General features: G+C 41.3%; 1 long non-coding RNA gene across 2 annotated transcripts; it reads right to left on the reverse strand.

Annotated features, from left to right (window-relative positions):
• Positions 1-39,933: 39,933 nt before the first annotated feature.
• On the reverse strand, positions 39,934-95,998 carry LOC138798848 (uncharacterized). Of its 2 annotated transcripts, none has more exons than XR_011364187.1 (5): positions 95,911-95,998; positions 75,299-75,351; positions 73,135-73,254; positions 47,041-47,110; positions 39,934-40,169 (listed from the first exon to the last, which is right to left on the reverse strand). It is a non-coding gene; the product is annotated as an uncharacterized lncRNA (long non-coding RNA). The 2 variants fall into 2 exon arrangements; XR_011364188.1 differs by lacking the exon at positions 95,911-95,998 and adding an exon at positions 95,588-95,821.
• Between the last annotated feature and the right edge of the window lie 48,181 nt (positions 95,999-144,179).

Below are 144,179 nucleotides of genomic sequence, written 5' to 3' on the forward strand. Positions count from 1 at the left end.
TTTTTCATCCCTTTTTTGCAAAACACGGATGCATTTGTGTGCATCCATTGTGATCCATTTTCCATTGACTTCCATTATTTAAAAAAAAAAAAAAAACAGATCAAAATGCATCCATTTTTTTTTTTAAAACACAACAAGTACGTTTTTGTGTACGTTAAAAAAAAAGTGCAACGGTTTTACCGTCAGTTTTTTCATCTGTTTTTGGCAAATGCGGAGAAAAAAATTGAATTGCAAAAACGTAGTGTGAACCCAGCCTTACAGATCCATGCAGTAATACAGTTGTGTGCATAAGGTTTCAAAGTGAATTCCCAATTGGCTTGTACCACTACTTCTGATTGTATCCTTATGTTATTTCTATATGTGAATGACACTCAGTATAGTTTTACATGGGAAAATACCAGACAAAACAACAGCTTCTGTTCCCCCGAATGATCCATGGCTTTATATGTAAAATAGACAATTACCAATTTCTAGAATCTTCCAGTTCTTCTATGGCCACAGGAAACTACGGAGCTAAAAGTTCAGTTTTCTTACCCCAGGTCACTTGGAGGTGAGGAGTAGCAGATGTTCAATGTGGTGTTTGCTTATACTGGCCCTTTAATCTTTTTGATGCCAATGGCTACACCTGCACTTCCTGAGAAGATCCCGGATAATGAACGGACACTTGAGGACTAATTAATAACATGGTCGCAGTAATATGGTTAATGGTATATTATTACCGGGACTTTCTCCCATTTGGGAGGGTCATAGAAGCCGCCAGAGGATTCTCATTGACTTATACGTACAGCAGGGTTTGTGTAACTGCATTGATGTCTAAGCGTGTGTGTAGTGCTTTAGGTTATTGCAATCTGTCGCATGTCTAGATAGGAAGTAAGAGGAGAACAGGTGCCCCCCAAATGCCCTATTACTGTAGTATTCTATTGGGTGGAGAATTTGACCGACATGGCCTGCATGGTTGGTAAGTTTGTAACCTTCGGATTCACAATTCGCAATGATGCCGGGAGCTCTGAAACTGTTTAAATCTTGGGGCTATTTGCATATTGGTCCTCAGCACTACTACTACTCATGCCAGAGAGGCAGGGAGGGGTGGGGCATTGGGCATGGCTGCACACAGAGGAGGACTGGCATTGTGCATGTGCCATACTACCATCTGAAATTGTGTATGAAATTTCCCTGCGTTCACACAGGGAGTTCGGGTGCGCATGACATTTATAAGTAGAGGCACGCATCTCTACATAAATCCTATATGCCTGTAAACTCGTGGGGGGATTTTTATAAGATTGGTGTGGGAGATGTTGGTCTTTATAAAATGCTCCCCACCTTCCAGTGTGGCAGCATCCAAAGCCAGTTGTTTTAATTGTTTTGTCTTGTTTTGTTTTTTGGCACACAGAGCTGATGTCCCTGTTTCCCCCCTCTCCTCTGTCCCCTGCCGCTGTTACAATTTTGTGACAGCGGCAGGGGAGAGAGGGGAGGGGGGCAGAGCTCACTGGCTCCACGTCCCGCGCCCCCAGCCTTCCCTCCCTCCCCCCGGCCAGCCTCCGTAGCCAGGAAACCGGAAGCTTCAGGCTTCTGGTTTCCATGGCTACCATCGGGGCTCTGCAGAGCCCTGATGGACAGCGGACAGAGTATTCTCCCTCTGTAGAGGGAGAATTCTTTGTCAAAAGCCTCTATAGATGCTGCGGTCGTGCTGACGGCAGTATCTATAGGGTTAAGTCTCAGTGCCGGAGCGCAGCTCTGGTGCTGAGAGTTGCGGCGGGTCTCCAGCTATCACTGATAGCCAGGACCTACTGCGGATTACACAGGTGCAGCTCCTGCACCTGTGTCATGCGGTGTGCATTAAAGGAGTACTCCACCGGGCGGCACTTTTTTGCTGAAACCGGTCCCCGGTTCCCGGCTGCTTCCTGGTGTCTGACGCGGGCCCAAGACGATACATCTCAGGTCCGCTCAGCCAGTCAGTGACAGAGGCGGGTTCTGAGCGGATTTAAAACGGATCCCGCCTCCATCACTGACTGGTTGAGCGGACCTGAGACGTTACGTCTCGGGCCCGTGTCAGACACCAGGAAGCGGCCAGGAATCGGGCACCGGAGCAAAAAAGTGCCCCCCCCCCCGCTGGAGTACCCCTTTAACGTAGCTGAAGCATCAGGCATAGGCTGCACTGATGTTAATTTACAGTGCAGCGGCGGGAGGGGGTTAATAAAACTGAGGTGTTTTTTTTTTATCATTGCTTATACTATTGATACTTTTAAAGAAGTAAATAAGAGATATAAATTTGATTTTAATATTCTAGAATACTTTGTAATACTATGTAGGAGCTGTAACTGCGGAGCGTTTGGGATGGTTAGAGATTCCCGTGTCCGTGTAATAGCGGCGGCTGGATAGTCACATAGTGTACTTCTCACAAATATCATTAACAGTCTTGACACTTCAATCGCTTTCAAGTTGCCTGCTTATTGACTCAAAACGTGACAATTTGTAAGACACATCTTTCCATATACAAACGAGATAAATGTTTGATTAAAGCTTGATGAAAGAAGAATTTTATTCAACCGGCGCCAAATTCCTGGCCAGTGACATTAAATCCAGCGCGGTGACAAAGGCTTTCCAGAAAATTGCATTAATAGCGAAATGACTGAAATCATTCAGCGACTTCATACCTGGGCTAGATGAACACAATCCCTCTGCAAACACGAAATACAATATTCTTTTTAACAAGGAGAAATGGCCGTAATGACTGTTTTCGTTGTGGATTCACACAGTATTATGTTATGGAATTTATAAAAAAAAGAAAAAAAAGAAAAAAAAATTACAAATGTTTCTATGCCTATTATAGGTTGGAGGAGTTTGAGTTGTTTGTTCTCTTCGTGGAACCTTGATGGTTTGCTTTGCTTTTATCGAATTACGTTTCTCCGAATTCCCTGCGTAATTAGAAAGGGGGAATCTTTCTAGAAAAATTGTACAACTGCCAGATACTGAAGAGTTAAGTCGTCTGTTATCCAGATCTCTCACTTACTGTATACTAGTTGAGCAGGCACTAAAATTCTCGAGTACTCGTTACTTGAGTCGGCCATTTTTCAATGCTCGAGTAATGAACCCCATTGACATTAACCATGTGCCCTTTGCTTGGCAGAGAGGAGGGTGCTTCATTCATCAATATGTTCCAGAAAGTGCCAGAGATTTGCAATTTACTTCTATTAAAAAATCTCAAGTCTTCTAGTACGTATCAGCTTCTGTATGCCCTGGAGGAAGTGGTATTCTTTCCAGGCTGGAGAGCAGGAGAGGTTTTCTGTGGGGAGGTGCGGCTGCTCTGGACAGTTCCTGACATGGACAGAGGTGGCAGCAGAGAGCACTGTGTAAGACTGGAAAGAATACACCACTTCCTGTAGGGCATGCAGGAGCTGATAAGTACTGGTAGACTTTTTTTAAAATAGATTTTTATTAGAGGTAAATTTAAAAGAATCTCTGGCACTTGTGGGGATGAGTTGAATTAACAGAAAAACTTTTTTGGGTAAACAACCCCTTTAACCTATTGCATTATATATATATATATATGTGTGTGTGTGTGTGTGTGTGTGTGTGTGTGTGTGTGTGTGTGTGTGTGTGTGTGTGTGTGTGTGAAAAAGGACGCAGCACTCGATTAGTGCAGCGGGTGCCTGCTGTAGAACCGGGAATCACTCGGTATAAAGATATCCAAGAAAAAAGAAAATTAAAGCGGTGATTTATTCAATCCATATACAGGCTAGTGCGACGTTTCAGTCTTGCCATCAAGACTTTTCTCAAGCAAGGATTGAATAAATCACTGCTTTATATTTTTTCACCAAACTTGGAGTGCCGCAGTAATTTTCTTTTTTCATATATATATATATATATATATATATATATATATATATATATATATATTGTCTCTTGAAGGGATGTTTAAATGAAATATACAAAAATGTATATTTCAAAAAATATAGGAACAGGAAAAATTGCAAAACATTTCTGAAAGACACTTTAGAACTCCGGCGGTATGCCGGCAATTGTTTAGCTGACAGCTAGTTCTACAGAAACTTATCTCCTGTAAAAACAAATGGATAAGGCATGTTAAAAATCCATCTGCAGATTTCTATTTTCTCCCCACATCTACATTTAAAGGGGTTATCCAGGATTAGAAAGCCATAGCTGCTTTCTTTCAAAACAGTGGCAGCCCCTTTCCTCAGTGTGTTGGGTATGGTATTGCAGCTGTTACGTTTAAGTAACTATCTAACTAGGCTATTGGTGTAATATGATTAAAACACAAGCCGCATAGCCCCTCAACAAGTTTCGCCCACACATAGGCATCATCAGGAGGAGGGCTTATGACCAAGGCGGTCTTATTTATAGCGCTCCCCAGTGACCTCATAGGGTCACATTGTCCCTTAGCCAATGAAATCTATTGTTACAACCCGCATAACCATACTTGTCAATCAGTGCCAATCCTATTGCGCCACGTCAGACACTAAACGGCTACTGCCAATCATAACATCATCTCATTGTGGACGTCCGTGGGTGACGCACCTCATGTGGACCAATGGACACTCACCATTAACGGGTTGCCGTCGCATCCTGTAGCGTGACTCACATACCGCTCCCGAATTCTTCCGGAGAAAGTGTCTCGTGATAACCTACAACGTGTGATCCACAGAGCGCATCCACCCTGTGATGCCTAGATCTCCACCCTCTCAGAATGACGTGATTGCTAAGAGGTCACAGGGTCCGGCAGGTCACGGGGTCTTAAAGGAATACATACAGATGGAAGATCCAGGACATACGGCCAGAATTCCTGGAAGGGCCTTGCAGGGCAGCACAGATCTCAGGACCCACCGGATGATCTGTTCTATGCTGCAGTCTGAGTTGCCCCTCTGCTGCCCCGTCCTCCTGTATAGCTAAATGGACTGCTTAAGTGATGTGTCCACCACTGATACAATGAGTCATTGTTCAATAATCTTTAGCGCTATCTCCTAAATCTGGTAACAATTTATCCAGGACTTCCATAAAATGTTGTTCCAACAATATTGGCAAGATCCGGCAACAATCTAACATGTATGGAGGCGTCTAAGACTGGAAAAGATCAAAGAAGCCAAGGTCCGGGCATGCGGGGTTTGGCAGATGACTCCACAAAATTTCCAAATAAAAATTTACTAGAAGAGTTCTTTCTTTCACTCTACACACAATAAACTTTTTTAAATAATTTTCAATTCATAGAATCTTTATTAAAAATTGAAACATTCCCTAATTTTTATAATTCAATTACAGTATTTTCATTTGCTATCCTCTCTCCCATTCTGGGAAAAATAAAAAAAGCCTCTCAAGATACTGTGTAATTCAATTAGAGGCAACCTTGGGAGCAGTATAAACATCTATTAGCAATATCATTCATACTTCATTACTCATTGACCAAGGTTAATCTCCACTGCATACATGTGAAGTACCTCCGCTTCTGTTTTATAAAGGGATTTTCTCATTTTGTCAAACAATAAAGATAATTGACAAAATGGAGAGATGTGAGCGCTGGTTCTGGATGGAATCTCCTTCCCGCACTGACATTGAGTACTGCACTATTATATTTTAGATCTTTTTTAAAGGGGGTTTTCCAGCCATTTTTTTTCTTTAGTCCAATTAAAGCAGATGATATAGATGGATATAGGATCCGTGCTCGCAGCTAGAGATAAGCGAATTTACTGAAGTTCGGGTTCGTATGAACCTGAACTATTGGCTTCTGATTCCCGCTGTCTGCAGCCTCCGTGAACAGGGTGGATACAGCCTTACGGACTGCCCGGAAAACTGGGATACAGACATTGGCATAGGCTGTATCCCAGCTTTCCAGGCGGTCCTTACGCTGTATCCACCCTGTTTATGGAGGCTGCAGACAGCGGGAATCAGAAGACGATAGTTCAGGTTCATACGAACCCGAACTTCGACAAATTCGCTCATCTCTACTCGCAGCCCTTGGCACTGATCAGTAGAGATCAGAAGTAGGCTTGAGGGTCATATGGCTTGAAAGCCAAATATGTGTTTCCTATGGTGCGGCGGGAGGGGGGACTACAACCAGACTACTTTGGCACCATGTTATTCCTCACAGAACAAAAGGGATGGGAAGCAAAAAGCCATCCCACCATCGGCGTAAGTAGGAAGTCATGAGGCTGCAATACACCCGATCTTGCTGGTGGGTACGGGTTTGGCCAACTTTAGTATAGGGATAGATGCCATAAGTTTATAGCATACCAAAAAAAACTGTTATAATAGTGTGTTATGCAACCGTCAAGTGTGTTGTGCCACTGATGAGAAATAAATATGGTTGTGTGTCGGGCGCCACCTTTGTCGCTGTAGGCTGACACTATTCTTCTGTTCCTATTACAGTATTTTATGCCATATTTTTTATAGGTAGCTGGGGGGGGGGGGTTAAAAATAATTTAAAAAAAAAGCTTGAAAAAGGTTTTTACTGAAACGTTCACATTTGTCCAGCAGCTATGGCCATCCCATAATTCTATTGTTAGCTCTGGGTCTTAATACTACCCTCTTAGATCAGCTGTCGGTGGAGCTCTGTGTGACTCATATGTACTAATACAAGGCAAATGAATGGGTGACCATGGTCATGGTGAGTTGAGTATGGATGAGAAATAGTTTTCGCAACAATTTCTCAATCATAGTAGAAGGTCCTTCCTAAGTATGCGCCCTCTTCTACTATGTCCATATATTATGGCTGCAGCCACAACCCGCACTTTAGGCCACAGGCACAGGCGTCGGGGCATATGTCCTCTTCTGCCCCTGTCCCCCGGTGTCCCCTCTCTTGTCTCCTGCTGTCTCTACCTCTCTCTTCCTTGGTTTCTTGCCGGATGTTTAGTGCTCTTAGCCTAAAGAGAAAGTGTTACAAGCCTGTCTTTCCGTTCCTGTTTACCAGTTCCCTTGCTTCGTCTCCTGACTCCGTTCTTGCCTGCTGCCTGCTCTGACCTGTCTGCCTGTCCCCGACCATGTGCTAGTTTCTCGACTCTTGCTTTGTACTTTGCTTTACCTCAGCTACCTCGCCAGGGTTAGCGACCTGGGGGCCATCTGCCGCAGCAAGCTCATCCTGCCTTCCAGTGGGCTCTGGTGAAGACCAGCGGCCCCTTAGACTCCACTCCCTGGTGGGGCTTAAACGTGGACTGGTGTCAGAAAGTTACACAGATTTATAATTCACTTCTATTTAAAAAATCTCAAGCCTTCCAGTACTTATCAGCTGCTGTATGTCCTGCAGGAAGTGGTGTATACTTTACTATCTGACACAGTGCTCTCTGCTGCCACCTCTGTCCATTTCAGGAACTTACCAGAGTAGCCTCAAATCCCCATAGAAAACCTCTCCTGCTCTGGACAGTTCCTGACATGGACAGAGGTGGCAGCAGAGAGCACTGTGTCAGACTGGAGAGATTACACCACTTCCTGTAGGACATACAGCAACTTATAAGTACTAAAAGAAAAGAGATTTTTATATATTTTTTTATATACAACTTTCTGAAACCAGTTGATTTTAAAGGGGGGGGGGAGGGGATTGCTGAAGTACCCCTTGCGCAGTTCCGTGGATCTACTTTACTCCAACCACTACACATAAAAGGGCTTGTGAGATGGTTAACTCCTTTAAATTTAAAGGGAACCCTTTCTTAAGGCAACCTTTTCTAATACTTATTCTATTGTTGCTGCTCTAACCTATATATTATCTGGTCCTTCATCTATAAATATTACATACAAAGCTAATGATCCATTGGCCGTCGTTCTCCACATACCTAGCCCATGCCGTAGATTTACTGTCAGCATACCTGGCCCTGACGGAAAGTAATTGAAATTTGGATTTTATGTTGCAGTTTGGTCCGGATAATTAAACACTGATAGGACACATGTTGAGAGTAGAACTCATAAAACGTCCATGTGGCGGCGGCGGCTTCTTATTGACATATGTTTGGCATCTAGTCTTTGCAGCCTATTGGATATCCTTTCTGTTCAGGCAGATCTGTAAGGCGCAGACACGTCTCCTAGGCTCAGAATGGGAATGGATTTTGACTTATTGTGTGCCAGGATTTACAATTAGGGGTTCACTTCTTCTTTTTTTTTAGGGGGAGGAAGAGACATTCTATTTAAACACATATTTTTTGTGTCAGCCTGAAATTAAAATTAAAACGGAACCAAATGAAACAACTGTCAGAAAGGAAGAATGATGATTTTATACTTAAAGAGGCTTTAAACTAAGGTACACAGAGTCCTGACAGGACCATGTGTTGTGCAGGAGGAGGAGGAGACGTGTGTAAACTCTGTGCTACAAATCAGAACCAACCATGGCACACATTGTAAATAATCCTACACATTGCCTGCCAGGGCTGACTTGTAATTGCCATCGCTTGGATTCATTTATGGGACAGTTATCCCTGTTCACCCAGGTAGTTCTCCAGCTGTCACAAAGTAGAACTCCCACCATAGCATTAGCTTAAATAAAAATTCTAGATTTTCTTCCAAACTCACCATCACTTCTCCTGCAGTGCCTTCTGTTTCATTCTAGCTAAGCAGCATCTATGCATTTATTACTGTAACTAGGTCATGTGATCATCAGCCTGACCCACAGTAAAACACAGTGTTCAATGTGTTGGAGGAAGTGGGCTGTCCTGGGTCAGCTGACTTCCTGTGTACAAAAGGATGACAACCCCTCTTCCTGTTCCTTACAGACCCCTTCACTCCTCACCCAGATCTGTATGCTCCTCATGCTGCTATCTCTATGGTGTGCATTAAGCCGTTCATTCACTTGGAGGTGCTGTCTCTTCGCCTCTTCTTTGTTGTCTATGGAAACAGTATATATATAGTGGCACTTTAAAGTGACTCTGTACCCACAATCTGAGCCCCCCAAACCACTTGTACCTTCAGATAGCTGCTTTTAATCCAAGATCTGTCCTGGGGTCCATTCGGCAGGTGATGCAGTTATTGTCCTAAAAAATACTTTTAAACTTAAAGCCCCATGCCAAATGGGAGTATCTGTGCCCGAATTTTGCACCACCCCTCCGTCCCTCCTCCCCACCCTCCTCATCATTAGGAATGCTCCAGGCAGATTGCCTCCTATTCCTCACCTGTGTCAGCCCGGCACATGGGCAGTGTTCAGCATGTAGAAAACGTTCCAGTGGCATTCCTAATGATGAAGAGGGTGGGGTGAGGGACGGAGGGGTGGTGCAAAGTTTGGGCACAGATACTTCCTTTTGGCACGGGCTGCAAGTTTAAAAGTTGTTTTTTTAGGACAATAACTGCATCACCTGCCGAATGGACCCCAGGAAAGATCTTTAAAAGCACGTATCCGAAGGTACAAGTGGTTTGGGGGGGTCAGATTGTGGGTACAGAGTCACTTTAAAAGGCAGTACTATACCTCTGGAGTGGGAATAGGAGATCAGGTGGAGTTCCTGGTCCATATACTCCACTCCAACCTTAGAGCTGATAAGGCTCTGAAACCCACCAGGGTGGGAGAACACAGGCAGTGCTAGGCCTGTGGGAACTGCAGACAAGTCTTGGTGAGACCAGTAGGCTCAGAAGTGACAGCTAGGGAAGCTGTGTTGTATAGTCAGTGACTAGATGGCCGAGGTTTTACTTTATTTGCAAAGTGTTGCCTATGTCTTTTGTTTTCCCTTGGACTGACAAATAAAGCCACTGTGGTGAGTTTAAAGCATTCAGAACTGACTGGACTGAAGTTTCTGATGTGCCAACCGTCTTTGACTCTGGAGATGGCAATCCCAGCGAGATATATATATATATATATATATATATATATATATATATATATATATAATGTTTTCCAGTGCTTATCAGCTCCTATGTGTCCTGCAGGAAGTGGTGTATTCTTTCCAGTCTGACACAGTGCTCTCTGCTGCCACCTCTGTCCATGTCAGGAACTGTCCAGAGTAGGAGAGGTTTTCTATGGGGATTTGCTGCTGCTCTGGACAGTTCCTGACATGGACAGAGGTGGCAGCAGAGAGCACTGTGTCAGACTGGAAAGAATACATGACTTCCTGCAGGGCATACAGCAGCTGATAAGTACTGGAAGACTTGAAAATTTTAAATTAAAGTAATTTACAAATCTATATAACTGTGAGGCACCGATTATTTTAAAAACATTCATTTTTCTCTAGAAAACCCCTTTAATAGGGCCAGTATTATTATTAGGCTGGGTTCACAAGTGTACACTAAAAAAAACAGATGCTTTTGATCAGTTTTTTTTATCCATATTCTTTTGATGGAAGTGAATGGAAAAACGGATTAAAATGGATGCACACAAACGCATCCGTTTTTTTTCATCCATTTTAAGGCTATGTTCACACAAGGTCAAAAATAGAGAAAAGGCCGCTGATTTTGATATTTAAAATAACGTCCGTTTTTGCTGTGATTTAACTGACAGCAATTGCATTAAAGTCAATGTAAGACGGACGTCCAATGTGCGCAATGTATTAGATAACGGACGTTTTTGCCGCGAACGTCAAAATAATGAACATGATCATTATTTTCAGACGTTATTTGCAAATAACTTTGTTATTAGTTGTTCACACAGTTTCTCTTTTGTCACCGTTCTTTCTCCGTTTTTACAATTAAATTCAATGGACGTTTCAATGAAGCCAATTGGTAACTTTTCAATTAGTAACCCCAAACTAGAAAAATGTACAAACAGCCGGCATTGCACTAAGGGGAGGCAAGACAGCTAAATGACGTACGTTATTTTAGACTCAAAATGACGGACGTCATTTTAAATGGATCTGAAAAACCGTTGTGTGAACATAGGCTAAGACATTTTTGCATAAAAAGGATGGGGGGGGGGGGCAGATTGCAAAAACGCAGCGTGACACCTTCTTATTTTGTTGTTGTAGTTGTTTGTTCTCTTAAAATCTACAATGCATATTAACAAAAACAACGTGGCCAATGTGCCCATCATGTTTCTAACACTTCAGCTGGATATGATGCAACAACATTTCCATTTAGTCATTTTCCAGTTATGACCGGAGTCTTATACGACTTTCCTAGACATTGTATGAGATCATCGGGGGGGGAAAAAAATAAATAAATCTGCTTCTATTAGGAAACAGCAGCGCTCTTGTTCAGGGGCTATGTCTGAATGGAGCCTGGCCGCAATACCTTTCACAGCCATGGGACACAAGTGGCACTGTTTTTTTTTTTTTTTTTTTTTTTTTTTTTTTTTTTTTTTTTTTTAAAGCAAACTCTATAAATGTATATCTTGAGTGGATAATATTAACACTAGATGAAATAATATCCTTGTCCTATTTTATATGAAGTTGGATTACCCCCTGCCCCCGCTTATTTCATCTCTTTTCTCTTAAAGTGACGGCAGCACATTAATTAAGCCAACAGCTACTAGAGTAGCACTAACCAGTGATGAGTTGCGGTTGGCGTTAATTAACGTTAATCTGACACGATATAAATCTCGTGCCGTTGCGTTGCCAGCTGCGGGTGAATCAATGCTATTAGCGCACAAAGCACCTGAATCTCTCCGCCGACTTATTCCGCTTTAATAATTAAACTATGATGTTTTTTTTTTAATATTTGCTGTGAATAATGATATGGCGATTTATTTATTTTTTTTTTTTATTGACTCGCTCTGAAGTTTCACTGCTTTTGCCGAGAAGTTTGTTGTCACAGCTGCACACCTGCATGTCGTTAGCCCGGACCGGAGGAGTCTGTCCGCCCGCCGCCGCCACTGCCGCCATCGCTCACAAGACGTGGAGCAGCTAATTAGCAGAGATGCGAGCTGCGCACGGTAACAGTCTCTACTCGGAGTGAGCTGTGACTCCACTTGTAAATGAATTACTAGGCAGGCCTGGGAGCGGGTTATAAGGGAAGTCTGGGGCTGATGCATTCGCCTTTTACACGTGTGGGAGGAAAAAAATAAAGTCTAACCCTTGCATGAAAAATAAACATTGCTGATAACCCCTTAAAGTTGTTTAGATTTGTTATTTTGGGAATGAGTATTTTTCTGAGTGTAGTCTTTCATTTTTGCATATTATAAGAAGGGCAGCCATATTGCCTTATTGGTTTTCAAAGGGGTTATCCAGTGCTACAAAAACATGGCTGCTTTCCTCCAGTGACAGCGCCACTCTTGTCACCAGTTGTGGTGTGGTTTACAATTAAGCTCCATTCACTTCAATGGAACCTTAGGCCCTATTCCACGGAATGATTATTCGGCCGATATCAGCCGTTGCGACGATAATTGTCCCGTGGAATAGAAGGCAACGATCAGCCAACGTTGTCGGCTGATCGTTGCGTCGTTTGTCTTTCAAACATGTTGAAAGACAAACGACTCATACAGCAACGATCTGCTGCCGTTGCTTTGTGTAATAGGAGGGCCGGCAGCAGACCGCTGCTGTATGCTATGGGCTGCCCGGGTGATCTAGCGTCACTCAAACAGCCCTCCCGCACCTCCCCGCGGCCCCTCCCGCACTCACCCGCTCGCTACTGTCGCGTGAAATAGCGGCAGCGAGTAGGGAACGAGGAGCAAATGAGCGCTAATAGCTAATAGGGACTTTAGTAGCAACACCCAAACTGGAGACAAGAGTGGTGCTGTCTCAGGAGGAAAGCAGCCATGTTTTTGCAGCACTGGAAATGCCCCTTGAACAGTATTTAGAGATATTTTTTACAGCAACATTGTGCACTTGGCACTGCAGTCATGGCCGCAAAAGACATGGCTGTAGTGTTAGGGAAGGTTCTTCATCTACTATTCCGCGTTCTTACAACAGCTTACAGTGGGAGTCCTACTTGGGGCAAACTACCTACAGGAGGAATCTTACAAGAGGAAAGCTTTCTAAATAGAAGTTCTACTTACAGGGCCTAAACAGCTTACGGGAGGGGGACTCACTTAGAGGGAGCAAATTACCTACAAGTGGTTCAGACCTACAGGTGGCATATTACCTAATGGGGGAAAATGTTTACCTACCTGCTAGGACATCACCTACAATTGGCAAAATAACTACAGGGTGGGCAAAATAATAACTAAATGCAAACTAATTACAAGGGAAAACTTTGTTCTGGGGGAACTATCTACTGGGGGACATTACATAACCTATCAACCTAGCTAGCTAATGGGGGGATCTATATTCTCCTTCCCAACTAATCTACTTCTCTCAACACTTACCTACTCAACTTACTGTGTTTGACCCTAATAGGGCCATTGTTACAATTTGGTGAGGTAAAAGGTGAGGGGCCTATCTGTAGCCTGGTGAGTCTTAGCCATATTAAATCTTAGCCCTTACCTAATGTTAAGTTGTGCAGGCCTACTTTACTGAGGGAAACTACCTACAGGGGGGCATTACATGGGGGGGGGCATTCTATTGTACCAACCTATACATACACCTTCCCAAGGAACCTACGTCTCTTAACACTTACCTACTAGTTTACTACGCAGAACACCAAGGTGGGAATTATTACCATTTGGGGCACTAAAGCTCAGGGAAAAAGGGGAGGAGGGTGGGGCAAAGAATGCAGTGTCTGGCAGGTTCTGTAGAGATGAGTCTTACCTGGGAAAAGGTCACCATGGCAGCATGGGCAAAATAAAGAAGAAAAAGGAAAGGGAACGACTCCAATCAGTGGCCTGTGAGTCACTGGAAATAAATGCACTGTAATCACTTAAAATATAAAGCGTTCGCAAAATAAAATCATTATCCGCTCTTTTTTTACACGTCCCTGTTCTTCTCAGTACTCACATAGGCTTGTAGTTATTCCTTTAACTAGACCCAGTACCAAACCAGACCCTTTTCTACAACACCAGTCCTATTTTGCCTATAGGGAAACAAAATCATCTGTGTATGTACAAGCATACCAAATACACACGTCTCCTGACATTGTCACCCCATGCTCAAACCTCCAAGCAGTCCCATTGTGCTCAATAGCCCACTGCCTCTATTAAAAGTAGTGCTTGGCAGGAGTATCCATTCAGCTCCTAGGCTTAGAGTGCTACAGCTGCGTGGACCTGTAAATACCAGCAGGGGTTCATTATCCCGGCCAAGAGCGTCCAAGGTAGGGTACAAAAAGTTGGCAGGAAAGGAGGGGTGGGGTTTATTGCATATTTACATTATGACTTTATTTATTTATTGTTTATTTATTGCAAGTGTTACCAGATTCAGTATTTTGTTGTAGAGATAAAGTTACTCCCCTCTTGGTCCCCTAGGCACGGCTAATGGGAAATACTTAGCTCCTAAACCCTTCTACCATAAAGCAATGACTTCTCATAGCTGCCGTTAAATACTTACACCGGTTTACACGACTCATCCCTCCAAGTCCAAATGGAAGCATATCAAGGAATTAAAAAAGACACTCGTTTGCAAAGTATTACCCAGCAGGAACTGTCCTAGCAGATTTTCCATTGGTACAGTGGCTACCAGTGGGCCCTTATACAAGAATATTGTTCAGGCTAGAAATATGTTTATGAATCGTTCCTTGGGATTTTATTTTTAAATAGTCCGATGTCTTTTGTCAATGACAAAGGAGACACATTAACAATACCTCCTGCAGCTTCTCTCCATAGTGTCTTGTTGAGACCTTTTAGAAGATATATTCTGAAAGAAATCTTTAAGAAGGATGCAGCTGTTCTTTTTTTCTCCGGCTCCATGTGTTGGGGTCCTCAGGATACGGTTGTCTGATATCATTCTCATAACATAATTATTGATCGGACAGTCCGGCCGCACTTGCACTAATTAGACTGACAGGAGCTCTATCTCATACATAGGCTCAGCCCGAGATCCATGAGACTTCACACCGCTTTTCAAAACTAAGTTTGAAATTATCAGTTGACAAATTCCATAGTAAAACTAAGCTGGGATCTCCATAGGAAGCTTGTAATTTAACCTCGGAGTATTAGGCAAATGGAGGCTGCAGGGAAATGGTGTGGGGCGAAAAAGAGAGTTGAAAGGAAACGTCACTGCTCTAACAGTTAAGTTGATATTTTATACTGTTATTTGTTTAGTTTTCAGTTGACAGAATTCAAATATAAAAATTTCATTTTTAGAAATTAAAAAAAAAAATTAAAAATCTGTTCTGCTAATGGACAAGAAGTTTTCATTTCAGTATAGACCCAGTTTATGGCACCTATAGACAGGTCCTGACCCTAGATTTGGAAGAACTTTCTCAGCCCAATGGGACATAGTAACTGACTTCATTGTAGCAATTGGGAAGTAAATGTTCTCCTTCATCTGGGCCATATCATGCCTTTCTTCCATTAAGGGCAAAGCTTCGGTTTGTTGTCCTAACCTTGTATCTAACAAAAAAAAAACCTTGTCAAAGCAAAATTGAATTTTTGACACTTTCGTGGCAGTAGATGGTTACCCATGCTCTACACCCCACCTATGCCTCTTACATCTGAATCCTTCTGTACTGCATCCTGGGCACTACATGTGCCCAACAGAAACAAGGCAGCAGTTCCACTACTGTTAAACACTCTCTTGGCGCTATCAGGTTAACATGACCCTTATTTCTGCTCCCACTACGGTATACCCTATATGCCCCATTTTTGATCATTTCAGTTCTGCCAGACTAACCATAGCTTTGACTTAGTGGTCACCTACTGTTAGATAACTACAGATGCCAGAACCTTTACCGAAGATAGCAAGGGCCTCCTGAAAGTTGAAGGAACACATCGGCAGAAGAGTTAACCAGATGCTGACTAGTGTCGAAGTTCAGCAAAGTCAACTAGTTTTATTTTCTGGGGTGAAATCATGTAAGAAGTACCAATATCTAAATAGGGCTGATCTGTTAATATTCCGAGAATAAGGGCTAATGCACATGGCAATTCTATGGGCACGGACTACGTAAGGCAGTGCATAAAAGTGAATAACTACAGTGTGTTATTGAGTGCAGTACTAGTTTTATAGGTATATATGTTTATATAAAGTTAGGGCCATGTTGAGGTGGTCTATGTGCTAAAATCAGGGCATGGAGATTGGAGATATTGTCATGTGAGTACTGGGAGCAGTGCTATCTGCTTAAGGCATTGGCCGTGATAGTTTAGTGGTAAAGTAGGTTACATTGGCCATAAGAAGAGGAAAAGTTATCTGTCTCATCTCCAGGAACATTCTCAAGCCCATTATTGCACTTTGACCCAACTGCGATTGCTTCAAGGCAACCAGTCTGTCACATCCATACCACCATGGCTGCTACTTATGGCAACATCTGTCTTGTAATTCTAGCCTAAGGTAATGTAAGTGCTAAGGTTTATCACATACTTTGGCATCTCGGGTTGAACTAGTTGGCAGTCGAGTCTTTGGACGGTCATCATCTTCTACCTTTGATACATAAGATCTTCTGCCTTGCAAAAATAGAGTAAATTCTTCCCGATTTCCTCAGCGTCCAGTGCGTGTCGCCTAATGAGAAAGCCGTAATATTATTCAGGATGCCGATGTTACCGATGTTACATGGAGCTCCGCCGTACATAAGGAATCTTTAAAGTTCCAATGGGGAAATATAATTATTTTATGTATTATTGAAAAAAAAAAAAAAGACAGATCAGAGCATTCACAGATTAAATATTCCAGGCCACTGGGTAAAACAGAAAAAACGGTTGTCATCATATTTCTCTAATATGACCTACTTTCCCCCTTCTAGTTCAATCTACGATTGGACTCTACATTCGTAACTATTCTATAAAGTTCTTCCAATCTATAAGTTTAACTTGTAACTCCAATCATAGGCTGACGTTTGGCTGTTAGTCATCGATATATCTGTACTGACTCCTATAATTTTGGCTGATGTTTGGCTGTTAGTCATCGATATATCTGTATTGACTCCTATAATTTTGGCTAATATTTTGCTGTTTGTCATCGATATATCTATATTGATTCCTATCATTTTGGCTGATGTTTGGCTGTTAGTCATCGATATATCTGTACTTACTCCTATCATTTTGGCTGATGTTTTGCTGTTAGTCATCGATATATCTGTACTGACTCCTATAATTTTGGCTGATGTTTGGCTGTTAGTCATCAATATATCTGTATTAACTCCTATAATTTTGGCTATTTGTCTGTTAGTCATAGATATATCTGTACTAACTCCTATCACTTTGGCCTATGTTTAGCTGTTAGTCATCGATATATCTGTATTGACTCCTATAATTTTGGCTGATGTTTGGCTGTTAGTCATCAATATATCTGTATTAACTCCTATAATTTTGGCTATTTGTCTGTTAGTCATCGATATATCTGTACTAACTCCTATCACTTTGGCTGATGTTTGGCTGTTACTCATCGATATATCTGTATTGACTCCTATAATTTTGGCTGATGTTTGGCTGTTAGTCATCGATATATCTGTACTGACTCCTATAATTTTGGCCGACGTTTGGCTGTTAGTCATCGATATATCTGTATTGACTCCTATAATTTTGGCTATTTGGCTGTTAGTCATCGATATATCTGTACTGACTCCTATAATTTTGGCTGATGTTTGGCTGTTAGTCATCGATATATCTGTATTGACTCCTATAATTTTGGCTAATATTTTGCTGTTTGTCATCGATATATCTATATTGATTCCTATCATTTTGGCTGATGTTTGGCTGTTAGTCATCGATATATCTGTACTTACTCCTATCATTTTGGCTGATGTTTTGCTGTTAGTCATCGATATATCTGTACTGACTCCTATAATTTTGGCTGATGTTTGGCTGTTAGTCATCAATATATCTGTATTAACTCCTATAATTTTGGCTATTTGTCTGTTAGTCATAGATATATCTGTACTAACTCCTATCACTTTGGCTGATGTTTGGCTGTTACTCATCGATATATCTGTATTGACTCCTATAATTTTGGCTGATGTTTGGCTGTTAGTCATCGATATATCTGTACTGACTCCTATAATTTTGGCCGACGTTTGGCTGTTAGTCATCGATATATCTGTATTGACTCCTATAATTTTGGCTATTTGGCTGTTAGTCATGGATATATCTGTATTGACTCCTATCATTTTAGCTGATGTTTGGCTTTTAGTCGTCGATATATCTGTATTGACAACTATAGCCGACGCGTTTCAATACAACTCAATATCTATATACTTTTTCTTTAATGGTAGATGTATACAGCTGTATAGGGACGGTTAATTATTGATGTCATGTGACACTGCTCGGAATTTGTTGCAATATTTATTGGTTTTATGGACAGGATAGGCAAACAGTTTGGTCACCGGTGTGTTTTAAGTAACAAGAGATTATGGTATTAATTCTTCATCTACGCGTGCATACTGAACGTTGTTGCCTCGGTATCTCAATAGTTTCTTTTTGTATTATTAATTTTTAATCGTCTTTATAGCGATGGCGATAATGCAGCATCTGGGATTAATTAAGTTGGTATTTGAGAGCTAAAGCCGCGTATTTATGTGCATTAAATGAAGCGCATTTGTTTAGGCAACATATTTAAGACTCCTATATCGTTTTAGCGAGAACAATATTTGTTTCCATTATAAAGATGCTTTGGATTTTAATTTAAAGTATTCTCCGCCGCTCGGGGTTTATGGGAATTTTCTTTTTAATTCAAATATATTACATCCAACCGTAAAATAAAATGGTACAATGGCTCATAGGAAAAGTTCCAAGGAACTTAACGTCTCCTGAATCAAGATGTTTGTATAAACGTTTTTCCTTTATAAAGTCGAGTGAAAGTGATGAAACTTTACTTTTATTGTGTAATAAAATATACTGGTTGGAAATGGACATGGGTGTGTAGATGAAACTATATGAATTAATATGTAATATATAGGTTTGGAAAATGATATCTCATAACTGTAATATATATTAGGTAGATAGATAGAAGTCAGTTTAATAGATAGATAGATAGATAGATAGATAGATAGAAAGCAGAGAGTGAGCAGCCCAGCTGATCAAGACGTAGGTGCCAGCGTTTTGCTGCACCTTGATGAATTAATAAATCACAGTTTTTTCTTCACAAGAACTTTGTGTGCCACAGACTTTCTGCTACTACTAGACAGACAGATAGATAGGAGATAGATAGGAGATAGATAGATAGATAGATAGATAGATAGATAGGAGATAGATAGATAGATAGATAGATAGATAGGAGATAGATAGATAGATAGATAGATAGATAGATAGATAGATAATAGAGAGATAGATAAATAGATAGATAGATAGATAGATAGGAGATAGATAGATAGATAGATAGATAGATAGATAGATAGATAGGAGATAGATAGATAGATAGATAGATAGGAGATAGATAGATAGATAGATAGATAGATAGATAGAGTGATAGATAGATAGATAGATAGGAGATAGATAGATAGATAGATAGGAGATAGATAGATAGATAGATAGATTGATAGGAGATAGATAGATAGATAGATTGATAGGTTGATGTTAGTTGAATGGATAGATAAATAAATAGACATATAGATAGAATATATATATATATATATATATATATATATATATATATATATTAGAGTGATATATAATAGATAGACAGACAGGCAGACGGATACATAGAGATTGATTAATGTTAGTTGAATAGATAGATGATAGTTAGATAGATACAGTAGATGATAGATAGATAGTTAGATAGATAGATAGATAGATAGATAATAGATAGACAAACAGACAGGCAGACGGATACATAGAGATTGATAGATTGATGTTAGTTGAGTAGATAGATAGACAGATAGATAGATGGTATATATATATATATATATATATATATATATATATATATATATATATTAGAGTCATACATAGAGATACATAGAGATTGCTAGATTGATGTGAGTTGAATAGATAGATGATAGATAGATAGATATGTAGATGGTAGTTGAATGGATAACTAGATAGATAGATGTTAGTTGCATGAATAGATAAATAGACATATAGATGGAATATATATATATATATATATATATATATATATATATATATATTAGATACATAGACAGATTGATAGATAGTAGTTAAATGGACAGATAATATAGGACAATATAAAACCGTATAGTATTATAACAATAATTCCACAACCCTTTGCCCATCAATGGATGGAATCGTCATGAATGCAGTTGGTTAATATAATACTAAATTACTAAAACGAATGAGACGCCATTGACCATATATTAACCTTCCCATATTTATTAGGCCTGACTGCTTTGGATATCATAAAATAATTCTCCTTAACCAGCTTTTAATGCACAGAACAGGACTGGAAATTTTTAGCCGCATGTGACATAAAATCAATCATCCAAAGCCGCGCTGACCAGGCTTCTACACAAAAGAGCCACATGTTACAACGACAGGGTTACAGGCTGCCGAAAATCTAGGTCATGCAGTCTGTGGAGTCTGTCAGGGATAGGGAGGCCTAGTCACATATGTAGCCTGACCTGATTGCTTTCTAAATGGAGAGACCTGCTATGTAGTACATTAATATTGCTGTCCTGGCACTTCTCTTCTCAGGGTTCCATCCAGGGAATTTGGTGTTTATATAGTTTTTATTATTGTAGTAAATAGATTTAGATAGACATGAAAAAAAATTATGAAATGACATGAAACAATGGCCTAGATTGGCAGCACCTAGGGGTTTATTTTATCACATTATTGTTGCCTATGTTTAGAGGCTCTCACAATTGTTGACGATTTAATAAAATTTTAGTTAACATTAAAGTGATTCCAATTACGATTTCCGATGTTATCAGTGTTTTTTGAGGGTCTGGGTTATTTTTTTATTTTACATAGTAATTAAAGTAAATAAAGCAAAATGTGAAGTGTGTATGTATGTATGTATGTATATATATATATATATATATATATATATATATATATATATATATAACTTCATATTTTGCATTGATTACTATGTAAAATATAAATAACCTGGACCCTTTTTTTATTTTTATTTTCAATTTCTTTTCAATAAATGTTCTGATTTATGATGAATAGTAAAAGCAACAACGCCAGCAGTACAATAATTAACAGCATAGAATTTGGCGAATCGGTTGCTACGCCAATACCTTAAAAAAAAAAGAAGTAATACATAACATTTTTACATTAGCTATAATTCATTCATTCAATTTTTAAGTGAAATAAATAAGAGAATTTTTTTTACTTTTTTATTACAAATATTATAGAAAATAAAGTTCATTTTTGTATAGTTCCCATAAAATAATAATAATAATAATAATAATAATAATAATAATAATAATAATAATTATTATTATTATTATTATTATTATTATTATTACAACAGTAAATAATTTTAAATATGATTTTAAATTAAATTTTAAACAAATAACTATCATATGATGTGCAGCTTATTGTTTTGTTCTGTATTTGGTAAAAAAAAAATCTAAAACATAAAACATAAACAAAGTAAAATAAAAAAAACAACAACGGATAATAACAATAATAATTTACTTGTCATTTACTAATAAAAAATATTCGCAAATTTGTGATTTAATTATAACATTTATATCAGGTGGCGTAAAAGAACTCAATTAGGATAAATTCTCAACCATCACCATGTAACACCACAGATAAATCCTTAGTAAAATCCCAGTACTGTATATTACACGTGGATTTTGCTGTGGATATACAGTAGATGCGGCTTTCTGTATATCTCACTTTTAGGCTATGTTCCCAAAACATATCTTTTAGGTGAAAAAACGGACGTTGTTTAATAATGATGGCCATTAATAATGATCATCCATAATGGCCGTTAATTTACTTAAAAAGACATTGTGGGAACATAACCCAAGAAATGCAAATTGCAATATGTGCTGCAGTTTTTACCTATAGCTTTTAACCTTTTTTAGGCTATGTTCTTACTTCAGGAACATATCAAGGGAACATAGCCATCTCATTAAATAGATGGCCGCTAATAAAGATCATGTTCTATTTAACAAGATGTCTGTGTTCCCCCGATATGTTCCTGAAATGGGAACATGGCTTTAAGACTAATAATATTCATTGAAGTTGGCATGTTCTATAGCAAAGGAAACAGACTATTTCCCTATCTCTTTATTTTCTATGTTCACACACTGTGGGGGGAAGAAGAAAAAAAAAAAAAAAAACAGCCGTATTTTCAATGTAATAATTTGCTCTATTCAAATCAATGGGAACTTGGCTATAAACATGTCTTAAAAGTCTTTAATGTTTTGATAATGATTAATGACGGAAGTAATTGAGGGTCAAGATCAATATTGACAGCCATCATTGTAAAATAACCGCCGTTATTTTGCATAAAAAGACGTGTGAACATAGCCTAAGGATCGAATGTATGGTTTTAAGAAATCAGTTTAAAATAAATTCAGGCTATGTTTCCTCATAGCTGAAATGATGCACAATGCTGCACCATTTAGCCATGTTCACACAACATATTTTTTTAATTAATAACGGCCATTGTTGCAATTTGCAACAGCGGCCGTGATTAATTAAAAAAATACTTTCAATGGAAAATAAATGGGAATATATGCTCTGGCTGGTAACCTTAGCGGCTTCAGCAAAAACTGACATGTCAGTTTTGTGCTGCTGCTATTCATGGTATATCAGCCACACAATCCTGACAGGTCACACAATGGAGAGTGCAGCTCTGGCCAAACTCTCCATTGTCGGCTATGATGAATTGGGATAGACACTTCACTAAAACTACACTTCACTGACACCAACAGCCGGTGTCTTAGCTAGTGTTAACCTGGCCTTTAATACCAAATAACAGTAGTTTGGGATAAGAATCGGCATTGTTATACAAATGACAGCCGTTGTTATCAAATAACAGCTGTCCAATAAAAACAGATGTCATTTCAATGGTGTGAAAACATAGCCTCAACTAGTCCAATAAGGTAAAAACAAGCACTAAGGAGTAGTCATATCCATCTAGCTGAGGCTGTGAGTATAATATATAGAGTATAATGGGTTTATAGGTTTTCATCATCATCTATAAACTAATATATATATATATTTTTTTTTTAAATGCTGGGCTACATATGATGTCACACACAGAGCCATACATTTAGACATACTTTTTTTTTTATATTGGACTTATGATGCTATCATGCCAACTATACTCACCTCCTCTGATCCCCTACAGCTGCCACTACAATAGTGTTAGGTCCCTACTGTTCTCTGCTTCAGGAAGTGCCTGCTCAGGTAATCACTGGCTCAAGTGATTGGCTCAGCAGGTACTTCCTGCAGTAAATTAGGGAGCAGCAGAGACCTGGTGCAGTTGTATTGACAGGGGCAAGAGACGGGGCAGGTGTATATGATTGATGTATACCTACAAATTTTGTTTGTTTGTTTTTTATTTGTTGGTTTCTTATTTTCTAGTGGTCTTTTTAAATAGTGTAATTTTTTGTGCTCTCTGTGGGACATTTCTTTTCCACAGATCTCTGAAGTTTTTTTTTTTCCTGCTTACAAAAAGGCACATGTACATGTATACATTTTGTACACGCACATTTTTGTGAAGTTTTTTTCTGCTGTTGTGTAATGAAATATAAAAACTTTAAACCTTTAAATGAGCTCATCTAGTTTAAAGTAACCGTCCAGTGGACCAATTGTATAGGTGTGGGGTCTGGTAGTGTTGTTTCTCCTTCATTGTCTTGGTCTTGTTATTTTGTAGGGTATATTGTATACTGTATATTTTGTATGGTTTTCTGCTTGTTTATACTCATCATCTTGGGCTTATGTGATTTGGCTTTGTTCTCACTTTAAATATTTTCCCTCTTCCTTTATGCATACATTTATTTCTTGTTTGTACCTTCTTAGGCTATGTTCACACAACATATATTTTCGTAAAAATACGGCCGTTGTTGCCAATTGCAACAATGGGCGTGATTAATACGAAAATATGCGTTACATTGCTATCTATGGAAACCCGGCCAGAGTGTATATACATGGTATACACTCCGGCTGGGATCCCTAGCGGCGCCATAGAAAACTGGCATGTCAATGCACACAGCCGTACGCTCCATAGTGTGTGCAGTGATGCGAATGCGCACATCAGAACTCAGCAACACTAAAGATCATCTGGCCGGTACTGCAGTACCGGCCGGGATGATCTTTTCTGAGACCATCCGTTCTGTAAACCCGTCCAGGTCACGGAACGGCCAGTCTTATACTGCGTGTGAAGATAGCCTTATTGTCCTTCAGGGGGTATTAGCAATGTAGCTTTATCATGTGTGTATCCCAACGGACTAAGGCTTAAAGACTAGGTTATTGCTGCGGACATCAAAAACGTTGTGTGAAAATAGCCATAAGGTGCACAACCAGGTAGTGCACTCAAAACCCATTTTAGAATATTTTTAACTTTTTTTCAATATACAACCCACCTAACCCAAGGTTGAGCTCACCATATCTGTACATTTAAACTATCACCTTCCCCTTCTTTGCTGAGCCGCCAAAATATATGGACTACAAACTTTTTTTTCCAGATTGCAGTGGATGATCGCATACATTCTCTCCTGAAAAACTACTGAACGTGTGAATGTAGCCTAACCCATTACACTGGTATCCTACGTCACCCCCCAGGGTGCTTCCTTTTGGTTTTTATTGCTATGTTTCTGTAACAATATCTCACAATTAATAAAGATGTTTATTCGATTGTTTGTTTTTTTTGCATTCTTTCCCCCTCTGTTCTGTTTTGGCGAAACGGTTGCACTCAAAACCACCCCAAAATAAGTAAAAACAAAAAAAACAACACCTGGGCACAGGTGTTTTTTTATTTATTAATTTATTAACTGATTTATTTTTAACAACAAAAAGGATACAAAAATGTACATGCAAGAGGTTCACTAGTGAAGAAAGTAAAAAAAAAAAATGCAACACTATTACACAAAGAGTAAATAGAAAATTTATATTATTTTATTAATATTTTTAGTATTCTTTATTATGTATAGTTATTTTCTTAAACATGTAAGTAAAAATTATATAATTGAAAAAGTAAAAAAAAAAAATTACAAAAACTTGGATATACATTTGTGTTGGGAAATTCCATGCATCTACACATGAATCGTCCCCCCGATGTATAGACGAGGTGGTCACTGTGGACAATGGGCAAGACGAAATCCGGGACAATGCTTGTCTATTTGCTTTGACAGTCACTGTAATTAATGAATCGGGGTCTTTTTGTAGAATTAACTCATAAAGACATGCAGCTGACAGATATTTTATTAATGGTTCGGTCATTTTGGTATTTCGACAAGAAAAGAAGGCTTTTTTTTTTTTTTTTTTTTTTTATTTCAATGGCAGGTTCGAGGCTTCCAGATCCTTCCCATGAAATGTTTCAGATGGTTGTTTAATGGTTGAAAAATGAAGGCGTTATGCTCTCAGCCATGGAAACATTGGCTTCACATAATAAACTGTAAAATGATGTGACAGGACTCTTTTATTCCCTGTCATGTGTATCCTGCTGGAGTGATCAATAACAGCATCTGGGAGCCTCGGCATCAGGGCCCCTTATCTGACAACAGGCTTCTGTCAATAATGCATCTTATGGTCACTTAACCAGAGACATTTGTATAGAGGATGGGACTAAATATTCTCTTCTTCCCGGCCCTTTGTAATGGTAATAACGGATGGTCACTGAATGGTTGATGCCTATTTTTTTATTTTAGTTATACAAGAAATGTTCATTATTATATATCCAGGTTCTGTTCACATTGCTGGAGAGTTATTATTGTAGGAAGTAAAGACGTTTTACGAGTATATCTTATTATATATATTATATATTATATTATATATATTATTATTATTATTAGGTTGTAAATAATATTTGTATAAACATTGTATTCTGATGTCAGAACTTGAGGATGATACAGAGATGAGGGCTCTGATTATGTGCTGCTCGTCTCTTCCTACAGGTTCCTTCTAATCTGATGATCCCTGTATATGATTTCCATCTTTCTTTATGAAGTTCTACAGAAGTTATGGTAAATATCACATAGTCCTATATCACTGCTGTTGTAGAACATCCTAATACACTTCAGCTGCTACAGAACCTCATCCTTCACACCTCAGCTGCTGCAGAACATCTTACTACACACCTCAGCTGCTGCAGAACCTCATCATACACCTCAGCTGCTGCAGAAACTCATCATATACCTCAGCTGCTGCAGAACATCATAATACACCTTAGCTGCTGCAGAACCTCATCATATACCTCAGCTGCTGCAGAACCTCATCATACACCTCAGCTGCTGCAGAACATCAAAATACACCTCAGCTGCTGCAGGACCTCATAATACACCTCAGCTTGTGCAGAACCTCATAATACACCTTAACTACTGCAGAACCTTTATTATACACACCTCAGCTGCTGCAGAACCTCATCATACACCTCAGCTGCTGCAGAAACTCATCATATACCTCAGCTGCTGCAGAACATCATAATACACCTTAGCTGCTGCATAACATCATAATACACCTTAGCTGCTGCATAGCATCATAATACACCTCAGCTGCTGCAGAACATCATAATACACCTCAGCTGCTGCATAACATCATCATACACCTCAGCTGCTGCAGAACATCATAATACACCTCAGCTGCTGCAGAACCTCATAATACACCTCAGCTGCTGCAGAACCTCATCATACACCTCAGCTGCTGCAGAACATCAAAATACACCTCAGCTGCTGCAGGACCTCATAATACACCTCAGCTTGTGCAGAACCTCATAATACACCTTAACTACTGCAGAACCTTTATTATACACACCTCAGCTGCTGCAGAACCTTTATTATACACACCTCAGCTGCTGCAGAACATTATAATACACACCTCAGCTGCTGCAGAACATTATAATACACACCTCAGCTGCTGCAGAACATTATAATACACACCTCAGCTGCTGCAGAACATCATCATACACATCTCAGCTGCTGCAGAACCTCACAATACACCTCAGCTGCTGCAGAACATCACATACACACCTCAGCTGCTGCAGAAGCTTATAGTACACCTCAGCTGCTGCAATAACATCATAATACACCTTAGCTGCTGCAGAACCTCATAATACACCTAAGCTGCTGCAGAACCTCATCATACACACCTCCACTGCTGCAGATCATACTAAATCTCAGCTGCTGCAGAACATTATAATACATCTCAGCTCCTGCAGATGATCATACACACGGCAAATGATGGCTGTTAATTAGTAATGTTGGCTGTAAACAACGTTCATAAACATTATATGTGGCCGTCATTAACAAAAGATGGCAATCTCTTTTACGGCAATCCAAAATGACAGACCAAAAATCGCATTCTCGGAGCATAACCTTAAGGCTATGTTCACACTACGTAAAAGTATGGCCGTTGTTTCCATCAGCAACAACGGACGTACTTTATGCAGTGTGCAACATTCTACTTGCAGTGTGGAACATTCTATTCCCTCCCGTGCGGCGCCGCAAATAACTGACATGTCAGTTTTCTGCGGCCGCAATTCAATGAATTGCGGCCGAAGGAAACTCTGTCAGTTCTCACAATGAAGCGAGCGGCTCCGGCCGCTTGCTTCATTGTGTGCTGTGGGAGGTTCTGATGCGGGCGCCCGCTGATGCACCCTCATCAAAACCCTGCGGCTGGAAAGATCATCCGGCCAGGTCACAGAACGTAGTGTGAACATAGCCTAAAGATATTTAAAAAAACAAAAAACAAAAAAAAAACTAGGAGGTAGATTTATCAAACATGGTGTAAAGTGAAACTGTCTCAGTTGCCCCCGGCAACCAATCAGATTCCACCTTTCATTTTTCTAAGAATCTGTGAGGAATACTTGTGTGAACATAGGCTCAAAACAGTGTACCATGAGGGACATCACTTTAGGTTTTTCACATAAACAGACCAACCCCCAGTGTCATGATTTCTTCTTCTCTCTGTGGTGCGGCACACCTAGTGGTAAGAAAATGTCACAAAAAAGAAATCAGAACAAAAAAGTACTGTGTATGCTCTGGGAATTTTATTTAAGAATCTGTAGACACTAGATATGAGTGAAGCTTTAGCAGGTTCAGTTTTATCCAAACCCGAACCCTCGGCATTTGATTAGGCTAGGTTCACACTGCGTTTTCAGCATCCGTTTAACGGATCCGTTTTTTTTAACGTCCAGAAAAATAGGGTCAGCAACGTTTTTTGGTCCGTTTTGGTCCGCCCAAAAAAACTGATCCGTTTTTTTTATAATGGAAGTCAATGGAAAAACGGATGCACACAAATGAATCCGTTTTTTGCAATCCGTTTTTCATGCGTTTTTTGCAAAAAACGGATGCGTTAAACGGATGCTGAAAACGCAGTGTGAACCTAGCCTTACCGGCGGCTGAAAAAGGTGAATGCAGCTCTAGGGAGTCCTGGAAAACATGGATACAGCTGTAGGCCATAGGATTGTATGCATATTTTCTGGCATCCGTAGGGCGGCAGGACGGTAGCCATTATTTGGTGTCAAATAGCCAAAAAAAGATATTTTTTAGAGATGAGCGAACCGGGTTCAGGTTCGAGTCGATTCAAACCTGAACGATCGGCATTTGATTAGCGGGGGCTGCTGAACTTGGATAAAGCTCTAAGGTTGTCTGGAAAACATGGATACAGCCAATGACTTTATCCATGTTTTCCACATAGCCTTAGAGCTTTATTAAAAGTCAGCAGCCACCGCTAATCAAATGCTGAAAGTTCGGGTTCGGATGGACTCAAACCCGGACCCGGTTCGCTCATCTCTAATGTTTTTGTATCAAGACCTTCCTGGAACATCATGATGTGGTGGGGCTCTATGAAGAGAGCTTAGGAGCTGAGCTCGCTTTATTGAGTGTGAGGACCAGCTGCTATCCACAATCACATGACTGCCTGCCATTAACCTCTTTAGTTTGGGACAGTGACAGGAGCGCACTGACAGTTAAATGTCAATCACAGCATTTTATTTAAACTTCAATCTCTGTCAGTGTGCTCCTGTCTTTGGCCAATCGGCACCCCTGGGACACACTGTTTCCGGAGGTCCCGATTGGTTTGTGTGACTGCGGGAGATCTTATACTGTACTTACCGATCGGCAATCTTTTAATAGAGTCTGCCTCAAGCAGACTCTGTGAGAAGATCACTGATAACACTGATCAATGATATGCCCCCTAGGGTATAGAAAATATGACATAGCCCCTCCCCCAATAAAAGTTAAAATAACCCCCTTTCCTATTTTAAAAATAAAACAAATAAATAAATAAACATATTATACTGTATATTGTAGCGTGCATAAAATATAACAATAGTGTTACTGCACGGTAGAGGGCAAGATTTTTTGTCACATTATCTAGAAAAAAAATAATACAGAGCAATCAAAGATTCCATTCTACACAAATATGATATTAATAAAAACTAGAGATTGTAGTGGAAAAAAAGACACCCTAACCAGCACTGAAGGTGATAAAATAAAAGTGCTATGGCTCTTAGAAGACGAGGAGGAAAAAACAAAAAGTTAAAATTTAAATTGGTCCTTAGGGCCAAAATAGGCTGCAAAGGTGAGGGGTGAAAACATTTTACCCAAAGTTTTGTTGCAATGTTTTTTTGATATGTGGAAAGAAAAACCATCAATGAGTTTGGCTTTTGTGGTTGTTTTTTTTTATTTAGGTGTTTAGGTGTTTCTTAGGTTTTTATTTAGGTTTTTCTTGCCATACCAAGAATATACAGAATCTTTGAAAAGGTAACATACCAAAATTAAAGAAAAATGACACAAAAGAGCTTTGTTTGTAGTTTATTTATTTATTTTTAATTATTATTTCTTGGCAGTAATTTTTGCTAAAACAAGAGAAAGGCTATATTCACACAACGTCAAAAATATTAAAAAGGCGGCCGATTTTCCTATTTAAAATAAAAACCGTTTTTGCCGAGATTTAACTAACTGCAATGCAATGCAATGCACTGAAGTCAATGGGAAGACGGACGTCCAATGCGCACAGCGTATTGAATAACGTACGTTTTTGCTGCTGCTGCGGTCATCAAAATAATGAACATGATCATTATTTTCGGACGTCTTTTGCAAACAGCGGACGTTTTTTATATGTAGTTCACACACAGTTTTCCTTTTGTCACCGTTCTGTCTCCGTTTTTACTATTAAACTCAATGAAGTTTTTAATTAAGGGGAGGCCAGGCTGCTAAATAACATCCGTTATTTTAGACTCAAAATAACAGACGTTATTTTAAATGGAGCTGAAAAAACGTTGTGTGAACATAGCCAAAGATGGAATAAAATACTGAAAAACTCTTCTCATTGGTTGCTATGGGCAGCAAGGCCAGATTTACTTTATTACATCTACCACTTAAGAGGAAGGATCTGTTCATGACTCTTTTTATTTAGAAAATTGGTGCCCAATATATAATGGATCATAAAAATCAAACAGTTCCGACCTACTTCTACAGTTGTCATTTTTTATTTATTTATTTATTTATTTTAAATACAAAAAAATGAATTCTCTACTTGAAGGGAAAGTAATCTCAGCTCCACGCAAGTCTTCTTTTCCTAAATTAATCATGCGTTGGGTTCCACTTTGGAATACAGCTGGAAGTTTTCCTTCATCGCATTGATCTTTAGGCCGTGGTTGGTTTTTTCATTGGGAATTTTTTTTTTTTTTTTTTAATGCAAGTTCCCTTATTGGGAATATGCTAATGACATCCAACGTGATTACTGGTTTTCTTTTCAATCTTTATTCCTCTGTGGGCAAAGCAATCAGAAGAGGAGAAGGAGAGATTTACTGCTTGCTTGTATGCCTTCTTCAACCATCTGCTCAATCCTGTTTCATTTGAATGCGAGCTGCGGATTTAGACGGCATTGTGAAACATTTTCCAATGTAAAAGGAGATAATGTCCATCTTTCAATGTCACCGTAATGTGCCAGCAAATTGTTGGTGTAAAGTATAATCTGCAAGATTACCATGTTTAAAGGGGAACTCTACCTCCGAATAATTGTTCTTGCCAACTAAATTTCCTTCATTGCAGTTCATTATAATGATGTACAATGGAACTCTCTTCTTTATGGACTGAAAAGGTTTCCAATAGAACGGCAGATCTCTTTTACCAATGGAATTTTTCAAAATTTTTATTTTGAGTTTCCCTTTAATAAAAAAAAAAGAAAAAAAAGAAAGAATTTTACAAAAAAATGTTTGTTTGTTTTTAATATGTATATCGTAAATTAGTACAATGGCCAAAGTTTGGTGATTGTTTCCTTTACTTTATGGAGATACTCACATTTTCTATGATGGCAATTTTGAAAAGTGCCGCCATATTGGTTTTGCTTTTGAGTTATTTTACTAGAAATTGATAGATTGTTGGCATGTGTCTTTAAATCTATAAAAAAAAAAAAAAACGGACAAATCATGAGGAAGCAACATTAAGTGGCCATGTTCACATTCCAAATGATGTTGGCAATTTCACATTTTGGACGCCCGTCATTACAATGAAGCAATGACGTTATTATTCTAGTTCGGGCCCTTTTTGGGTGTGGTTCTTTTTTTAAGGTCCATTGAATTTAATAGTAAATATGATGACGGTGAATAAAAAAAATGTTAATGAGCAACTAAAAATAACAGGTGTCATGACCATTAATTTTTTTTTTTTACAAAAAACTGATGCCTTTTTGTGCATCTGTTTTGGTCAGTTATTCTATTGACTTCCATTAAAAAAAAAAAAAAAAAGATTAAAACGGATTCACAAAAATAAGGTCAACTTTTGTGCACGTTAAAAAAAAAAAAACACGGATCCATTTTCATCTATTTTTTTTAAATAATGGAAGTCAATGGAAAATATGCACACAAAGGCATCCGTTTTTGTCATCCCTTTTCTGCAAAAAACGGATTGCAAAAACGTAGCGTGGACCCAGCCTAAAGGCCCTATTCCATGGGCTGACTGTGAGGAGCAAACAAGCTCTGTCAGTGCTCGTTTCCTCCTCGTTCCCGACTCGCTGCCGCCTCTATTGCACGTGACGGCAGTGAGCGAGTGAGTGCTGGAGGGGTCGTGGGGAGCTGCGGGGGGGGGGGCTGCCCGGGTGATTGCTAGATCTGCGGCTCCTGCCCTCTGCTGGGCTGCTGCCTCCTCCCTCCCCCGCAGTACCTTTTCAGCAGTAATATAGAGAGGATTCACATGGCCTTCCTTCTGTGACGGTGCAGACCTGGTGTGACCTTCCTCATGGTGTCATCAGGTCCTTGCAGGCAGCACACAGTGTGACGAGAGAGAGAGAGAAGTTAATAGTGAATGGATCGGGGGTGGGAGTGCAGTATATAGTGAGCATTATATGGGAGACAGGGGGGGGGCTCTATAAGTGGGAACAATGTGGGAAAGCAGGGCTATGGGAGCAGTAAAGGGGACCAGTAGGAGCAATATATGGGGGAGGTGGTCTCTGAGGCTAACAGTATTATTGGGTCTCTGTAGCTGGCAGCTTTAGGTGGTCTGAGACCTTTACTATTAGGGGGTCTCTAAGATTGTCACCACCACTGAGGCTGACTCTATTAGGGGGTCTCTCTATGCCACCACCACTGGCACTAATACTGTATATGTCCCGTCTATGCACCTCTGTCATATAGTTCTGTATACAATGTGAGTAAATAGTCATGTATGCAACATTTCACTGCTGGTATATAGTTATGTTTTTAAAGGGACGGGGGCAAGTGCACCATTTAACTCTGTATCTAGAATACTCTATAATGGATCTCAGAAGGTATAAAAGATTGGAGATCTCTGATGTACAAACCACAATGGCACTGAATGGAAAGAAGGATTGTGAAAGCTTTGCATGGTGGGATTTATTGGTATATTGGTAAAAGCTTATAATATGTATTAGATAGAAAGATAATAGAGAGATAATAATCTAGATAGATAGATAGATAAATAGATAGATAATATATGCATAGATAGATAGATAGACAGATAGATAGATAGATAGATAGATAGGAGATAGATATGCAGTGTCCCAGAACAGGCCCTTTGGTCTGCTGTTCTATCCTCACACTTTTATTATAACCAGTTCTGTACTGGAAAGCTATGGTCCACTGCAAACTGTGTGTATAGTGTCACCCCTCTCAGTGTTCAGGTCTGCTATTCCATTCATTTCTTGTATGCATATTCAGGTATCAGTGCCCAAGGGTATTATGTCGCCCCCCCAGTGTTCAAGTATGGTACTTCTCATGTATATTTCACTGTATATGCCTAATGTTGGGATGATGCAATGGCTGGAAGTCACATGACTGCCCTTGCTTCCATGGTAACTCCAATGGCCATCGAGCTTTGGCTGGGGAATACCATGTGACTTCCTGTTCTACCTCAGTCTATCTCCTACCACAGGGGGGATAGGGTGTGTGTTGCTGCTGCTCCTGTGTCACAAGGCTGTAACCCTGCGGTATCTGCTGCAGCATTACCAGAAGTGTTCCTGGCTGTGTTCTATTCTCAAGTCCTCAAGATTCTCATCTATTCTAAAGATCTGGGTGCCGTTCTTCAGTCATTCCTCTCATCATCTTCTCTAATCATCAACAGCAAGTATTCATCTCAGTTTGGCCATCACCACAGCAGTGCTCAGCCATATGTATGTATATATATATATATATATATATATATATATATATATATATATATAAATATTTACATGACGCCTACTAGAAATGTGATGTATCTGTCACCAGATCCTCACACACACACCAGGAACACCGAATGTAATATTTGGCTGATAGAAACAAGACGCTGGTTTATGGTGTTTACCCTCCATCGCCGGGATCAATACATCAGGCGTGCTGAGAAAAGTCGGGTAAATAAATAAAGAAATCGGCTGCAGAGGAACACATCCATTTATTGCAATGAACAGATGTAACTATGACACTTTTCAAGTAAACATTTTCATAAATCACATTATTTATCTGCAAATGAAAGATTTTATTGTGCCAGACATCCATTCACGTACAGGATACGGCTTGGCACATTATGAATGAAACTACTTTACTCATAAGCCTGATGTCGTTTCGCTGCCTAACTAATGGCGGTTCACATTTTAAAGCGTACCCTTTTTTTTTTTTCCCCCCTTCACTAAGACTTGGCTGGGGGAGTCTGAAGTCTGTAGGGGGCCATAGGAATCGGGCCCTGCAAGCTCCTCTACGGAATCCAGGAAATCTATCCATGCTGCCAGGAGTCTTATGAGGTTTCATGTTTAATTATACGAGCTGGGTTACATAAAGCATAGAGTGTAAGTTTATAATGGTTTAGTAATTATAGGAAGGTCATATTCTCATACGCAGTGAATAGACTTGGGTTATAATATCAAGGCGACTAAAAGAGAGCCTGTCTTTATGTGCAAGGCAGTTGTAATAGGGGCACTTTAAGACACCCCCCCCCCCTCTATTTCCCTTAAACTGTTTGCTTAGTGTAATTCAAGGGTAAAAAGTAAAAAAAAAAATCTAGTCATTTATTTAAAACACTTTTTTTTAATACAATATTTTATTTGACTAATAAGAAAACAGCGTGAACGCTATCCATGAGAATTCCAAAAAGAGGAAACATTTTACATGTGTAACCAGATATATTTGATGGTACATTGAGTCCAGATACTGTCCCCAATGGTTGGCCTCCAAAGAGAAACTCATCGGTATCAATAGATATCAGCTGGGGGAGATTTATCAAACATGGTGTAAAGTGAAACTGGCTCAGTTGCCCCTAGCAACCAATCAGATTCCACCTTTCATTCCTCACAGACTCTTTGGAAAATGAAAGGTGGAATCTGATTGGTTGCTAGGGGCAACTGAGCCAGTTTCACTTTACACCATGTTTGATAAATTTCCCCCCAGATATGCCTTTTTTGGGAATAGCCGGGGTTGTCCATTGTTGTCCTGGGATGTTCCTTACTCCAATTCTATGGAGATAAAACCTGCAGCAATCCTTCCTATATGTATCTGAGTACAGTGGTATCTTGAATCGATCCCAGTGCAGTTTTCTTAGACTAAATACAACGTAAACTTCTCCCCCCTCCACCTATCAAGGAGGGGGGGGGGGGGGGTATGAGAAAAACACTTTAAGAGAACAACCAAAACCTATAACTATCTTTGAAGTCCAAGCCTTACTCATTGTTACTTTAAATGGGTACTCCAGTGAAAAGCTTTTTCCCAGTTATTTAAGCACATTACAAAGTTATATAACCTTGTAATATGCTTCAATCACCTATCTGCCCCCTTCCCCATCTTTCCCCCCCTCAATCCCCCATCAGGAAGTGAACTCATTCTTACCTAATGACTGTTGACTCCAGGCTGTTCTGTGGCAGCCATTTTGTGACAATGACATCATCAAGAGGGAGGCGGGTCTAAGGGTAGATGGTTTAGGTTATTTGTTCTTTGAGGGTAGATGGTTCCGGTCTAGGGCATTCAGGCCTTCAAGGTAGATGGTTCAGTCCATGGTATTTGGGCTTTTAGGGTAGGTGAATGAGATTACTTTGGCTTTTATTGTAGATGGTTCATTTTTTTTGGTCTTTTAGGGTGGATGATTCAGGTAATTTGGGCTTTAGGGTAGATGGTTCAGGTCTAGGGTGTTTAGGCCTTCCAGTTAGATGGTTCAGGTTCAATATAGTTGGGACTTTAGGGAAGATGGTTCAAGTCTAAGGTAGATGGTTCAGGTCCAGGGTATTTGGGCTTTCAGGGTAGATGGTTAAACGTACTTAGGCCTTCAGGTTAGAGGGTTCAGGTCAAGGGTATGTGGGCTTATTGGGAAATGGTTCAGGTCTAGGGTATGCAGGCCTTCTAGTTAGATGGTGCAGGTTCATAGTATTTGAGCCTTCAGGGAAGATGGTTCAGGTCCAAGGTTTTTGGGTCTTCAGGGTTGAAGGTTCAGGTCTAGGCTATTTAGACATTCAGGGTAGATGGTTCTGGTCCAAGGTGTTTGGGCCGTCAGGGTGAATGATACATATTTTTACCACCAGCATCTTGGCGATCATATAGTTATGTGGCTACTAAAAACAGTAGAATCAGGAATGCCGATGCTGATTTCATTACATCAGCAGGGAAAACAGAAGCGTTGAAAACTATGAAAATCTACGCCCCAGCCTATAACTTCAACTTGCCAACCCTTGATTTGCAGAAAATGTTCAACTTTTTGCCGATCTGTGTCCAAGTGGGCAGAGTTTGTCTTAGAGTGGCAAGGGTTTGGAGCAAACAGGCATGGTATAAATTGTAGTTGAAATCTACAGTAGCTCCAAGCATGCACCTCTAAATAAATCCAGTGCAAATGTAAACTGGCTGTTAAACCCCATATCATCTATCAAATCCCCCCCGTCTCCCACATCTTCTCTCAAGGGTCCCCAGCAGACTCTCAGTGCCGTCTTCATTTTTCATTGAAGGATGGCCGACGACATTGAAAACAAAACTCAGCTGAATCTGTATACTTCACAAATCTGTTTTCTATAATATTTCTCACGGATATCATTTTTGGATTTTTAGGCCATAGAGATGAGAAGCTACTGCCAAGTCAGCACAAAAAATCATCATTTGAAACATTAGGAATCTTCTCAACGATGAACAGATGTCGGATCTTGTACCAAGATACCAAGACCTTTTCTTCACATGGCTACCGTCTGAAAGGCCCTTTTCATCAGAAGAGGAGTTTTGAGAGTTCTCGCTACAAAGCGAAGGCAATGTCTAGTTGCCACTAAATAGAATATATTATACTGATGGAACTATTCCATTTACTTATTATTCAAGCGAGTGAGTTCATAACTTCGAGAGGTTGCCTGGTTGACAAAATCCATTTCCAAATACAATTTTACGGAATTTGGAATTATTAGAGGACAAAATCCTGTCGAGGACCCTCATCCATTACCCTGAGTGGAAATTGGCTGCAAAAAGCATCCACGTAGACTATTATTTTAATGAGAATGGCGCAATACTTAATTTCACCTGCAGTGGAGCTATTATAAAATTAAACTTAATGACAGATTATTCCATGAGTTACATAATCACATCGATCGCTGGAGGTCTCATATACTCACGTACATCATAGATGACTGATTTAGGCAAAAACAGCCTTTAGGTGTTAAAGATGTTTGAGTCCAATCGTTCGGGCATTTGAAGAAGTTGGATGCAGCTCCAGAGAGTCTGGGAAAACATTGATACAACCATAGGCCATAGACTGTATTCATGTTTTCCTGGACTCCCTAGGGTTGCAGCCAACATTTTTCGACACTGTTAATCGAACCCTGAATGATCGGACTCGTTCAGCCTTGAGCTGCCCTCATTGGTAGAGATGATCGAACATCGGGAATTTTCAAGTTAGATTGAACTCGAACCTTCTCAAATATTCATCATTTGACTCCCGATGCCTTCCCATTTCTTTGGTAATAGGCTGTATCCCTGTTTTCCAGGTGGTACTCGGGCTGTCTCCACCTTCCCCATGGAACGGGAAGGCATCGGGAATCAAAAGGTATTCCTGCAATTTTTTTTTTCATTCAAACTAACTGACTTCACAAAGTTTTGTAATTTACTTGTATTTTAAAATCTCCACTCTTCCTGTACCTATCAGCTGCCGTATGTCCAGCAGGAAGTGGTGTATTCTTTCTAGTATGAAACAGTGCTCTCTGCTGCCTACTCTGTCCATGTCAGGAACTGTCCAGAGCAGGAGCAAATCCTCATAGAAAACCTCTCCTGCTCTAGACCGTTCCTGACATGGCCAGAAGTGGCAGCAGAGAGTACTGTGTCAGACTGGAAAGCATACACCACTTCCTGCAGGACATACACCACCACTAAGTACTGGAAGACTTGATAATTTTAAATAGAAGTTATTTACAAATCTATATAACTTATCTATTACTAAACTATATAACACCAATTGATTTAAAAGACCCCCCTCCCTTGCTGGAGTACCCCTTTAATGACCATGAATTAGCCCAGTGTATCTACTTTTCTTTTTTACCTTTGCACTACGAATAGATACTCTTGGTACTTGTGGTACTGGAAAATTGGAGAAAATTGGAGTAAATTAGTAATCTATATAACTAATTGACAGTAGATAATTTGGAAAAAAAAATCACCAGAGTACCCCTTTAAGGACTATATATCACCCTTGTCTTATAAGCATATAAATGAATTAATATTGACATCAGTGGCGTAGCTACCATGGAGGCAGGGAAGGCTGTTGCTATAGTGCCCTGGCTGCAAGGGGGGGGGGGCCCGCCCCCCCCCCCCCCCCGGCAAAGTGTAACCTGTCTCCCCTGTCCCCATGGTGCTACAGCACTGACAGTACTGTCCGAGAACCCCCCCCCCCCTTCCTAACCAACACACACACACTCACATACTCTGTTTGCCAGTCGCCTGAAGGGAGCAGCGGCAACCCCCCCCACCACCACCTCCCTCGGACACATTGTCCGACAGCAGCTGGCAGGTATGTCCCCCTCTCCTTAGTTGCCAACAGTCCCGGGTACGTCCGGTAATCCCTGCCATTGCGGCAAGACCCCCCCCCCCCCTGAGCACACCGCGGGTGATCTATAAACTCACTGCACAGAGTGCAGAGGGCCTGAAGAGAGAGCCATGGACAGCAGGAAGGATGGTAACTATCTGTGCCAGTTATAGGTCACACAGCTTCCCTAGCATCCTTTATAATGGGGTCACCAGCTTCCCTGGCATCCTGTATAATGGGGGTCACTCAGCTTTCCTTGCATCCTGTATAATGGGGTCACTCAGCTTTCCCAGCATCCTGTATAATGGGGTCACTCAGCTTCCCTAGCATCCTGTATAATGGGGTCACTCAGCTTTCCCAGCATCCTGTATAGTAGTCGGTATAATGGTGGTGACCAAGCTTTCCTAGCATCTTGTATCGTAGTCAGAATAATGGCGGTCACATAGCTTTCCCAGCATCCTGTATAGTAGGCAGTATAATGGAGGTCACCCAGCTTTCCTAGCATCTTGTATAGTAGTCAGTATGTGGAGGTCACCCAGCTTTCCCAGCATCCTGTATAGTAGGCAGTATAATGGAGGTCACCCAGCTTTCCTAGCATCTTGTATAGTAGTCAGTATGTGGAGGTCACCCAGCTTTCCCAGCATCCTGTATAGTAGGCAGTATAATGAAGGTCACCCAGCTATCCTAGCATCTTGTATAGTAGTCAGTATGTGGAGGTCACCCAGCTTTCCCAGCATCCTGTATAGTAGTCAATATAATGGAGGTTACCCAGCTTTCCCAGCATCCTGTATAGTAGTCAGTATAATGGCGGTCGCCCAGCTTTCATAGCATCTTGTATAGTAGTCAGTATAATGGCAGTCGCCTAGCTTTCCTAGCATCTTGTTTAATGGAGGTCACCCTGACTCAGAGGAGCCTCCAGTGTCAAACATCCCCCACTCCACCCCTGGACTTAGAGCAGCCCATAAACAATGACCAACCTGCTACTCCTCATCCCCACCCCAGGACACAGCGTCTGAGAGCTGCCGAAGAGGGGAAAACACCATATTACTGGGACAGGTGAGCATGTTGGGGGGCCCCATACAGTTTTTTTGCTATGGGGCCCCATGAATCCTAGTTACGCCCCTGATTGACATCTCATACATACAGCTCTCTGTATGGGGAAAATGAGCAAATCATCAATATATGATGTATTCATGTTTTCATGTTTTGTTGAGATACATATATATATATTTTTTTTTTCTTGTCATATCTCTCCGATTGAACCCGATTGAACCTGAGCTGAACTCCTTCTTCCTTTTAAAATATTCAGGGATTTTGCGCTCTAAAATAATCAAGTTTGTCTGGTTCCGAGAGCTCTAATGTGTAAATAAAGCCAGAAGTGAGGCTGAGGAGGGAGATGACCTCATTGTTTGCATTCAGCCGCTCAGTCATGTTCACTCAAATAGCCGCGCCGCCACTCCCTTCCTCTAATATATTATATGGTGGGACACCCACATTGTCTCTCTTATCTCTCGGTATCATATGTTACACAAATAGACGACTATTGACAAAATACGACCAAAATAGCAATGTTTAAGTGAGGTTTAATATTTAATAAGATAAAAACAGAACAGCTTCAGATTAGCATCAGGCAGGCGGCCAACACTGCGAAGCTGCTCGAAACTGTGCAAGAAACCAGCCGAAATCCTCTAGCTCCCTCCTGCCGGCCGACAGGGGACCATTTATCTCTTGTATATAGAAGTGACAGCCTTTCATTTTCATTTGTCAGCAGAATTTTTGGATTATTCTTGGATTTCAAATAACTAAAAAAAAAAAACACAAGTAAGTGTGCACCCTAGTGTCTGCTAATGCAATGCCGGATGGAGCAAAGATGATGTTGTAAGATGGTTAACCCTTACTGTATGACATTGGCAGCAGTGTTAAGCTCAGTGGGTGGGGTTATACTATGATTGACAGCTCCCATCTTGCAGTAACTTTATGGATTAGACTCCTAAACCTTTCATCTGACACAAATTTAGCATGGCTGGAAAAAAAAATGCCACAAAAAACAACAGTTTTTACTGCATTTTGGCAGTTTTTCTGGCATATTCTTTTTTTTTTTTTTTTTCAATTTCATTCTTATTGGTATAGGCATTTCTTTTTCTGTTGTCTTATTTATTTTTTTTTTTTGTCCATTCTTCCATTTTTCTTAAAGGGGTACTCCGGCGAAAAACTTTTTCTTTTAAATCAACTGGTGTCACAAAGTTATACAGATTTGTAATTTGCTTCTGTTTAAAAATCTGAAGTCTTCCAGTACGTATAAGCTGCTGTATATCCTGCAGAAAGTGGTGTATTCTTTTCAGGTTGGCACAGTGCTCTCTGCTGCCACCTCTGTTCATGTCAGGAACTACACACTAAGCATGCCAATGCCACAGCTCTAGCAAACAGCTGATCACCAGGTTTGCCGGGTAGTGGACCCCAGCATGCAGATATTTATGCTCATCTTTAGGATAGATCCATAATAAATTATACCAGGAAAACCCCTTTCAAGGTTTTCTTCACTTTTGACACAGTGCTCCCTGCTGCCACCTCTGTCCATGTCAGGAACTGTCCAGAGCAGGAGAGGTTTTCTATGGGGATTTGCTGCTGCTCTGGACACTTCCTGACATGGACAAAGGAGTCAGCAGAGAGCACTGTGCCAGACTGGAGAGAATTCACCACTTCCTGCAGGACATACAGCAGCTGATAAGTACTAGAAGACTTCAGATTTTTTAATAGAAGTAAATTGCAAATGTATATAACTTTCTGAAACCAGTTGATTTGAAAGAAAACAACATTTTCTCTGGAGTACCCCTTGGTGCAATTTCTGAAGAACCTTGGTTTAAGAGTAACTTGGATTAAGAGCATTTTGCAAGAAGAGATCACAGTTTTTCAAAATTTTAACTTGGTTTAAGAGTTTTGCTTTGATGTAAGAGCTCCCTGTACTGGGTGGGAGGGGGAGTGGGGAAGGGGCATGGTCACCATAGTGGGGTCTACAGCACTGTACTCTGACCCAGGAAGTCTCTCTGACTTTTCAAATTATATAAGATCCACTTCAGGCTGGGGTTTGCATCAGGGGACAGGACTGTGGAGGTAATCTCTCCATAGCTGTAACCCCTCTCTCCCGGACAGAGAACGCTGCATGTATGTGCCCACATCTGCCCCACTCATTACTTCATGCTCCCTGCAGTCTCTGTCCGCCCTTGTGTTTTCTATCCGCTCCATTCCTGCTCTAAGGTGCCTGCAATTACACTCAGCTATACACACTGCTGCTATAAAGTGCTCATAATCCAAGGCACCACTGTACTGAGAAGGTACTGTAGCTTGGTGCACTGGAGACAGGACTACAACCTTTAATGCATCAATCCGCCCTGACCAGCTTGCCCTTTCTAATAAGATCATCCTTTAACCCTTAGGGGACACAGCCAGTTTTCATTTTTGCGTTTTCGTTTTTCCCTCCTCGTGTATATAAGGCCATAGCGCCTGCATTTTTCCACCTAGAGACCCAAATGAGCCCTTATTTTTTGCGCAACTAATTGTACATTGCTATGGCAGATGTAATTTTTGCCTAAAATGTGCCGGGAAACCAGAAAAAAATTATATGTGTGGTGAAATTGAAAAAAAAAAATGTATTTGGGGGGGGGGGGGGTTGTTTTTACTCCGTTCGCCCTGGGGTAAAACTGACTCGTTATATATGTTCCTTAAGTTGTTACGATTACAACGATATGTAACATGTATAACTTTTATTTGATTTGATGGCTTGTAAAAAATTAAAACCTTTTAAAGAAAATATATGTTCCTTAAAATCGCTCCATTCCCAGGCTTATAGCGCTTTTATCCTTTTGTCTATGGGTCTGTGTGAGGTGTCATTTTTTGCGCCATGATGTTTACTTTCTATCGGTACCTTGATTGCGCATATACGACTTTTTGATCGCTTTTTATTACAATTATTCTGGATTTATTGCGACTAAAAATGCGCAATTTTGCACTTTGGGATTTTCTGCGCTGACGCCGTTTACCGTGTGAGATCAGGAATGTGATTAATTAATAGTTCGGGCGATTACGCACGCGGAGATACCAAACATGTTTATTTATTAATTAATTAATTTATTTTTATTTATAAAATGGGGAAAGGGGGGTGATTCAGACTTTTATTAGGGGAGGGGATTTTGTGTTATTAAAAATACATTTTTCTTTTACTTTACACATATACTAGAAGCCCCCCTGGGGTTAGGGTTATTCCCCCCCTGGGGTTAGGGTTATTCCCCCTGGGGTTAGGGTTATTCCTTCCCTGGGGTTAGGGTTATTCCCCCTGGGGTTGGGGTTATTCCTTCCCTGGGGTTAGGGTTATTCCCCCTGGGCTTAGGGTTATTCCCCCTGGGGGACTTCTAGTATATGCACTCTGATCTCTCATAGAGATCCATGCAGTATAGTTATACTGCATGAATCCATGAGATCGGTGTTCTATTGCTTTTGGCTGCTGCAGCCAAAAGCAATAGAATGCTGAGCCGGGATCAGCGCCATTACGGCGCAGACCCCGGCCCGGGATGGATGCGGGGATCGCCCCCTCGCAATCGCGCCGCAGGGGGGCGATCCCCCCACTAGACCACCAGGGATGCATATCAGCAAGTATTTAGAAGCAGCTGTCAACTTTGACAGCTGCTTCTAAGTACTTAATTAGTGGGCACGGCGATCGGACCGTGCCCACTAATAGCCGCGATCCCGGGCTACATGCGGCACCCGGGATCGCGGCAGTTCAGAGGGAGGTCGCCGCGCAACCCCCCCTCTGAACTCCCATAGCGGCACAAGGACGTTCAGTAACGTCCTGGTGCAGCTATGGGTTAATAGTCCCACCATGGAGAATTTCAAATAAATGTATATTTATTAGAGATGAGCGAACCTGGAGCATGCTGGAGTCCATCCGAACCCGAACTTTCGGCATTTGATTAGCGGTGGCTGCTGAAGTTGGATAAAGCCCTAAGGCTATGTGGAAATCATGGATATAGTCATTGGCTGTATCCATGTTTTCCAGACAACCTTAGAGCTTTATCCAAGTTCAGCAGCCCCCGCTAATCAAATGCCGATCGTTCGGGTTCGGATGGACTCGAACCCCGTTCGCTCATCTCTAATATTTATCTGTTGCAGCACCGGTATTTATTTGAGGGGGTGGGCCGGCAAAGGCAGATTGGTGTACTGAAGGTGGTAGCCCCATCCCCAGTGCACCAAATTCCTCATTAGTACATGGATTCAACTACAGAGTGGACAGAAACAGGGATGTAGATAAGAAACTTTCATCCTCACTGCCCCATGGCTTATATGGACATAGCAGGCTAGATGCTTCCTCCCCTTTAATGGAATTTTTTATAGAAAGTCTATAGAAGTCTAGGAAACAATTTCTCGACAAAAAGAAAAATAAATACAATGAAGCACTTAATATGTTTGCAACCAACAAAGAAAAAAGTCCTGGTTTTATGATTTGCAATTAGAGATGAGCGAACCGGGTTCGGGTTCGAGTCCATCCGAACCTGAACGTTCAGTATTTGATTAGCGGGGGCTGCTGAACTTGGATAAAGCTCTAAGGTTGTCTGGAAAACATGGATACAGCCAATGACTATATCCATGTTTTCCACATAGCCTTAGGGCTTTATCCAAGTTCAGCAGCCACCACTAATCAAATGCCGAAAGTTCGGGTTCGGATGGACGCCAGTATGCTCCAGGTTTGCTCATCTCTATTTGCAATCATTTCTTTCAAAGGGATACTCTGGAAAAAAAAATTCTTTCAAATTACCTGACATCATTAAGTTATATAAGTCATTATTAACTCCATCAAAGGCCCCAATACACCTTTAAGAACTGACAGCCCAACAATCATCAGTTATATCTTCCTTGTGATTGTGCCAGTAAAAAGCATACTTCCCAACACTTCTATAGTCAAAAATGGACACTACATTGAACCCCTACCCCAGGAACATCTAGGAATAGACCTAAAACAAAATCTGATTTTTTTTTATGACTTTTCTGGCTTCCTGTGTAGTTAAATAGGACATCACAGAAAGTAAGTACGGGAGCAGTGACTCCAGAGTTAAGTGGGGATGCTGTATGCATTGCTGCTTACACTAACTAGAAACAGGTGCTCTGCAAAGCCCAGTGAATGGGTAAAGCTAAATCCAAATCAGATCTAATGGCCAATTTAAGTCAATTGGCCCAAAATCGAACCAATCGAATCGTATCCAAGAGTAATTTTCTGGGTTATTTTTTATTATTTATCTACTGTTTTATTAAAATATTTATGAATTTTTTTAAGGATTTTTTTTTTTATCCTATGATCACATCCGTCCTTTGTAGCAGGCACATTTATCATTGTGATGTCATTTCAAGTTGTGTCTCAACAAAGGCTTAAAAAAAAAGTTAAGTCAATGTGACAAAAAAATAAAATAAAAATTGGCCACAGATTTAGCTAACGTCGTCCAAGCCAGCGGAAATTATGAATGAGAATGAGCGTAAATACATAAACATCAATGTAATATGAGACACTTTAATGAAATGTCTTGACCATACGCCAGTCACTGGCGACCCTTGGGTATATCTGGAATTCACACCAAGGTCGGCCCTAGATGACAGCTACCATCCTAGAACCATATGGTGGCTGTATAGGAAGCCGCTGAAAACCTGAGAGTAGATGTGCCTAAAGAAAACATGGAAAGTAGAAACACAAATATATAGACACAGCGCTAATCACAACATGTTCACACAGGGTGGAGTGTCGTATTGGTGTAACACTAGGGTGTATTTGTTATCCAGTGTTTATTTATTTGCCCAATATAGTCTACTAAGATTTTATGGGAAACTGGTGACTGTCTGACTATAAAGTTCTAATGCATTAAATAATTATAGAAATGAAAAGAAAGAAAAAAAAACACTATTCCTTTTTCATTCTACCAATAATAAACGTAAGAGAAGATGTAACAAGGTGGAACAAGACTAGGCTAAATTAATTGCAGTAAGCAGATGGTGTAACCTATAATGCCACCACATATGGAATTAGGAATCACAAGGAACCAACTGGGGAGCATTGTCACACAACCCAACCAAGGATCATTGTCTTGGACCTTCTGGAGCTTCTCTCTTTTTTTTCCGTCTTCTGAAGCCCAAACCAGCAGAAGAAAACCAGCCCCATGAAAATAACTTTAAATAAACGAGTCCCTAAAAATTATCTATTGATTGAAACCATAAGGGCTTATAGGGCAAGTTATGATAAAGAGGAGGGGAAAAAAAGAAGAAAGCATCAGATGGAGGATAAGAGGAGGAAGAAGAATGAGATGAGGAAGATGAACCAGATATAGCACTGAGAAAACCATACAGCAGAGATGAAGGAAGGCAAAGGTCAAGAAAAAGGGGATGAACAAAGGAGAAAATATGAAGGAAAATATGAAAAATCAATAAATATGAAGAAATCAATTCAAGGAAGAAGAAAAGAGAATAGGAAGATGAAGAAGCACAAGATGGAGGTAAACAAAGAAGATTAAGAAGATGAAGGAGAAAAGATGAAGAATGAGAAAAACAAGAAGATGAGAGAAGAACCAATCAGTAGAATAAAGAGAACAAGAATATGGAGATGAAAGAGCATGAGGAAGAACAAGAACAAGAAAAGTAAGAGCAAAAAGAAGAAGGACAACACAGAGCAAGAGTAATAATAATAATAATAATAATAATAATAATAATAATAATAATAATAATAATAATATGAGGAAGGGAAAGAAGAAGGAGAAGAAAAAATAAAACTCCAATGAAACTGGAGGAATATGAAACAAGAAATTAAGGATAAGAAAGCATAAAAAGGAAAAAGATGGGGATAAAGTAAAGGTAAATGGAAAATACCAAGAAGAAGAAGGACAAAGAAGAGAAAAATTACCAAAAGGAAGAAGGTAGAAAGCTATATAAAGAAAAAAGAAGTGGGTGATGAAGAAGAATGAGATGGAGGTGGACAAAGAGGATTAAAGAAAGAAGATGAATAATGAGAAAAGAAGAAGAACGAATCAGCAAAAAAAGGAGAACAAGGAGACAGAGGACAGAGGAGCATGAGGAAGAACAAGAAAAAGAAGATTAAGAGGAAAAATAATAAGAGGAATAAGAAGTAGGACGATCGAGAAAAATGAGACGAGGAAGGGAAAGAAGCAGGAGGAGAACAAAGGGGACACCAGGAAACAGGAAATTAATAAGAAAAGCAAGGAGAAGAGCAAGAAGGACAAAGAAGAGCAAGAGGAGATAAAGAAGGGAAAGGAGGAGAAGAAAAGGGACAACAAAACAGGATGAATAGGAAAACAGGATATGAAAAGCAAGAAGAAGAAGATAAAGATGTAAAAGGAGGAGAAGAGAAGGGACAACAATAAAACAGGATATAAAAAGCAAGAAGAAGAAGATGTGGATAAAGTAGAGGGAAAATACCAAGAATGAGAAAAATCAAGAACAAGATTAAGAAGTGAAAGTGGAAGGAGTAAGAGCTAATGTTGGGGATGGAGAAGTAGCTGGGGCAGCAGATAGAGATTTACAGAATCAAATGTTTCTGTTGAATGAGAGGAAGAATCTAATGGATGTCCTCATGGAAACTCCAGAGATATTTCTGCCGTTGTTCTCAGGAAGACTTCGGTTTCCTACCAGTCGGGAGCGGCAATTCCCTTCACAGTCATTTCCTGAGATGTCCGCGCAGAACATTATATCATTCTTCCTACAAGAAGGAAAACATTGTTAGGGAGATAATTGAATTAAGTCTATTTCATGTAACAATGTAACCGATTCTCCTCTTCTCCTCGATAAGAACGGTAAAACATGTATGTTCAATTATGAAAAGTACGATTAATAAATCCTATACAGTGGAACTATCATTTCCATTTTATCAGCTGAATCAATCCTTTGACATTACCTTGAAAAGCAATTTGATTTCCCCTTAAACATATGCTGACAATTTAACATATTATAATAATGGAAAATGAGTAATAGGAGAGGGTTTTATCTGCTAATCATCCTACATTTACTCTAATCCTATAATTGGAATAGGGAATAGTAGGCGTTTCTTAAAGAGACACAACCACTAAAATGGGGAACGTTATCTAACAGGGTGCTATTTTTTTTTTTAGTTTTTATTTATAGCATTTACCTTCATATGTCACCAACCAACATTTATAATTAAAGGGGAATCCACATAGCGTAGGTAGGTTGTTTTCACATTCAGCTGACACATGGGTCAGGGATAGCAGTGAGGTTCTCCACCCGGCGGTGCTTGGCCAAAAGAGTGCATAAAATCCAAGTAGATAGAGTAACAGCAGCGGCACTTACCAATCGTATAAAAGGTTGCTTTATTTTTCTAGATCAGGTACAGACATACAAAAATGACATACCACAAGACAGAGCTTTGTCTATTTTATGCTACTGCGCATCATTTGGCTCACAGTCTGACATAAAACGGACGTAGCTTTGTATTGTGGAATGTCATTTTTGTATGTCTGTACCTGATCTGGAATAAAGCAACGTTTTATATGATTGGTGAGTGCCGCCGCTGTTACTCTATTTACTTGGATTTATATTCAAAGACACATTAATGTGTCTAATGTGTCTGCCAGACACATTAGAACTGTACGGTATTCCTGAAATTGCCGGCATACCGCAGGAGTTCTATCTAATTTTTCTATGTTTCATTTACACGTCCCCCTCAAGGGACTAAATATACAGAAATCTGAACGAAAACATTTTTAATTACAGTTTATACAGTCACCCACCACTCTGCCAAACAGGGGGCACCTGGTTAAATGCCCTCCCAGTGATTTCTATGGGGTTTGCTACTCAAATCAAGCAATTGAGCATTTTAGTGCTCGCTCTACATTATTCATTATGCTATGTAGTTCTGGATCTCCACTTAAAATAATAACGGGTAAAAGTGCCCATATACCGATTATCGTACGTGTAAACGCTGCGAACGATGAAACGACGAACGAGAAATCGTTCATTTTGATTTTACAACATGTTCTAAAATGGTCATTTTTCGTTCGCAAAAAATTTGCAGATTGTTCAGTGTAAACAGTTGTTCGCCAATTTAACCAATGTGTGAGATAGGCTTAAGCGATGACAAAACGATTGCAAAATGATCGCAAAAGATATATTGTACCGTCTAAACGCTGACCGTTATGAAAAAAAAACGTTACTCCGACATCTATAGTTTCGTGTAAACGCAACATTATAGAAGGCAACAATCAGCCGACATGAACGGCTGTTGTTTTTCTTTCAACTGACTATGTTAGCAGCGATCTGCTGCCATTGCTCTGTGGAATAGGAACTGCAGCAGCAGACCGCTGTCATCTGCTATGGGCTGCCTGGACGATCAAGCGATCAATCTATCTCCTATCTATCTATCTATAATCTATCTATCTATTATCATGCTTGATAATGACCCTGTGAGAGGGTCGAAACGTCGCATCTCTGTATTTTTTACATTTTTTGTTATAAATATTTCACCTTTTCCACGTATGCTGCTGTGCTGCGGAATATCTGTGCATACTATTGGGGAACCCCAAGCCGGGGGTCTGACTTTGTACAGCACCCGCTTCATGAGGTTTTGGACGTGCGGCTTTCTCCTGTATCTATCTATCTATCTATAATCTATCTATCTATCTCCTATCTATCTGTCTCCTATCTATCTCCTATCTATCTATCTATCTATCTATCTATCTATCTCCTATCTATCTATCTATCTATCTATTTATCTATCTATCTCCTATCTATCTATCTACCTATCTATCTATCTATCTATCTCCTATCTATTTATCTATCTATGTATCTATCTCCTATCTATCTGTCTCCTATCTATCTATCTATCTATCTCCTATCTATCTATCTATCTATCTATCTATCTATCTATCTATCTATCTCCTATCTATCTATCTATCCATCCATCCATATACTGTATATATCCACATATATCATAGTATACTCCTTTAACAACAGTGACTCTCTATATGTTTTAGTCCGGAGCCTCTGAACTCACTTTCATCAGTATTGCACAGTTCAGCTGCTGCTCTTAGTGGCTGATGGTTCACAGATGCAGACGGTGACTGGTGTATGTGCTTCACCTGGAGACAGTTTCTTGTCTGTGCGCCGGCTACTTGGTCAACCTGTCATTTGACCCTTGGCTGCTCATCAACAGATATCACTGTAAAGACAGCTGCAGGATGTTCAGTAATGTATAAGTCCCTGTACACAATGCTAGAAGTTACTGCTGACATGTTAGATATAAATAGGTGGATAAAAAGGCATAGATACATAATATGATAGATAGATAGATAGATAGACAGATAGACAGATAGGAGATAGATAGATAGATAGATAGATAGATAGATAGAAGATAGATAGATAGATAGATAGATAGATAGATAGATAGATAGATAGGAGATAGATAGATAGATAGATAGATAGATAGGAGATAGATAGGAGATAGATAGATAGATAGATAGATAGATAGATAGATAGATAGATAGGAGATAGATAGATAGATAGGAGATAGATAGATAGATAGGAGATAGATAGATAGATAGATAGATAGATAGATAGATAGATAGATAGATAGGAGATAGATAGATAGATAGATAGATAGGAGATAGATAATAGACAGATAGATAGATAGATAGATAGATAGATAGATAGATAGATAGATAGGAGATAGATAGATAGATAGATAATAGGAGATAGATAGATAGATAGATAGATAGATAGATAATAAACAGATAGATAGATAGATAGATAGATAGATAGATAAATAGATAGATGATAGATAGATAGATAGATAATAGATAGATAGATATATAGGAGATAGATAGATAGATAGATAGATAGATAGATAGAAGATAGATAGATAGATAATAGATAGATAGATAGATAGATAGATAGATAATAGATAGATAGATAGATATATAGGAGATAGATAGATAGATAGATAGGAGATAGATAGATAGATAATAGATAGATAGATAGATAGTTGCAGTGTATCATTGTAGCTTTTCTGCTTTGTCTTATTGTTGTCAGATGACTTTTGCACTTTTGGTTTTGTACCTCATTGTATTTGTACGTATATATGTTATTTCCATTGACAATGCATGGCATGTATCCTCATGTGCAGTAAGTGTTACTGCCACCTAGCGATTGATTTGTGTGAAAACGGAAAACTAACTTAGGCTTCAAGACCACCTTTAGAGATGAGCGAACCAGATCAGTTTTGCTTCATAAGGAGCTTGTATCTTGTGCTGGTATCCTTCAGACTGGCTGCTTTGTGCAGTGGGAGAATACCATCTGAGGACCGCCTGGAAAATGCCTGTAAGGGTACAAACACACACAGCGTATATGCAGCAGATACGCAGCAGAAACGCAGCAGATTTGATGCTGTGGTCAGTTATTTAGATCTAATCTGCTGCGTATCTGCTGCGTATCGCAGCAGTAAATACGCAGAGTATACGCTGTGTGTGTTTGTACCCTAAAATGTCTGGAAAACATGGATCCTGCTATGGTGTATTCTTTCCAGTCTAACACAGTGCTCCCTGCTGCCACCTCTGTCCATGTCAGGAACTGTCCAGAGCAGGAGAGGTTTTCTATGGGGATTTGCTGCTGCTCTGGACAGTTCCTGACATGGACAGAGGTGGCAGCAGAGAGCGCTGTGTCAGACTGGAAATAAAACCAGAGGCCGGTGCTGTCTACCAGAAATACCCCTTCCCACCTCGCAGCTTATTTGTGTAAGTCCTATTCTTTTGATGTCCCACTTGGAATCCATAACAGAATTGGACTGCAACCCAATCTATTACCCTAACCCTGACTCTTCTATGATAATGCAGCCATCACTTACAGGTATAATCCAGCCGCTGGGATGTGTATGTAACCTTCAGCGAGCATCACTCCTTTTACTACCCGCACCTTCGTATATTCCTTATTGGCTGTGCTATAAATCACATTCTGTGTGTAGGAATCCCGGCTTTCACTCGCACTTTAACAGAATAATAGGTTCTTTCTTGTTTGCTTAAGGTGTTAGGAAATTTTCTGTGTATTCTATGAGCCAAGAATTTCTAAACGCTTCCAATTTCCAAAAAAAAAAAAAAAAGCACTTAGTAAAATACTGAGTGTTCCACTTTATCTGCACTAAATCCCTGTGTTAATGCACCGTCAGGCTGGAAATTGCGCTCTCGCAGTATCATCCTAGGATGTGTAATGGCTTAAAATCCTAGAAATCAAATCTTCGAAAATCTGTAAACAAATCACATTAGACGATTTCCGCTAAAGTTCAGGAAAAGCTATTTGCGCTGCGGAGACATAAATAACTGGCGGTATTATCACTGTTTCAAACCACTCGGATGAAACAGATGGCAAAGTCCTGAAGATAATTGTAAAGTTGGAATTAGGAACTATTTGGAAGAACGCACTTTCAGTAGATTTGCAGAGGAGGAGAGTGGAGGAGACGTTATGGCGTTTATTGAGAAGTAAATGTCCACCTGCGGATCATGCGGATCCACTTCACGTCATCCCGGAGGGACGGGGAAAAAATATTGAATGAATTTAATTCATTCTTGATTAATGGTGCTTTTAAACGGAACGATTATCGTTCGAATTTGCGCGATAACGATCGGATTCGAACGATAATCGTACGTGTAAACGCTGCGAACCATCAAGCGACGAGCGAGAAATCGTTCATTTTGATCTTTCAACATGTTCTTAAATTGTCGTTCGTCGTTCGCAAAAAAATCACAGATCGTTCCGTCTAAACAGTTCGCAAAAAGATCGCAAAACGATTTTTCCGTTAGATGTATCGTTCCGTCTAAACGCTGATCGTTATAAAAAACACATCGTTCATTCAAAATCATTAATCGTGCGATCGGGCGAATTATCAATCCGTCTAAAAGCACCATTAGACTTAAGGTAGGAATCCTATTTGTTATAAATTGGACGCTGGACGTGTTCTCATTGTTTTGGTTTCTGCTTGGGATCTTTTACAATAAGTTGATCACAATATATCCCCCCGCCAAGGACCTCTACTGATCAGGTGTAATTTGTGGGCAAACTTGGCAGTAAGTGTCTTTATGGCACCATCACAGTGGAAAGGGGTACTCCGGTGGGAATTTTTTTTTTTTTCCAAATCAGTTGGTGTCAGAAAGTAACATATATATATATATATATATATATATATATATATATATATATATATATATATCAGTAAAAGTCTTCCAGTACCTATCAGCTCCTATGTGTCCTGCAGGAAGTGGTGTATTCTCCCCAGTCTGACACAATGCTCTCTGCTGCCACCTCTGTCCATGTCAGGAACTGTCCAGAGCAGCAGCAAATCCCCATGGTAAATCTCTACTGCTCTGGACAGTTCCTGACATGGACAGAGGTGGCAACAGAGAGCACTGTGTCAGACTGGAAAGAATACACCACTTCCTACAGGATATACAGCAGCTGATAAGTACTGGAAGACTGGAGATTTTTGAAATAGTAAATTACAAATCTGTATAACTGACACCAATTGATTTTCAAACTATTTTATTTTTCACAGGAGTACCTCTTTAAAATATGTTTGTGTGTGTGATACAGGACAGCTCACCCAGAGCAAGTGACGCTCTTTGCAACCACGTTTTATTCTGGTGAAGAAATGGGATTCTGAACAGAAGATTCCTCTCTAGTAAACAGAATTTTCTGTGTTTTTCCTACTGAAAGGGATTATGTCTGATTTTTTAGCATTGTTCACCATAGTGTCACAGGGCAGCTTTTGAAATACCGTATTTTCCGGCTTATAAGACGACTTTTTAACCTCTCAAAATCTTGTCAGAAGTCGGGGGTCATCTTATACGCCGGGTATGGTCGCCCCATACAATGGGGGGCTAAAAAATGGCCCGCATTCCCAGCAGCAGATTTTAATAGGTAAGTTTCGGGGGGTAGCCCGGGGCACTGAGCTCCTGGGGGTCCCATGGCCACCCAAAAAGACTGATACTTTTTGTGGTGTAATGTCTCCTAGCTAAAGTTCTGCATGGTTTGCAAAAAATCATTGCTTTTCTACAGCAATTTTGCACAATACAGGGCATCATGACATTATCTATGCTGTACTATTAACAACTTGCTAGTGCTGCCATAGTTACAGTGGGTTGGGGGGCCCAGGCTTGGTGAACAGCCCAGGGCTTATGGTAAAGTTAATCCGCCCCTGCGCATCCCCACCGTATGGGGCGCACGTCTTTTCCTCCACTCCCGTTCCCGGCGCAGCCAGTGTAACGTACACTGACTGCGCCGGGGATGCCCGAGTGTCTAATCGGAAACGCTCGGCTGCTCGGGAGAGCTTTGGAAGAATGACAGAGGCTTCAAGTATATCCGGAGCCTCCCGAAGCCTCTGCCATTCTTCCGAAGCTCTCCCAAGTAGCCGAGCGTCTCCGATTAGACACTCGGCTGCTCGGGAGAGCTTCAGTCATCCCCGGCATAGTCATTGTACGTCACAATGGCTGCGTCGGGAACAGGAGCGGAGAAGAAGACGCGCGGAGGCCGGAACAGGCCCAGGTGAGTTAACTGTTTGTTGTTTTTTTAATTTAGCTGCAGTTAACCCCTGCCTGACTGCAGCAGGGGGGCGGGGGTGACTATCTGGTTGGTTGGGTCCAACACCTGGCTCCATCATCGATCAGTTGTTTGCCGGAGCCATGGTGCTCACATATACAGTAAAACACATGGATGCAGGTGGCTCTTTACATGAAGTTTTTTGAAATCACTTTGAGAGTATGCTCACACAACGTCTTTTTATGCAAAATAACAGCCGTCGTTTGATAATGACAGCCATAAATAATGCTCATGAACATTGTTGGCGACCGTTATTTTAAAATTACGCCCTCTTCGGTAACATAGCTTATGTATCATTATGGTCATAATATTGGTGGCCACAAATAACGATCACGATCATTATTTGCGGCCGTCAACATTATGAGACAGCTGCATTTCCTCACTATGGTCTCAAAGTGGGATCACAGCCTAGTGATGGTATTACATGGGACAATTTTTGGGCGATTAACGATAAAAGATCTGAAACAACCGCTATGACAAACCATCTTAAATCGTTCACTCTATTAGACGGGACGATGATCGTTACTTACTGCCATTCTTGAGCTCGTCCTTTCCTGGGTGATAGACCAAGGAACGACCGAACAACGCGTTATTACATTTAACGATGTTCAAACGATTTGTGAACGATCAACGATGAAAATAGGTTCAGATTCTATCAAATGATGAACGATTTCTCATTGGCTGTTTAATCATTGCCTGCTATTACACTAAACAATTACCATTATGTTAACACACATTTTTGTATAACAACGGCCGTGATTATCACGAAAATATACATTACCTTGCCATATATGGAATCCCGGCCAATGTGTATACACAAAGTTTACGCTCTGGCCGGGATCTCTAGCAGCACCGCAAACAACTGACAGGTCAGTTTTCTGCGGCCACTATTCATTGAATAGTGGTCGCAGAAAACCCTGTCAGTGCACACTATGGAGCAAGCGGCTCCGGACGCTCACTCCATAGTGTGCAGTGGAGAGTTCCGATGTGGGCGTGCACGGGTGAGCCTGCATCAGAACTCTGTGGCGGTAAAGATCATCTGGCCGCTACTGCAGTACCGGCTGGGATGATCTTTAAAGAGTCCAGCCGTTCCGTGACCCAGCCGGGTCACAGAACGGCCGGTCTCTTACGAGGTCTGAACATGGCCTAAATCCTAACGGTTTTTCCAATGATAATCGTTCCATGTAATTAAAAGAACCTGTCATCATTTTCATACTGCCAGGGCCAAGAGTCATCATGGTGGTCCCTGGTGGATTCTCCCTACCCTGAGAACCTTGTTCGGGTATAGGGAAAGATCCATCAATCATTCCCAGTATGGTAAGAAAAATCCACCGGGGGCCGCTCTGATGACTCTTGGTTCTAGCAGTATGAAAATAATGGCATGTTCCCTATAAATTCCGTTAAACTGTAATAAGCAGTGTGGATATAACTTTATGGAGGCCAGAGTTTTACCATATAATCTCTTTCTATGAGTCATTTACTTTACTTACGTTTTTTTTTTAATTAGCCTTTGGGCCCCAACAGGAACCCAAGTGTGCCTGCTCTTTCTGCACCCCCTATAGCGATGTTTCCCCCTTTGATCAGACTATATGGTTTATAGTGCTGGTATCCTGAAAGATTCTGATGGTAGCCCACTTATTACACAATCTTGGCATAGCTACCCCTTTCATGTACAGAGCCTTCGCTCAACTCAGCAGGAGAACATCTAATGAGCCCCAAACTACTAGCCTTGGCCCTTTCTCCAATGTCCACCCATTCGGTAAAGAAGAATTCGAAGTGGCACTATGCATACTAGTATAAAGTTAAATAATTTAGCAGAGGTTGGAGCCGCCTTCGGCAAACCGCGGAAGAAATAATTGATAGGAACCGATGTGGAACATTAGAGAGGATTCTGTCTTGACTGCACTAAATTAGATGAGTTTTATTGATCGACCCAAAATTTCTGTGTTTACATCTTCATATACAATGTATATACGTGAGGCGGGCCAACACTTTCGTTTATGTGAATTTTTCAATTCAATTATTTGGACGCTTTCGAGATGAGTAATTAACAACACATGCAAAGAAAACAACCAAATAATAATACATTGCACATGAAAAAGTTATAGAATAACACAATGAATGAAATCCCCTAAGCCTGTATATTTAACCTTGGGGCTGCAGCTGCAAAAAACTAAAGCCGAAGGATCTCAAAGCCTGATGGGAGTTGTAGTTTGCGGAAGCTGGAGGCTTATTGGTTGGAGACTACTAGAGATGAGCGAATCCTGGTCAGTCTAAATTTTGCAAAAAGTTTGGTTCAATACAAAATGAAACCCTGGCCAGTTAATTTTGGACAAACCTGCTAAAACAGTGTTGGCGACGTGGAAGAAAGTAGCCCATAATGGAAAACAGCCTACCAAAGAAGCAACTCTAAAAACAGGAACATAGGTTTAAAGGGGAACTCCGGCCTTCCCCCCCCCCCTCTCCTTGTCCCCCCCCCCCTAATGTGTTCTGATCTTGTATTGTTCTTATACTCATATTATTGCTCATGTTTTTGGCGTATAGGCTCATTCAATCTGCGAGCTCCAATACCAGTCTGTATCAAACTACTTGTACCCTGTATGTAACATACATTGGGCGAATTGTCTTACCGATATAATAGAACCTGCAAAGGCAACATATCACATAAACCACAAGTTTTGTTTTGCTAGTTATGAATTGTATAGATTTGTAATTTACTTATATTAAAGAAATTCTCAATCTTTCCACTACTTATCAGCTGCTGTATGTCCTGCGGGAAATGGTGTATTCTTTCTAGTGTGACACAGCGCTCTCTGCTGCCCCCTCTGTCCATGTCAGGAATTGTCCAGAGCAGGAGAGGTTTTCTATGGGGATTTGCTACTGCTCTGGACAGTTCCTGACATTGACAGAGGTGGCAGCAGAGAGCACTGTGTCAGACTGGAAAGAATACATCCCTTCCTGCAAGACATACAGCAGCTGATAAATACTGGAAGGCTGGACATTTTTAACCAGAGGTAAATTACACGTCTGTATTTTACAAAAATTGCTTAAAGTACTTCTTTATAAGGTTTGGCTGCAATACCAGAAGCAGCCAATGAACCCTTTAGAGAGGTTGTCCAGGATTAAAACAAACATGGCTGCTACCTTAAAAAAACAGCACCATATCTTCCTATGGGTGTATATGTGCATATATATATATATATATATATATATATATATATATATATATATATATATACTATATATATATATATATATATATATATATATATATATATTTGTACTATTGCAGTTCATCTGTTTTAAAATAAATGAGGCTGAGACAGGTGCTAATCTGGGGAGACGGAAGCCTTTTTTTTTCCTAATCCTTTAGGACTTAGTTAGGACACAGCATTATAGTAGTACTTAAGCACAAGTGACGTTCTATGCTATTTTTCCATATGGGCTAACAGGACGCACATCTCTGGGATCTGCATTTCTCACTTGGTGATGAGATGACCCGGGAAGATGTGCAGGTGCTTAGGAGATCTATACATGAGATGTAGCCACAAAACAGATGAGAAATTTTCTAAGAGATTTAGTGCACTTGGTACATTTATGGGCCGGGTCCTGATGGGGGAGGAAGCCCCATGACCTTTTACTATATGGAGTAGACTTTTAACACCTTTATAACTAATAGAGATCCCAGGTGGGACCATGTATTTCCATTTGGATCTAACACAAAGGACCTAGATTGCAAAGAGGCTTGACGTCTGGGGTTTAGACTATGTCCTTAGGCTTGGTTTTAATTTCAAATGTATCCAGTATATCCAATGTATCCAAATAAACACATTGACTAAACTTTTTCACTTATACAGATACAGCAATAATGATTGTTGCAATTCTCAAGAGAGGCACCAAAACTTAGTGGTTAATTTCACTCTTAGTGATTTGCTTTGTAAGCATGCATCACATTTCCCACTTATAGGATAAAGTAAGGTAGCATCAGAAGGGAGCCCAATTTTAGTCTTTAGTTTTAGACCCCCCTCAACTCTATGTACAGATATATTATTCCTCACTTGTCCTCATGGCTCAATATATAAAAAAATGATTGGGAGAAAGAAAACAATCTGTGATACGCTACAGGGATTTGTGTATCTATTCGTGACCACCCAGTGGTTGGGGTGTGAATTGCAGCCTGCTGAGTGTTTTTATAGCAGCCACAGACACTGGAACATCCCAGTCTTCTCCTGCCTTCTGCTTCCTCCCCTGGGCCTCAGCTGAAGCTTCAGAGCTCAGCCAATCACTGGATAGGACCGCCTTGGCCAGTGATTGGCTGAGCAGCCTGTCAACTCAGAGACCGCTTAGAAACTACAGCCATGACGGAGAGATGAAGTATTACAGTTTATTTAATCGTTAGCCATTGGCCGTGCATCACTATTACGCGTAGCGAAGCATGGTCAGTGGCTGCTAATTTTAGGTCTAGACCTAAAGAAGCGATCAGCCAATGATCATTGTAATCGGCTGATCGACAATTATCGACAAAGCGATAATTGGCCAAATTTACTTGATTCAGACGATTATCGCTTCCTATGGTTCAGCTAGTCTCTGCAACTGTCTCCTATTTCAGGCATCCAACTGAACACATGGCTAGTCCATGGCTACTATGGCCGTTTGAGGTCGAATAACGGCAGTCATTATAAGATAGCATCCGTTAATTGGGCTCAAACGGCCAAAAAAAAGACATTGTGGAAAGAAGGTCTTAAAGTGTACCTGCAATAAAAAAAAATGTGCACTTCCCGACTGTCAATCATCTCTGTCCGTGCAGCCCCATAAAATTATTGTTATTATTATTATTCCATTTAAATTCAAAGAGTAAACACGTCGGCACTTCCATGTCCAAGAAGACCACTAGCTGGAACATCTAATATTTGGACCTTTCTCTCTAACAGAATTAGTTGTATCACTTGCTGGCTACACGGTTAGTGCCGTCCAACTTTCAAGATAATATATCCCACTATCTATTGTGAGTAGAACTACTACCAGATCTAACTGTTCCGAGATGAACGGAGAAACTCAACATTTTTATTTTCGGTGAAGTCACCACCCTTTACGTAGATCGTAGCAGGAAAGGGAAAATGTAACATAAATCCATCATGAACATTAAGGCGGAATCTGTGACCAAAGATGGTACATTAATTCTACTAGTTGTACTTTACTGTACTAATATCCCGTGGCTATGAAGGTGCTAAACTAATTTACAAGGTGTTAAATCAAAGATGAGTCTTCCTGCTTCTGGGTATTCTCGGCACCGGAGAACAAAGAGCTAAGCTAGTCTTGTTTATACAGTACTAAATCCTTGTAAAGTCATACCGGGGCAAATCTGTTATCTGACCTCGCCTGTAAGGCTATTTGAACACCTGCAGATTTATGAACTTCAGATGTCTGCTAGGTTTAGGTTAGACGTCATTTCTGAAGCCGAGCCACACGTGGAGAAGGCTCTTGATTGATTACAATTCTATTTTCCTTGTTTTGTCAGTCTCCAGGTTTCCAAGTATCGGAAGAAAAGGACAAATTATTAAACCCGCTGTGCGCTGTGTACTATATTTTTCCAACTCAAAATCTTTTAATAGAATATTTTAATTAAGCTTTCAAAATGTTACCTGATCGGGAGGCCGGACTCAAAGGTCAACGGCGTCTTCTTCCAGAGAGGATGGCTTAGAAAAATCGCCCATGGTGAAGATTGTTATAAATGCACAAAATCTCTTATTGTTCGGTGATGATTAAGTATAGTGGATGCACTTTAGAAGGAGGAGGCACCTGATAGAATGAATGAGGGGAAGGTTCGGAATCTTCATTGCAAAGTTTTATCACAAGTGTTGCAAGAGTTTTAATCGATGTCGGGAGGAGATGATCCCGTCAGATATCGTAATTTCTCTTCTTGTCGAGGAATACTAAGATTCTAGACTTGTTTTCTAATACAACACAGCCAGGGATGAAGGTATTGAGGGGGAAGACAGCAGTCAGACCCAGGGGGCTTTAAGGTAGTCAATCCCCCATTTACAAGTACAGTAAAACCTTGGGTTACAAGTGAGTGTGTCTGGCAGCAATTTGCAACACAAGCTAATAATTTTTTAAAAAATTGGAACTTGGTAAAGGAGCAAGATTTGGTAATATGAGTCCCCTGTACTGAGTAGAAAGCCCTCTCATGTTAACCCACTGCTAACTGATCAACTCTGATGGTGACTGGAAGCCTTCCTGCTCTCCTCCGGTGCCCGTCCATGTCAGGGACCCTGTAGAGCTGTACAGATGCTCCTGTGGAAGCGAGCAGCTCCGTCTTATCTCCTCTCCCTCCTGCTGGAGGATTAAGTGTGAGTGAGGCTGCAGTGCCCTCCTATTTTGTTGTTAAGGCGTAACCCAAGTGGTGAGTGCTTCAAATTTCCAGGGCTTCGTCTGGACATCCTCGGCCATTGCCAAACACGTGTCGCTACCATCTTGCCTACAGGTGCCACTGGATGATGTATGACCTCTTCTTCCTTTTGACCCCTGAATTAATGGGAAAAAAATGCTGTTGGGGGGGCATAAAACAAACCAATATTTACCTTTCCGCTTGCTCAGGAAGGGCCGCATCAGGGCCCCTTCCAGAAGGCATTTTCTCCCGAGTCCGGTTGACGTCATGAAGGAAAATGCAGACGTGGCTGATGTACAGCTCACTCAGCCAATCGGTGACTGGAGCTGTGCCCTGCCCCGGTCACTGACTTGCTGAGCAGCCAGTCCATCAAACAGGTTGCAATGTTAGCTCAGAAGAGGTCCTGGCGCGGCAATCTGGCACTTGAGAGGCACAGGGACAGGTGAGTAATTATAGTTCATTATGTCCCTCCCACCAGCGCCACCAGCCGCCGACCCAATATCTGGTATTTTGTAGGCACTAGGCAGTCCTAGGAGCAGGTCTTAAAGTGCACCTGTGTTTTAAAAAATAAAAACTTTTGAAGTATCGGTCGGGGTCTCATCGTTTAGAAAACTGTCATTTATCTTAGTACAGTGGCCCAATATAAGGCCTTTGGTTGTCCAGGCATGGTGGGAATTATAGTTTTACAACAGCTGGAGGGACGAAGGTTCCCAATCCTTGGTGTAGAGCAACTCGTATACCACAGATATGTACTATGGAGACCTATGTGCTCCATGTGCCAGTATACGGTACATCCATATGGCATCATATTATTGAGGTATTCTACATGCTAAGAAACATCTCTATGGAACAAGTCTCAGCCTGGTACAGTAAATGCTCTGTATGTTTCCACACAAAATATAAGAGGCCTATATATAGAGTTACAGTGTGGCCCCATAAATTTCTAAGGTCATGTGACTAGGGGCCAAAAAGAACACAAATTCAAAGAACAGAGCACAGAGGTTGCAGCTATATCTGGACCCACTATGACTGGAGGAGCCCACCAGCTTCTATACAAGTAATAGAGGGGCTATACGTGTTTGGTAAGTGAAGAGCAAAAGGAGGTTTGTACTATAGGTAACTGATTGTAGAATATGATGAATTGCTCTTTTGGGACTTTGAGCTGATATATTGATTATTGTATTTGTTGTTCATGTATTCTATCTATATGTTTAGTGTCCTGTTTCATATATTGGAGATTAGAGGCCGATGTCTGGATATTCAATTTTTATTGATCTGTATTATTGACTGGTTTCCATACCTCACCATACTAGGACCGTGACCTGTTACCTAACTATAATAAAGTCATACAACAAACATTAATATTCAAACTATTATTGCCTATGTGAAATCCTCCAGAGCTGAGATTCATCCTGTATGCGGCTTTGCTCTAAATGGACAGGGGTGAAAAATAGAATTCACAGGACCCTGCAGCAATATCAGGAACGGGCCGTCCACCGTGTCGATAACAGAAGTGCAGTATTGCAAGCAGCGGTATAACTACTTTTACTCAGCTCCATTGCACACAATTACAGCTCTGTGCAGGATCCGTCCTGATCTTACTGGATGGGGTCCAATTCCTTACTTGGCACTGAGTATATAGCCTGCACAGAGCTTTAAAATCCTTACGGGAAATGTGACCAGCAGCAATCAAGGGTTAAATTCTAGTATCATATAGCAGACTGTACCTAGGGTAGGGACAACGTACCTGTCACTATTTATTAGTTTATTTATTTTACGAACGTTAAATTTTTTATGTTTAAATCAACATTATACATATGGCCAAACTGTGCTCCACGCTGCCTCTGTGCTGATACTTAGTCTTTTCTCTGTTCAAAACACAGGAAGTCCCAGTCCTTTAAGGACAAGGAAAGACACCTATCCATCATGCAGGTTATATTTCAGCTGAGGGCAATTAACTGAGGCTATTTATATTATTAAGAGTACAAACCCACACACCAAATACGCAGCAAATACGCAGCAAATACGCAGCAGATTTGATGGTGAAGATTTGATGCTGTGTTCAGTTATTTGCGTATTTGCTGCATATTGCAGCAGTAAGTATGCTGCGTATACGGTGTGTGGGTTTATACCCTAATGCTGCGTTTACACGGAACGATTATCGTGCAAATTTGCACGATAACGATCGGATTCGAACGATAATCGAACGATAATGCTGCGATCGATCAAACGACGAACGAGAAATCGTTCATTTTGATCTTACAACATGTTCTAAAATCGTCGCTTGTCGTTTGCAAAAAATGCACAGATCGTTCCGTGTAAACAGTCGTTCGACGGTTTAACCAATGTGTGAGATAGGCTTAAGTGATCGCAAAACGAATTTCCCTACGATAAATCGTACCGTCTAAACGCTGATCGTTATGAAAAAAAAAAAATGTTACTCCGACATCGTTAATCGTACGATCGGGCCAATTATCGTTTCGTGTAAATGCAGCATAACCTCTGCTAATTCTATTCTATTCTCAGTTTTGCAGCTTACCAGGAGACAATGCTCTTTGTTATGTAACAATTCAGTCAGTATAATGTCGCTGTGTGATTACAGAGGTTTTGGTGCAGAGTGACAGGAGAGCTGACCATACAATGTGAGCACCCCCAGGATTTTCTGTTATTGAATGTGGACATGCAGCAGTGTCCCACTCCATTCATGCTCAGGAATGGTTTTTAAGTCAATTCGAAGTCATGTCTGTGAGCGTGCAAAAAGATGGCACTTTCTGTGTTTGGTCTCTTTTTTTTTGAGCAGATAAATGACCAAGAATCGGAGCGGTGGGAGCATGGACCAATTGGAACAGATAGATCTATATATATAAAGTTGACTTAAACATAGAAAACATAGGGGGAAAAAAAAAATTAAATATATTCAGACAGACAGGTCTCTGCAGCTCTCTGTCTGCACTCAGCTGCTCAGCCAATCACTGGCCAAGACAGGCCCAGAAGGAAACAGAAGACTGCAGAGACCAGGGAAGGCCCGAGAACACCAGGGAATGTGGTAAGGTAACTATATACTTTATTATTTTATATTAAAGGCAAGGGCTGCACGGACATCATTAACGATGTCCATGCAGCCCTTGCTTCCCGATAGTCATCTCGAGTAATTGCTTAGTAAACGAGCTCCGATCTAACAGATCAGCGCTTATTTACACTTTATGATCAGGCTAGGAAATACCAGAATGTTTCAGTTTCATAGGGTGCCCCGTACCATGATTTACATTCTGGAATTAGTACTATAACCTACTTTCAAGGCCCCGGAGGGTAAAGTTTTGCCTTTCTACTCGCTCTTAAAGGAAAAGTTTGGCCCAAAGAATTTTTTAATATGTTATTTCTTATGGAAAGTTAGACAAATTTCTAATGTACATTAATTATAGGAAATCCTTAATTTAGTAGATCATGGAGTGTTCAAATTCTCTCAAAAAACGTGACGTCACGAATCAGGTGTAATTCCTATGGAGTGTCCATCAGGGGGCGCAGTATATGTAGAAGTCTATGGACTGTATTGAAGTCTATAGAAGATGTAATGTAATGTAAAAACTACCCTTTATTGATGGCCTATGTTTAAGGAATAATTTGGGGTAGCAGGGACACTTGCTCCTCAAATGCGAGCACAGAGCAGGGAGGGACAGAGGTGCCGGTGCATCTAACTACCTCCTCCCTCCCTCCCTGCTTGGTGCAGTGGGACAGATAGACACTACTACTACTCCCATCATCTGCTCATAGTATGGGCAGATGATGGGAGTAGTAGCACCAGGGAGATCCCCATCACCAAGCCCCTAGATTTTTTCTCTCTTTTCTTTGAGATCATATGTATACTCAGCCGAGCGTGCATATATACAGAGGAGCCAGCTGACTGGAGAATGAATGTGTGTCAGCTATCTTAGTGTATGGCCAGCGTTACATACCTAGGACCAGATGAGAACCATAAGAGCAGTGAAGGACAGTAGAGAACAGATACTGAGAATCGTAGTCAGTAAAATATTTGAAAAAATTCCAAGATTTAATATCCAGAAATGTATCGCTGTCAAGAATAACCATTAAAGATGTTTCCCGGAATCGTATAAATTTTATCTACTAACATAAAGCTTCAATAAAATAGTGCAAACTACCAGTAAGGATGTGATAAATATTTTCTCCAATCATCTATGCGTGTAAGTCCACTACATTGCTGAGGCGATGTTTTCTCTGTAACGGTGGCATCCTCCTTGGTAACGTGTTACACGCCAACAGGGATTTGTAACCACTAATCTTCAGTTATGCAAGTATAGTACGTCAATTAGTAATTTACTTCTTTTAAAAAATGTCAAGTCTTCCAGTACTTTTTAGCTGCTGTATGTCCTGCAGGAAGTGGCATATTTTTTCCAGTCTGACACAGTGCTCTCTGCTGCAACCTCTGTCTGTGTCAGGAACTGTCCAGAGCATCCCCAAATCCCCATAGAAAACCTCTCCCGCTCTCTAGGCTGGCACCAATTTATTTAAAAGAATTTTTTTTAGCCATTCAAAGTCTAAAGTGTATGGGACCTTAACTATTACTATCCGGCTGCTAAAGCCTAAGGAATTGCCATAGACTTCCCCACAGTGGGCTACAGACTTTCCATCACTTTAAATGCTGTATCCTTCTGCCCACATATAGTGACCCTTTAATAGATCAGCAATATTTCTGTACTGTAAATCTTAATATATTTCGCTAGAGGCAGCCATGCTCTTCCATAAATTCATAAAAACAGCTAGGATTTCAGCAGTGTTACACATCAACCGTTTAGAATGACCGTCTCAGTGATATATAGACAACTGAAGAGAGTCTGGCTCCTAGAGGGCGGGTCCTAAGAGTGGATCCTCCTGGGATGTCCTTATGCCCTTATATGGACAACCTCTGTACAGATAGATTATTTTATGATGATCTGGTAGGGTATATTTATTGTATAGTGTAAGTTTTCACCAGAAATTTTGCCTAGAGATAAGTGTAACCCAAGCATTCATCCGCATCCGTGGCTGAAGAAGTTGGATACAGCCACAATTATTCAAATGCCAAAAAATCCTTGAATCATCTCTACTTTTGGCAGTTTTTTTTTTTTTTTTTTTTTTTTTTATGTTGTGGTTTTGGCACACATCCAAAGACCAGGACTGAAGTTTACTAACATTACTTAGTATGTCACTATTGTTATCAGGTGCCCCATTCCTTATCATTCCCCAGTGCAGCTTCCTACAACGTCCCAGACAATAACGTCCTCACAACAGAATAGTCTTATCTGAATTTTTCTCCATTTTCTAAAACCCAAATCCCTTTCTTATTAGCTCAGCCACATGTATATCAGATACAAGCAGGAGAAGGTTTATCTGTTCCAACCAACCATCTCTAAATGAAATCACCCCCTCCTCTTCCTCCCCATTCATAGTGATGCGGCTTCTGGGTCATGGGCTTTCTCGGCGGTCTGTTGTGTCCATTAACAATGCAAAGATCACAATCACAGCAGGTGGCTTGCATGCAATGCTTGGTGGCTTTCAAGCTGCCCTTTAAATAGCCTTGACCTAGGCCGTGGCCTTAGCAGCCTTTCCTTAAATGTTATTTCCATGGGAATACTAGCAAAGGTTGTTAATGGTTTCTCTGATCTGCGAGCAACAATTACGAAGAAGATTGCTTATGCTTTTTAGGCATTATAATGCAAATGATGTTGTGAGATACCTTTAGAAGGCTCATTGTTAGCTACTGCATTGTATATATAGAGGTGTAACATGAAAACCCAGGGCTTCAAAGCAGAACCTGAACAGGGCCCCTGACTGAGCAAGTACCATGTGTGACACTGACTGGAAGGACCGACTCCAGGTTTTTGTGAGCCCTTGGGCGACAGAGCCTCAGCGGGCCCCTCATCCATCCATCCATCCAGCCACTATGCACCCATCATCCACACATTATGCACAATCACTTGAGACACCACTAACATACACAAACACACATTATTGACACAGACACTTACTGACATACACATTACTGACACTGAGTGACACTCACACACTGACTGACACACATTTACTGACTGACACAGATTACTGACCGACACACTGATGCAGTTACTGACTGACAAACACACACACTACTGACACAGATTACTGACTGACACACCGACACACACATTACTGACTGACACAAACACACACTCACTTACTGACATACACACACTACTGACTGACACACACATTACTGACTGACACACTCACACACTTACTGACTCATACAGATTACTGACTGACACAAACACACTAACTTACTGACATACACACACACACATTACTGACTGACACACACACTGACTCAGATTACTGACTGACACACATTTACTGACTGACACACACTTACTGACCGACATACACACTTACTGACTGACACACATTTACTGACTGACACACACACCTACACACAGAACTTCTCCCTCTTCCACTCTGCTGAGCCGATCTCAACACTATAGTATTGAGGACCTTTCAATAATTTGATCAGGTCCTTCATCCCTCTCTCTCTCTGCAGGACGCTCGCAGGTTCTGCTCCTTCTTTGTCTTCTTGAAATGGTTGAACATCAGAACACCGGGCCCCTCTCCCTCTCTGGGCCCCTGGAGTTGCTGGAGGTGTACTTGCCCGTATAAGCCCCGTGCTGACATCAGCTCTGCTGAGTGGTACAGGTATCCCCTTTGGTACCAGGACCTGGGTTCTACTGTTACCGCCGTACCACTTATAGCTATGAATATATATATATGTATATATATATATATATATATATATATATATATATATATATATATATCTTACACGCCTCATTCTGTTTTCATCTTGTCTCCGTTCACCGAGGACCCGGGAGAGAAAATATTCAAGTCTCCAGAACGTACACAATCTCATCTGCTAGAATCATTAACATTGCTCCAGAGGTGTTACATTTCTGGTAAATTTCTATTGCTGCAAATTCTGTGCACATCACTGGAAAGAACTCAACTTGTCAGCAACAATTTAAAAAAAGAGATAGCTGAAAAGTAAAATTACTAAAACAGCAACAAGACTGCACTGAATCAAATGAGGCCATGTGGAGCAAGATGGTTTCCTTTATGGCAGCCCTGGCTGCAAACAAGCATCTCACCCACCCCTGAAAAGCAGCTGATTACAGGGAGCCCTGCTAGGGGGATGTCTAATAATTAGTGTTCAATTTCCCTGCAGCGCCACCACAGGTGACATGAAACATTACACAGTATCTATTCAAATTAGATGCGTCTTTATTGGGACATCTTGGCCCTGCCCCCTAGGATACATAGAACACAATGCAAACTTGGTGGTAATGTTGTTTAGGGCTATATTCATCATCCATAGCTAAAGTGGGCATCAAAACCACAGGTGTTTGCTACATGTGGCAGCAAATCCACGCACAGACCGGCCCCTTATTGTAATTCATTGTTGCTCATCCATATATTTTTAGCTTTGGATTCAAGGCAAAATTAGGAAATCTAAGCCCTAACACGGAAAGTTGACCGGAGAAGCCGAACAGTTTGGTTTTGGTTACCTGAAGGCTCAGTATTTGACTCCCCGCAGCTGCAGAAGTTGGATGCACATGGGTACAGCCTATGGCCTATGCCTGTATCCATGTTTTCCAAGACTTCCTAGGGCTTCATCTAACCTTTGCAGCTACTAGGAGTCAAATACTGAGCGTTCAGGTTTGGAGAACAGTGCCAAACCTGAACACTACTAACTACTAACTAACCCAGCTTCACCTAATATTGTCCCTCTAAGAATGGTCCTTAAATACCGTCTTGTTAGAAGTTGCACAAAAAAAATAATATTTTTCTGACTTGGTTAGATGGCCATTCTATTTCCCGGAACACCCTTTCTTGGAGGCTCCTGTGATAGCTGGCAGCCTATTGACCTTTATCTGTATTTCAACTTCTCACTCTGCAGATGCAACCTGGGTCCCTGACAGCCAAGACATCTGGAGGTGAGGTCAATGAAGTCACAGGGGTAGCCCTCAGTTCTGTCAACGAGAGCGAAGGCTAAAACAAAACATAGGGCACACCATAGCGTGAAAACAATTTAATAATAGAAGGATGTAAGTGAGCTCAGATTAGACTCACCTATGGATGTTACGCTAAGAGCACAACATCTAGTAGAGCATGAAAGACACTCAAGCAGTCGTGCTCCTAGGTAGGCCGGAATCTGTGGCAACGAGAAGCCAGGTAATGGAAGTATCCTATACGGTGCTAAAGAGTGGTAGGCCCAGAGAGGAGATGGAGTATCCGCCGCTTTATGGTGCCACAGGCTCAGAAGGATGTATATAAACAAGTTTTTTTATTGCGATCTCGAACAATGTTGTTTCGGGGTTTCTTAGACCCCTTTTCAAGTTTAAGAGACATCATGACACCATACTAAGGACAGAAGCTGTCAAACCAACCTGATATGTTTCTACGAAGAGGTGAGTAGAAGCCTGGATGGGGGCGCAGCTGTGGATATCGTGTACCTGGATTTTGCTAAAGCGTTTGACACAGTTCCTCATGGACGTCTGATGGGTAAGTTAAAGTCTATCGGTTTGGAAAGTTTAATGTGTAACTGGATTGAAAACTGGCTTAATAATCGTACCCAGAGAGTGGTGGTCAATGATTCCTACTCCCAATGGTCCCCGGTAATAAGTGGTGTACCCCAAGGGTCAGTACTGGGCCCTCTTCTGTTTAATTTGTTTATTAATGATATTGAGAATGGAATTAACAGCAATGTTTCTATCTTTGCAGATGACACCAAGCTTTGTAGTACAGTACAGTCTATGGAAGATGTGCAGATGTTACAGGATGACTTAGACACACTGAGTGTTTGGGCGTCCACTTGGCAAATGAGGTTCAATGTGGATAAATGTAAAGTTATGCACCTGGGTACTAATAACCCACATGCATCATATGTCCTGGGGGGAGTTACTCTGGGAGAGTCACTGATGGAGAAGGATCTGGGTATACTTGTAGATAATAGACTACAGAACAGCACACAATGTCAGTCAGCTGCTTCTAAGGCCAGCAGGATATTGTCATGTATATAACAGGCATGGACTCACGGGACAGGGATATAATATTACCGCTTTATAAAGCTTTGGTGCGGCCCCATCTGGAGTGTGCCGTCCAGTTTTGGAACCCGATTCATAAAAAGGATGTTCTAGAGCTGGAGAGGGTACAAAGACGGGCAACTAAACTAATAAGGGGAATGGAGCATCTTAGTTATGAGGAGAGATTAAAAGAATTACATTTGTTTAGTCTGGAGAAGAGATGTTTAAGGGGAGATATGATTAACTTATTTAAATATATAAATGGCCCCTACAAGACATATGGGGAAAAGATCTTCCAGGTAAAACCCCCTCAAAGGACAAGAGGGCACTGCCTCCGCCCGGAGAAAAAAAGGTTCAATCTCCGGAGGCGACAAGTCTTCTTTACAATGAGAACTGTGAATCTGTGGAACAGTCTACCACAGGATCTGGTCACAGCAAAAACAGTAGAGGGCTTCAAAACCGGCCTAGACAAGTTCTTAGACCAAAATAATATAAATGCATATGTATAGAACCTATCACCCCTCCCCCTTCCCTGTATCCATCCCCTCCTTGGTTGAACTTGATGGACATGTGTCTTTTTTCAACCGTATTAACTATGTAAACTAGAGTGGAGTGGAATAGTGGTAGTACTTTTTAGTCATTCAGTAGTCATTCCGATAAGCCCCCTATCAATTCTTCTCTCCTATGACGATACTTGTCTGGGAAGAAATGGAGAAGTTACATGTTAATGAAGTCATCCAAAACATATCTAATAGGTAGGACCAGCTTAAAAGAGATGGCTGATGCTAAGAAGGAAGGGCTATCTTATTGTGATCTTTGATATGGAGTTTCATCCTCTCGATATAAACCACAACTCTAAAGGAAGTCAACTGTCTATAGAATATGCAGGGAAAGGGTCAATGGAGCCTTGGTTGCCAGTCTCAAAATATGGGAACAACCAGATATCCCTCCAGGGAGGAAAAACCTGTTACCAAGGAGTGCCTCGCAGTGGGGACATCACCAACCCTCCCTGATACGTAGCCCCTTAAGTTCGACTCGGTTGCGAGTATTGGGACACAAATAGGGAAATACCAGGGTGACCCCTTTTGCGTCAAAGTCTAACTCAATTGTGAGTATTGCAATGTGACAAGGGAAATACTAAAGCCAGGCATCCATCCACAGACAGCTGTTTTGGGGTATTTGCCCCTCATCAGTGTTGAGCAAGATTTTGGCTAACTGGGGCATTGAAAAATAGACCAACAAAACACAACAATCACTGAGCTCAGGGAGATCAGCAACTGTTCAACTGTCTGTAGAGTAAGAAAACAGAAGTAGATCATTCAAGTTTTAGTAAGTCAAGATTGTAGTAGAGTGATTGTTAGTTAATATCTAATTGTCGTCTACGGCTTCTGGCAGTCTACGGCTCCTTACGCAATTTTAATTCCATGTGCCCATTAACATACATTGTTAAAGTTGTGAAATTAAGGTCGATACATTTTTATTGGCCAACGGCGATGGCGTGATTTACGATAATAGGTTTAGTAACGTCGTAGGTTTAATATGAATGCATTTTCAATGGATGAAAATTACAGTGAAATAATTCCGATCGATACAAGAAGGTGAAACGCGGATCGTTGGCCTTAATCGGAAAGCTTTTAAAAAGAGCAACTTTAGGGTCAAGCGAGCGAGCCATCAATACTGTTATACAGCTCAACCTTAGCTTTACCTAGAACACAGTAATTGCCGTGTCATTAACATTGTGTTAGATTTATGTAACCTCTGGCAGTATCACTATTTTCCAGACCTGAAATATTGGAATCATTTCTCCAGTATCTGAAGAGCAATAAATCTTGGGATCTGTGATAGATCACTTTAAGGCAAGCATTTCCCATTGGAAGCAGAAAGTCTCAATAGGCAGCACTCATCATCTCCGTAATGATGACTTCAACTGTACGGTTACCAAAATCTGCCCCAAAGGGGAGGGAGGGGGGGTCGGAGCGAGCCAAAATACATACTTTTGATTTGTTACCGATTCACTTGGCATAATTGACCAAATATTTTATTCCTTGCCAGACACTATAAGATACGATGTTCTTATGACACATCCATTAAAAGTGTTTTTGGATAGCGTCCATTTCATACCTTTCGACTCACATCAAAGAGTAGACTACAAAAGAATTCCTTGTTCAATAAAAAATATATACTACTGCAGAACAAACCCAGCAAAAATACTTCCAATTTTTTAAAAAAAAAAAAAAAAAAAGTATAGATTTTTCGAAAGCCAGGGAACATAATCAAATAAATTCATATATATATATATATATATATATATATATATATATATATATACGATATAGACAGTACGTAACTATGACAGTAGCGTCGCAGTGTCCCAGGTCCGGGTCGCCGTCTCTTTACTAATCACAGGACATAAATTGCTTTGAGCTCCCGGGGAACTTCCAGATGGAAAATTTAAGGACTCTTATTGAAAATGTTTTTTTTTTTTTTTTCCCTACGAAATAATAAAAGGGATGATAAAAGTGAGTGTAACGTATGGCGTGCGTCTCTGTGATTTTATAGGAAATGGACTGGTTTTTATTTTGTCTGTTATCATTTCCAAAGCTTTGATTACAAGGAGGAATAAACTCTTAGATCTTATTCGGTACAAATGTGAAAATTGTATTGTTAAAAAAAAAAAAATTGTGGAATTACCTGACATCATATCTTACATTCTTTACTTTGATAACTTCTATAAAAACAATGTAGATACGGCTATGCTCACATTACATGCCTTCCCTTGTATGCCATGTATCTATAATGTCCGCTCCTCTTGCCACCATATATTGAGATAAATCTTTTTAATTTTTTTCAGATAGGAATACTAACTAACCGGCAAAACTATGTATAATACCAGTGTTTTTTTTCCCATTTCTCTTATTCTTCCACCATAGAACAAGCCCCCATTTTTTATCACAGCATCTGGCTTGATAATAGTTTCCTCCCTTCCTTTGTCTATGCTAGACTATAAGCAGTGTACATGGACCCTATAGAGATATACAAATAGACCCCATATGTCTCCTTAGCGCAGAGCCACACAGCCCCCAACAGTCCACATTGTGCTGGGACAATACCAGGAACTGGCCTGCAAAGTGAATGGGGAATATATAGGCTGTGCCCAAAAGTGGTCATCCTGGGCATGTGGGGGTAAAAGGTGGAGTCACGGTTATTTGTGCCTGAGGGCTTCATGCTTGACCCCCATCAGTGGTGTAGATTAGTGATGAGTGAAATATTCGAATATTAGATATTTGTACGAATATCTCCCGAATATTCGAATATTGGATCGAATATTCAATCCCATTAAAGTTAATGGGAACAAGTATTTGATTATTGAAAAACATCTAATCGACCACTTGGAGGTAAAAAAAACGGAAGCTGGGGGATTTAAACGCTTATCGAATTTTTATGGAATATTCGGCAAACTATTCGATAATATTCAATAGATCGAATACCTTACTATTCGATCGAATATCTATTCGATCGAACAGTATTCGCTCATCACTAGTGTAGATGGTAATTTCCCCCGGGGTACACCCTGATATGGGGTCAGACTGGATATGAGGATAAGGAGTGGTAAGCACAAGAGACATAGAGACATACCCATTGGTAGGAATGCCAAAAAGGGTGATCTAGTGAGAGAAGTGTTCAATCTCCGTCCTTCCAGACAGTTAGGTCCTGAATTCTGGAAACGCCTGGAGCATACATGCCCCTCGATCCATTCTGTGGAGGATAATGATAAAAGGACTTTAGGTGAATGTGAACAAGGATATGTGGTTGTGTCGGGGGCCCTCTGTTCTTCAGGCCGGGCCTAGACTCCTTGTGGCTGCCAAATCACCACGCTCAGGACCATTTCCTGTGTCTACACCAATGTCTCTGGACAGGTAGCCAACAGTACGCACCCCTCAGGGGGGGGGGGGGACTTTGGACAAGAGCTACCCCCCCCAAAAGGTTGGAGCAAACTTATATGGACCCCGTAGGTCTCCCTTGCTCCCGTCACCTAGAGGCGATAATTGGATTGTTGCAATATATGTCCTACTGCTTAAGGCTGCGTTCACACTACGTATATTTCAGTCAGTATATGTATATTTCAGTCAGTATATTTCAGTCAGTATTGCAACCAAAACCAGGAGTGGATTAAAAACACACAAAGGATCTGTCCACACAATGTTGTAATTGAGTGGATGGCCGCCATTTAATGGCAAATATTTGCTGTTATTTTAGAACAACGGCTGTTGTATTGAAATAATGGCCGTTATTTACCGTTATATGGCGGCCATCCACTCAATTTCAACATTGTGTGAACAGATCCTTTCTGTGTTTTTAATCCACTCCTGGTTTTGGTTGCTATGAGGACCACAATACTGACTGAAATATACCGACTGAAATATACGTAGTGTGAACGCAGCCTAAGGTGCAAATAAGCACTGTATATGTATTGCTTTTGTATTGCTCATTCCCATTCACTCCCATTCCACTAAAAAAGGCAATCTATAGCTTAAAGGGTACTCCAAAATTTTTTTCTCTTTCAAATCAACATGTGTTAGAAAGTTATATAGATTTGTAATACTTCTGTTTATAAATCTCTAGCCTTCCAGTACTTATCAGCTGCTGTCTGTCCTGCGGGAAGTGGTGTAGTCTTTCCAGTCTGACACAGTGCTTTCTGCTGCCACCTCTGTCCATGTCAGGAAGTGTCCAAAGCAGAAGAGGTTTTCTATGGGGATTTGCTGCTGCTCTGGACAGTTCACATGGACAGAGGTGGCAGCAGAGAGCACTGTGTCAGACTAGAAAGAATACACCACTTCCTGCAGGGCATACAGCAGCGGATAAGTACGGGAAAACTAAAGAATTTTAAATAGAAATATATTACAACTGTATGCAACTTTCTGACGCCAGTTTATTTGGGGGGGGGGGGATATCTCCAGAGTGCCCATTTAAAGGGGTAGTGTGGCGCTAAACAATTATTCACAAAATAACACACATTACAAAGTTATACAACCGCGATTGGCTGAGCATAATGGCAGAGGGGGGCTGGCACGAGGGACGGATGGTGCGGTTCGGCCGGCTGCCCGAAGATGACATCATTGTCCCAAGATGGTGGACGGGGGTCGACACGAATCAGGTGAGTATAGTACATCACACGTCCGGGTCTGGCGTGGGTGGGGGGAAACACGGGGAAGGGGGCCATTCACATACATAACATACATTACAAGTTGTATAACTTTGTAAAGTGTGTTATTTTTGGTGAATAATTGTTTAGCGCTGCACTACCCCTTTAATGGAGAATGGCATAGATGGGAAGGTTGATTTAAAGATTTTTTTTCTTTTACTCGGAGTTCTTCTTTAATGTACAGCGCAACTCTTTTGCATAGACTCTATCTGGTATTGCGGGTCAGCCACATTCCCCTGCATAAGGCTGAGCTGCAATGCCGCACCCTACCACAGACAAGAGTGGCGCTCTTTCCATAGAAAAGTTGCCAGGGTTTTCAAATCTCCTTCTGGATGTCAGTAGCCTGGAATAAAATACATCATCATTCAAGTTCAAGTCAGAGCTGTGGATCAGAGACGAACAAATTGTTTAAAATAAGAAACAACTGAATCCAATAAATCAGCGCCGACAATCAATAACAATTATGATATCCACTCGTGTGACTCTCAGCGCCGATCCTGGTAACAACGGGGAAGGGTAAAGACGGAGAAGCGGGAGATATCTAACACATGCCATGTATAATCCGACGGATCAAAAGCAGAAAAATCCCAGAATTACCTGGATAATATGGTCAGCTTGTTATTCCCTCCAGAGTAGGGATCGACTGTATTCTATAGGAAGGGATAGAGAACATTTATTAGGATGGATGGGGGGATTAGCCAAAGCAAGAAAAATCTGACTCTTCATTTTTTCCCTCCTTTAGGGAACAATGTATCATATCCATAAATCTCATAAAGTTCAGGCCTCTTAAGAAACTCTTCTGCGTAGCTCTTTGTTTCTGCCGTTAACCCTTTCTCGTCTGCCATATTCTGCGTTATTAGCGTATCGTTTTATCTCCGTCTTGTGTTTTAGCAAAGGCCCCCGTTCCCACTGAGCAAAGGTAGCGGAATTCCGCTACCTTTCCTCAGTGGGAACGGGACCTAAGGCTGAAAAAAAGGATAAAACTCTGAGGCATATAGGGAGAGATTTATCAACCATGGTTTAAAGTGAAACTGGCCCAGTTGCCCCTAGCAACCAATCAGATTCCACCTTTCAATTTCCAAAGAGTCTGTGAGGAATGAAAGGTGGAATCTGATTGGTTGCTAGGGGCAACTGAGCCAGTTTCTATATATATATATATATATGTATTTATATTTCCTTCCCCTCCCTACTGTAAGTGATAAGAGGAGCAAAAAAAAAAAAAAAAATATTCCTGTGTATGGATATAGGTGACTGGACTCCTTAAAATAAAAGATACAACCCCATGTAATACACAACAGCTGCTGCAGAACCTCTTTTTGATCATCACAGTGTATTATATATTAAGAAGCTGGCTTTGATGTGTATTATAATGTTCTGCAGCAGCTGAGGTGTATTATGAGGTTCAAAGGCAGCTGAGGTGTATTATGATGTTCTGCAGCAGCTGAGGTGTATGATGAGGTTCTGCAGCAGCTGAGGTGTATTATGATGTTCTGCAGCAGCTGCGGTGTGTATTATGATGTTCTGCAGCAGCTGAGGTGTATTATGATGTTCTGCAGCAGCTGAGGTGTAATATGACGTTTTGCGGCAGCTGAGGTGTATGATGAGGTTCTGCAGCAGCTGAGGTGTATTATGATGTTCTGCAGCAGCTGAGGTGTATTATGATGTTCTGCAGCAGCTGAGGTGTATGATGAGGTTCTGCAGCAGCTGAGGTGTATTATGATGTTCTGCAGCAGCTGTGGTGTGTATTATGATGTTCTGCAGCAGCTGAGGTGTATGATGAGGTTCTGCAGAAGCTGAGGTGTATGATGAGGTTCTGCAGCAGCTGAGGTGTATGATGAGGTTCTGCAGCAGCTGAGGTGTAGTGTGATGTTCTGCAGCAGCTGAGGTGTATGATGAGGTTCTGCAGCAGCTGAGGTGTATGATGAGGTTCTGCAGCAGCTGAGGTGTAGTGTGATGTTCTGCAGCAGCTGAGGTGTATTATGAGGTTCTGCAGCAGCTAAGGTGTATGATGATGTTCTGCAGCAGCTGAGGTGTGTAGTATGAGGTTCTGCAGCAGCTGAGGTGTATTATGAGGTTCTGCAGCAGCTGCAGTGTGTATTATGATGTTCTGCAGCAGCTGAGGTGTAGTATGATGTTCTGCAGCAGCTGAGGTGTAGTATGATGTTCTGCAGCAGCTGAGATGTAGTATGATGTTCTGCAGCAGCTGAGGTGTATTATGATGTTCTGCAGCAGCTGAGGTGTATTATGATGTTCTGCAGCAGCTGAGGTGTATGATGAGGTTCTGCAGCAGCTGAGGTGTATTATGAGGTTCTGCAGCAGCTGAGGTGTATTATCATGTTGTACAGTGTCTGGGACTTGGTACTCTATAATACATCCTCATTATTACACAGCTCCCACTTATATCGATGACATTGCCCATGGCCAAAAGGTTCTGACCTCTACAACCTCATTGTTTCCTAATCTTCTCTGTTTCCCACCAGTCTCCACCACCTCAGCCCTATTACCCACCAGTCTCCACCACCTCAGCCCTATTACCCACCAGTCTCCACCACCTCAGCCCTATTACCCACCAGTCTCCACCACCTCAGCCCTATTACCCACCAGTCTCCACCACCTCAGCCCTATTACCCACCAGTCTCCACCACCTCAGCCAGGGGCGGGCTGGGCCGGGGGGCAGGGTGGCATCTGCCCCCCGGGCCGGCCTTCCCCAGTACATTACAGGGCCGCACTGAGGCTGCTTACCGCCCCAGCGCTCTCCTCTCTGCCTGTGCTGCAGGGCCGCTCTGTGATGCCAGTTGCAGCTGAAGCTGCTCCCCGCCCCCGTTAAGCCCCGCCCCCGTTAAGCCCCGCCCCCTGTGTACCTCCCATGTTCCTCCTGGCCCGGGACTTCCTGTATTACACAGTGTGGAGAGGAGGAGGCTGGCTGCTAACCTCCAGCTCCAGGCTCCTGCTCCCTGACCATCCTCCTCCTGTCCTGCTCTCTGCTCAGCAGCTATAATGCAGGTACTTCGGGTTGTAGATAGGAGGGAGGTCGGGACAGAGAGGAGAGGGCTGTCTGCTGGGCTGGGCTGACAGAGGCAAACACACACACACTAGCATCTGTTCCCCCAACCCCCTGTACCTGCTGCCCTTTACCTTCTATAGCTGCACCCTCTTCCACAGGCTGCATTGCCCCTCTGCACCTGTAGTTGATATGTACCTCCTAAGGCTGCTGTGTGAGCCTTCCCCCCAGACTGCTGTGTTCTCCTTTTCAGGCTGCTTTGCCTCTCCCCCCCCCCCCCCCCCCCCACACACACACACACTTCAGACTGCTGTGCCCCCCCGTCAGGCTGCTGTGCCCCCCCCCCCTTCAGGCTGCGGTCCCCCCCCCCTTTTCAGGCTGCTTTGCCCCCCCCCCCCCACACACACACATTTCAGACTGCTGTGCCCCCACACACAGAATGATACACACTCATAGAGAACAATATACGGTCATACAGAACCATACAGAACAAAACGCACCCATACAGAACAATACGCACCCATACAGAACAATACGCACCCATACAGAACAATACGCACCCATACAGGACAATACGCACCCATACAGAACAATACGCACCCATACAGGACAATACGCACCCATACAGAACAATATACACCCATACAGGACAATACGCACCCATACAGAACAATATGCACCCATACAGAACAATATACACCCATACAGAACAATATACACCCATACAGGACAATACGCACCCATACAGAACAATATACACCCATACAGAACAATATACACCCATACAGAACAATACGCACTCATACAGAACAATATACACCCATACAGAACAATATACACCTATACAGAACAATATACACCCATACAGAACAATATACACCCATACAGAACAATATACACCTGTACAGAACCATACAGAACAATATACACCTATAAAGAACAATATACACCCATACAGAACAATTTACACTCATACAGAACCATACAGAACCATATACACCCATACAGAACATACAGTACAATATACACCCATACAGAACAATATACACCTGTACAGAACAAAACGCACCCATACAGAACAAAACGCACCCATACAGAACAATATACACCCATACAGAACAATATACACCCATACAGAACAATACGCACTCATACATAACAATATACACCCATACAAAACAATACGCACTCATACAGAACCATACAGAACAATATACACCCATACAGAACAATATACACCTATACAGAACAATATACACCTATACAGAACAATATACACCCATACAGAACAATATACACCCATACAGAACAATTTACACTCATACAGAACCATACACACCCATACAGAACATTATACACCTGTACAGAACCATACAGCACAATATACACCCATACAGAACAATATACATCTATACAGAACAATATACACCTATACAGAACCATACAGTACAATACACACCTATACAGAACAATATACACCCATACAGAACAATATACACCCATACAGAACAATATACACCTGTACAGAACCATACAGAACAATATACACCTATACAGAACAATATACACCTATACAGAACAATATACACCCATACAGAACAATTTACACTCATACAGAACAATATACACCCATACAGAACAATACGCACCCATACAGAACAATATGCACCCATACAGAATATACACCCATAAAGAACCATGCAGAACAATTTACACCCATGCAGAACAATATACACCCATACAGAACCATACAGTACAATATACACCCATACAGAACCATACAGTACAATACACACCCATACAGAACCATACAGTACAATATACACCCATACAGAACCATACAGTACAATACACACCCATACAGAACAATACGCACTCATACAGAACCATACAGTACAATATACACCCATACAGAACCATACAGTACAATATACACCCATACAGAGCAATATACACCCATACAGAACAATATACACCCATACAGAACAATATACACCCATACAGAACAATACGCACTCATACAGAACAATACGCACTCATACAGAACAATATACACCCATACAGAACAATATACACCAATACAGAACCATACAGTACCATATACACCCATACAGAACCATACAGTACAATATACACTCATACAGAACAATATACACCCATACAGAACAATTTTTTACTCAAACAGAACCATACAGAACAATATACACCCATACAGAACAATATACACCAATACAGAACAATATACACCCATACAGAACCATACAGTGCAATATACACCCATACAGTACAATATACACACATACAGAACAATACTCACCCATACAGAACAATATACACCCATACAGAACCATACAGAACAATATACACTCATACATAACAATATACACCGATACAGAACAATATACACCCATACAGAACAATTTACACTCATACAGAACCATACAGAACAATATACACCCATACAGCACAATATACACCCATACAGAACAATTTACACTCATACAGAACTATATACACCCATACAGAACATACAGTACAATATACACCCATACAGAACAATATACACCTGTACAGAACCATACAGAACAATATACACCCATACAGAACAATATACACCTATACAGAACAATATACACCTGTACAGAACCATACAGAACAATATACACCCATACAGAACAATATACACCTATACAGAACAATATACACCTGTACAGAACCATACAGAACAATATACACCCATACAGAACAATATACACCTATACAGAACAATATACACCCATACAGAACAATTTACACTCATACAGAACAATATACACCCATACAGAACAATATACACCAATACAGAACAATATACACCCATACAGAATAAACACCCATAAAGAACCATGCAGAACAATTTACACCCATGCAGAACAATATACACCCATACAGAACCATACAGTACAATATACACCCATACAGAACCATACAGTACAATACACACCCATACAGAACCATACAGTACAATATACACCCATACAGAACCATACAGTACAATATACACCCATACAGAACCATACAGTACAATACACACCCATACAGAACAATACGCACTCATACACACCATACAGTACAATATACACCCATACAGAACCATACAGTACAATATACACACATACAGAACAATACTCACCCATACAGAACCATACAGAACAATATACACCCATACAGAACAATATACACCAATACAGAACAATATACACCCATACAGAACAATATACACCAATACAGAACAATATACACCCATACAGAACAATTTACACTCATACAGAACCATACAGTACTATATACACCCATACAGAACATACAGTACAATATACACCCATACAGAACCATATACACCCATACAGAACAATATACACCCATACAGAACCATACAGAACAATATACACCCATACAGAACCATACAGTACAATATACACCCATACAGTGCAATATACACCCATACAGAACCATATACACCCATACAGAACCATACAGAACAATATACACCTATACAGAACAATATACACCCATACAGAACCATACAGTACAATATACACCCACACAGAACATACAGTACAATATACACCCATACAGAACATACAGTACAATATACACCCATACAGAACCATACAGTACAATATACACTCATACAATACAATATACACCCATACAGAGCCATACAGTACAATATACACCCATACAGAACCATACAGTACGATATACACCCATACAGAGCCATACAGTACAATATACACCCATACAGAACAATACGCACTCATACAGAACCATACAGTGCAATATACACCCATACAGAACCATACAGTACAATATACACCCATACAGTACAATATACACACATACAGAACAATACTCACCCATACAGAACCATACAGAACAATATACACTCATACAGAACAATATATACCAATACAGAACAATATACACCCATACAGAACAATTTACACTCATACAGAACCATACAGTACAATATACACCCATACAGAACAATACGCACCCATACAGAACCATACAGAACAATATACACCCATACAGAACAATATACACCAATACAGAACAATATACACCTATACAAAACCATACAGAACAATATACAGTACACCTATACAGAACCATACAGTACAATATACACCCATACAGAACAATATACACCTATACAGAACAATATACACCCGTACAGAACCATACAGTACAATATACACCCATACAGAACCATACAGTACAATACACACCCATACAGAACCATACAGTACAATATACACCCATACAGAACAATACGCACTCATACAGAACAATATGCACCCATACAGAACCATACAGTGCAATATACACCCATACAGAACAATATACACCCATACAGTACAATATACACCCATACAGAACCATATACACCCATACAGAACAATATACACCCATACAAAACTATACGCACTCATACAGAACAATATGCACCCATACAGAACAATATATACCCATACAGAACAATATATACCCATACAGAACAATATACACCCATACAGAACCATACAGTACAATATACACCCATACAGAACCATACAGTGCAATATACACCCATACAGAACCATATACACCCATACAGAACAATATACACCCATACAGAACCATACAGAACAATATACACCCATACAGAACCATACAGTGCAATATACACCCATACAGAACAATACGCACTCATACAGAACAATATACACATTTTGTAGGGTATTTTGGAGCATATTATATAGTAGTCAGTATGTTGGAGGTCACCCAGCTTTCCCAGCATCTTGTAGTCAGTAAAATGGAGGTCACCCAGCTTCCCCAATATCTTTCACTCAGTATAATATGGTCATCCAGCTTTCCCACCATTTTATACTCAGTATATTATGGTCACCCAGCTTTCCCACAATCTTATACTCAGTAAGATGGAGGTCACCCAGCTTTCCCACAATCTTATACTCAGTAAGATGGAGGTCACCCAGCTTTCCCACCATCTTATACTCAGTGGCTGGTAGCCTCGGGGAGCTGCATAGTAAATCTATACTGTGCAGCTGAAAACCATATCACCACAATTGTGCTAATTGGTTCCCTTTAAGGAGCACTCCAGCCCTTACCTATTATTACCCACCCCACATCAGTGTAGGGACGGTAGATGGCACCCCGGGCCTGTACTTCTGCCAGCGGCGATGTTCCAACAATTCGGGTAACGTCTCCTTCCCTTCTGGTCATTTGTGACAGGGAATTCCTACTGCTCTGTGTGAAGGGGCCAGAAGTCACCTTGTCAATGTAAGTCTATGGGACTATGGTTCCGTGTCAGCGCTGAGCCGTCCCATATACTTATACAGTAAAGAGATCCCCGACCCCGTCACAGCGAGCAGGAGGAATTCCCTGTTTACAAATGACTGGAAGGGCTGAATGTGTTATCCGAAGTGTGAGAACATTGCCGCTGGAGGAAGTATTGGAGTGGGTGGCATCTACCTTCCCTGCACTGATGTGGGGAGTGTAATAAGTGAGGGCCTAGAGTGGTCCTTGAAGGATGGGCCGCTAGCCGGCTACTCATGGGCCAGTGCTGTGTGCTTGCCCCCCAGGCTAAAATTTGCCAGCCAGCCCCTGACCTCAGCCCTATTACCCACCAGTCTCCACCACCTCAGCCCTATTACCCACCAGTCTCCACCACCTCAGCCCTATTACCTATCAGTCTCCACCACCTCAGCCCTATTACTGTACAGTTTTGTAGCAATAAGCAGCTGCACAGCCGCAGTACAGCTCAGCTCTGCTGCATCATCTGCGCACAGTCCCATACTCCCTAATCCATGTCAGCTCTGCTGTTTGCACTTATACTCAGGCCTCTTATCTCGCCCAGCATGGTGGCTGTATAGATAGTACAATTATTTGCTGCATGTGGGGTGGGGACATCTCCATGATGATTGTGTATTCTCCTGGTGTTCACCTCTAATATCAGCTTTTCTGGTTTCTTCCCATAATTTTAAAACTAAGAGATTAGTAGATTTGCTTCAAAATGTCATTAAAGGGGTATTTATGTATTTTCACTCAAATCAGCTGGTCATCTGTTTGTAATTCTTTCCAGTCTGACACAGTGCTCTCTGCTGCCACCTCTGTCCATGTCAGGAACTGTCCAGAGCAGCAGCAAATCCCCATAGAAAACCTCTGCTGCTCTGGACAGTTCCTGACATGGACAGAGGTGGCAGCAGAGATCACTGTGTCAGACTGGAAAGAATACACCACTTCCTGAAGGACATACAGCAGCTGATAAGTACTGGAAGACTGGAGATTTTTAAATAGAAGTAAATTAAAAATCTGTATAACTTTGTAGCACTAGGTGTGGGAGGGGCTTAAATCGTCCGAGTGGCGTATTGTCACGGTTCCTATTACACAGAGCGACGGGCATACCTGTCAGGCCCTTAGTTTCTGGTAGCAGCTGTAACCTACCTGTTAGGCCCTTTATTATCGGTATTATCGGGCCCCCATCGGCCCATGTAATACCACCCTAAGGGTACTATTACACAGGACGATAATCGGCCGAATCGGCCCTATCCGGCCGTTTATCGTTCCGTGTAATAAAGACAACAATCAGCCGATGATCGTTGTCATTGACTGATCGTTGATATAGGTTCTGACCTATAATTGTCGGGCCCCAACCGCGCACCGCTACGTGTAATAGCGGTGCGCGGCCGACGCTGGGGATATGAAAAGAGGAATACATTACCTACCCAGGCTCCAGGGCTCCTCTTTCTCTGTGCATCTCCCCGGATCCCGTGCGCTCAGCTCAGCTGACAGGCCGCTCGGCCGATCACAGACCGGGACTGCCTTGGCCAGTGATCGGCTGAGCGGCCTGTCAGCTGAGACAAGCCACTGTGAAGCTCGAGCGCGCGGGACTCAGGGAGAAGCACAGAGGAAGAGGAGCTCTGCAGCCTGGGTAGGTATGTATACAGTTTAAACAAGGGCTGTAAGGACATCGGTACCGATGTCCATGCAGCCCTTGTTAAACGATTATCAGGCCGTGTAATAGGCCCAGTAAACGAGCACTGATCTAGCAGATCAGCACTAGTTTACAGGTATTATCAGGCCCCATCGTCCTGTGTAATACCACACTAACTCTCTGGCAGAAGACGCAACCTACCTGTCAGGCCCCTTAAGTTTCATCAGCAGCCGCAACCTCTCAGGCTATTTAGTCTCCCTCGCTATCGTTATCGTTTTGAAGGTCATGTTTAAAGAAAACGATCAGCAGAAATCGTGCATGTCGCCTGATCGTTGCCATTAAATATGACCTATTACACCAAACGATTATCGCCTAGAACGACCAGTTATCGGCCACATATGGGCTATAATCTTTGGTGTAATGGCCCTTATAGATGTGAGTTAGTCAATGATCTCAATGTTTCTGCCATGGTCTCTGAAGAGGTAATGGGGGAGATTTATCAAACATGGTGTAAAGTGAAACTGGCTCAATCAGATTCCACCTTTCATTCCTCACAGACTCTTTGGAAAATGAAAGGTGGAATCTGATTGGTTGCTAGGGGCAACTGAGACAGTCTCACTTTACACCATGTTTGATAAATCTCCCCATAATGTGTCTCCTACAGGAGAATGCTAAACTGGCATCCGGTGTCTAATATAGTAGTCTGTGCAATACTCCCTGGACAAAAGAAACTCAGAGTAGCTCTCCTCCGGAAGGGAAGCAGCTGGCTCACTAGTGCCACCTACTGAATCCAGTTTCCTGGTATTGACTTGAGAAAAACTTTGTATATATTTCTGCCATTGTGATGGAGGAGGACCTTGGTCAATGGAGGAGAAAAAAAAACTCTATAGAGGCTTAGAATAGTAGGGTGAAGAGCCGTGCGAGGGGTCAATGTCGCTCACTGCGTAAAGTGGTCATGGTTGAGAGGAGCCCCAAGTTTACTTAAGCGACCCTAGGACTTCTTATTACGCCTTTAGGCTGATGTGAATGATGAATATTGAATACATAATATCCAGGAACACATGAATAAATTACCGTCTCCTCCACCGCCTCCTCCGCCATCCGTGAGCTGAGACAGTAAATCTAAACAGCAATACAAAAGCCTAACAATAACTCTACTCCATACACCTATTCACACCCGTCGCCCCAGACCACACGTCGCTTCTTGTTTTCTTATCTTTCATGTGCAGAGAATATTAGTCGGGAAGTCGGTGAACATCATTAGCGGAAGTTGCGAAAGAGTCCCGCCGAGATGTAAAAATGGAAGAGACATATTCTTTTGTAGGCTGAGATAGCTCCCCGCCGTGCGCTAAACAGACTCGTCTTCTGTAGACTCATACGGGTTATTTTTTTAGTTTACAAGTTATTTAAGACTTCCCATGGCTTGACGGACATCTGTCAGTCAGTGTGTCTGACCGTGGGGTCAAGAGGTCGCGGAGTGTTAGAATTCAGGGCATGTTGAACACTGCATTGTACCTGCTGAATGGCCCCCGCAGCCCTAAGAAAACAAAGACATTGCATTAGCTGTAAAGGGTCTTCTTTATCTGTTTGTCTTTGTGTTCCCTTTCATGCTGTCAATCTCTATTACGTCTCTGTTATATGGTAAAAGTGACGGTTCCGGACCATTGATTGCACGGTAGAACGTGAATTTTGTGTTACTATGATACCGACCCCCCCCCAATCATACATACAATGGGGGAGATTTATCAAACATGGTATAAAGTGGTTGTTAGGGGCGACTGAGCCAGTTTCATTTTATACCATGTTTGATAAATCTCCCCCATGCTGTAAATTAAAACTGGCCCCTAGCAACCAATCAGATTCCACCTTTAATTTTCCAAAGAGCCTGTAAGGAATTAAAGTTGGAATCTGATTGGTTGCTAGGGGAAACTGAGCCAGTTTCACTTTACACCATGGGGGAGATTTATGAAACATGGTGTAAAGTAAAACTGGCCCAGTTGCCCCTAGCAACCAATCAGATTCCACCTTTCATTCCTCACAGACTCTTGGGAAAATGAAAGGTGGAATCTGATTGGTTGCTAGGGGCAACTGAGACAGTTTCACTTTACACCATGTTTGATAAATCTCCCCCAATGTGTTCTCGATAAATGACCACGATAAGGTCGACAGATCCCGCGGACGTAATTTGGTTACTTCGACCCTTATCCGGTTGACAAAAACTAAGTTTAATTTTTAACTTGAGGTTTTGTCGGGTGAATTGCCCTCCCAGCCGCTCATCTATCCCTTTCATTATTTAGCTGATAATTTATTTCCTGCCTCAATAGGAAATTCCAATCTGTGGTACAATATAGTGTTATCAGCATATGTTGAACGAGCAATTGGAAATCAACTGATTACATTGTCCACTTCTGATTGTTTATAATCCAAAGTGTCTGCTCTGGTTTGTTCTAATGAGTAAACGTCCTTTAAGGACATCGGAGGTGTTTGTATGAAGGTGGGTGAGAAACCGAGAGAAAGAGAGAGAAAAATTAAAGGGAAGGGCTTTTTCAGAGAGTCAAGTGTGAGGAGTGAATAGTAAAGAGGGTTGAGGCTGCTGGGAAAAGCTTCAGGCTATGTTCACACTATGTAAAAGAATGGCCGTTGGTGCCATTGGTCGTTGTGGAACTGCCTCTTCTTGTATGGGATCCCGGACGGAGGGTATACACATCGTATGGGATCCCGGACGGGACGCATCAGAACCCTGCGGCTAAAAGATCTCCCGTGCAGAGACCAGCCGTTCCGTGACCCAGCCGGGTCACGGAACGGCCGGTCTCTTCACGTAGTGTGAACATAGCCTCAAAATGGGAAGACTTTGATTGATTATTACAAGGACAGGGGTTAAAGGACATCTCCGGCCTCTGTATTTTTTTTTTTTATTATTTACAGATTTGTGTATTACTTTTATGTAGAAGCGTTAGGTCTTCCAGTACTTATCAGCTGCTGTATGTCCTGCAGAAAGTGGTGCACTTTCCAGTCTGACACAGTGCTCTCTGCTGCCACCTCTGTCCATGTCAGGAACTGTCCAGGGCAGCAGCAAATCCCCATAGAAATCCTCTCCTACCCTGGACAGTTCCTGACATAGACAGAGGTGGCAGCAGAGAGCACTGCATCAGACTGGAAAGAATACATCACTTCTTGCAGCACACACAGTAGCTGATAAGTTGTGAAATAATTGAGATTTTTAAACAGATTTACAAAATCTGCATTACTTTCTGAAATAAGTTTTAAAATATTTTTCCCCTTTAATTCAGTTGACCAGACTTTTAAAACACGAACCAATCAATCAATTAAAATTAATTAGACCCCAGACTTTTAAAGTTATTTAGCTCCCGCCATAACCTTGAAATGAATCAGACTTAAGACCAAATTCTAAAATGAAAAATTGATTTAGAATCTAGACCGAGCCCAACCCAGACCAGACCAGACCAAACAATATACTTTAACTCCAATTCACACCCATAAAACTACTCAGACCACAGACCAGACACCTAAAATATATCAAATCCAGACCACCCAGACCAAGTAGTCATACCCCCACCCACCATCCACCCCCAGCCCATCCCTTAAAGTAATGTGACCTAAAGGTCTGTGGATCAAAAAATAAAATACTTTCCCCACCACCACCACAAACAACCTAACACAAGCTATTTATAATACTGATACCACTGGGTGACTGCTCCTATCGCACCTTCTACACCCTTAGTGAGGGTTCCTTTCCTGTGACCCCTTGTGACCTCTATAATAACGCGTTTTGACCTTGTTTCCTGTCAGTAATAATCAGCTTTTTCACAGGCTTCATGGCTGGAGATTGAGTGTAAGGGTCCGACCATATGGTCTTCAGATTAACACTGAGCAGATGGGGCAGGAGTGACAGGACACGGAACTTCCCTAGTCCCATCATCACTTTGCTCCAGTCATTGAGGATTGGTTGGACGCCCAAAGATCAGGAAATTGATGGCATATTCTTACAATGTCTTCATTATTCTGTGATCTTCTGCATGTTGGCATCTTAAAGGGATTGTCTATCCATCTGCACATAGTTACAATAGAGAAGAGTCCTCCAGTCAGAACGTCCCTCTCTTCTAACTCTACTTACGATGTGCAATTTATGTTACTGGCTACCACATCATATCTAATCTATACTATTCTCTATTAAAGGGGAACTCTAGAGAGAGAGAAAAAATAGTTTTAAAATCAACTGGTGTCAGAAAGTTACACATTTCTAAATTACTTCTATTTAAAAAATCTCCAGTCTTCCAGTACTTATCAGCTGCTGTATGTCCTGCAGGAAGTGGTGTATTCTTTCCAGTCTGACACAGTGCTCTCTGCTGCCACCTCTGTCCATGTCAGGAACTGTCCAGAGCAGGAGAGGTTTACTATGGGGATTTTCTACTGCTCTGGACAGTTCCTGACATGGACAGAGGTGGCAGCAGAGAGCACTTTTTCAGGATGGAAAGAATACACCATTTCCTGCAGGGCATACAGCAGCTGTAAAAAAAATAAAGTTTTAAAAAATGTCCCAAAGCCCCTCCCCCAATAAAAGTGACAATCACCCCGCTTCCCATTTCATACATAAAACACATAAAACTAATAAAGTTAATAAACATATAATATTCCGTAGCGTGCGTAATTGTCCAATCTATTAAAATAAAACAATACTATTCCTGCACTGTGAACGGCGTGAACAAAAAGTGGTAAAAAAAAATGCAGAGATTGCTTTTTTAAAAAATTACATTTTATGTATAAATTTTTTTAATAAAAAGCGATCAATGTGTCTGATTTAGACAAAAGTGTGCCTAATAAAAACTGGAGATCATGGCGCAAAAATTGACACCCCATACGACCCTGTAGGTAAAAAAAGTAAAAGCGCTATAAGAGTCACAATAGGGACATTTTAAATAAACCTATTTGCAAAAAAAATAAGTTTTACTGCTAATAAAAACAGTAAAACGTTAGAAAACCTAGTAAACCTGCATATCGCTGTGTTCAGACCGACCTATAGAATAAAGGAAAAATACCAGAGGAAAACACGAAAACGCAAAAGTGACAATTGGCCCGCTCCTTAAGGGGTTAAGAAATTTTAGATTATTTTATTTTTATTTTTTATTTTTTTTTAAACTTGAGGACAACTCAGGAATTTTCCTATTTCCTGCTGAGTTTCTTCTCTTCTTAGATGAAAGTGCTCTTTACAATGAGCTGTAACAGACAATAGGTTGGACGGAGGACATTAGCATTGAGTACTCCTGTTAGGTAATATGCTTATGGCAAATCTCTGGTCCGTTCACATTATGTTACGGCCTCTGTTATTATGATCCATCCAAGGCTAGGGACATTGTACGGCTACAGACCCTGTGAAACCATTAGGAGTGTACATGTATTGTGGGTAGAAAGCCATGTATGCCGGCCTCGTGTCCTTGTATAGGACTATTGTATAGAAGCCATTAACTTTTGCCTCATATTGTCATTAATAACGGACGCTTGTAACACGTGAGGAAAATGGCCACTGGTATCACTGGTTCTACTGGGAAATACTGGAGACAGGATGAGGGATGGCCGGGACGTGGTATCGGTTTCATCAATGGAGCTGGGACGGGGATGATCTGCTGTCCTATGGATGTAGAATGTTCTCAACGATGGGACAATTACTTTCCTACAGCACTCAGATACAAGTGACTATTAGAGAGAGGATGAGGAAGGAGAGAAGTTACAGTAATAGGGAAATGTTATATGATCTGCAACACAAAGTGTGAATATAACACCCTCAAATAATCCAATTATATGACAGTTAGTATAATATTTATCTATCTATCTATCTATCTATCTATCTATCTATCTCCTATCTATTATCTATCTCCTATCTATTATCTATATCCTATCTATTATCTATCTATCTATCTATCTATCTATCTATCTATCTATCTATCTATCTATCTCCTATCTATCTATCTATCTATCTATCTATCTATCTATCTATCTCCTATCTATTATCTATCCCCTATCTATCTATCTCCTATCTATCATCTCCTATCTATCTATCTATCTATCTATCTATCTCCTATCTCCTATCTATCTATCTATCTATCTATCTATCTATCTATCTATCTATCTATCTCCTATCTATCTATCTCCTATCTATCTATCTATCTATCTATCTATCTATCTATCTATCTATCTCTCTCTCTCTCTCTCTATCTATCTATCTATCTATCTATCTATCTATCTATCTATCTCCTATCTATTATCTATCTATCTATCTCCTATCTATCTATCTATCTATCTATCTATCTATCTATCTATCTATCTATCTATCTCCTATCTATCCCCTATCTATCTATCTATCTATCTATCTATCTAGCTATCTCCTATCTATCTATCTATCTATCTATCTATCTATCTATCTCCTATCTATCTATCTATCTATCTATCTATCTATCTATCTATCTCTCTATCTATCTCTCTATCTATCTCCTATCTATTATCTATCTATCTATCTATCTATCTATCTATCTATCTATATACTATCTATCTCCTATCTATCTATCTATCTATCTATCTATCTATCTATCTATCTATCTCCTATCTCCTATCTATCTTCTATCTATCTATCTATCTATCTATCTATCTCCTATCTATCTATCTATCTATCTATCTCCTATCTATCTATCTATCTATCTATCTATCATCTATCTATCTATCTATCTATCTATCTATCTATCTATCTACCTATCTATCTATTATCTATCTATCTATCTATCTATCTATCTATCTATCTCCTATCTATCTATTATCTATCATCTATCTCCTATCTATCTATCTCCTATCTATTATCTATCTATGTATCTCCTATCTATCTATCTATCTATCTATCTATCTATCTATCTATCTATCTATCTCCTATCTATCTATCTATCTCCTATCTATTATCTATCTATCTATCTATCTATCTATCTATCTATCTATCTATCTATCTCCTATCTATTATCTATCTATCTATCTATCTATCTATCTATCTATCTATCTATCTCCTATCTATCTATCTATCTATCTATCTCCTATCTATCTATCTATCTATCTATCTATCTATCTATCTATCTATCTATCTATCTCCTATATATCTATCTATCTATCTATCTATCTCCTATCTATTATCTATCTATCTATCTATCTATCTCCTATCTATCTCCTATCTATCTGTCTATCTATCTATCTATCTATCTATCTATCTATCTATCTATCTATCTATCTCCTATCTATCTCCTATCTATTATCTATCTATCTATCTATCTATCTATCTATCTATCTATCTATCTATTATCTATCTATCTATCTATCTCCTATCTATCTATCTATCTATCTATCTATCTATCTATCTATCTATCTATCTCCTATCTATCTATCTATCTATCTATCTATCTATCTATCTCCTATCTATCTATCTATCTATCCATCCAATTATGTAGAATCAGCTGCTTCTGTTACACAATAAAGGCCTCCTTATAAAATCCAGATGTGATGGGTAACATAATACTGTAGCGCACACACTCGCCTGCGGTACATTTGCTCCGTACACCTATTAAAGAAAACATTCGATTTATAAAAAGTCAGTATGAATTCAGTCAGAACGTATTCCAGAAGATTCCTGACTCACAAACAATCCCAAACAAATGCATAAAATATTTGCTGGACTAGTTGCAGAGCGCTGCATTTATGTATGACTTGATATTTTAAATATTAACCGCATATGAAATGTAAAATATGCATACTTGCACATTGGTAATTTAATTCACAAAAAGCTTTTTTCTTACATCTTTTTTTTTTTATTATTTTTTTTAACCAGTTTGAAGTCATGTTCCTATTAATGGTTTCAGTGAAAAATCTATGCTGGGTTAAAAGACAAGGCAATTACGGCCTACATTGCGATTCTATTCATCTGGCGTTCCTGACGTTGATTAGCTCGGGCCTCTTGTACAATCTGTGTTATCACTGTAACTATGACGGCAAATATGATTAAACTGTCAACATATGCATTGTGCGCCTATAAAGTGAGGTGCCACCAAGCATAAGTATGTAAGTTAAACATAAAATAGAATAAATGATTGTGAACATGTGCATAAAAAATTATACACAAGAAAAAAAAAAAGCAAACTAGACATAGGATAAACGTAAAATGGAAGGCGTTATAGATGTGCCCTAAATATAAATAAATTGATTAAAAAGTAAATAAAAAATAAGAATAAATAAATAAATAAAAAATACCAGAGATATATTGTTGCCTCCGACCACAACAGTGATTGTCAGGGCAAGGAGCCAAGGGCTCCTCACACTGTCAAATACAGTGCCGGATTTACCTGTATGCTTTCCTGATTAGGACTGCATAAGGTTAAGGGGCCAGGTACTTGCCAGGGTGATGACGCCGGCCTGGGGGGCATCTGGAATTTCATCCAGTTTTCTTTTTTCTGGAAATCTGGATACTCCCATATGCTTCTTTGGTGTCATAGTTACATAGTTAATACGGTTGAAAAAAGACACATGTCCATCAAGTTCAACCAAGGAGGGGAAGGGGAAGGGATGATAGGTTCATCTTTACCAGAATTCCAGACAAAAATAGGACAGGTCTTATAATTTGTGGACCTATTTTCCAGAAGGGACACCCTTCAGGAAAAAAGCGGAAAGTTTTCCGTGCCCAATAGAGATTTCCTGATAACAAATCTGGATCAATTTACCGGACTTGGGTATGTTGCCTAATGGCTGATCGGTGGGTAGTTGTATTGAAACTGAGCTGTAGTAACCTGTTGCCACCCCTAGGGCACAGTGTATGGAGCCAAGGTTTCCGGCTTCCATACAATGTTTAATTCCGACTCTGTGGCTGATCGGTGGGAGTGCTGGGTGTTGGCACCCTGATGATCAGCTATTGGTGCCCATTAATAATTTTTATCCTCTAAAAAAAACTCTCAGGCTATGTTCTCATGACTTATTTTTCCATTGGAAAACATCTGCTGTGGATTGAGGGTGGATATTTCACTCTTTATTGCCAATTTTATTATGGACATAGCTCCTTTCAATTGAGCTAATGCCCATCCTGGCTATCTGCACCATAGTTCATATTTAGTCCAATAGGAAGCACAGGCCTGGCACTACTCACTCACTGGTTCAATGTACTTGGTATGGGCTACACTGTAGTATGGATACTAGCTCATCCAGATGGTATTGGAAACGTGGTCCGAAGCAAATACAGCTAGACATTTCCACAGCAAAGAAATAAGGACTCCGGCACTCACCAAACTTGCACCGATATTTGTCTCCCCCTCCCTGCACAAGTTTTCCTGAAGCGTAAATACCAGCAATTTAAGTGAGTCCTTATTTTTTTTGCCGAGGAATTGCATCATAGTTCATTCCCATTAAAAACACCGGAATACTCCCCCCCCCCCCCTCTGCAGTAAGGCCCCTATACTATACATCCTTCTTCCCTCTGTAGTTGTTCCCCCATACTGTATACATCCCCCATCTGCAGGTACCCTCCATACTATATACCTCTCTCCCCCTTCTGTAGTTGGCCCACATACCCGCTATTGAACCCAATATTCAATGTCCCCAACTATGCATGTTCTTACCCCTCCTGCCTCCCCTGCAGCTTGTCTTGAACAGGTGGGGGCAGAGCATAACAAGTCTGGCCCTGATTGGCTGATGCTCAGCCACCCAGTCTCAGGGATCTGGTCAGCTGACTATAACTAGGGCTTCATTTTGGAGTAGGGCTTATATTTCAAGTCTACTTAAAAAAAAAACCTACAAAACGAATGTGGGTCTTATTTTTTTTGTAGGTCTTATTTTTAGTAAGGGGGCCATCATTTTAAATAGATGGTCCCTAATAATGTTCATGATTGTTAGTGACTGTCTATGTTGATGGCCGCCTTCCCCGATATTTTCTCGAAGTGGGAACATAGCCTAACATGGTAATACACTGCTACTCAATTTCTTGCTAACAGGTTCACTTTAAGTAGACCCCTGCCACTGCACATCGTAACTGAGGTGTTCTTAAAGGGGTTATCCAGTGCTACAAAAACATGGCCACTTTCACCCTACTGTTGTCTCCAGTTTGGGTGGAGTTTTGAAACTTAGTTCCATTGAAGTAAATGGATCTTAATTGCAAACTGCACCTGAACTGGAGACAACAGTAGGGGGAAAAGGGCCATGTTTTTGTAGCGCCGGATAACCCCTTTAAGCTGGTGTAGATTTCCATGTAAATCTATGTGAATTCAGCATATCGGGATGGCCATACCCCTTTCATGCACAGCCACACCCTGTGGAAAGCTACACCCACCAATTAAGTGCAACATAGATTGTCAAAAAGGCATCATTTTTATACAATGATGTCCCATATCAGCCAGTGATTGGCTGAGCAGGCAGGGACTGTTCCCATGTGTTGCCTTGGAAACAACAAAATGATTGGCAGGGGACCAGTAGGAGCTGCAGCAGAATTTTTGAGGGGCCTGGGTAGGTAAGTATAATTTTTTTTTTTTAGTAGTATACAAAATTTCAATTCCCAGAATCACAATTTCCTGAGACCCTTTGTTGGATGTGGTGGTAAAAGTCTATAAAACCTATAATAAATGTTATCCATAACCATTTTTTTTTTTTGCGCAAATTGTACCAGATTCAAGATCATTTTTTACCTTAAATCTACCCGATTGTGTAACCGTAGCCTAATAAACTTAAAAACAATAAAAAATAAAATAATAATAACCTGAATGACATAAACATAGTTCATGTACAAAATAAAACAAATGCCTAAACCTTCCCCTTCAAAATACAGAATAAATAGAATCTAAAATATATAAAAAGTAAACCAAACATAAAATAAAATACTAACATAGGAGCTGATCTGTGATGATCTTGGAGCGTTTCTCCGCCATGCTGCCAACTTCACATAACGTACGAAGAATCCAAAGGCACCAGAGTTCCAATAAGTTCAGTTTTTTGGCTTGAAAAAGAGCGGCGGTGGCCAATATGTTGCTATTTATAATGTAATTGACAATAAAGAAGTGGCCTTATTGAAATTCCGGTGACATGGATTCTTTGTACTTATATAAAAGAGAACACAGAAAGGCTATGATCCCAAAATGGAGTTTTCCGTTTGCCATGGAATACATGGTGAAAATCCAACCTTGGATGTCTGTCACATATTTTACTCACTATTGATGAGCATTTTGCTGGGGATTTGGATGCAAATTACCCCTATCCATAGGGCAAATCCAAGTCCTGGCTATTTTCACTTTAGAATACAGACAGCAAGAGGATCAATAAGTAACGTATTTCAATGTGACCTTTGATTTTGTACCTAAAAAAAAAATCTACGCACAAGTTCACAAAGTAAACTATGGAACGAATCATTGAAAACAATGGGGAAAGTATTACACCTGGTTATCACATGTATCCAGCTGGAAAATACATGAAATTACATTACTGGAGCATAGCCTTATAAACAAGCTCATAAACCTAGCAATAAAAAAATAAAAGAATAACAAAAATTAAATTAAATAAGCATAGACCAAGCCTAATATAGAACCAACCTATAAATGTGTTCATAAAAAAAGATAGACTAAATATAGTCCATAGAAATATACAGAAATATGGAGGAAAAAAATACAGGATAGACATAAATGAAATATTAAGCTATATTTTTATTTATTTATTTTTGTAAAAATCTGCCATGAAATATGTGAAAGAAAGTTAAGGCCTACCGCTTTTTATACCTATTTTTATACTGTTTGTTGGAGTTTTGGATGCAACTGGCACCATTCACATCCTGGTTACCAACACATTTTCCAAGTAGAAAACATGTCAATAGGTAATAGTATCTCCTACAATGCAAATTTTAAAGATAAAATATATACACATTGAAGACAATGGGATGTGAATTTCATGTTGTTGTTGTTGTTGTTTTTTTTTTTTTTTTTGTTTTTTAATATTCCATTCCAAAATACATTGTATGAATATATTTTATATATTGTATAATCATACATCTGTAGAACATGAGTCATATCCAAAAACATAATGGGGGGGGGGGGTAAAAGTTATTTTAAAAAAGGACAGTAAGAACAAATAATAATAATAATAATAATAATAATAATAATAATAATAATAATAATAACAATAATAATAATAACAACAATAATAATAATAATAATAATAATAATAATAATAATAAATTATAGCTTAATATGTTGACAACATTTATAATGCAATTTAATAACAAGCATATAATGATCAAAAATTATAAAAAAAATTAAATAAACCTATGCCAAGCATAAAAAAGAACACATTTATATATGTGTTTATTAAATTTAACTAACAAAAAGATAAAATAAATTGATAAAAGTAAAGCAAATTTAATTAATTAAAATTAATAATAATAATAATAATAATAATAATAATAATAATAATAATAAAAAAAACTAGGCCCAACATAAAATAGAACAGTGTACATAAGATAATATAAAAACACTAGTACCTAGTTTGCTCATAACAGAAAAATATAAAATATATATAAAAAAAGTATAAAAAAATAAAAGAATAAAAAGGTAGGCCTCACATAAAAACTTATAAAATGTATAAAAATATGTAAAAAAAAAAGTACAAAAAATAAAGTAAAGCTAGGCCTAAGAATGTTCAAGATCAATAAACGTATCTATATTGTATGTAATTATATAAATCTAACCCAAGCATGAAACATTAAAAAAAGTATAAATCTGAATGTGCCCAATAAAAAAATATAAACCATTAAATTTAGCTCTGAAAAGCAATGAGAACATTATACCCTCTAATTATTTATGGTCAATTATCAATTGCCAGTCAACATTCTTATACTTGAGAATAATTGTGTGTCCGCTGTCTGCCGAGTTGTTGTAATGGAGAGTTTCATCATGGACATGACAGCTTTGAGGCATGTTCTTTCTACCCCAAACAAAGCCCATCTCCTCCTCTCTCTTTTACAATGACACTTCTCAAACCGCGAATAGGGAGTTAAGAAAGGGAGCAATGATGAGTTGACACCAGCATTTTAAACCAATGCTTCCTTTACATTTGGTAATTATCCTGCCGATGGTTTGAATAATATACACAAAAAAAAAATTAAACCATAACAAAAATAATTTTCCAACTGACCATCTTTAACTGACAAATTTTTTTTATTTTTTTTTGAATTTATAACCAGCGAGATATTTATGTCTTTTTTATTGTTATACACTGTTCCTTTATGTCCTACTGAAAAACTCTAAAGGGGACTCTCATTCTAATTCCCATTACAATGCCAAATCATTCTTCCTTACAGACTCTTTGTTATGGGAACCTGGCAATCACAGATGAAAAGTACTAATCAGTTAGAAAAAGACCTACTTTTTTTGTGCACAAAAGTAGCAGTCATAAGAAAAAATACCCATTGGTCATGGGTGAGAAGGAAAGCTTGCCAAGGATTTTACACACAATAGTCTTTAATAAGCCAATTTCGCTTAAAACCTGTGCACTGCGCATGCAAAGGTTGAAGACTTTAAATGCAAAGTCCACTTACATTCAGCAAACAACATATTCATTAGCGGAGGGGTCCGCATGGAAGGCGGCTATTAACCGTTCAATGAGAGTGCATACGGTTCATGTACTTGGGAATCGGTTCATAAGGATTTGTTTATTATGTGTTTGTTTACTATTCTTATATATAGAAGGTTGTCCCATATAAATCATTGTGTTCTCTCTATTTACAGGACTTTACTGGATGTCTTCTACAATACGGGTAAAAAAAAAAAAGACAAACGTTGATGTATGAATAATTTAGGCCTATCAAAAGTCGAAATAAAAAATTCCATTAAAAATATACATGGCGTCTCAAAAGGCGTCTCCTGTTTGTTGTCTGTAAATTTACTATATAGGTTCTAGAAAGTGGTCAAAAGAGTACAAAGCTAGCACCTGCTATATAGGTACAATAAGAAATCTAATAAGTTATCTGTGGTAAAAGTGCCACCATAGATGTGTCAGCAGATCCTCGGAATCATTGGGGATCATGTGATGCAATGGATCTAATCTGTGGCTTCTCCATGTGGACAAGTATAGTCATTACATGTGAATGTGGGAGCAAAGGGCCCAATCACTTCTATGGTTATGTAGGAAGTCACAGTAGTAAGTACTATAGTACATGGTGCTGTATTAGAAACAGTAAGGTTAGTCTATCTATCTATCTATCTATCTATCTATCTATCTATCTATCTATCTATCTATCTCCTATCTATCTATCTATCTATCTATCTATCTATCTATCCATCTCCTATCTATCTATCTCCTATCTATCTATCTATCTATCTATCTATCTATTATCTATCTATCTATCCACATGTCCATCCATCTCTCTCTCCCCCCCCCCCCCCCTCTCTCTCTTTCCCCCACACTGGTTCTCACACCATGTACCACAATACATATACAGCAGTTGTTTTCCCTATTATATTACTGTTATTATATAACATTACTGACAGTACCATGATACCATCCATGGGAATGTGACAGCACATGTCAGGCCGGATGCTGCTATGCTGGAGATCATGACCCGCTTGGTCGGATCACATTTCTATAGTATCACTAATCTGACTCTGGGACTCTCATATTGATAAGGAGCCGCAGTTAATGATCTGTTAATCACTCCATTCCCTGAATGCTGGACTGGATGGAGTCGTCTGCATAGCTGTGGATTACTAGGAGAGATGTTTGGTCTGACGCTCAGCCTGTGTACAGTATCAGGGCTGCAGGCTATCCTTTACTTCTAAGAAAGCTTTTCTAAAGTCTCAGCAGTGAAGTGAGGTTTATAGGCTGCCAATCATCTTCATACTGTCTACACTTGGCCCCTTTAGACAATCCCTTGAAGATAAGTTGATCACCATTATCCTGATCCTAGGGCTCCAGTAATCAGTTGTAATCTGCAAAGTTAGTTATAAGCAAGTGTATCTAGCGCCGCCATTGGGAAAAGCATTACATGTTTATGTTTTGTATGGACCTACGGGGTCCTTTAGAACAGGCTCATTGTAGAAATTGACGGCATACCGCCAGAGTTCTAATGTGTTTTGCAGAAACCTATTGCTATTTTTCATTACTTTTTAAAATATTTTGGTTAAACATCCCTTTAAAGGGGTAGTGCGGTGCTAAAAAATTATTCACAGAATAACACACATTACAAAGTTATACAACTTTGTAATGTATGTTATGTCTGTGAATCGCCCCCTTCCCGTGTCCCACCACCCCCACCCGTTTACCCGGAAGTGTGGTGCATTATACATTACCTGATCCACGCTTTGGCTGGACGTCCGAAGATGACGTCCTGGCACAAGATGGCGGACATGTGCGACACGGATCAGGTAATGTATAATGCACCACACTTCCGGGTACACGTGCGGGGGTGGTGGGACACGGGAAGGGGGACATTCACAGACATAACATACATTACAAAGTTGTATAACTTTGTAATGTGTGTTATTCTGTGAATAATTGTTTACCGCCGCACTACCCCTTTAAGGAATGAAATATACAAAAATTAGAACAAAAGTATGCAATAGGTGATTCAGACACCATTCGCTTCTTTAGAGTTGGAGGTACCTGGTAAAATGCTCAAGTCTCCCATTGATTTCAATGGGGTTCGTTACTTGAGTCAATTGCTCTAGTATTGAAAAATACTCAACTCTAGTAACGAACATTTAAGTATTAAAGGGTTGCTCAAAATTAACCCTTTCACGACCATGGGTCATTGATTCCTCAATGCCCAGGTTGATTTTGGATGTCCCCTGCCGCTGTACACAATCTTGTGACAATCTTGTGCCTCCGTAGCCAGGAAACTGGAAGCCTGAGGCTTCCGGTATCCATGGCTACCATCAGGGCTCTGTGATCACTTTGCAAAGCCCCAATGGATAGCGGACAGAGAATTCTCCCTCTGTAGAGGGAGAATTCTCTGTCAGGAGCCCTATAGATGCTGCGGTCGTGCTGACCACAGTATCTATAGGGTTAACTCTCAGCACCGGAGCACGGAGCTATGACTGATAGCCGGGACCGGCCGTGGATGACACAGGTGCAGCTTCTGTGCCTGTGTCATCCAGCAGCGTAAATTAACGTCGCTGCAGCATCAGGCCTAGGCTGCAGCGACATTAATTTACTGTGCAGCGGCGGGAGGGGGTTAATAGCAATGTTTTTATTATTATTATTATTATTATTATTATTATTACTATTACTATTGTGCTTGTGTTACATGAATCTGTAGGGAGTTCCAACGACGCCATATCTAATGAATTGGCTCGGTCGTGTAAAAATCCTTCCACTTCCCAAGGGTTCTGATTCCCTGGTGAGGTCTGGAGTCCGGAGACTCATTCCTGACTTCTCTGGGGAATCGGAAGACTTAGAAAATTAAACGACCGAATGAATCAATGACAAATCTTACTGTAGAGTCTCTGAACTTTAATTATAGATTCAATATCTAGATTCTAGACCTCCCACAATTCATGTTGCATCTGTAAAGGAGCCTATACATCTTCAATAATGACAATGATCTCTCCCGTCCTCCCCAATGTTTCTGTATTCTCCGAGTAGAGGGATAGATCATAGCCAGACTGCTCTGGTGGCGGTTTAACTCTCTGAGAACAAAGGGGTTGGATATTGAAATTGCATAATGCTCGACCCTTATTCCGCCACTAGTTTAAAGGGGACTAGTATTTCTTGTATCAGAGTATTTCCAAGATGTGTGCAACATAAAGGTAATACCTGCTGTAGTTACTCCAAGGTCTGTTCTGGAGGCCAGGTCCCTTGCACGGCACTCTACGTTTCGAGTTTATTTTCAGCTTTCAGCCTAGCTATGTCAGCCTAGAAAACCTAAGCGGGAAACTACCATAAAAAGGGCAAAACCTTGTCTATGTCTGGGGTGACTGAGTTAAACAAGCTGCTATTCAGGACCTCCTTCAGCTGACTGGACTCTTGGCAGTGGAGCAAACACATGAATGTTCAGCGTAGCCAACATTCCTGGATTCTCCAAGAGGGGGGATAAATCATAGCCAGACTGCTCTTGTGGCGGCTTCTATCTCCGAGGACAAAGGGGTTGGATAGTGAAATTTCATCAGGCTCGACTGTTATTCCACTAACATTATCTGTTAATGGAGTCTCAGAAGGCCACCACCTGCGTAATGTCAATATTTCCTATAAGGAAAAAAATGGTGGGGGACCTACGATGATGATCATAATTTTTGTGGATGTTACTGTAATGGGAAGGAGGGCAGCACAGCCCTAAACGGAACCAATTCCACTGTCCTTACCTACTTGGACGATCCACCCTTACTCGCATCTTACAACTAGGTGAAAGTTCCCAATCTAAGTGTATGGGACTACAGTACACAGTGGAAACCAGACCAGGTCGGAAGCAGATGGAATGTTTCCAAAGTGGCCAAATATTAGCAAATATTTGCCCATAAATATATGAACCCCTATACTTCATAGCTGGTGAGAGACCCCTTATTATTTCTCTAGTAATCCAACATTGCCGTAACAAGCAATTGCTTAATGTGACAACTATGAGAGGTGAGTGTCAAGGTCTCCCGAGTTCAGAGGTCATGTTACGTCGAGCACATGATACACTATTGTAAATGTAAACCATTCCTTAGCAGATGTGTTTTTTATGAACCAATTCACAGCTTGAAAGTGATACGGGGACTGTTTGTTTACCAAAAATGTAATTTTTGATGTATTAACTCTCTGTTTTAAGGAGAAACGTGGGAGAGAGCAGGTCGGGAGGTTCACGGCCTAAACGTCCGCTCTGAGATGAAAAATGTAACGTGTCAGAATCAATTCTTCAAGTGTAATTGGGGATTTACAAAAATTTCTGTACACAATTAAAGGGCTGAGCCTTGTGGAAGAAGTCTGGGATAACTTTATAAGGACTCATTCATAAGGCTTGGTTGCAGTGTCCCAGAGCGGGTGTGCCACTGCTACTCTACACACCTGTTGTCTGATACCAGTGTAAGGTATGCTATGGGCTGAAGGCTTGAACTTTGCCACCACTTGGTGTCTCACTATATTCTATGCACTTAGCACAGCTGAAGGACAATTTATGTGCCATTCATTCTTATTATGCCACTGTTATGTGACATCAACTCTCCAATCCTTGAGCTGGGTACTTTGCAACACTTACACCTATCACAAGCCTAGGTTAGGGCCCTCCAGAGAGTTCTTGGCCAATCCTGAGCCCACGGTCAAGTATAAAAGGTGAAGTAAACTAGTTTGAAGAGGGTAGTCAGAGTATTTCCAAGAGAGTGTGCAACAGAAAGTTAGTTCCTGCTGAAGTTACTCCAGGGCCTGGCCCGGAGGCCAGGTTTCTAACACGGAACTTTATAATTATGCTTATTTTCAGAATACAGCTTTTAGCTTAGCTATGTCAGGCTAAAAAACCTAAATGGGGTAAATACCACAAAAAGGGCAAAACTTGTCTACGCCTGGGGGGACCAAGTTCTACAAGTTGCTATTCAGAATGTTCTTTAGCCTACCGGACTGTCTGCAGTGGAGTAAAGAGCAATTAAAGCTGACATACTCCATTGATCCTTGCTTGGCCGTCTCGGATAATCTTGAGTGGTTAGTTATATTTGGTTGTGCAAGCCCAATGGATGGTAGTCTCTGAAATTGTAAGTACGGGTTTTTATTCAGCCAGGTCACCCTGACCGGGTTACTGCCCCATTATGACTAAAAAAAAAAAAAAATGGAAGAGGTACCCAGTAAAAGCTTAACTGTACCTCACATTTCATATGGAAATATAAGGAAGCACAAATCTTTAATTACTCATATTTGGTGCCTCTTATTCCAGTATAACTCAAATTCCATATCTCTATACTAAGTAAGAGAGAGTACAAGTACCAGTACAAAACAACTTTGCTCTGAATTTCAGTAAATTGTCCAAAATTTACATTTTTGGGAATCAGGGCTCCCTGCTCTTATACACAGAAGAGTTGATGCCTTATGCAATGCCCCTTATACTCACTGCGCCAAAAGGGTAGAGATGTGCGCAACTTGACATGCTTGAATCCAATTGATCGGCATTTGATTACCGGTGGCTGAAGAAAATGTATGGAAAACATTGATTCTCCCCAAACTCCCAAGGGCTGCATCCAACTTCTCCAGCCACCGGCATTCAAATGCTGAACGATCAGACTCGATCATGCTCAAGTTCCACTCATCTCCATTGCACGGTAAGGCTTACAGCATTTGCCTCTCTGCTTAGTGTACAGGAGCATGGACTCCTGCTTTTTTGACATGAGTCCATGCTCCTCTACGCATTCAAATTCTTTAACTATCACAAAACTTTTACTCCCATCATGCCCTAACAATTGTAGCTGAAGTTTGGCAATAGCCACAAGTTAGCAAACATTGGCTTTAGGGATTGTAAGTAACATTGGTGCACTGCGTTATGCCTAATATAAGTCCTGCCAGTATGCCCATTACATGTCCCATCAAGCCCTTTTACTAGCCATAACACAATGTATGGCACGCACCTAGAATATTCTCTTAAAGTAAGAGCCTAAGGGCCCTATTACACGGATTGATAATCGGCTGAATCGGCCCTATCCGGACAATTATCGCTCTGTGTAATAAACACAACGATCAGCCGATGACAATGATCATCGGCTGATCGTTGATATAGATTTTGATCTATAATAGTCGGGCACCGACCGTGCATCGCTACGTGTAATAGCGGTGCGCGGCCGGCAACTGACGATTTCCAAACTCTATACATTACCTATCCAGGCTGCAGGGCTCCTCTTGCAGTCTTCTTCTCCACGGGTCCCGCGTGTTGCAGTTTTAGAGCGGCCTGTCTCAGCTGACAGGCCGCTCAGCCAATCACTGCCCAGGACTGCCGCCGCGGCCACTAATTGGCTGAGCAGCCTGTCAGCTCAGATAGGCCGCTCTGGAGCTGCAGCGCGCGGGACTCGGGGAGAAGAAGACCGCAAGAGAAGCCCTGCGGCATGGATAAGAAATGTATAGAGTTTAAGCAAGGGCTGTAAGGACATCGGTAACAATGTCTGTGCAGCCCTTGTTAAATGGTTATCGGGGCCAGTAAACGAGCACCGGTCTAGCAGATCGGCGCTCGTTTACATTTATTATCGGGCCCCCATCAGCCCGTGGAATAGGACCCTAAGAGTCTTATTTTGTTTATAAGAGTAAAGCCAAGAGAACACTGTTATTTGATCTGTAAAGTTCAGTCCTCTTTATCTTGTTTATTACTTTAGTGCTTCTATCGTATCCCATGTAAATCCTGCAGTCAGTAAACATGCTCTGTCTATGTTACTTTATACAAACTTTGGTTTGTGTTCACAACAGCAACAGAGACATCTACAGGCCAGAATGTGCAACTACACCACCCTGAAGAATGCCGAACGTGCCTCTGAGCATAAGATCAATTTCAATGGCATTCATAGGAATAGAACAGAAAGCAATTAGAGTAAAAAGCTTTATTGTCAGACTTTAAATATCACAACTGCAATCCTCTTGGATAAGAAAACAATGGGTTTAGGCTTTACAATCCCACAAGTATTTTCATTTATACTTATTTATAAGATATACAGCAGATGGATGAAAGTCTCTGCAAAGTCTAAACCCTAAGCTCTCATTTAAAATATCATACATTATATAGGAGAAGACCATGTTAGTGCATCGGAAATAGTAATTCCTAGAAGTTAGTGTAGTCTGGAGCGTCACTTATAACAGCAGTCTGGCTGTATAGTATGGAGCCCAATATAACAGCAGTCTAGCTGTATAGTATGGAGCCCCCTATAACAGCAGTCTGTGTAGTCTGGAGCGCCACCTATAACAGCAGTCTGGCTGTTTAGTCTGGAGCCCAATATAACAGCAGTCTGGCTGTGTAGTCTGGAGCCCAATATAACAGCAGTCTGATTGTACAGTCTGGAGCCCAATATAAGAATGGTATGGCTTTGTAGTCTGGAGCCCCCTATAACAGCAGTCTGGCTGTGTAGTCTGGAGCCCCCTATAATAGCAGTCTGGCTGTGTAGTCTAGAGCCCCCTATAATAGCAGTCTGTGTAGTCTGGAGCCCCCTATAATAGCAGTCTGGCTGTGTAGTCTGGAGCCCCCTATAATAGCAGTCTGGCTGTGTAGTCTGGAGCCCCCTATAATAGCAGTCTGGCTGTGTAGTCTGGAGCCCCCTATAACAGCAGTCTGTGTAGTCTGGAACCCCCTATAACAGCAGTCTAGCTGTATAGTGTGGAGCCCCCTATAACATCAGTCTAGCTGTGTAGTCTAGAGGCCCCCTATAACAGCAGTCTGGCTGTGTAGTCTGGAGCCCCCTATAATAGCAGTCTGGTTGTGTATTCTGGAACCCCCTATAACAGCAGTCTAGCTGTGTAGTCTGGAGCCCCGTATAACAGCAGTCTGGTTGTGTAGTCTGAAGCCCCCTATAACAGCAGTCTGGTTGTGTAGTCTGAAGCCCCCTATAACAGCAGTCTGGCTGTGTAGTCTGGACCGCCCCCTATAACATCAGTCTAGCTGTGTAGTCTGGAGCCCCCTATAATAGCAGTCTGGCTGTGTAGCCTGGAGCACCCCCTATAACAGCAGTCTGGCAGTGTAGTCTGAAGCCCCTATAATAGCAGTCTGGCTGTGTAGTCTGGAGCCCCCTATAACATCAGTCTAGCTGTGTAGTCTGGAGCCCCCTATAACAGCAGTCTGGCTGTGTAGTCTGGAGCCCCCTATAATTGCAGTCTGGTTGTGTAGTCTGGAGTGTCCCTTATGACAACAGTCTGGCTGCGTATTCTGGAGCCCCCTATAACAGCAGTCTGTGTAGTCTGGAACCCCCTATACCAGCAGTCTAGCTGTGTAGTCTGAAGCCCCCTATAACAGCAGTCTGGTTGTGTAGTCTGAAGCCCCCTATAACAGCAGTCTGGTTGTGTAGTCTGGAGCCCCCTATAACATGTCTGGTTGTGTAGTCTGGAGCCCCCTATAACAGCAGTCTGGCTGTGTAGTCTGGAGCCCCATATAACAGCAGTCTGGCTGTGTAGTCTAGACCTCCCCCTATAACAGCAGTCTGGCTGTGTAGTCTGGAGCCCCATATAACAGCAGTCTGGCTGTGTAGTCTAGACCTCCCCCTATAACAGCAGTCTGGCTGTGTAGTCTGGAGCCCCCTATAACAGCAGTCTGGCTGTGTATTCTGGAGCCCCCTATTACAGCAGTCTGTGTAGTCTGGAACCCCCTATAACTGCAGTCTAGCTGTGTAGTCTGGAGCCCCGTATAACAGCAGTCTGGTTGTGTAGTCTGAAGCCCCCTATAACAGCAGTCTGGCTGTGTAGTCTGGAGCCCCCTATAACAGCAGTCTGGCTGTGTAGTCTGGAGCCCCCTATAACAGCAGTCTGGCTGTGTAGTCTGGACCGCCCCCTATAACATCAGTCTAGCTGTGTAGTCTGGAGCCCCCTATAATAGCAGTCTGGCTGTGTAGCCTGGAGCACCCCCTATAACAGCAGTCTGGCTGTGTAGTCTGAAGCCCCTATAATAGCAGTCTGGCTGTGTAGTCTGGAGCCCCCTATAACATCAGTCTAGCTGTGTAGTCTGGAGCCCCCTATAACAGCAGTCTGGCTGTGTAGTCTGGAGCCCCCTATAATTGCAGTCTGGTTGTGTAGTCTGGAGTGTCCCTTATGACAACAGTCTGGCTGCGTATTCTGGAGCCCCCTATAACAGCAGTCTGTGTAGTCTGGAACCCCCTATACCAGCAGTCTAGCTGTGTAGTCTGAAGCCCCCTATAACAGCAGTCTGGTTGTGTAGTCTGAAGCCCCCTATAACAGCAGTCTAGCTGTGTAGTCTGAAGCCCCCTATAACAGCAGTCTGGTTGTGTAGTCTGAAGCCCCCTATAACAGCAGTCTGGTTGTGTAGTCTGGAGCCCCCTATAACATGTCTGGTTGTGTAGTCTGGAGCCCCCTATAACAGCAGTCTGGAGCCCCCTATAACAGCAGTCTGGCTGTGTAGTCTAGACCTTCCCCTATAACAGCAGTCTGGCTGTGTAGTCTGGAGCCTTCTATAAGAGCAGTCTGGCTGTGTAGTCTGGAGCCCCCTATAACAGCAGTCTGGTTGTGTAGTCTGAAGCCCCCTATAATAGCAGTCTGGCTGTGTAGTCTGGAGCCCCCTATAACATCAGTCTAGCTGTGTAGTCTGGAGCCCCTATAACAGCAGTCTGTCTGTGTAGTCTGGAGCGCCCCCTATGACAGCAGTTTGCCTCCCATAGAATTTCATTGTTAGAAAATATATGGCTCTGGAGTGACAGGTAGGAAAAATACAAAATAAAAATCTTAAAACCCAAACCTTGCTGAGACAGCAAATACTAAGTAACAGTTCTGTTTTTTTTTTTTTTTTCAATGTTATTTACTTTGATAAAAAGAAAGAAAGAAATAAAAAAAAAAGAAAAAAAAAAAAAGAAAAGAAAATAATTAACAGATGCAAATGAGATGAGTCATTAACATATTAGGGTGTGGAAAAAGAGATTAGTGATCAATGTTAGCACAAAACACTTCCTAAACAACTTTTTACACTTGTTGTTAATGCCGACATCGAAAAATGCCGACACCAAATAAACACTCGTTTAATCCGGAGAAGATTCCTATTAAGAACATTTACCAAGTTGTAAATTAAGGAGGTCAATGACTTTGTTCTCAAAACAGTGGTTTCCTGAAGTGTGAGTTACCTGTCCTGACTAAAAGAAGGGGAGTAAAAAAAACAACAAAAAAAGATAAAAGATAGACATAAACTAAAAGGAGTCATACAAGAGAGTAGATACTAAGATTTGGTCAAGATGTCCATCTTTGCACCACCTACAAAACGACCCATAACTAGTGTTGGTGCAAACTTGCCAAACTCTTCGGGTTCGGTAACATTTTCCGAGCCTGAACGGTCTGTATTTTAGCTGGCTGGAGAAGTTGGATGCCATGTTTTCCTGGCAGCCCTAGCGTGGCATCCTACTTCTCCAGCCACTGGTAATCAAATGCCAAGGGTTCAGGTTGAACAATCCCATCTAATATCTTTGATGACTTCCCGACTTTACCATTAAAGCAGATGTAAAGAAGGAGGAGGATTGAGCATTTTGGACTTCAATTTTTATTCTTCTGGAGGATAAGCCCCCATCATAGTTGTCTGCCAGCAGGTTTCTTTCCTTCTATGTTTGAAAGTATATGCACACATGACCCAGAGTGCACACGTATGTGGGGATCGGGAAAGACGGCTTTTGGCTTAAGGAACATTTGGCCAACAGTTCTGTTATGTGTACGGGAAGCTTTAAGGCCAATAACCAATTTTAAGCTGGGCTGATAAGTGTTTGGTTTCCATACTTTGGATGGACTCCATGGCATGTCATTTATCAGATCAACAGCCGACATAAAGACTTCTCCAGTTAGATGCCTGAAAAGTGATGAATCGATGCAATGTTCCCAGTGAGACTTGGGGTTGATGTTATAGTGGAGATATGGTGGAGGCGCTGAGTGGGGATGCTGATGGTTTATCATCAGATACCAGAAAAATGCTAAAGACGTTAAGGGATTACAGTGAACTTGTGGTCACCATTGTTGTTTATAGGAGCAGAGACTTCCAGAGATCTGTTATTGAGATCAGTTACCCTAATAGTTGTGGTGTGAGTTATTCCCAGTGGAGAACAACATCACGCTGAATTACCGAGAAGCTGTAGACTTGATGAGGAGATAGGATCTTTTCCATAAAGTCATTGTCATCGGTTTTCCCATTTGTGACTAGCAGAAGGCGGAGAATGCTGCTTTCACTGAATTATTCATGTTTTTCCTTCTTGCACCTTCCAAAATGAATGGTGTAGTGCATGGAGCTAAGCAATGCTTCATGAATAATAACAGAGACAGAGTTCATGTTGGCATCCTGTTTGTAACGCCATCAGCTGCCCCCAGGCAGATATAACTGCCAGCTCACCCAGCCCAGGCCTTCTCCTTACTTGCTTGTCCTTCGGTGTTTGCCACCAGGCCTGCAGGGTGTGTGCACTCTTAAAGGGACAGTGTGCACACTCAAAGTCTTTCCCCGGCTAATCACTATCCAGCAGCATCTTTTTTTACCACACCCTCCCCTTCCTTGCCTAAGCAAAGGGTCCTAGCCTGTCTAGTGTTCCATGTAAGGTATTGCCCCTTTCTGTGTATGACTGCTCACCAGAGAAGCTTGAAGCTGTAGGGACAACATCTTCCACAAGGCTCCTCATATGGTGAGGAGAGACTTTATGGATCTCCTTGGCCTGAACCTGGACTTGTCTCTGGCTGACCTCTTAGTTTCGACTGGTGTCCTCTGGTCCCCTGGGATAGCTGCTAAACCCACCAGGCTCTTAGATGTAGAATCCTGGTGTTCGCTAGCAACAAATTTTAGATTACCATGTGGGGATTAAAGATGAAAACTTGGGGACTATTTGATGCCCTAGGGATTTGTCCAAAGCCAAACTAATTGTTTAGCACAGTGCACTCTCTTGTAATTCTACAAGACACACAGCAGTATTGGGATGCACTACAGTCTCCATTATTGCCGTAAATACTCACAACTAGAAACTGACATATTCAAGTTTCAGGCCAACAGCATACGGCTACTGCGTTCCTGGAGGGCCGTATTTTGTTGTTGATGGCCACAAATAATGATCATTTGTGGCAATCATTACTAGCGATGAGCCGCAACCAAGCTTCATTTTTAAATTTATTTAAGATGGCAGGAAAAATATGATATGGTCACCTGTACACATTCCCCTGGTGTCATCCTCTGTGTCTCTGGTGTCTCCAGCCACCTCCAGCCTGCTCAACCTCAACTGATTACTGATTGAGATAGGACAGCACCATGGCCAGTGATTGGCTGAGCTGGATGCCACCAAGCGTTTCTTGAGAGTGATTGGCTGAGCGGGATTTTGGCTACGGGGGACATCGGAAACCACAGAGTGAGGACATCGAGGGAGTATGGACAGGAAGGTATTGATAAGCGAACAGCTGAACCGCACCAAATAATCTAAACACCTGCAATTGTTTGGCTTTTTCAGTGTGGTTCATTAAGGTTCGGCTTGGTTTGGAAGTTCACGAATTTCACACCAAAAAATTGCTGACCGACTGTCCTGAAAGATGACTGTCACTTTTACGTAGCCTCAATTGTGTGTTTTCACCCTAATAACTCAGTCAAAGTCCCGAATTCTAGATAAGAGTAGTAACACAGTAACGTCTTTGTGCCAATGCATGCTTATAAGGGGTACCAGTGCCTCTTTATATTGCTACATTGGATCCTATATATATACTGATTTTCCCAAATTCAAAGGACTTAAAGGGGTTATTTAGCGCTATAAAAACATGGCCACTTTCTCTCGGAGACAACACGACTCTTGTCTCCAGTTCAGGTGCGGTTTGCAATTAAGCTCCATTCAATTCAAAGGAACTGAGCAGCAAAACCCCGCCCAAGCTGGAGACAGAGTGGGGCTGCACCTGGAAGAAAGTGGCCATGTTTTGTAGTGTTGAACAACCCCTTTAACACATTTATGGCATTCATATTTCATGCAGTCCTGGACAAGAAGCTCAACACAACACAGAGACACCAAGAAATAGAGGCTTGCAAGATGCCGGCCATGTTCCAACCATAGCCTATACGTCTTCTCACCCATTACTTGTTGGGGTATACAATTATGTAATTTTCCCTTTAGTTTCTGAAATTAAAGACTTTTGACTCACCCTGTATAGTCATTCTCTTGCAGTATATATCCAGCACTGGCAAATGCAAAAGGCATTAGTAGACATTGGCTACTTTATACATCAGTCTGTCTCAGATTGGCCATAAACTTCTAATAGCTTTTGGCTGAGCACTCTTTTGACTGAAATCTATTACTCCCGATTCCCTTGTGATATGCACGCTTTGCATGGCGGAGATTGCATGTGGTTTCAGTGGAGAGGAAGCAGAGACAGACACCTCTGGCAGTGACTTATCTTAAGGGAAAGCAAAAGGGTCGGTCATCAAAATTTGGCATGATCCTTTAGGCCAACAACATCATGACCCCTTTAAGGAAAATGATGGAATGATAGAGGAGTTGCCCAGTTCTATGTTTGGTGGCGGAGGCGGACGGGGGAGCAGAGCGGCACACCTTCCGGCAGGCATATGGCAGCGGGGGTGGACGGGTACTCCCGGGAGGCATATCGACAGATGGGGGAGCAGAGTGGCACACCTCCACGGCAGGCATATGGCAGCGGGGTGGAAGAGGGAGCAGAGCGGCACGCCTCCCGGCAGGCTTATGGCGTTGGGCGGACTGGGAGCAGAGCCGACAGGCCGGGGGAGCAGGAGGCATGTCGCAGGGTGGGGCGGACGGGACCGGAGGCGGACGGGGAGCAGAGTGGCACACCTCCCGGCAGGCTTATGGCGTTGGGGCGGACGGGGAGCAGAGCCGACAGGCCGGGGGAGCAGGAGGCATGTCGCAGGGTGGGGCGGATGGGACCGGAGGCAGATGGGGAGCAGAGTGGCACACCTCCCAGCAGGCTTATGGCGTTGGGGCGGAGCGGGAGCAGAGCCGACAGGCCGGGGGAGCAGGAGGCATGTCGCAGGGTGGGGCGGACGGGACCGGAGGCGGACGGGGAGCAGAGTGGCACACCTCCCGGCAGGCTTATGGCGTTGGGGCGGACGGGGAGCAGAGCAGAGCGGAAAGGCTAGGCGAGCAGGAGGCATGTAGCAAGGGAAATGAGTGGAACGGGGAGCAGAGAGGCGGCGGAGGTGGACAGGGAGTAGAGGGGACAGGCTGGGGGGAGCAGAGAGGCGATACGGTGAGCGAATTCTATGTAGCAGGGGGAAAGAATAGAGTTCATTCCATCATTTCCCTGAAAGTGGTCAGTGATTTGATCAATTCCCTAGGGAAATAATGGAACGGTCCCCCCCAGAATACCACTTTAGGTTCATTGACAAATCTGCTATTGAGTGCAGGAAATTTAATTTTTTAGCAGCAGAACTCTCATATATAATATGTATAGTACTTGGTATACAATTCCAGTATATAAAGGAACTGCTTTATATGCAAGCTAAAGGGTCTCCACCGCTACACATTTCTATAATTTGCACCGCTCTTCTTCACAGGCAGTGTCTGGTACTGTATCTAAATCCAATTCAATTGAATGCTGCAATACCAGCCCAAGGACACATGTGGGGCTGTTTCTATTTAAAAAAAAAGAAAAAGAAAAAAAAAAAGATAGGTATCAGAAGGACGGCAACAGGATGACACCGTTCCCAACATGAATAACCCAAATTCTGAGAGTCACTCAGGCAGAAAACGTCATGCGGTGTAGTCGTCTATTATCCAGCCCTGTCTGGAGATTGGGGAGGAAGGGAACTGGGTGCAGACTAATATATTAGATTTAAATAAGTTTCATTTACATACGGATTGGAAGTTCATTAATAAAAGGCTTTTAATTATTCATGATCTTGTTTTACGGGATGCAGCAGCTTTATTCCTGCTGTGCAGCGTCTCTGGATTACTTACAACCAACCGCAAGGAAATTGATGGACTGCCCATATTTCCCTCTATTTTGACAAGGACTGAAAGGCGAGTTTTGTCTAATTCATTTGGAATGTGGGAGAGGGATTAGCGATTCACTTTCTCTTCTCATTGTTATCATCCTCGCACTCTTTGTGTGCCAGGATAGTAGGTGGGGGGCCCTGTTACAGATTTGGCTTTGGGGCCGGGGGGCTTCATGTTACGCCTATGAGATCAGCCTTCAGGGCTCTTGTCTTGAGAGGAATTTCGAAAGGAAAATTTAAAACTACAAATGAATGAAAATAGAGGGAAAAAATTAGCCACAATGGGGGAGATTTATCAAACATGGTGTAAAGTGAAACAGGCCCCGTTGCCCCTAGCAACCAATCAGATTCCAACTCTCATGCCTCACAGACTCTTTGGAAAATGAAAGGTGGAATCTGATTGGTTGCTAGGGGCAACTGAGCCAGTTTCACTTAACACCATGTTTGATAAATCTCCCCCAAAATTTGTCAATTTACTATTTCAGATGGCAAAAGATTCTCTATTAGGGTATATTCACACTGAGCAATAGGCGAGGAATTTGCGCTTAATTTAACATATTTTTAGCTTGAAATTCTGCCTGTACAATATGTACAGAGCAATGTCCCATTGCATTTAATGGAATTTCCGCTCTGCTGTTTACAAGACAGAATTTACGCACAGGGAGAGATTTATCAACCATGGTGTAAAGTGAAACTGGCTTAGTTGCCCCTAGCAACCAATCAGATTCCACCTCTCATTCCTCACAGACTCTTTGGAAAATTAAAGGTGGAATCTGAGCCAGGTTCACTTTACACCATGTTTGATAAATCTCCCCTGTAATGTTCCGCCATGGATCCGCTTTCTGCCCAAAGAACGGGGGCAGAGAAATTCCATAGACGTTTTGAACTTCTTCCACTACGTATCAGCTGCTGTATGTCCTGCAGGAAGTGGTGTATTCTTTCCAGTCTGACACAGTGCTCTCTGCTGCCACCTCTGTCCATGTCAGGAACTGTTCAGATCAGTGGCAAATCCTCCTAGAAAACCTATACGTCTCTGGACAGTTCCTGACATGGACAGAGGTGGCAGCAGGGAGCACTGTCAGACTGGAAAGAATCCCCCACTTCCTGCAGGATATACAGCAGCTGATAAGTACCAGAAGACTAGAGATGTTTAAATAGAAGTAAATCACAAATCTATATAACTTTCTGACACCAGTTGTCAGAAAGTCAGACATGTCAGTGGTGAATTGGAATGCGGGCTCACATCATTCAATAGAAATTAGGATCATCTGGCCGGTACTGCAGTACCGGCCAGATGATCTTCTCTGACACCGGCCGTTCTGAGACCCAGCTGGGTCACAGAACAGCCAGTCTCATACGCCATGTGAACATGGTCTTAGGCTATGTTCACACGCTGTATGAGACCGGCCGTTCCGTGACCCAGCCATGTCATGGAACGGCCGGTCTCAGAAAAGATCATTCCGGCCGGTACTGCAGGTATGTGTATACACTCCGTCCGGGATTCCCTCAGCCTGCAGCACAACGTTAGTTTTGTACTAATCACGGCCATTCCAACAACGCCCGTAACTAGTGCGGAACTTACGTTATGTGAACATAAAAATAGGTTTGATAACTGAAAAAAAAACAAAAAACGCTTTAAAGCCTATTAGAGTTTTTATATTGATTTTTTTTCCTGCTGAACAGTACGTATACAAGAATATGATTTCCATGATGGCAAAAGTTCAAAACTAAAAAACATTGTATATCTTTTTGTGTTAAATGGAAGAAATGCTGATAGCCTATAACTCCTCATAACGTTGACATGTTCTTTTATTACTCGTGACTATCGCAGCGCTGGATAAATGAGGCTTTATTAAATCACACCACTAAGCAACTTGACTCGGTTAAAAATATTTTATAGGTTAAAGTCTTGGCCACTTGTTAATGGTCATTTGGTCTTATGGCGTAATGATTCCTAATGGCTATCACATTTCAGGGAATAGAACCTTCGTCTTTCATATTTAGGATATGTGGAGGTTCTAGGGGTGGGAAATGCCACAGTCACTTAGGCTGCTTTGGTATTTATTGGGATAATGATGTCTGCACGTGAGTAACAGATAGTGAGCGTTGCCGTTACTGGAAAATCAGAAATAATAATCACCAGTTCTGATTGACTGTAAAAAGCTGGGAGGTCTATAGTACAGGAATGAAAATTTCACTATAAATAATAATATAGTAATGATTATAAAAAAATAAATAGAATAAAAATAAAACATAAATAAAAAATTAAAAAAAATTCCTTGAATTGGTCATTTGATCTCATGGTGACCCCCCTGGAAAGTCATGTGTTTCTGTGCTCTCATTTGGAGGTCACCATCTTACTAAAAACTTCCGATGTTATAAAGCTGCATGGACTGTACCACTACGGGGAAACAGACACTCCTGCAGTTGGTGGTGATGATTATGCATGGATTTCATAACAGTCCAGCCTCTTTGACCATATGCTTATAATCTCTGAGCCTTTTTAGAAACATAGACAAGAGGAGGATTATTACGCTGTCCTTTCAGCAGGCAGAGATAGTAATGGCTGTAGTGAGGCTGTGCTGATGCATCATGGGATTGAAAGGAGACAACACAGTTTGCAAGGGAGCGGGAAGAAGCAAAAAGAACACAGTGGAGTATGGAGAGGTAATGTATAAAATTTCGTATTTTCTTTACACATCAGCCAATGGTCGCACATCACTATTACATGCCCAACGACTGATAATTTTTGGTCAGGACCAAAAGACCAAATGTCATCAGCTGATCATTGTCTTTATTACACAGAGCGATGATCTGCCAAATTTGCCTTATTCAGCAGATTATTGTTCCGTGTAATAAAGCCCTAAATCCATAGAATAATACCACCGTATACAATATATGCATTCCACTATAGTGCAAAACGGATACCGTTACAGTATGCCCTCCTGACATCAAGGGCACTTCCATTTTCTGGTAAGCCATGCCCCTTTGTTAAGTGTGGTGCAAAAAAAGTCCCAACATTTTCTGCATATTAAAAACATGGCACAAATAACCCCAAATATTTTGCTGTTTTGATAATATTTCCATAGGTTCCAAACAAGTATATTGACTAATAATGGGGTCCATTGGAACTCTGTTGTGACCCTGTCATTAAGATGTCATTCTAAACATTTAAAGCTGCAAAAGAAAAATAAACCTTAATGGAGCCCCTCCCCCCCCCCCCCCCCCCCCACACACACACATATACACAGTGATGAAATTCTTATTTATTACAAGTTGTAGAGTTTAAAATTCGGAGAGAAACTAACAGATATTGCCTTAAAAGGAAAAGAATTTAGAAAAAACTATTAAATATTTACTCATGGGCGGGGCTTTAACATCAATGAAGGAAGTCCAGCCCAAGAGGGGATGTAAAGTGCAGGGAGGATAGGGAACAACACGTGGGGAGCTGTGGTGGGGCCCCCATGACCCTCCCGCCATCTTAAGTCTTCAAAATATAATTGTAAAAACTTTATTGCCTTTTAAACTTGACAAAGTATCGACCTATATGTTGTACAGTAAATAAGGGGCAATGGAGGAAGGAGAACTGTACGTCTAAGTGCACACCAAGCATCTTTCCGGCAGCTGTGCCGGCTTAGCACTCTGGAGCTCTCGACCCCAAGTCCACTGTACAATGTTCTACTGAAAAGCAACTGGTAACCGATCCTAAAGCCAAATGTGAATCGAAGAAATGTCAGGGGTCACCGGTCTCCATTTCCACAGCTTAACTGATCAGCACATTCAGCAGCGTTCCCGAGATCTGTGACCGGCGCTGAACGCTCAGCAATTAAAAACATTTCAGACTCCCCGGACATCACACCGCCCCGTTAAGGTTAATTTTTCCTTACAGGTGACGTTGGTGTCCTACTCTATGCGGATACATCTTCAGATTGGGATACAAATCTACTGTGTATAGGACTTTAGTGCAACTACAATACAAAAGTGTACAAGTATACAGTATATTTAACTATTCAATATATAGATGTATACAGTACATTCCACTATACAATACATACATGTATACAGAATATTCAAATACTCAATACTAGTGATGAGCGAATAGTGAGATATTCGAATATTCGATATTAGTACGAATATCCCGCGAATATTCAATCGAATATTCGATCCCATTAAAGTCTATGGGAACAAGTATTCGATTAGTGAAAAACATCTATTTGACCATTTGGATGGTGAAACCGGAAGCTGGGAGACTTGAACGCTTATCGAATACATGTACATGAACGCTTATACATGTATACAGTGTATTCCACTATACAATACATACAAGTGTACAATCTATTCCACTATAAAATACACACATGTATACAGTATATTTAACTATTCAATAAATTCAGGTGTACAATACAGTATATACTATGAATTATCCAATGCAGAATTACAAATACATTTACCGAAAATATTTTCAGCTATACAATACATACATATATACAGTGCAACATGCAGGAGTACAGCACATACTATGAGCTATGATATATATATATATAAATATATATATATATATATATATATATATATATAGATAGATATATAGATATATATATATGTATATATATATATATCTATATATATCTATATCTATATATATATATATATATATATATATATATATATACATATATATATATATATATATATATATATATATATATATATATATATATAGTCCCACTATGTGTTTTCTTTCTTCTTCTTACAACATGGTAAAAATGTATCTCGCTAGTGTCACAGGTTAGGGCAGGTGGCTGCTGTTCATTACTCCGACCACAAGATGTCACACTCTCATAGCACAGCTGCAGCTGACACCAGGTTTTAGCTACACACACTCTCTGGTCTCTTTAGTCTGGACGGATAAACTCAAGACTGGACCTGCAGTAGAGCACAGTGCCAGCAAGCCGCTCTCTACTGACACGACGCTCAGCTTTGTAAGAAGGTTTCTACAAGCCAGCTCCACCCAGTGCAGAGACTCGTACTACCCCAGTAGGATGGGTCACCCGACACTGTGTGGAAGAAGGCGGTTACGTGAAATAACTGGGACTCATCCATACGTGAGTATGAGGATATTACTCAAACACTTTTAAGACACTTCACTACATCTCGGCAGAGTATATAGTACACTAGTTAAGGGCCCTCCTATCCAGTCCCTGACACCAGTTACAGTTTTTTCTGTCAACTCACCTATCTACCTGTTGTTTTGTCATAGTAGGTTAAAAACTTTATCTCCCCTCGAGGGGACCCGTCACCAATGCGTTTCGCGCAGGAAGCACTTAATCATGGCATGCCATGCTTAAGCGCTTCCTGTGCGAAACGCGTGGGTGACAGGTCCCCTCAAGGGGAGATGAAGTTTTTAACCTACTATGACTAATAAAGGATCGTTTTAACTATTAATTTGGAGTGCTGGATTCCCCCACCCTTTGGATTCTGCTGTTACTTGCATCACGGCTGGCTGCTGTTGAAGTTTCCGTGCACCCTGCATTCATTCGCCAAGAGGATACACAAGCTACTAATCACCAAGGTGAGCTGACCACTCATTTTCTCTTTTTTTGCCTTATGTCACTGTTTGTGACTATTTTGTAACTCGCACCTCACCTTAGTTTTAAAGGGAACCTGTCACCCCCCGTGCCGGGGGTGACAGGCTCCCGACCCCCCGTTAGAGCCCCCTATACTCACCTGATCCCGCCGGGTCCCGCTTCTGGAGGTGGTCGGGTGATGAAGATCTCAGCCGCTGCAGCCCGGCGCGCGCGCTGAGAGATGAGTCCAACACCCATAGAGAATGACAGGAGAGTCCAGCGCTCCGTCATTCTCTATGAGCGTTGGACTCATCTCTCAGCGCGCGCGCCGGGCTGCAGCGGCTGAGATCTTCATCACCCGACCACCTCCAGAAGCGGGACCCGGTGAGTATAGGGGGCTCTAACGGGGGTCGGGAGCCTGTCACCCCGGCACGGGGGTGACAGGTTCCCTTTAACTAAGGTCCGGTTGCCGTGTGTCCGGGGGTGGGTGTTATCGCTCCTGGCCACTGTGACAAGTAGCCTCCAAAACACCACAACCCACCAGCATGTCGCAACATCATTTCCAGCTACACGGGCCACGGTATATATATATATATATATATATATATATATATATATATATATGTATGTATATATACAGTATATATATATATACAGTACAGACACCAAACACACACAAGTACAATATATTCATTGAACAGTATAATCTATACGCCGAAGTGCAGAGTAAACACATACCGTACAATACATACAGTATATAGAAAAAGCCAGAGATAGCGGTTCTCATCTATACAATAAAGGCATACAATGCGGTATTCTGTGTACTATACATACATTTAGTTATATAATGCATACACATATCTAGATATATAAACATCTAATATCTGTATAGAAATATACTTTTCTAAATGCATGAAAGCTGCAGGCTACATTCTATACACTTAACTATACAATACACATACATGTGACTTTACCATACATACCCGCACAGTGCACAGTACATGTGACATTACTATACATGCTATCACAGTGCACAGAACATGTGACAGTACATACATTGTTCTATACATACATACTGATATACAGTACATACATTGTGCTATGCATACATACATACATACATACATACATACATAGATACAGTACATACATACAAACATACATACACATATACAGTACATACATTGTGCTATAGTATACGTACAGTACATACAGACACACACACACGTACAGTACATAATACATGTGTACAGAAGAATGTGGTAATGACATCAGCCTGCATATTGGAGAAGAAGACATCCTATGGTCTCTATTGTATGAGATCATGTGTAATGCCAGATATCCAAGTGCATATCTAGAAGTCACTGATAAAAGTTGGCCCTTTCAGAATAAATCGCATCGTAACATTTTTACAGTTTTGAATCAAAAGAATGTCAGATTTTGGTGACAGGTGCACTTTAATGAGAACCCGTATTTCCAATTTAAGATTCTACTTGTCTCCACTTGTTCTGCAGTATGAATCATGGAAGGCAGCGATGAATTGCATTAATAGGATATTCGCGCTATCCGTCATCCGCCAAAATAAAGGGATCTCAGAGTTATGTGGGCCATATGTAATGTGAACGGCTGAGGGGGTGTGGACTGTAAGCTCCTTGATTAGGATATCTGGGAAGGTTATTCAGGGTGGAGAACTGTACAGGGCGATGGGCCGATCACCGTCAGGACGTGATAAGTAGGGTCACCCACAAGACAGCTGCTGCCACTGTGGTTTCCCCTCCTAATGTTAATCTCCTAATAGAGTTCATGGCATGTAAACTAGGTGGTTCTACAAAGTTTATCTTGTCACCCAATGGTCCCTCAGGCCCTTAAGTATCTTTCTTCATCAACTCATGAATCAACTTGTTCTAGGATATTTCATGGAATATAATGTGATACATGCAAATACCCATGCCAACAGTAGCAACACTCATGTACTATGGCAAGCAGGTTCTAATGCCACTAAGTACTGACCCCATCAACCCCCCCTACACACCTTTTGCACCATTTTCTTTTCTAAAAGTTTCCAGACTCTTCACCATTAATTTCAATTGGATTTGTCAGTAGAAAAATAAGGCTATGAAGAAGCACGTGGCTAGATAGGGCTAGTTGTCATGATTCCGGGCATACCTTTATTATCTCTAAAGCCCTTCCCAACATGGAGATATAAGCCATTTTGTTAATATGTAAATGAGGCTTAAAAGCCCAAGGGGTGTTCCTCAGCAAGGAAAAGCCCAGGTAAGTTCAGTCCATGTCCTCTTTATACAGTGACTGTGAGTCAAATGTGATTGGTGGATACAAGCGGGTACAGAGGCTTAAATTTGAGTCAATGGGCTGAACTAACCAGAGCTTTTATTGTGCTGGGGAACACCCCCTGGACTTTTGAGTCTTATTTACATATTCATAAATAGGCTTGTATCTTAGTGCTGGAAAGGACTATCATGATAATAAAGGTATGGAGTCCTAATGACTAGCCTTATCTAGCCATTTGCTTATTTATACCCCTTTTTTCCTGCTTTAATAATGAGTCACTTAAAGTGTCACTGTCGTTTCATTTTTTTTTTCTTTGCAGAAATCAATAGTACAAGTGATTTTAAGAAACATAATAATTGGGTTTGTTAGGCAACTCTTTTACATCAGTCTGGCCCTGTGTAACCTATGAAGAGGGGAGGAGGGAGATTTATCGGCAGCAGAGAGCAGAGAACAAAGGATTACACAGCGGGAACTGTGTGAAAGGCGCTATTTAGGAGTCAGAGAGGTCAGTGCTGACCTCAGAGAAGCCTGGTGATGTAGCTTTAAATTAACTCTATGTTGTCCTGTTTTGGTGCCTCACCTCCCTCCACCCCTCCCCTCTCTATAGAGAACAATGAAGACGGGGTGGGGGGGAGAGCTTCAAACTGCTTTTTTATGATAACAATGCATTTTTCGGCTAATAAACCCAATTACAAAGTTTCTTAAAATCACCTGTACTATTGATTTCTGAAAAAAAAAATATTAAACAACAGTGACACTTTAAAGTATTTTCCATTCTCATCAATTCCTCATCCTCCACAGACCATTTTTTTGCACATTCAAATTTTTTAGGGGGCAATGTATCAATGGAGACTCTTAAACAAGTACTCCATTGATTTTATGGCTGGTCTCACCTGAGCTCAGTGATTGCTGTGTTTTGTTTGCCTACTGTTCATTGCTCCCGTTAGCCAGAATCCTGCTCCACACTGACGAAGGGCAATACCCTGAAACAAATGTCAGTGGATGGATGCCTGGCTTTGGTAAACCCTTGTCATGTTGCAATACTCGCAACGGAGTTATACTTTGACATATAAGGGGCCGCTCTGGTATTTTCCTTTGTGTGTCCTAATACTCGCAACTGAGTGGAACTTAAGGGGCTACGTATCAGGGTGGATTGGTGATATCCCCACTAGGAGGCCTTTCTTAGCAACAGGTTTCCTTCCCAGGAGGGATATCTTGCTATTCCCTTTTTTTTTGCAAATCAATTCCTAAGGGAAGACCACCTCTTTGAGCCCTATCATTTTCTATGGCTGTGATCACCTACTGTATGTTGGTTCCTTTTCCCAGTTGGGTTCATATTCGACTTTCTCTATTTCAGACACATAAGGTCAAACTTGAAGCAACTATGAGAAACCAAATGATCTCGTCCTATGATCTTTCAAGGGGTTTTTGCATTTTAAACTTACTTGTTCTCTATCCACAGGATAGGAGACAAATATGAGATCACTTGAGGTCCAACCTCCGAAACGTGAATGGACCACATCGCTATTAATTCTCTATTGAACTGCCGGAGAGAGTTGAGTACAGCATGGAGAAGAAGGTCACGCACCAACCTGTGGCTCCAAGGTCACGCACCAACCTGTAACCCAAGAAAGGAGCTGGGGGTGCCGATCTAGAGATGGTGAGGGGCATGGAGGTCGGACCCCCTGCAATCTCAAACTCGTCTCCTATCCTGTGGATAGGGGACAAGTAAGGTAACCCACAGAGCCCTTAGAGACCCAAAGGTCTACATGGTGTTAGTGGTGACCATCAGACCACCGTAAAGGTAAAGGACTATAGGCCCCCTCCACTCTCGTCCAAGCAACATGCCACCCGCTCAGTTCTACCTCCACCGCATGTGTTGTCTGTTTCACATCTATCGATACAATGACTGCCTGGAATTAATTCCCCAGTCTAGCAAATGACGTGAAGTCTGCTGTCAAGCAGATCCAGTCATTTGTAGGTCTAAAGAGCGAAGCAATGCGAAGCCTCAAATGATAACACATTTCTTATGGAGAACACAATCTGTTCCTAATTCCGACTATCAAATACTAGTCAGGCATTTTTCTCTCTCTCCCTTCCCTCGAGTGTTCAGCCCAGATAAAAGTTTCAAGATCCAGACCGTATTAAATAGTTCCTCTGTACGAATAAAGGAGACGTTAACAAACTGTTGATGATAGCTTGCAGAGAAGACATTGTTTTGGCGTAGATAACGGCACAAACTAGAACCATGCCTCCATCTGACACTAACACCGTAAATGCCGATATGTTTTTTTTTTTTTTTTTTCACTTTCAGCTCGCAATGTGTTAATACCGCCATAAACTACAGGACCAACTTAAAGAGATTCCGTCTGATAAACGCTCCTTAATCCATCTCAGAAACATCTTGATTGGATTTAAATGCTGATGAATTCTGACGACTTTTTTTTTTTTTTTTTTTTTTTCCCTTTTTTTTTTTTTTTCCTCCCCCTACGTTTGGAGAACAGGGCTGTAAGGAAGAACATCTGCAGAGTGTTGGCCGCACATTCATCTTCTTCATACATTAGCGCCATGATGATGACTGCATGTTGACAAGTAACTTTTCACAATGGTTTATTTTCAGTGTTTCTTTCTTGAATGCGGTAAAAAGACAGATGTGAAGAAGCAATAAGGCATTTTAATCTGTTAATTACTGTACAGAATATGGCTGGTGTTTAGATTGGAGGAGGATGAAGATTTTTTTTTTTTTTTTACATGGAGGTTCTCACGCTACATGGTGGACACGGGGACATGAGAGAAAGACAGCTGGAGATACAGACGTGGTGGGGGAACGGGACGTCTTTAAGGGGTTGTTGGTGTAAACTTTGATAGACAATTAATCTAGAGACTGGACATTGGTTGCAAAGAGTAGTTCTCATTCTGGAATACTCTCTGAATACTCAAATGTTCATTTACATTACAGGGCAGTGTATATATGTTCTCATACTGTATGAGAATGTATTATGCTGCCATCTAGTGGTGGCTTTGTTTGCTGCTCGTGAGAGAGGCCCCCATCCAAAACACACAACACCACAGCCCTAACATTGTAGAAGGTTATATGAAGTGTTGTATTCTCTCCAGTCTGACACAGTGCTCTCTGCTGCCACCTCTGTCCATGTCAGAAACTGTCCAGAACAGTAGCAAATCCCACTAGAAAACCTCTCCTGCTCTGTACAGTTACTGACATGGACAGAGGTGGCAGCAGAGAGCACTGTGTCGGACTGGAGAGAATACACGACTTTCTGCAGGACATACAGCAGCTGATAAGTACTGGAAGACTTGAGATTTTTCAATAGAAGTTATTTAGAAATCTATATAACTTATCCTTTGAGCACTACTATGTCCATTATCTCACCAGGTTTATCTACTGACTACCAAATGACCACACACTTAACCTCCGAGTTGCCATAGTAGTTTCCCCCACCAGATTTGCCATAAATGTCTGATAGGTGTGAGACTCTTCTGCCGGAACCTCTTGTATTTCAAGGTCACAGGACCCCCCTTGGGTGCAGCTGTAAGTTATTGAAAAGCCAGAAACAGCCAAGGCCGCTGCTGTACACATAACTCCTATTGACGTTAATGGGAGCGGTGTAAACATCAGAATATAGAGAGGGGGAAGTTTATTTGATCCATATAAGTAATACTGTTGTTCTTATTGGTGCTTGATGTTCCATTCCGTACACTGTAATAATAAGTCAGAAAGATATTCTGCATCATAATTTTTAAGTGTAAAATGTTCCCTGTAAGCAAAAAGCCATGCAAAACATATTTAAGCGCCACAAACAATACAATTTATATGTGGAATTAAAGCAGACAGAATATCTTTATTATTCTGCCATTTTCCCTCCTTTCCGCAGCGCCGTGTCAGCAGTTTTATCATCCAGTTGTTCAGATACATCTGTTCAGAGGAAAGACAAACAATACGAATAAAACCAGCAAGCGATATAACAAACAGACAGACACAGACATGAGAAAATATACAGGGGCCGTCACTGGTGCGAACCAGATAGAGAACCACGGCCAAAGCGGCCGGAAATCTCCCCCAGATACCCAACATGTGCTGCAATGCCGTCCAATTACTATCTATCTATCTCCTATCTATCTATCTATCTATCTATCTATCTATCTATCTATCTATCTATCTATCTATCTATCTCCTATCTATCTATCTATCTATCTTTCTATCTATCTATCTCCTATCTATCTATCTATCTATCTCCTATCTATCTATCTATCTATCTGTAAATTCAGCAGCACTCAGGAGAATAAGGGTGCCAGGCAAGGAACTCCAACCTCGAGCCCACTTGTAGATATATAAAGTAGATTGTCGGCACTCCGGATTGCCGACAATCTACTCTATCTATCTATCTATCTATCTATCTATCTATCTATCTATCTATCTATCTATCTATCTATCTATCTATTATCTATCTCCTATCTATTATCTATCTATCTATCTATCTATCTATCTATCTATCTATCTATCTATTATCTATCTCCTATATATTATCTATCTATCTATCTATCTATCTATCTATCTATCTATCTGGAAGACTAGATGGTAGAGCTATAGCCATTTCTTCACCCACAGCAAAGGTACACTGTACATGCAGTATACATTACACACACATTACACTTTACACATTTGTATATATCACACATGCATTCATATTCCTTTTACACGTATACATTCACTTTACATACATACATATATTGTACACACACATACACACATTACATACATACATATATTGTACACATTCATACACACACATTGCCCACATATACTGTAATTACTCCTACTTAGGCTATGTTCACACTACGTAAAAAACGCAGCCGTATTTCATACAACGGCCGTATTTGAGCAAACAACGGGCGTTATTTTGCTAATACGGCCGTGTTTTTTACGCAGTGTGAACCCGGCCTTACAGTACAATTCCGCAGAGTTGTTACCACCCAGCACTTGATGAGACCTGAGGACAGAGACTCTCAGCAGATTCCCTGTCTCTGTGCAGCAGAGTTTATCCTTGGATTCAGTTAGAACAGCCAATATGAAAACTCCAGCTGCTGTACCTTAAAGGAACACAGGCATACAATGGGGAAAGAAAGTTAAAATCTGCAGATATCCTGATCCCGGGACCCCCTTCACCTATCTACATAATTGTACCTGGGGCTAGCGCTTACTACCCCACTAACAAGCCATAATAGATTTATAAGTTCTTTTCTGTCTTGGATATCATTGTACCTTATATACAAAGCTCTTAACAATGGAATGACAGTTGGTAGAGCCAGAGCTGTCAGTATGAATATGAATTTAGTGCAGTTGGTTTTCCATTGAATACAGAGCAGCTCATTGTATATTTTTGCTACAAGGGTAATATAAACAGTATGTAAGAGGACATTTCATCCGAAGCCTCCATGGATCACATGAAGTCACCTCGCGTGGATGAAAAGATGAAGGTTTTCAGCCTCAACACAGGAACTTTTTTAGTCTCGATACATTTGCAATAACTCCCCCCCCCCTCCCTTGGAAAGAGCGAAGTGATGACAGGTATGGTAAACATTTTAGAAAAGTACCTAAATATTCTAAGCAAAGAAAAGTTGGACCCCTGCCCTTTCCATTTCCCTCAAACCAATGACTTTTATATGTGGTCAATACGCCTTTGAAAACCGAAACAATCTATTGATTTATCAATGTTTCTGTAATCAAGACAATCAATATCTCAGCAGGAAGCATGAAAAATTAACAAGACAGTAAGTGAGTGCAGCCGACATTTACAATACATAAAATATACATACGCTACATATATGTTTGAAATTCATAGGAGTTTCCTTTATGGAGATGAAATCTTCTTAACTCTTAAAGTAGCAACCACAACACTACAAACCTGTATGAGCATAAAGCAGGATCTGTAAGTCGTATATGGGGTCTTATGAGAGGGGGTATATTACAGATAGAGGTCCAGGCTGTTAGTAAAAGTTTTGACTAAATCAAAGAAAAAGATGTACTCACCTGCCTTGATCCACCACCTATCCTAGTCCTGCTGTGCAGCACTTCCTGGTCTTGAGACAAGGAAGAGGCCACTGCTGCTGTCTTATCCAGACCTTTATTTGGTTCATTATTATGGGGGCAACCATCTTTGCTGAATTCTTTTTAACAGCACTTAGTGATATGCTTTACAGCAAACCCATGGACATAGACAACAATGGGCAGGAGCTGTCTCATTAATATGAATGAAAAACATTACTAAGCATACACTGTGACATTTAAAAAGGGTTATTTCACAGGGAGGGGGAGGCTGAGCTGTGAACATCACCTATTGTCTTCTCTACCTGTTGAACTGCCACTTTTTATTGTAATTCTGTACAGATTGCTTTACAGCAGCCTTCTCCTTATCATCACAGAAAGAACAGGAAATCTTAGTTTAGTCTGAAGTCTAGTGGTGCAAGATTTGGGGATTATTTTATAATATAGATGGTCAAATGGAAAAAGAGGAAGACGACGACAACAACAACAACAATAATAATAATAACAATAATAATAATAATAATAATAATAATAATAATAATAATAATAAAAATAATAATATGATTAACAGAAAACATGAACAATAGCTCATTTTCTGATGATGCATTCCCTTTAAAGGGGACACGTCACCACTCACGACCTGTCTGTTGTAGTAAATACATATGATGCCCATGAAATAACAATACTGGATCCCCTATTATTATAGTTCTGTGATGGTCCAGTTCTGTGTTATTCTTACTTAATTTATTAAAGGGGTACTCTAATAAAAAAAAACTTAAATCAACTCATGTCAGGAAGTTATACAGATTTGTAAATAACATCTATTTAAAATTCCCAAATATTCCAGTACTTATCAGCTGCTGTATGTCCTGCAGGAAGTGGTGTATTCTTTCCAGTATGACACAGTGCTCTCTGCTGCCACCTCTATCCATGTCGGGAACTGTCTAGAGCAGGAGATGTTTTGTATGGGGATTTGCTACAGCTCTTGACAGTGTCATGGACAGAGGTGGAAGCAGAGAGCACTGGAAAGAACATAGCACTTACTGCAGGACATCCAGTAGCTGTTAAGTACTGGAAGACTTATAACTTTTTGACCCTATTTTTTTTATATTTTCTCTGGAATACCCCTTTAAATTTTTTGTGCTTCATTTCGGATTTGCTTTGCCCCTGCTCCTGTGCACTTAGCGGTCGGAGGGTGTGTGTGTGTGGGGGGGGGGGGGGGGGGGGGGGAGGGGTATATATTGCTGTTTCAATTCACTACATAGACCGAACTGCCAATCATATAAATGGACAGCATGTAATATTATAAAATATATTGCCCCCAGCAGGTTCCCGGAGTCGGACCTGCAGCGATCAGCTAAAAACACAGACTCCGAGCTGTTTTTAGCTCAGAGCGGATGTCTAGTCAATGTTGGCTCCGAGGTGAAGTGAGGTGATGTTAAACTAAAATACCTAAAAGAAAAGAAAACAAAACAAAAAAATAAACGAAAAAATCTTAATGTGACCGGACATACAAAACAAAAAGTCTTGTGTGTCAGAGTGATTACGGGAGCCGCGGAGCGAGAAGGTGATTTGAGGCTTTTGATTTCACCAATGAAGGTCACTTCTAGCATGTTAGGATTTTGTTGCATTGGAAATCTTTAGTCGGCTCTGTTCATTTCCATTGGATTTGATTATAAGTTTAGATTAATGGGAATGTCCATAAAGAGGAAAACAAACCAGCACCAGAAAAAAATGATTGTAATTTAAGGATTTACTGGATTCCAGGTTTGTTAATACATGTACAGGGAAACGTGTCAGCATAACAAATCGCCGGCTGAATAACAAATGACTGCACCCTATCTGTCATTACATGCTTCTCTTTTTTTTTTTTTTTGCATACGTCAGTACTAAATGTGAATGTAGAAAACTTTGTAACGAAAAGTGATATCTTCTTCAACTTTAAAGAGCTTTAAAGGAGTATTCCACCTTAGAGCTAAGTAATGAAATTCTCCCATACCTAGCTGGTCTTACTCACTAAGTCCCCCTGAGTACTTTGATCTGTTCCCAGTCTTTCCAGCTGCTGCCATTCCTGAGTTACAAGTTTTTCTAAAAGCCGGTCTATATCCAAGATGGCGTCAGCCAGGAAACTACATTTCCCATCATGCATTTTATACCAAGTATCCACCTCATCTAGTATCTGCCCATCACCATCTCAATCTGCTTGACACTGTAAAGAAATATCTATCTATCTATCTATCTATCTATCTATCTATCTATCTATCTATCTCCTATCTATCTATCTCCTATCTATCTATCTATCTATCTATCTATCTCCTATCTATCTATCTATCTATCTATCTATCTATCTATCTGTCTGTCTATCTATCTATCTCCTATCTATCTATCTATCTATCTCCTATCTATCTATCTATCTATCTATCTATCTATCTATCTATCTGTCTGTCTATCTATCTTCTATCTATCTATCTATCTATCTATCTATCTATCTATCTATCTATCATCTATTTATCATCTATCTATCTCCTATCTATCTATCTATCTATCTATCTATCTATCTATCTATCTATCTGTCTGTCTGTCTATCTATCTTCTATCTATCTATCTATCTATCTATCTATCTATCTATCTATCATCTATTTATCATCTATCTATCTCCTATCTATCTATCTATCTATCTATCTATCTATCTATCTATCTATCTATCTCCTATCTATCTCCTATCTATCTATCTATCTATCTATCTATCTATCTATCTATCTATCTATCTATCTCCTATCTATCTCCTATCTATCTATCTATCTATCTATCTATCTATCTATCTATCTATCTATCTATCTCCTATCTATCTATCTATCTATCTATCTATCTATCTATCTATCTATCTATCATCTATTTATCATCTATCTATCTCCTATCTATCTATCTATCTATCTATCTATCTATCTATCTATCTATCTATCTCCTATCTATCTATCTATCTATCTATCTATCTATCTATCTTCTATCTATCTATCTATCTATCTATCTATCTATCTATCTATCTATCTATCTACCTACCTGTCCCCCTGTCCCCCCCCCCCGCGGCCGCCGCCATCAAACCCCCCCATCTTTGCAACCCCTCCCCTAGCCAGTACAATTACGTACAATAAAAAATACAAATTATTGTTAACATAAACTTTAATTCACAACACAGTCTCTCAGCAGCGCAAAAACAAAAAATAACAGTGCGTGCCGCACCAAACCAGACCAGGTTGGCTTCAAAGTATCCAAAAAACGCAATGGAGACAGCACTTCCAATAGCAATCTGCAGGGCAACATGTCTCATATATACAGAGGGGCAACAACATGACTATTATATATGAGAACCATGTTGTCTCCCTGTATGTATACTGTATAATACAATATACAGGGAGACAACATGGTTCATATATAGAGAAGGGCAAAACAACATGTCTCATATAGACAGAGGGGCAACAACATGACTATTATATTATATATGAACCATGTTGTTTCCCTGTATTCTGTATAGATGAGACATGTTGTTTTGCCCTTCTCTATATATATGCCAGAAAACAAGCAACAAATATTACCACCGCATACTGACTAACACCACCGCTGCTACTGACTAATCCACTGTACACAGATCACTATCACCTCATCCAGTCATATAGAGGTACCCAGCTCTACACAGGTTCTGTACACCATATACATTACAGTGCAGATACATCAATTGACTCACATGAGACGTCTTCTCTGATCGGAGTTCTTCCCTTTTCATCTTTTTCTCCATTTGCCCTGTGCCGTTATGAGAACTTCTCCGAGCCACGAATCCACAGAATCTGCCAGACAGACATATTAGGCTCCACACTCTGTCACCATCCTCATCTCTCTACACACTGCACATCTGTATTGGCCCCTTATAGATAGCTCCCCCTGTATTACCCCCCTATAGATGGCTCCCCCTGTATCCCCCCCCTTATAGATGGCTCCCCCTGTATTACCCCCTTATAGATGGCTCCCCCCTATATTACCCCCTATAGATGGCTCCCCCTGTATCCCCCCCTCGTATAGATGGCTCCCCCTGTATCCCCCCCCCTCATATAGATGGCTCCCCCCTGTATCCCTCCCTATAGATGGCTCCCCCGTATTCCCCCCTTATAGATGGCTCCCCCCTGTATCCCCCCTATAGATGGCTCCCCCCTGTATTCCCCCCCTCGTATAGATGGCTCCCCCTGTATCCCCCCCTCGTATAGATGGCTCCCCCCTGTATCCCCCCCCTATAGATGGCTCCCCCCTGTTTCCCCCCCCTCGTATAGATGGCTCCCCCCTGTATCCCCCCTATAGATGGCTCCCCCCCTGTATCCCCCCTATAGATGGCTCCCCCTGTATCCCCCCCCTCGTATAGATGGCTCCCCCCTGTATCCCCCCCTATAGATGGCTCCCCCCTGTATCCCCCCCTCGTATAGATGGCTCCCCCTGTATCCCCCTGTAGATGGCTCCCCCCGTATCCCCCCTATAGATGGCTCCCCCCTGTATCCCCCCCTCTCATATAGATGGCTCCCCCCTGTATCCCCCCCTATAGATTGCTCCCCCCTGTATCCCCCCCTCGTATAGATGGCTCCCCCTGTATCCCCCTGTAGATGGCTCCCCCCGTATCCCCCCTATAGATGGCTCCCCCCTGTATCCCCCCCCTCTCATATAGATGGCTCCCCCCTGTATCCCCCCCTATAGATTGCTCCCCCCTGTATCCCCCCTATAGATGGCTCCCCCTGTATCCCCCCCCTCGTATAGATGGCTCCCCCCTGTATCCCCCCCTATAGATGGCTCACCCCTGTATCCCCCCCTCGTATAGATGGCTCCCCCCTGTATCCCCCCCTATAGATTGCTCCCCCCTGTATCCCCCCCTATAGATTGCTCTTCCCTGTATCCCCCCTATAGATAGCTCCCCCTGTATCCCCCCCCCCTCGTATAGATGGCTCCCCCTGTATCCCCCCCTATAGATGGCTCCCCCTGTATCCCCCCCTATAGATGGCTCCCCCCTGTATCCCCCCCTATAGATGGCTCCCCCCTGTATCCCCCCCTCTCGTATAGATGGCTCCCCCCCTGTATCCCCCCTATAGATGGCTCCCCCCTGTATCCCCCCCCTCGTATAGATGGCTCCCCCCTGTATCCCCCCTATAGATGGCTCCCCCCTGTATCCCCCCCCTCTCGTATAGATGGCTCCCCCCCCCTGTATCCCCCCCTATAGATGGCTCCCCCCTGTATCCCCCCTCCTCGTATAGATGGCTCCCCCCCTGTATCCCTCCCTATAGATGGCTCCCTGCTGTATCCCCCCTATAGATGGCTCCCCCCTGTATCCCCCCCCCTCGTATATATGACTCCCCACTGTATCCCCCCTATAGATGGCTCCCCCCTGTATCCCCCCCTATAGATGGCTCCCCCCTGTATTCCCCCCCTCGTATAGATGGCTCCCCCCTGTACCCCCCCCTATAGATGGCTCCCCCGTATTCCCCCCTTATGGATCGCTCCCCCCTGCACATCAGATAAAAAAAACAAACACCCAACTCACCTACCAGCGCTCCCTTGTCGCTGCTTCCTCTCCTCTTCTGCACCCGGCTGATGCGTCGCTCCCTGGGGGATTCTCTAGGAGCGCACACATCCGGAAGCTCAGTGTGCGCCCAGGCCGGGACTTCCGGTACAGGAAGCCCCAGCGACGCGCACTGAGGTTCCTGATGCGTGCGCTCCCGGAGAATCCCCCAGGGAGCGACGCATCAGCCGGGGCCGGATTTCCTCTTGCGACCGCAAGCAAGCAAGTGCTTGCGGTCGCAAGAGAAGGGGAAGGGGGGGCGCGCAGGGCCGTCTTACCCATTGGGCATGGTAGGCGGCTGCCCGGGGACCCTTGCGTCCTAGGGGGCCCCTGCCCGCTGTGACAGCGGGCAGGGGCCCCCTAGGACGCATGGGTCCCCGGGCAGCCGCCTACCATGCCCAATGGGTAAGACGGCCCTGCTATCTATTATCTATCTATCTATCTATCTATCTATCTGTCTATCTATCATCTATTTATCATCTATCTATCTATCTCCTATCTATCTATCTATCTATCTATCTATCTATCTCCTATCTATCTATCTCCTATCTATCTATCTATCTATCTATCTATCTATCTATCTCCTATCTATCTATCTATCTATCTATCTATCTATCTATCTATCTATCTCCTATCTATCTATCTATCTATCTATCTATCTATCTATCTATCTATCTATCTATCCATCTAGTCTCTTTGTATCTCTGAGCAGCACAATGTCTTAATATGGCTTTGGGTGCCAGCAGGTAGTCTTGACCAAGACCTCAATTCACAAAATCGCCCACAGCTTTGCCTTGCTGTGCTGCACTATGTTGAAATAAACATCACCATTTTTTGATCACCATCTGGAGTGTTTTCTCTCTCTCTCTCTCTCTCTCTCTCTCTCTCTCTCTCTCTCTCTAAATAGATAAAATATAGAGATAGAGAAAAATGTGTTTCCTTTCCCTTATTTTGCTCAGGAGGCTATCACTGTTTTGTTGTTTCTCCGCCCCTTGGCCATGTTCTCACTGATTGGTGTAGTCAGTGATGGATGGAGTTACAGATGAGGTGTTATAGCTTGCCTGGCAACAGAAGAGACACAGATCATGTGACTTTGGTCTCAGAAGGGAGGGGGAGGACAGAGGAGTGGAGACAAAGTGGACAAGGAAGTGATTATTTTCTGCAGCTTCAGGGTGGGAGTCAGGATGTGCTGCAGACAAACGGACCAAATCATGTAATTGAAGCCTAATTCGAACAAGCTTAGATTATGGGTGGGGTTTAAAAAGGGTTAGGTGGAGTACCCCTTTAAAGTGGTTATTATCCGGTATTAGAAAAAACATAGCTACTTTCTAGCAGAAATAGTGCCACCCCTGTCCCCAGGTTGTGTGTGGTATTACAAGTTACATTTACTTCAATGGAACTGAGCTGCAGTGCCACATAGAAACAGAAGACAACAGTAATGCTGTTTCTGAAAGAAAGCAGCTTTGTTTTTCTGTGGCTGGCCAGACATATTAGATCAATAGCAGCTGAACCCAACAATTTTAGCATGATGGGCTACTCTAATAGGGACTTCCAGACTCTCTCCTAAATGGTAAATGTTAAGGGAAAAGGATAGGGCAGTGGATTGTAACATGCTGAATCTTTTGCTCTCAGGGAAGATGAGCCACCACCACTTGTGTCTGGCAGCGGCTTACAGCCTGTTCTTACTCAGAGTACATGTATGCTCAGCCAAGCCACGTGTGCAGGTGTAAGAGATTGCTATCGTCTGAAGAAGCATTCAGTCAACACTCCAGGGTTAGAAGAAGCACAGCTTCTTTCTTGTAAAACAGCACCACCCTGTCCTCAGGTTGTGTACAGTATTACAGTTCAATTCCATTTTCTTCAGTGGAACTGATCTGCAATACCCCACTCAAACTGAGGACAGAAAAGGTGCTGTTTCTGGAAGAAAGCGGACATGGTCTTTCTAAGACCAGCTAACCCCTTTAATTTTTCTTTATGTCTATTATAGGTTCTGATTTTCGAAATCCTTTATTAAAGAGGTACTCTGGTGATTTTTCTTTTTCTTTCAAATCTACTGGTGTCAGCAAGATAAACAGATTTGTAAATTACTTCTATTTAAAATTCTACAGTCTTCCAGTACTTCTCAGCTACTGTATGTCCTGCAGGAAGTGGTGTATTCTTTCCAGTCTGGCACAGTGCTCTTTGCTGCCACCTCTGTCCATGTCAGGAACTGTCCAGAGCAGGAGAGGTTCTCTTTTGGGATTTGCTGCTGCCCTGGACAGTTCTTGACATGGACAGAGGTGGCAGCAGAGAGCACTGTGTCAGGCTGGAAAGAATGCACCAGTTCCTGCTGGACAAACAGCAGCTGATAAGTACTGGAAGACTGGGGAATTTTAAATAGAAGTGATTTACAACTCTGCATAACTTTCCAACACCAGTTGATTTTAAAAGATTATTATTATTATTATTATTATTATTATTATTATTATTATTATTCCCCGCTGGAGTGCCCCTTTAATAACCAGAGATTTGCTCAGTGAATCTACTTTTTTTTTTTTTTTACTTTTGCTCTTCAGATAGATACTCTTAGTACTTGTGTTTAGCATCCCGCTGAATTACACCCATCTATGAACTTCCCTCACTCACCCTGACACATTGAAACGCCTGCCTATCAATAAATAATTAATCAGATTGAAATATCATTGGATGTAAGTTAAATAATTCAATAAGCTCCTCTGAGCAGACAAATATATTTAAATATAGTTATCTGGAGAACACTTTAATCCCTGAAATACATAGAGATTGCACCACAAATCACCCAGACGGCAAAGACGAGTCCTGATCGGGATATATCACTCCGAAAACGTCCCGTGCCACAAAAAAAAATACAAAAAAAAAAAGTTAGAAATAAATTTAAAAAATACATAAATTTCAAGTTTGTTGGGATTTTTTTCTTATCACTAATTGTTTAACGGAGACAAATTGGAATTGAATAGCGTTAATGGCCTTTTATCAATGAGAGGGGACATCATCAGTCAGAGGCATCATCAGCTCCGATCCATCCATGGATTCATTGATTGTTTCTTCTTCTTCTATCGGTGATGTAGTCAGGATCACTGGGGGGAAATGTTTTTTAGTTCTTCAAAACTTAATCTGTAAATGTGCAGGGGGCAAAGGTTAGGAAAATAAAAAAAACTGGAATGTTGGCAGCGGCCTGGGATAGGGGAGACGGGGGATATAATGGGATTCAATCAATATAAGAGGAGTACTAATAGGATATGTATGATGGGTGAGTGTAGGAGCGGCGTCATATTGATTGTCTTCTGAATTTATTAAAACAGAGATTAAATGAAAATATTATCAATGATGGATAGATAGATAGATAGATAGATGGATATGAGACAGATAGATAGATAGATAGATAGATAGATAATAGATAGATAGATAGATAGATAGATAGATAGATAGGAGATAGATAGATAGATAGATAGATAGATAGATAGATAGATAGGAGATAGATAGATAGATAATAGATAGATAGATAGATAGATAGATAGATAGATAGATAGATAGGAGATAGATAGATAGATAGATAGATAAGATAAATCGATAGATAGATAGATAGATAGATAGATAGATAGATAGATAGATAGATCGATCGATAGATAGATAGATAGAATCCTGCTCCACACTGACGAGGGGCAAATACCCCGAAACTGCAGTCTGTGGATGGATGCCTAGCCTTGGTAACCCTTGTCTTATGTCGTTATACTCGCCACAGAGTTAGACTTTGACTCACAGGGGCCACCCTGGTGTTTCCCTATTTAGGTCCCAAAGCTCGCAACAGAGTGAGGACCTGAGGGACTACGTATCAGGGTGGTTTGGTGCTCTCCCCACTAGGAGGCACCCCTTGGCAATGGGCTTCCTTCTCTGGAGAGAGGGATATCTGGCTATTCCCGTGTTTTGAGACTCGTAACTGAGGCTCCACAGACCCCTTTTTTGCATATTCAAATTTTGTATGGGACAATCAATGGAGACTGGTAAATGAGTACTCCATTGGAATTTTTCACTGTTCTCCCTGAGTTCAGTGATTGTTGTGTTTTGTAGATAGATAGATAGGAGATAGATAATAGATAGATAGATAGATAGATAGATAGATAGATAGATAGATAATAGATAGATAGATAGATAGATAGATAGATAATAGATAGATAGGAGATAGATAGGAGATAGATAATAGATAGATAGATAGATAGATAGATAGATAGATAGATAGATAGATAATAGATAGATAGATAGATAGATAATAGATAGATAGGAGATAGATAATAGATAGATAGATAGATAGATAGATAGATAGATAGATAGATAGATAGATAGATAGATAATAGATTAGAACTGGCACTGTAGTTTTCCAGATGTCTTGTACCCCGGTTCAGGCAGCATTAACCCCCGGTCTGTGTTATTCCTTACTAATGCACATCCAGGATCAACACTGCAATCCACCACATTTCTGGTAATGGTCGGTCCCCCCCTTCGCCCACCCGTGTTTTACTATTATTTCCTTTTACTCAATCTCGCAATGTGAGAATATTTAGAAAACGCGCTGAAGTCCTTATAGATGGATATGTTGCCATCGTCTTTTTGATGCCTTCTCTTTCAGATTTGCTCAGCTCAGAGAGAACATTGACCAGCGGCCATTCTGAGCATTTTATTTACCTCTCCGCTCTTCCCGTCATTCACTGTACTACAATAGGAACTGTTTAAAGATAATGCATTGCAACCATCAGTGAAATACTATACTCCCCAGCGTCTTACAGCTTAATATAGCAGCTTCTGAGTCAGTAAACATGGAGATTGGAGTCCAGATAGAAACCAGTGTTATTACTACGGAGGACTAGGAATAATAACGTAAAGTCATAGCAAGGTGTAATAAAACTACTCATAATGGACGTTAATGGAATGGGGCAAACATCGTTACATTGGGAAGGGTTGGATAAAAGACATTTTATTTTATTCTTTAGAATAGGCTGTCAGGGTTTCATCAATAGGTATCCAAGCTGGAACCAATGCCCACAAGGGCTTTAAGCATTAAAGAGTCCCTGCCCCTTTATTCTGCTAAAGTCTCAGTGATTGGATCCCTAGCGATCAAAGACTGATGGTCTATCTTGAAGATAAAGCATCAATGGGACACAGTGAGAGGTGTCAGAAGCAACGTGAGAAAATATTACTTTACTGAAAGAGTAGTAGGTGCTTGGAACAGACTTCCAGCCGATGTGGTTGGTAAAGCCACAATAACAGAATTTAAACTTGACTGAGATAAACCAACCATATTTTCGGGCGTATAAGACGACTTTTTAACCCCAAAAAATCTTCTTAGAAGTCGGGGATGATCTTATATGCCAGTATGGTCACCCCATATGGTGGGGGGCTCAAAAATAGCCCCATCCCCACCATATGGGGCGACCATTATAAAAAAAACAAACATTTAACTCAACTGGTGGCCGTTCCCGACATTGGCGCGCCTCCCGTACCGTTCCCGGCACCTCTCTCATTCTCCCGAAGCTCTTCTGGCAGCCGAGTGTCTCCGAGCCTCTCCAATGAGACTTATGACATGTCTCCAGGATATACTAAAAGGAAGTAGAGTCAAACAGTTTCATAAAATGTATCTCACCAATAGGCTAGTAGAGATAGGGATGTACACTCGTTTTCTTGCATAACCGTGTGTAACCCTGCGAGACAAGACTCACCAGAAGAAATACCGTCTTGTCTATTCCTCTGCTCTTTATGGGTCTGCCCTTGTCTTCTGGTGTCTTCTTCCACCTTCTCCTGCAGTTACACCTCTGTCCACTAGAGTGTGCATGTGGCTACATGCTCTGGGTTTATAGAGGCAGATTGTCTCTGCCTTCTACTGCCATCTCCCAACCAAGAGCAACCTGCACCTATTTGAACTAGCTCTACCTGATTCTCCTCTACCTGAGCATTATTGTAATTGTGCATTCTAAGCGAAGGTGCATTTCTGTGATCCTGCTGATTCTTTATGTATCCTGTGTTTTTTTTTCTCTGAATCACACTTCTTGCCTGACCCTTGCCTGTAATGTTTGCCCTTCCTGTTGCAAACTTTGTTTGCCTGACCTGCCTCTGAAGGCGCCTGCCCTGACAATTAAGCTGTCTGACTACGATATGCATCTCATCCCTGATACTGCGTTGACTCTCCTGCTGGTGACCATGTTTGCTGACCATGTATACTTGGCCTTTTCCTTGCACTAACTCTGTCTGATACTTGGGAACCAGCTGCTGCTCACACAAGGACCACACTTGTGGAACGACCTCATGTCCTCAAGTGGCAGAAGTCCAGCATCCTTATTCTGAAGCGGGATAAAGGGTGAAGACCTAGAGGACACTTCTACTAGACTCTAGACTCCGCTCCCTGGTATGGCCCAAAGCCAAACCGGTTGAGCATGTCCACATCTTCTTAGTATACAGCTGCAATATTCCGATCAAAGTGATCTTTGCTTATGGATTGGTAAGGTTGATCTCCCTCTCTTCCCTTCCTCTCGCTCCTATTTATAGTTTTACTCTAGATGGATCTTGTGGATCAACCTGATGTCCTCAAGCAGAAGAAATCCAACTTCTTCATTCTGGAGCGGGAGGGTAAAGACCTGAAGGGCACTTCTACTAGACTCCGCTCCTTGTGGGGCCCAAAGCCAAACTGGTTGAGTAGCACAGCGTGTCCACATCTGCTGTATGTTACACTCAGTATACAGCTGCAACATTTCGATCAAGGTGGTCTTTGCTTATGGATTGGTAAGGATGGACTCCCTCTCTTTCCTTCCTCCATCTCCTATTTATAGTTTTACTCTAGATGGATCTTGTGGAACGAGCTGATGTTTTCAAGCGGCATAAATCTAGCATCTTCATTCTGAAACGGGATAAAGGGTGAAGACCTGGAGGGCACTTCTACTAGACTCTAGGCTCTGCTCCCTGGTTTGGCCCAAAGCCAAACTGGTTGAGGATGCCCGCATCTTCTTAGTATACAGCTGCAATATTTCGATCAAAGTGATCCTTGCTTATGGATCGGTAAGGATGAACTCCCTCTCTTCCCTTCCTCTCGCTCCTATTTATAGTTTTACTCTAAATGGATCTTGTGGATCAACCGGATGTTCTCAAGCGGCATTAATCCAACATTTTCATTCTGGAGCGGGATAAAGGGTGAAGACCTAGAGGACACCTCTACAAGACTCTAGACTCCGCTCCTTGTGGGGCCCAAAGCCAAACTGGTTGAGCATGTCCACATCTTCTTAGTATACATTTCGATCAAAGTGATCCTTGCGTATGGATTGGTAAGGATGAACTCCCTCTCTTCCCTTCCTCTCGCTCCTATTTATAGTTTTACTCTAGATGGATTTTATGGCCACTGAGGAGGCTTCTGAGCATTTAGAAAGAGCTTATAGGAATAAAGATGGAAAACACGGGCTCCTAGGAGGCGACGAAGATGCCACTTTCCCCTAATAATATATATTACAGTCTTTGATATATTCACATGTACTACTGATTTACTAAGGGGGGAAAAAAGGCCATAACTATAGGTACGCTGTAAGGTAAAAATGTAAAGGATTTTCAAAGAAGGCGTCTCGGAAATCAGAAACCTGAACAAGCAATTGACCTAAAGCTGAGAGAAAAAGATCAATTGATATTCCTCTCACATTTCGAATGCAGTTCTGCACATATATTGAAATATTCCAGGCTGCAGAATCCCTTTAAGATATATACTTTGTATCTCATATGTCACGGCGATGCTTTAGGGAGTCAAGTATGTTTTTTTTGTTATCTATTTCCTGTCATGTGAGGAATCAATGAGCAGAGATCTGTAGCCGGTAGCAGCTTAATATATTAGGAAATATTATTTGAGAAATCCCACCGGGGCCGCAGAGTTTCTAATATATCCATTCTCCAATGAATTTCAGCCTAATAACTAATATTCCGCTTTACAAAATGCTGATCTCTTTGAATACAGTGTCATAGGTGAGCAACAACAAGAAAATATGAATTTCCTTATCACATGAGAAATTTATCTCCTTCACTCCTGACATTTATTATCTTCCCGTCAGCGGAGAAGCGCCTATGGAGACCAGGGGTCCCGGGTATTAAATTCCCAATATATCCATGAAAGTGTCAGCAACAATCTGCAAAGGCACGGGAAGGAATCGGAGTCTTTAGCTCAAATACATAGAAATAAAATATGTTATTGGCATCCAATAGTTATATAACACCTTTTTTTTTTTTTAGCATTTTCTATAAAAAGCATTGACATCAGTTTTGGTCCAATCTGGGGCTCACAGTCTCCCTATAAACACTCTAACATGGAATTTAGGATCCGTTTCATAGGAATTCAAATAATTTAATTATGTTTTTACAACTATAAAAAGCTTTATGGCCCTTTCCTTAAAGGAGAAGTCTGGCCAAAAAGAAAAATCCGCTGCAGGCAGAGCAGTGTGGGAACAAAATAAGGAAGCTCTACTTACCCTTCCCCATGCCCCCGTAGGGTTGCGTCACAGGGTAAATGACCCCCGCCAGTCTCCTGCTCCTGCAACGTTACGACCCTGAATCTAAGGAATGCCCCATGAAGCCAGTCAGGGATTAAGGTGAAACACCGATGTAGTCAATGTCTGGTTGAACTGGCCCTTCCCTCCCAGTTTTGGCAACACTGGAACCCGGAAAAAAAATTAAACTCAGTGGCGTTTAGTGAGTCACTATGGGGGTATGGGGAATTGTAAGTAGAGCTTCTTTTTTATATTCCCACTAGAGATGAGCGAACCTGCTGAGGTTCGGGTTCGTATGAACCTGAACTCACAGCGTCTGATTCCCGCTGTCTGCAGCCTCCGTGAAGAGGGTGGATACAGCCATAGGCTGTATCCCAGTTTTCCAGGCGGTCCTCCGGCTGTATCCATCCTCTTCATGGAGCGGGCAGACAGCGGGAATCAGACACTGAGAGTTCAGATTCATAGGAACCTGAACCTCGGCAGGTTCGCTCATCTCTAATTCCCACACCCCCTTGACAACAGCAGATTTCTCTATATTGGCCCAACTTTTAAAGGGGATTTGTTGAAATTATTATTATTATTATTATTATTATTATTATTATTTTTATTAAAAAAAACACTCCATTATATATAGCTTACTAATATAGTGTTATCACTAATAAACCTGGCTTCAGGGTGTTTCTTCTTCTTGGTTTATCCCAGACAAAAAGTTGTATAGTTCCTTCATTCTTAAAGTGGTGTTGTCTTCAGATCCCTAACATCATCCTCTGCTGTCTCAGGAGGCTTGGCTGGATCTTGTCTCTGATCTCTTGTGACACCTCCTGAGTTACACCATCACCTCTGACCTGCCTCTACAGCCCACATCACCATCCCCCTGTGATATATACATTTATATTTTTTTTTATAGCATGCTACCTTGTGCTGAACAATGCCACAAGCACAAGAGCAGATGGGGAGTGATACAGCAGCTTTTGCAAATTTGCTATGTAGAGAAGGAATCTGTTGTATAAAGCGATGTTCTGCAGCAGCTCTGGGTGGGGAACTGGCAGGGAGGGGGGATTGTAATAAAGAGCTGTAGGAAAGTAAATTATAATACTGAGCAACTGCTCAACCAGGAAGTAGTGAGAGGACATTGTAGGGGGGACAGGTAGCCAATGCTATATGCTTTCGCATTAGCATTGTTTTTTAGGCAACATCGGAGTTCCTTTGTGAAGTTGTAGAGCTTTAAAGAATAATAATAACATATACTCAAGATCTAAATGCAATAAATAGAAACGAACAAATCAAACTTGTTCTCAATATCCTCCAAGAAATCAGATTTTGGTGAAACTTTTTGGCAGCATTGCTGTTATATCACTGTCTATGTACTGAAGGAGATAGCGCCTGGCTCCATCAGTCCTACTGACAATGACTGATGCTCTATTCTAACAGGAGACTCATCCTGCAATCGATGGAGGTCCGAGCAGCCAGACCCCCAACGATCTTACATTTATCATCTATTCTGTGGATGATAAATGTTTATGGTCCAACGACTTTAATGATTGGGTAAAACACTTGTGAAGCCCAATAACACAATGTGTATTAAAGGGTTTTCCTCTTGCTTACTCATTCAAGTCAGGATGACCAAGTGCTCTACTTGGGTATCTTCAGCTCTTTCATAGACAGCTAATGAAGTGGCAGTCCACCTATCTGACTGCCACCCTATTTTAGGAGAGACTAAAGATCCCCATACACTTTATATTGTTGTCGGCTGCATTCTCCGCTTGTGAACGATGGTACAGGGTGCGTAGGGCTCTCCTGTCTGACCACTGGTAGATGATGTCAGTGGAAATAGGGGTCGGGGTGATGGAAATTCGTGCCCTACACCATTGTCTTGGGAGATATCTCTCTTGACCCTCTGCTCTTCATAAAGAACACAGGAACACTCAGCCATGCCGAATGTTCCTGCATATGGGAGGATGGTCGCCATACGGAGAGATAACCGATGGATGAAAGATCATTCGCTCATCCTTTATTGAAGGCGTATCACAGGCGGCCACAGAAGTCAGACTGCCCATAATTCTAAGGGTCGAGAGCGTTGGATTTTTGCCACTTAACTTTTTTGTTCTCGCAGGGATTAGTTGGCACCAGAGCTGTCTGCCTGCAGCTTACCCCATCCCAGAGAAAACACATAAATATTCCTACATGCCGAGTGTTCATGTGTATGGAGAGGACGGCAGAGAGAACGGTTCAGCCAAAAGTTATTAAAAATATTTGAACCCCTTAAAGCCTTTAATTCCCTCTAGCAATAGGAAGAGTCCCGGCACTCACCAAGTTAAATTAAGCTTGTTTATTCAGTGAAAAAACATCATAGGGTACAGAAGGACGTGTTTCGGCATATGCCTTCATCATCATTTAATTCCCTATAGACATAACCCAAAACTACTTGCTTAAATATGTCAACTGGCCAGTCCATAGGGTTTCTTGACTGTTACTACGGAAATAGAAGACTTTTACTCGGCCCACCCACCTCTTGGGCACCATGAGCTGTCCCAGTGGTGGTGACATTGGCCGCATTCTTATGTATGTTGAGTCAACATATACATGGCTGCTATTGACAGGTGTACATTAGTATATTTTACCATATCCAGTTCTTCATTGCACCAGATGGGATACATCACACCGTGTCAGCAGGGTTTGGCCGTTAAAAAGACAGAGAATTGCTTGATTCTAATTGCGTTCTCTGGTATGTGGCCTATGACTTGCTAATAAGGGTCATGCGGCCCTGTAACATTATGGGCTCCAGCAAACGCCTAATGATAATGTATAATATTTCACTCTTTCACAAACATTTACTTCAGCCACCCAAGCGAAACCC

This window comes from Dendropsophus ebraccatus, chromosome 8 (assembly GCF_027789765.1).
Source record: "Dendropsophus ebraccatus isolate aDenEbr1 chromosome 8, aDenEbr1.pat, whole genome shotgun sequence".
Lineage (NCBI taxonomy): Eukaryota > Metazoa > Chordata > Amphibia > Anura > Hylidae > Dendropsophus > Dendropsophus ebraccatus.